Source organism: Aquila chrysaetos, chromosome 6 (assembly GCF_900496995.4).
Source record: "Aquila chrysaetos chrysaetos chromosome 6, bAquChr1.4, whole genome shotgun sequence".
NCBI lineage: Eukaryota > Metazoa > Chordata > Aves > Accipitriformes > Accipitridae > Aquila > Aquila chrysaetos.
The window spans coordinates 33019579-33133004 of NC_044009.1; the positions used below are offsets into that span (position 1 = coordinate 33019579).

The following is a 113426-nucleotide window of genomic DNA, read 5'->3' on the forward strand; positions in this document are numbered from 1 at the left end:
GGGGGGGGGGAAGAACCCAAACAAAAACATGCCTGCTTGTCAGTTTTGAGGGTACTTAATTATTTTTTTAATCTGTACTAGGCTTCTGTTAAGTATAAATCCCTGCAAGAAGCATACTGATTATTTTCTGAGCGGTCTAATTCATACAAATGTGTTCTATGCCTGTGCATTTTCTTCGATACCTTTCCCTCCACAAAACTAACCAGCCAGCCATAACTTTGGTCCTTAACTTACAAAATTTCAGATTCTCTCATCTCTTTGTATCTTAGACCCTACACCCTGACAACTGTTTTTTCATAGGCAAAGGTAAAAAATCTAATTGCAACACTGCAGCCTAAGTGCTTGCTACATTAGTATAGCAACACTCATTTTTGGAGTGAACAACCTCAACGGAGCATTGGTGGTTGAAAACTGTGGAGAAATGAGATGAAGGGCACCATGCTACTGCTCCATTTGGAAGCGTTCCTGCTGAGGTCCACACCCAAAGCTAAGACTTATGCATCATATACATGATTGGGTACGTCTGGTTTTCCTGAGGGTCTACAGAGATATGTGTCTGCACATCTATGATGATTATTAGAGTTTCTGCATGTTTTCCTTAGCTTTTAATTTGTTCAGTGTATCCTATCTTCAAGGCATTACTTTACAACAGAGAAAATTTCTTTTTAGAAATAGCACTCAGATGTGATTGCTACCCAAAAATTTGGCTCTCTTGCTTTCAGTGTTGCAAATGCTGTTTTATTCAGAACCAGCTGTAGCATGTTTTACAGGATCAGAGATGACTTTGCAACAATATAAATGAAATACCATTTTAATGCATTGAGAAGATAGTCGTATGTCATAGTCAAAAGAAAGCCTAATGACAATTTCTTGTCCCTCAGTTTTTCAGGAAACTGCTTTGTGTCTCAGAGTATAGGAAGCCCTGCTAGGGGAAAAAGAAATACTTTGATACCAGGCATTTTTCCAACATACTTCCAAACATCGCATGAGGGATTCTGTAAAGTGGAGATAGATTAGGTAATGTTTATTACAAGACTGACACAATACATACTTATTTATATTATTTGCCCCCAAATTCAAAATTCTTCTCAGTTCCACTGCCACCACTCTTGCAATGCCTGTTCTCCACCTACCTCCCGTATTCTGCTATCAATCAGCCCTTCCACAGGCACCTACGCATCACTTGATGTGTACGCCAGCTCCCTGACAGTGAAAAATACTGTCTGTAAATTCACCATAGAAGTTTAAAATTATAGTAGTATTTTTCACATTGTAATTGCATTCAGCACCCTAAGACTAAAAAAAACCCTATGAATTTGATGCTTTACTAAAACTTTCAGCAGTTTCTGCTGACTTCTACCCGTCATGTCATAAAAGCAAAATAATAACTTATAAATATTTTACAAATTAAGTAGTAAACAACATTTTTCTTAAAACACAAAGATAATTCTTCACTTCAAATGTAAAATATCATTGAAATTATACATACTGGTTTGCAGCCTTGATAGCTAGACAATTTCTTTAACATCTTTTTTTCTAGTTGTCTCAGAATACCTGACATGAAAAAGTGGTTTAAGCATCATGTACACATAATCAGTATCCTAATAAAGAATAGTTTTAAATAGTATTAATAACCTGAAGAGTGTAAGTGCAAATCATATGAAAGATATTTCTGAAAGCGTAGGGCTTCGGTATTTTACTTTTCACAAATCCATTATTATAATGAGTTTTAATCACTACTCCTTATTTCTAACACTTTATAAATTCATATTTTATTTTCATAGCACCTCTTGATAGCCAATAGTTTCTAGTGATGAAAACAAAGACAGAACAATTAAATACAATAAAAAATGAAGTCTTTATTCTTTTGGCTCAACCGTAATGCGGTTTACTGTTCTTTATGGTAATAGCATTTTCCTGCATGCAGTTCACCGACACACAAGTCAATATTTTTGTAAAAGGAGGAGTCAACATTGAATTTTTGCTTGTGTAAGAAACACAGAATGTCCTGATGTGATCAATTATACAAGTTTGCTATTTAATTCCTGTGGAAAAAAAAACATTGTGGATCCCATATTATATTTAGAACAGTTCTAGTGCAGCATGAATCAACAAGAATAAGAATAGTCTATGTAAACAAACACCGGTAAAGATTTAATGAATAAAAAGACTACCTTGAAACTTCTGATGCAGGCAGTGCTAGAATTTTAAACAAATCTTCCCCACCACATTTCAATTACAAGTTATATCTATTTGGAAGCAAGTGCATTTTGGACTTAGTTTGAAACTTATTTCACATTAAAATATGTGCAAAAATACAGTACTAATAAAAAAGCAGAAACCTAAAGCTACCCCATTCTTTCCTTTGTTTCTTATTTTGTGAAGTTCTTGAATTAAAAAGTGCTATGGATAGAAAGTAACAAAAGTGACAGTGACATCAACCTGAAGATAATTCTCATTTCTCATTTTATGTACAAAATGCTGAAAAATAAAATAAAATGGTATTTTTTACAATATTTATATTTTCTTAGAAAATTCTAACCATGTATTTTTCAACAGATTAAGCAGTTTGCAACATACCCTGTACAGTCTGACTATACACCGTACAGTAGTCACTTAAAAATTTAGAATGCAAAGCAAGAAGCTCTTAAATAGCTGCAAACTATTGCTTGATGTCATGAAAGAATGATGGCCGATTGAACAATTTGTTTCACTTAACCACTGAGATATGGCTTCCCATATTAGACTTTTAACAGTGGAAGGAGTAAAATTACAGCAGCAAAGGCAAGATAAACATGCATCGGTGATAGCTTCCAAACTATCTATAATGGTACAGAATACTTCGTATCAGCTGTTGAAAGCTTGCAAACTACACTTACTGTGGTACATATTTGATGCAATAAATATTGTGCACACGTCATTATTTGTTTGCTCAAACATGCACCACGGGATAAAATAACTATTTACATAGACGGTACTTTTTTAATCAACACATACAATGTCAACCTTGCTGAGAGCAGAAGATGGCTAAACGATACTGCAGGGTGAGGCAGAACAACTTCATAATCCTTAAGTTTTGTGGGTTTTTTGGTAAATTCAATTTCCCAAGTTCAGGTAAGCTGTTTTCTACAGAAGAATACTTAAAAATGGACTCTATGTCCCTCAGTAAATTTTTTATGCAGAGTTCGTTCAACTACAGTTAAATGACTAATGAAAAAATAAAACATCTGTTCTATTATTGTAGACTCTATGGGACTTTACAGGCACATTAAGATTTGTCTGGATGAGATACTGGATGGATACTGTTGTTAAAGCACCTCAAAATATAGAGCCACCCTGAAACATGGAAGTAGTCAGACTCTGCTGCTTTGTGCGACGTCATGTTTTTCCATGCATGAACTACAAGTGCAGCATGCCTTCATGCAAATCACTTCTGTCTGTACATTATAGAGAATCCGAGAGTAGAACACCTGGTTCTCATACCCCTTTCCCCAACATAAAACCCATTTACAAAAATAGTCACATATAATAGTAAACAACTTGTGAATTAAAAAATGATAAGTTCACCAACACTGATTTTTGTAAAAATATGGCAAATGTGGCTGTTGAAATGCAAACAGTGGATACAATTTTTGTACTGTGTGTTTCATGTTAAACACAGAGATTCATACGTTCGCACCTTTTTTTTTTTTTTTAACTGGTCCCTACAATCTGATTGGCCATTTTATCTTCTCTTCAGCAGTGTCAGCTGGTAATAAAAACAACAACCTCCTGTCAAGATGTTACCCTGTTTTACAGAGTTGCAGTTTGATGACGAGGGGTCACTGTCTTGTTATAGGCACTGACCTTTTATATATATATATATAATTATATATATATTTATATATGTAAAAACTGTCAGTTTGGCATGTACCTCCTACAGGAGTCCTGTTGACACAAATACATACTTTCTCAGGCTGTAAACAGTTTATCACAAACAGAATTCTGTGTTACTTTTTACTTTCCCTGCTGTCTTTACCTTTATCTTCTTTTTCTGATTTGTCTTTTTCATATTTATCCTTGTCTGGCTTTGTTACACTATCATAGGATGGTGGGGAGGTTGTGGAGGGGGTCATATCTGTTTTTTCTGGAGTAGAGTTCTCATTTAGTTTATCCATAATCATATCTTCTTTCATGGGCAGATCGTCCTCATCTTTACCTTTATCCTGATTAAATATACATGAAACTTTTTTGACTTTTTGCCTTAAAAGATGACGTCTGAAAGCACGCTGAATAATGACAGCAGATACCTCCTCCTGTTTTCGTTTTAATGTGGTTGTGATTGGTTCATAGGAGACTTTTGAAGGATTGGCTGCCATAAACCGATCTTCCATCTGTATTCTGAGGGCATCCATCTCCCCACTTTCCCCCAAAACACGCTTTGTGAAAGCAAACAAGATGTCAAGGCAGTGAATTCTGTCGCCGCTTACCATGGGCAGATCCATTGCAATAAGCTGAACTTTGTTTGGTTTTGCTATAAGAAGAGGAGGATCTAAAGAAGCTGCAAAATCTGATAGCTTACTGAACTCTATGAATTGTGTTGCATCAGGATCAAACTTCTCCCAGACTTCATAGAACATCTCAAAGTCATCCTCGCTCAAGGGTTCAGCGCTTTCTTCAGTAGCAACACTGAAGTTCTCCAAAATCACAGCAATGTACATGTTCACCACTACCAGAAATGATATGATAATGTAGCTGACAAAGAAGAAAATCCCAACGGAAGGGTTGCCGCAGTCGCCTTTAACGGAGCTCCCCGGATGATCTTTATGGGGATCACAGTCTGGCTCCCCACTGTTAAGAATTGGGGCTAGCAAACCATCCCAGCCAGCAGATGTGGTAATTTGAAATAGGCAGATCATGCTGTTGCCAAATGTTTCAAAGTTGAACATGTCATCAATCCCAACTTCCCTCTTAACATAGGCAAAGTTGGACATGCCAAATATCGCATAGATAAACATGACCAGGAACAGCAGCAGACCAATGTTGAACAGAGCAGGAAGAGACATCATCAAAGCGAAAAGCAGAGTGCGGATTCCCTTAGCGCCTTTAATGAGACGCAGGATTCGACCAATTCTGGCGAGTCGGATGACTCTGAATAGTGTGGGGGACACAAAATATTTCTCAATCATCTCAGCTAAGAACATACCTGTTGAAAAACAAGTTAAATTAGTAAAGAATATTATTAGATTTAAAAACCACTGCTAAAGATTTATCCTACAAACATTGTAGAACTTTAAGAAGAATAGGATATTTAAACAGATTTTAGAAATTAGCCATTTAGTTATTTTTACAAAACCTTTACAGTTTGGTATGTTTTGGAAACCCATAAATCCCAATAGAAATTCTAAAGTAATTTGCAGAGTAATGAAAAAAAACTACATCAATGACATTTCTAAGTGTTAATTATATGACTAACTATGCAGAAAGACACACAAATCCACAAAATCAATCTTTTTCAGGACAAATTGATAACTAGTGTATGAAGACTAGCAAATGCTGAGACCAGAAGAATAGCTTTCTTTTTAAGTGTAACAAAAATAATTTCAGTTAATCTGAAGAAAGATCATATTCATAGTAGTATTTAAATGCCATGTAATCAAGTTATGGTATTCAGAGAAAATATGTGTGTTTGAAGGAAACTGCAACTTCTTAATCACACGTGAAATAACATGACCTACAAGTTTAGTATTAATGACACAGCAATTCCAAACATAAACAAACTGATAATAAAAAGGCTTCTTAGAACTCACTGAAGAGTAGAAGAATTGAGCATTATATTATGTGCCTCAAAGCAGAAAAATAACTACATCTTGTTTCCATAAAAAAATGGCAAACCCAATTTGCATATTAAGGAGTTCTGAGAAGTTAAAATGACAGAATTTTTATACAAGTTCTTTCAGGTTTTCTGCTCTAGATAAAGCAAAGATTAGTGGAACCATGTATTTATTACTACATCTGCTTCACCTCTGCTTCTCTGGTTGCTCACTCTAACTCAGGCATAAAACCTCCCAGGATCAAACAAAACTCTGAAGTATGCTGAGGGTTTTACCCTGCTGTCTGGGGTGCTTGCATGCTAGCCTAACAACAGTCCCACATAGATTTTGCTCTTGGATTTTGGATTGCTGGACTCTTTTCCTGCAACTGCCACTGTTAGTTTATATCAAAATTGCCTTTCATATATGGGTTTCTTTCTACGCTGCAGAATTTCTACTGAATTCAGAATAAAGATCTAATTTCAACTAATAGAAAAGTGAGAGTGTGTGAAACCTATTGCTAAAAAATTTACCATACTGTTCAATTATTTTATGGATAATATGAAATCAGAAGAAAGAAAAATGGTGGTCAGACTTTCTAGTGACAATGGTGATCCAAAATATAAATAGACTTTACATGCCAAAAATGTTTCAGTTTCCACAGAATTAGCCATGTCATAAAAATGAATTGTTCTTACCTACTATGGAGAGAATGACAACCACAAAATCAAAAATATTCCAGCCTATAGTAAAGTAGTAATGGCGAAGTGAAATCAATTTCAGGACACATTCTCCAGTGAAAAGTACAATAAACACCAGGTTAATCCAATATAAAATGTTTTCCATGTCTTCACTCTGATCATCTGTTTCTACCATCATTGTGACCATGTTAAGGCAGATAAGTATCATGATACTGATATCAAATGCTTGTTTTGTTACAAAATCAAAGACCATGCCTTGGAATTTGTTCTGGGGGGGGAAAAATAAGATTCATTACAATATGCATTAGGTAAAATTTCTTTTTCAAAATTGTTAGAAATTATTGAAATCTAGTATGAAGGGGATTTCATGTTCTCCATGAAGTTCTCCATTTTTGTGAATTTTCAAGTTTGTACATGTAAACACAAATTAAATAGAAATGCAACTACTGTGTTTATAAGCATTGAAGGGATGATTTCAAAATATGCATGGTGCATTTGTTTTTAAAGTTGCAAAGGAGACTTTGCCACCCTGAACCAGTTCGCTGTAACCTTTTGTGACACAAACTATTAACTGAACACTTAGTTTGGCAAAATTTGAAAAAACTAAGTGGGCGGTGGGGAGAATGTAAGCAGGCTGAGAGTTAATAGCACTTCATTTGTCAGAAAACTTACAAAGTTTTTGAGACCCAAGTTCAGTGCTCTTCATGCCACCAAAATAGCCTTTAAAATAATATCTTCCATTTTTCAGCAATAGAGAATTTACTGATGGCTGGACTGGCCACTGAGCAGGTTCCACAATCCAACGCAGAACTGCAGAGATGGAATCACTCTCTGCCCCAGCCAAACCCTGCTCTGTAGTGCTAGGGTAGCCCTGCTCAGGAGAGCAAACTGTTGTATGGATTGTGCAACAGGAATGTGAGGGGCAAAAGGCCTTTTTTTCAGGCAATGATATGGTAGCTTGCCCCCATACAACAGTTTCAGAGTCTTCGTCGATGATTGAAAAGGCTTGTGCCCTAAGGCTTTCACATATTTTGACAAATACACTGCCACATTTAATTCTAGGTTCTAGTCAAACCAGTGTTTTGAAAAAATGCCACATAAAATGTCATTGCCATCAGCAGAGAGAAAATGGGGGGGGGGGGGGGGAAGGAAAGGGAAGAGTCCTCCATATGCAGACTACAAAAGAGAAAAAAATGGATTTCAGATGAATAAGGCTTTTCTTATATCACTTGGTTTTTTAGCTTACAGCTTAATTCAGCCTAAGGCCTAATTGAAACAATACCATTTTTAAATAAATGTAAAAATAACAGAAAATATTTTTATTCTTACTGCTGGTCGAGGTATAGGCTTTTGTGGTTTCTTTGAACCCAATTTTTTCATTGCATTGTAGTATTTCTTCTGTTCTTCTGTCATAAAAATGTCTTGACCTCCAAAGTAAACCAAAGAGACAAAAACTGGTTACAATCATGTATCTCTATTGATTACTTATAAACAAAGATACTCAATGGTAATAATCACTATTGTTCACCTTCTCATCTGCGGGAAAAGTTAAGACAGACATAAAAAAACCCTTTATCATGATTATTAGTACTTTGGTAACAGAAGAATTGCTTTACATATTCCACTCTTAATGTTTAGGGTGTTTTTTTGAGAGGCTCTTGAACTTGCATTGTTTGTGGTAGACCTCTGCTTTTCACTGGGGAGAGGGGAGGTACAGAGGAAGGAGGTGCTTTTCCTTTGTTCTACTAAATTCCATCAGTTATTACAGAGGCACAAACTAATAAAATATTCCAATCCCCCTCTCTTGTTTTTTTCCTTTAGAGTAAATTTTGGCAAAATTTCAGAACTGACATCTATGATACCAAAGAAGAATTAGAAGGTATCCAGACGGTCACATTTCACAACCTCTTCTTCTCCCTCTACTGGGGCAGGACTTGAAGCAGGAGATCCTGGAACTACTATGTGGAACGAGTAGAAAAAAAAGCCAATTTCTCTCCATCTCAACCCATTTCAGCACATGGATCCAACAGCACTTCCACCACTCCAATAACACTTCGTGTAGCCAGATACTTTAGTTAAGTTCTGCAGCTGAACCACTGATAACTTTTAAGGCAGCGCTGACAAAATACGAAGACTAAAGAGAGTACAAATAAAGATAATTCGATGTTCATTATTAGAGTTCTGAAATCTACACTGCTGAGCTCTGAGACATGAAGGTAGTATAGCTAAGAGTTTTTATAGCTACCTTTAGCTATTTCAGTGGTTAGCCTTTTTATGAGTCTATTATAGACTGCAGCCCCAAATCCACATCTTTACAAAGATGACATTCAGTATTTCACTAACCATGGACAGACATATGTTGTCACTTGTCCATCAAACCCTCATCAAGCCAAATCATAAGCTTTAATAATTTAATGTATTTAATATGCAGAGCACATATTAATTTATCATAAAATGAAAAAATAATATTTTATGAATAAAGTTATTGTGTGTGGACCAAAAATAAGCATTTTTTTAGCTTTCTTTTCAGAATAATGATGAAGTACTTATCTTCTTTTTCTGCTGGTTGAAATTGTCTATGATGACACCAATGAAGAGGTTCAAGGTAAAGAATGATCCAAAGATGATAAAGATGACAAAGTAAAGATACATGTACAGGTTATCTTCATACTTAGGCTGATCCAAAACCTGCAAAAAAGGCACAGAAACTAAGCCTTAGTTTAACTGTGAGCACACAGCCAAATATCTGCTGGACAGAATTTAGGGCTCTGTCACTCTGATCTTTGCTTCTTATGGTCAAGTTCCCACATATCCATCCCACTGATCTTCAATCTATGAAGTTACATTCTTGACAAAGAACTTTGCTATCAAACTTGATATTTCATTTTAAAAAATATAACTGGCCTATATGAGCATAGAATAAATACTGAAGACACAATTGGTTTAAACTAGTATAGTACCATCTGTCTGAGTTTATAGACAACCAGAAACACCAGCTCGTAAAGCTGCAAACTTTTCTGTATATCTCATGGGAGGCCCCTGATGTGGGCTTGTGGAGCTTTCACTGCTACAGGCACTTCGGAAACTGCCCTGCATTATGGAAGAGAAGCATCCAAACCATGTTTAGAGTAAGCATATTTTCTTGGTACAGCTATGCACATTTACCGTGCTACAACAGGCCTCTGCTGTGAGTGTAGCTTGCCAAAAAAGCTGGAGCTTTACCAGTATAGTTTATTCAGTTGTCTACTTAGAACTAGAGGACACCTTGCACCAAGGGAGCACGGGGAAGGCAAAAGGGTAAGAAAATGTACAGTCTGAGTTAAGAATAGGAACTGTGGCCTAAGAAAGGAGTCAGGTGTCTTGCAGAGCACAGTGAAAGTCTCAACTTTAAAAAAAGATCAGTGTTACAAAAAAATCATCTCTAAGCTGTGTATCGGTGCCTGCTTCCAAATGTAAATAATGCCTAAATGCACATAATGAGAGGAGGAAAAGGCATTTCATGGCACTTGTTAAGTCTGCTGTGGAATTGAGGAATTTTGGTCCAACTGCACCATAGAGAACATGGAATCCTTTAGGACTGCTCCTCTACTTTCTTCATCTCTTATTTTTCCTATGGTTTCCATTTTCTTTAACTACAAAACTATAATAGCTCCTCGTTCTCTCATGTTTACTGTTATTTCTGAAAGATGTTAAAATTACATTCTTAAATCTTGGAGCTCATACAGTCAAAACAAATGGAATCAAGGGACTATACTTACATTACGAGAATCGACAGCTGCGTACATGATATCCATCCATCCTTTAAATGTAGCCTATAAACAGAACACTGGTGTTTACCTCATGCTTTTCCTGGAAAATGGCTTGTCAGAAACATTGTTTAAGAGCTGAAGACTAAGTGTCTTTAGCGCTCATCATAAACACCAGCACAGTGCAATGTTAACCGGTGACTCTTGCCTTCTATTGTATGGTTCATTCATATATAAGAATTGCAAGCAAATTCTAAGATCTGACTATAGAGGACACAGCATCTATTAAGAACTCCTATCAATTATGAGTAATATCTGATATAAAAGTTATTTTCTGTGTATGAGCAAATTAGGTGTATTTGATATAGATTCAATGCAGCTAAGGTGAATTAGGTTTGTATGATGTATTTTTTCTCATAGTTAGCATAGCCTTTATGCTTTGTATGATTTCTGTAGAGTCAAGGATTTATCTCACACTTTATAATTCCAAACCAAGAAGTGAGAGACAAGATTTCTAAATGAATGAAACAATGAAAAATTATTTTTTACTGTTACAAGTAAACAATAGAGATACAGAAAGAGAAATAGAAATTAAGGAGTGGTGACTTACTACTTGAAGCAGAGAAAGATAACCAAGGCCTACATTATCAAAGTTAACCTTCACATTCTTCCATCGGGCAGTTTCATTGTTTTTTATGAGCTCCTCACATTGACTATAGTTGTTGATTTGGCTGATATCAAATCTCTCATCAGTTGTAGTGTTAACACAGTAGTAAAATTTTCCAGCAAATAGATTTACTCCCATGATACTGAAGATTAGCCAGAATATAAGGCAAACAAGAAGCACATTCATAATGGATGGAATCGCTCCTAACAGGGCATTCACAACCACCTAGAGTACAAATAAAACCAATGACAGACAGTGTAAGAACATAGGAACCAGTATCTTACAAATGTTTCATCAGCCTTTCTTAAAAGTAACACTCTATTTTAATTCTAATATCTGTGTCACACTTTTTAAACTGTTGAGAGTAACAAGTAAGAAAAGCAGTATAAAGAGAAAATGTCAACATAATTAGAAGGAAAATCATACAAACAGTAGCAAATTGTAGCTTTAAAGAATGGGAAAAAGAAGAACAAACAGGTAAAAAAAAAACAAACAGAAAAAATAAGCATTTATTAATTTTTTTTAGAATATTTACTTAATGTATGTCTGCAAAACCATATCCATAATATTTCTCATGACTGATTGCATCAAACACAACAACCTTTTTTCTATTACATGTTTACTGGATGAACAGTCCAAATCAATATTACTGAGCAAATTTTTAACTGAAAGTAATTTTAAGACTTCTTTTAAATAAAAGAAAACTCAGGGATGTATGCATGTTCATTTGGATGGTTATATATAAAAAGAGAAAAGCAGACAGGTTCAAACCAGGAAACCAGCTGAATATCTGAACACAGAAAAGCTGGTAGTGTTCAGGCAAGTGGCAGATGAGACTTAAAGAAGGAAGAGGCTTGATTTAATTCCCAAATGAATTTTGGGGAAAATCTGGCTTCAAGAGAGAAAAATATGAAAATGAGTTCATGTACGATGATAAGCAATGATTGAAAACATTCCAGAATGAAAATAAAATACTAAAGAAAATAAAATTAGGGAGAAAGTAGGTCCATTATGAATGAGAATGATTTCTTTAATGATGGAATTGATGAACTGCTAAATTAGTAAACTCCTATTTTAAATCTGTTTGTAAGTCTAACAATATAAAATTTAATAACTATGGAGCACCACTGCCAATTTTGCTAAAACAACTGAATCAGATCCTTAGAACCTGATGAAGATTTTGTTTTAAAAAATGCAGGACATGAGGTATTACATGGATGAGATTATTTATAATTCATTTAGTTTATATGATGTACGTACTACAGCAGATCCTCTAGCACACTATGCTATCTGTTTCTATTTGAAATACAAATATGTAGCTTAAGCCTGTAAAATATTTTGGTGTTACATTTATATCTACAATTAATAGATTCCATAGAATCAATTACTTGTAAAATTAGTCATCGAGGTAGATCACCTTTCATTCCTTGACATTTTACATAATAGAAAATAAAACCTTTGAATGTTAGGGTAGGTGATGAACCACCACCATGTATACCATATAGTAGACTTGGGCTAAAGGAAAGGAGAAATACTTGTTATACTTTCAGGGCTCCATTCCTGCCAAAACAATACCTCTTTGGGGTGATACATACTTTGGACAATATTCGACATCCTGTAGGACTTCAATGAAATTGTTGTTATGTTAAATTTAGGAGCTGGACCAAATAGGGTTCCTTTCAATGTAAATTACTGTATGACTCTATAAAAGCACAGAATGGTGGATGAAATCCAAAGCTTCCATGCTTTTTTTTTTCCACATATTTTAAATTACATGTTGTAATAAGTGTTTATTTCTAATGGGGAAATTTAAAAAAAATCAAAATAGTTTCTTACTCATACTAAAACTCTCCTTAGCAATACCAATTATAAATCAATAAGCAAAAATAATATAGCATTTTATCACTCATCAGCCAGGCAGAGAGAATTCCCTGACTAATGGATAAATCTTTTCCGACTATTTCAGCAGTGCTGTCATGCTGACAGACCTGTACTCTCAACTTTGTCAATGACATGACACTGGAAGGCCGTGAGGAGTAGTTTGACCTAAACAAATTAATAGTTTAATAATAATGCTGAATTAGTTTAAATTGGAAATCCATGAATTCACTGATTTTAGTGGGAAGTTTGAATGGAATAATAAATGGTGACATCATTTTTTCCCAACTCGGGAATATTTTCCAAATATATGTTAGTTACTGGTTTTACATTATTTTTATTTAAAGTTATCTTAATTCTTCTACTTAAAAATATAAGTAGATTTCTTAATTGTAATAATATCATCCATCGGGAATAATTATTGAGATATAAAGGGATAGTTAATGAAGTGAAAATATTTGTCCTCAAGCTTTCAGTCTCATTACACCCAAGAATTCTGTTCCTCTTTCTGCTATAGCTGCAGGTCCAGTCATGTTCTTTGTTCTTTAATTGCTGGATTTCTACAGCTGACCTACTTTCTCTGGTTTTAGTCTGAGTCCTGAAGCTATAGCAGGACCAGCTTGTAAAATGAATCATTTGAAGACACTCAACACATACTGTTGAGCATCACTGAAAACACTGATCCAGACACCTCCTAGCTTCCATCGGTAGTAGGGGTGTGAGAAAAGAGAGCAAGGCCTGACAGCAAGTGAAAGGAGGGAGAGCATTAGACAGCCATTGAAAGCTTTGTTTACTGGTTAAAAAAACAGGTAGCATGTGCCTAGCACCATATAGCAGTGAGCGATACTGCTTGGGGCAGGGCATAAACAGATTAATTATACTCCCACAGGCTACTTTCATGAAGTCCCAAGTACAAATTAAAGTGTACTTCCCCTAGCAATAGTAGTGGTGGGAAGATTCAGGGGAAACATCATGTTTTCTATAGGGGCAATGTTTTCTATTAATTATTAGTTTGGCAGGCACAAGTCCTGATCCTAGAAAACAGTATGGTGGATTAAATATTTTAGATGTGTAGAATGGTATTTCTTGCTTATATATAGGAAGTATAATGCTCACTGGAAGTAACTTTAAGTGCCTATGCAAATATATGCACCATACTATATTGTCATATTTTCAGTTCATAGATGTTAAGCACCAATGAAATTACTATGTTATAAACAGACATCTTGAATTTCCGCGTATCAGATCTTAAAGTCTTCTCATACTAATTTCTTCACCAACTTGAGCTACTGTGTCTTTAAAGACATTAAGCCCAAAATTGATTACTTTAAATAAGGCAAAATTCACTATTTTCACAGGAAAATTTAAATGGTTAATTGCCTAACTAATAAAAATATAGGTCACATTTCTAGTCTGAAGTTATCCAAGTACAGCCACTACTTTTTATTATATCTTTTGCTAAAGTCATAAATCTCCTTATCTTGGTATTTTACAAAGAGATACAGTTAGCAGATCAGGATCAAATCAGTAGGTAAAGTTTACACCAACATGGAAGTTATGGGATTGACAATTACCCATAAACCTTCATGACAAAGTGATTGTTTTCTTCCTTGCCACATTAAATTGCCACTTAAGCAATTTACTGTGCATCTAAAATTTGTAATATTTTGTATTCAGTTTTTTTGCTAATCATTCTCATAAAAAAACAACAGCTAATGGGTTTTTTAGCAAGATACTATTGAGGTTTTAAATAAGCCTTATAGCTGATATAAACATCCCAAATCTTCAAATTTACTTCAGCAAAGTTCCAGAAATTTGTTGGAGGCAAGGAAGTAGTATTTTCTTTTTGAATTTATAACCTTTCATCAATGCCTGTTTCCTTTTTGGTTGAAGTCCTTTACTTTCCACATGCATATAGCACCACATTTTCTTCAGAAGTCACCAATTTGTAGTTGACTTATAAATTTGCTAATCAGCTTACAACTTGGGGTGCCAAAGATCAGTGATTGCAGTAGGGAGCTCACACAAGGATCCTTCTTAAATACAACAATAAGGTTTCAGCTCAGGTGCATCTGCTGATTAGATCTATGGCAATATGTCCAAGGCAGACATATGGACCTTGAAGGTGTAAGTCAGACACCTTCTTGTGGCTGGAGCTAGAAATATCTACCATCTCCAGTTGTTGACTACTGCCCCTAAGAGAAACATTTCTAGAGCTTTCACGTCATAGCAGAATACATAAGGTCTTTGTCCATTTCAGTGCACTAAAGAAGTGATCTAAACTAATCAATTTGACTTTGCACTGGAATAGACTGAGAGCCCAGTTGGGCAGCTGAGGGTCTCAGCTGTGGTAACTGACATGGTGATAACCCCCAAACAGCTGGGGACCGTAACTTCTCAAATAAACCCAACACTGTAAGCAGAAGTCTTGTGATATGTTTTCAGCCTGCTTAGTGCTCTATAGATTATAATCAACATTTAAAAATCAATATGGAAAGCAGTAAGCAACCAATTTAGGCCAGAAATCATAAAACCAGCTACATCGTTGATATACTAGAAAAGTTGTCTTAAATAGAATGCAATAGTTCTAATCTGAGAGATGGTATTTTAACACTGCCAATTTACTTATTAAAATAGGAATTCATTACAAAACTTTTAAATTGTAATGGAAATTCCCAATTAATATTTACAGATCATAGGTTAAAAGACATCTGATAGACTATGCATGATATTCTATACTTGTATGAAATACACATGTGCATATATACATGTGTATATGTGTACACACTTTTATGAATAAGTATTGTTTTTTTAAAACTGTTCTGGCTATAGCAGGATTTATTTATATGGGATAAATTCAGTTTTGTAGTAACATTGCATAGATCCATGCAGTTGATAAATCCTGGGGCTCTCCAGGAAATTATGAAATAGGGTGAAAAGCCAAGGAGCCTAAATAAGTGTAACAATGTGTGCAATAACACATGAATTCATATAAGCAGATGAAGCCTTTTGCTTATATGTTAGTGATAAATGTGAAATATATAGGATGATAGTGTGGCATATCTGCATGGATTTGTCATTGATTAGTCTGCATGCATTGTTTCTGTGTACGCATGCATTATTTCAGATTCTTTCATTTTGTCTTACCCTCATCCCTTCAAATCGCGACAAGGCTCTTAGAGGTCTCAAAGCTCTTAGTGTCCTAAGGGATTTAATCGCACCAAGTTCTGAGTAGCCCAAGGCATTAGCTGTTAAGCTAACCAAAGAGACCTACACAAAAACAGAAAGGCAATATTGCTCATTCATCTTGTATATCCTTCCGATACATATGGTGGGAATGATGTACGCCCTGAACTTCTCAAGAATATTCAAGGCTGGACCTCTTTCTCCAGGAATCCCTCTATAACGCAGAAAGATCTTTCAAGTCAGACAAAGTAGAATAAAAGTATATTCTAGGTACCTGTTGATGAAATCATGTTGGTAGAATGGTATAAAAATGCTTCCTACATTCACATAAACCAGTCAATATTTGGTGGTACTTAAAGAAAAATGAAGTCACATGCAAAGAGAAAACTCCCAAAAGTTGGGTGAATTGGAATGGTCAATTTAGGTCAGGACTTCCTGTGATATCTTCAGAACTTGATGAGAATGTAAAAACTCTCAAAAACCACATCCAGACCTGGCCTTTGGCCAAATGTAACTTTCTAGTGTCCAGAAAATCTTACTCAACAGCCATAGCTACCAGTGCTGTTCAGATTTAACCAGACTAATCAAGGCTGATAACCGTTTGTTAGACAATGGTAGAAGCTTCATTATTAGGCATATCCACACTTCATTACATTCCCTGTGACTCCTTTAACCACTTCATCAATTCTGGCTTGCATAACGCTGGTCTGGTCTGCAGGCAGATGAATAAATAAACTAGAATAGCTGTAAAATAAATAATACAATTATCTTTCATCAATAATCCTTAGAAATGTATAGTAAACCATTGGGAAGGAGTGGCCCTAGTAAAGAAAAAAACCCCGAACCATCTTCTATTTCCCTCCATTTAATGCCCTTCCCTTCCATCCTTCCTGTTGTCTCTTAATTCTTTCACTTCCAAATTAATCTTTTCACTTTGTTATCTCAATCCCCTGACTAAAGATTTTAAAAAATGCTTCAGAGATTAATTTTTTCCATGAAAAAAATTGCACCAGGGTAAGGTTGCCATGAAAAACTAATAAAGTTATTTATAAAGTTCACAGAAGTAACTAAATCACAGATTATCAAATAAGAATTAAATATTTGTTGATAAATACAATAAATATATAATGATAGTGTAAAGTATTGTCCATGGTGTCTCTGTAAAGCTCTACTGGTCATGGTAATTTACACATCTGATGACTGAGCCAATAAATGTTTTACAAGGATGCAGACTCAACCAAAGAATACTAAGTGTGTGTATAGTCATATTTTATCATAGGATCCGCAATGCTGGTATGGATTTAAAAGTTATAATGTTTTTCAAGCTCTGTATAGTAAAGACTTCACGGTCTATCATATCATTGTAGTTTTAGGGAGATACATAGTGATTTCTACAGAATTCTGCTGCTCTTCAGAATGAGCGAACAAGTGATTCAAGACACATTCTTACCTTGCATTCCATGGGAATTACATAGGTGGAACTGAGAGATGCCCTATTGGCACAGACAGATGTAGTCAGGCTGTCAGGAAGGGAAATTAATGTCTGCTATATGGTTAAAGATCTGTAGACTTCCATTTATGCTACCCAGTACTGTGCATATATTGTTGAGCATGTAGACTTGAAATTACAATGCACTTCTCCCTAGGTCTCCTTTAGACAATGTGTTTCTGCTCCTTGGTGGTGCAGCCTTTTGAAAATCATTTGACCTATTCTAAAGGAGCTCATCTACAGTTCTCCAAGTGTCTCTTTAAGGTCGCCCATGTGATGCAGTGGAAAGTGCAAGAGTACTGAATAGTACCATGGAACTGAGAGTTCTTAGCAGTATTTTCCTTTCATATTACACAGAGTGACAGGACACTTACAGTAATGGATTACAATGTTAGAAACCTTTAAAGAAATTGCTTTGAAATATTTAAATTCCATATATGGCAAAAACTGAAGAGGATGAACAGCATCCTTTCCACACCATGGAAAAAAAATAGTAAAAAGCATCGTTTCAATAAAGCATTACAAATTCATAAAACTAGAGAATATCAACAAAACATCTCTAGAGTAATAAGTATATCAAAATATTTTTTCTTTTCTGAACAGAATTATAAACCATACCACAACAACAGTTTTAAAATAGAGTTTCAATTGAATAGAACAGAAATCTTATCCTGAAAACATAACATTCTGATTTTTAGAGCCTGTTGTGCAGAAAATGAAAAAGAATACATACATCAACAATCAGGAAGTCCAGCCAGCACCATGCATTAGTGAAATAGGTTTGAAAGCCATAAGCCACCCATTTTAAAAGCATTTCCAGAATGAAGATATAAGTAAAAACTTTGTCAGCATATTCCAGCATGGTCTTGATAGTTTTACGTTGCTCTATGTATATATCTTCAAATGCCTGTGAAAAAGATTTTTGAAGATATAATTAAATGTCTTCACAATTTGCAGTGTGATATATCGTAGCCAAGAAAGAATTTGAATTGGAAAAGTCTATGTGATGATAAGGCATATATCCTTCCCTCAAGCACAACTTTTGCTTTCACTCCGTACTGTAGTCTTTTCATAAAGCTGGGTCCAAACACAATATTCAGCTTTCAGCTGAGCTGAACAATGATCCATGAAACTTGCTGTAATACCATTCTCCAAATCTCATTTTAATTCGTTTCCATGGATAGCAATGGCTGAATGATGTAAGGAATTCCTTTGTGGTAGCTACAACTTTATATCAAAATTATATGAGGAATTTAAAAATGACTCTGTGATACACAATTTTTGAGGAACTAATATTTGAAACCAAACTATACACACTAACCCACAAAGCAATCCTGAACAGAGATTAATAACTCTCTTTTCAAAAGAAAATGTCTACATTGACAGTGAATCACTGTGTGTTGACTCAAGTGTAGAAAGTACACTCACTATATTTTGCTCCTGCTGTGAGGAACTAACTACTTCAGTACTTACTCAGTGCGCCTGATTTAACATCAATCTGGTAAAATACCTGACGGAATCACATTGGCACCTTACATCTCAGTTTGACAATTCAGGTTGCTGTTGATAAGTTCCTAGCTCAGCTGTGGTTTATTTTAAATGTGTGTAAGACAAAAAAAAAGGCTATTTTTATCAATATGAAGACATGTGAATACCAGTCTGAGATAACTAATTTCTTATTTCCATTAACACTACATTTTGAACTTGCCAAACAATTTGTTTCATAGCCTGTAAGCAAACTGTTACATATCCTACGATATACGCCAAATATTTGTTGATATATGTTGCCATTAGAACATTTATGAATTGGATATTAGATTCTGATATGTTACCTGAAGCTATATAATTAACTGTAATTCTAAGTGCTTGCTGCTTAAAATAGACACTGAATTTACCAAAGCACCGCTGCTGAGAAGAATCATGAAGACAATGAAGGTCTCAAACCAGTTGTGTTCAACAATCTTATAGCAGGTTTTTCTAAGATTCCACCAGATTTTCCCTTTCCCATCTTCTACGCTGACTTGACAGCATTTGAATCTCCGGACACAGCCTACGTGAGATAATAAGTGTTGAGATGTCAGAATAAGGTAAATACTTACCAGGAATCACAATGAACAGAAGTCATTTGGTTTATTTCAGTGCTACTGAATTAGATGCTTGTAAATAAGTATCTCCTATTTGAGGATTTTTGTTTCAATATTTGGAGTTAAAGCTTTGTAACTCTTACAATACCTTCCAAGGAAAGAGAGAGAGCACGAGAACAGTACATCTATGGCAGTACCTCTGAAGGAGTTACTCATACAAACAGAAAATACAACTATAATCAGAAAGCTGCTTCTTGATTTTAAATAAAAATAGAATCCAACCCAGATCAACACAGTTAGGTCTAATCACCTTGCATATATTTTGCTTCGCCTACCTTCTGTAAAACAAGCCTCTGGCTCCAGAGCTTCTTCAGGTTCTGCTTCTGGCTGTTCCCCTTCTGGAGGTAGTCCGATATCAACTGTGCTGCCTTCTGATGAACTGGATGCATTTAATTTCTGTGAATGAAACCCCACATAATAATTTTTTTCAATTTTTTTTATTTTGAATAGAAGTTCATGTTTGAAATGCATACCAAAATATTTTGCATGTATTCCATGCTCTGACATTAAAATAAATTCATATCTACAATCTATAATGCCAAATTGCTCTACTACAGGTGAGGTCACAAGATTAGAAACTACATCATGTGCATTTTCCCTATTGAAAATATTTTGATATTTTCATACAAGGAATTGCTGAAATTATTAGACTACTATTCTGAGCCACACATAAGAATTCTGAAATGAAATTTCAGTAAGTTAGGAATGGGTGCCTTTCACACTTTGTACTGTTTAATTATTCCAATTATGTGGCTGCATTTTAGATTACACTTTAGACAGCATGTGTTAATACAAGTAATTTTCCAACATCATGACCAAACCAACAGCAAGCTGCACAGATGTATTTTCATGTCTCAAGTAAATGTTATTCTATCAAGTTCATAAAATCTAAAAAGTTTGAAAATATACTTTTCATTATGATTGACATGAAAACACATGTTATGTGTTGTATAGGATAGTTTAAATCTCTTTATTTCCAAAAGAGCAGCACATTACTTTAAGAGCAGTAGCTGATATTTTGCATTCTCACTTGCCAATGCATTTTCTGAATTTATTGTGCATTTTGAAACTACTTATTACTTTGGTACAGTACACATACATGTCCAATCACTATAAAAGCCAAAAAAAAAAAAAAATCTTTATTTTTGGAAGAGTAAAATGAAAACAAATGCTTTTAAAACAATACCATCATAAAACAATACTGCACCAATGAATCATTCTGATAATATCGTCCAAATCTTCACAATGATTCTTTCACACCATCATGTTATGTTGGCAACAGACAAATATGAGTACTATAATAAGTAAAAGTAGTTTGGTCATGGCATTCTATGACTCTTCTAATGTTATCACTATGTGGCGTATAACATCAGTAAAATGGCTGCATTGATAAGTAGCTAATTTTGTAAAGGGAATGATGTAAGCAGATTTAGAATACAGTCTATAGGGAATTAATATTAGACAGAGAGATGGTCCATGGTAACATTAAAGATATATCTTTGCTGACACTTAAAACTTAGAGGCATTATTCCTTTAAAACATGTTTGAGAAGCTCCAAATTCTATACAGTTTTTTGTAAAGGAAATCTAAACAATATTAGTATGTGAATACAGAAAGTACAATAAGACTTTAATGGAATTTTACATTGCAGACAATATTAAGTATGTTCTTCAAACAAAAAGAAGATTAATTCCTTTCTCCCCCACTCTGATTTTATCAAATCACACTGACAATACATTTTTCTGTGATTTTGACATAGGCTTAACTTTGATTTTTGTGTACCACGGTACACTATAGCCCACATTTTAGAGGAAGACCAAACAGATGGAAACTTTTATTGTAGGGTGTATTATGCATGTAATTTCAGTGATATCTGCACACCCATTTCCTTTATGTTTCTTTGAAAATCCCAGCCTACATATTCATGTCTCTTGTTTGTGCATGAGCTTTAGGATCTATGAGGTTATGTCCAATGTACAGTCATGGATGCACACTTTTCTGCAGATTATTATTTACAAATTTCCCATTGCAACATATTCAAATTATAGATAATGCATGGCAGTTTGATCATTGTGGAATACTGCCTCTAAAATGGAGAAACTGGAAAGCATGGGATAAATACTGTAGTCCCCAAGTAAGGACCACAGCATTTAAACATCAGTGGAAGTCAATCATCAGTTTGAGGAAAGGCCAGAAATACCACAAACGCAAGGTACATTCCAAAGAAATTTATATATGGTGTTAAAAATTAACATTTATCAATACAATAGACTAAATATTTTTTAAACTGAGAAGTGCCTATCTGTTTGTATTCTGTAGAGTTTTCTTAAAATGTTGCTTGCATCATTCCGATCTGGACAGCATTTCTAGCAGAATGCTGTAGTAGTAGCAGAGCAAACAAAAATTATGAACTGGTTAAACCATAAGTTTGAAAGACCTACTGTCCGTTCTTTTACAGGAAAATGAAGAGTTCAGTAACTCAGATATTATGCAGTTAGTTTAATCACCACATTTTAATTTTAAGAAGGGATAATGAATTCCTATTACTGAAATTGCATAAGACTAACAGTTAACTCAAGATGGAAGATTAGAGATATCCACTATAAGGAGAGATCAAAAAGATCAGGTAGAAAAGGTGGAAAATTATCGGTAGAACAGTCAATTATCAGAAACATCAGAAAGCCATCTTTCTTTATGTGGGGAAGTATGTATGGTGAATTGTATCTTACAAGTCTCTTCTCACTGAAAATCTGGTATGCTTCTATTAAATAGCTGTAATAATAATCATAGGAGTTAAGCTAAACAGAAAAATCCTAAATGGAATCAACAGCAGCTGATACTTGAAACACAACAATTAAATGCCTTATCCCACTGAGAATTCAGTTACTCTTCTGTTGATGTAACAGAGTATTTCCTTAGCATGCTGTTCTATTATACCTGAATTTAGCCCCAACCTGATCAGTATATGAAGAAGCATATTATAAAAATTATTCAATAAATTCAATCTTTCATAGTTCGGTATCATTTGGGGAAGAAAAAATTAAAAATTTTCAACAGAAATAATTACTTTTTCATTTGTTTCTTTGTTATTTTAAACATTGAATTTATTGTATGGCATTCTATACAATATTTATAAAGTCTAGTATGCATTACAAACAGCTAGGAAGGTTTTATGATACAACATCTTAAAATTTTACCAAATCAATTAAGTTCAGTATGCTAGGAAAACTTTTCAGTAACAATCACGTATTTCCACAGCAAACTTCTGCTCTGGTATAAAGCAACTGACCAAGGGATGTTGTACTGATTTCTAGGTATTCAACACAACATCACCTGGGAATGGACCATGTTATTACTAATTATGTTTTGTGCATATGCTTTAATACATAGGAAGACTTTTTCTACCACTTACTGTGACCTGTCAGTGTTCACACATATGGAATTCAGCTGGATAGCTAGACTACCCCTAATTGCAGACCTTGGTATGTTAGGTATGTAGCATATGTCCCAGTTCTTTACCTTAACTTGTCTCAAAGTTACCTTTGTACCTGATAAATTCTTCTCTGCTCACCAGCACCACAAAAACTAGATTTAGGCAGTGGTATATACCTAACATGTATACAGCTTTTTTAAAAAAATGAACCTGTAGAAACAAGATAATCATCAAACCCAAACGTTATCTTTGATATAATAGTGAGTCCTTTTTAAGCCTTTTTCATACCATGGTTCTAGGTTTCAAAAGTATTTGGTCACCCAGATTGTAAGAGATTTATCAGGATAAAGTATTAGACACTCTTCGAGAGTTATGATGCTAGATTTTTTCTGAATAGTATGCTAAGGAAATTATTCTCAGAGAAATCTACTTTTCAAAACCTCAGAATGTACATAGTCCATCTCCTTTTCACAGAAGATGGTAAGGGGACAAAAGTACTTACATGGTTCTAAAGCAGCAGTATACTGATTATCACAGAGAGATACATGTATCTTTTATGTCACATCTACCAACAGCCTTGCCAGTCATGCTTTAGTCAGCAATACAGTACAGTATGAGATATAAATTTTAGTTTAGCTTTCAAAATAGAAACTGAAAGTGGAAAGCAGCTTGCCTATCAGAGCAGCATTGCAAAAAGCAGCAGCCAAGATTAGGTCAGGAAGTTTTTGACATAATTACTTTCTGAACCTTGGCAACATCTCATAGATTCATACAATTCTGCTTCACTTACAGCCAGGCCACTTTGAGCTTCTAACATTTATTTCTTTCTTTGTTTCAAGATGATTATCTGAAAGTAGCTGAAAGTAGCTCTTAGTTTAACATTTTTAACAATGCCTTAAATTTCATAATTAGCCAGGATGCCACTAATAGCTGCTGAAATCGTAATTTAAGGGACTGAAGGAGCAAAGAGCAGAACAGACATGAGCAGGAAGACAGCACCAAGAGAAAGCACCATTTTGGTTTTGCTTTTAATTCCTTTCCTCCCAAATACCTATGAAAATGTTAAATAATGGAAATTATATTGTTTTTATTTTCTCAGTGCTGTGTGGATGTCAATATGAAAATGAGATGTTCTGTGATGTAAATGGCAATAATATATCCAAACTTATACAGTCTTTTTCAGTACAGATATATCACCTATAAAATCGATCAAGTGGTAAATACCATTGTAGTTCCACTGGTATAATTAAGTGGAACCTGGATGTCACTCTTTCTAGTGCTTATATGGTCAGGCATAACTACTCTATCAGTTAAAAAAAACAGAACTTTGTAAATCAAAGCAAAACATTCCTGTGATGATTATTGTCTGCAAATACTGCAAAAAAACAGGATCCCTAAATTATAGTCCACTCTATTGCTATTCGTAATTGCTTTGATCTACTTATTTATGAGGATTTCATAAATGAAAATATTTGCAAGAATGTTGGATGAAAGCAAAAGCATTGTAAGTAGCAGTGGAAATATTTGCAAAAGCACTCCCACTGGCAGCTACTTAAGGCTCTTTAATTCACACAAGCAATAGTGAAAGCATATTTCTGAAACAGAGCAAGAGACTGCTGTTTGTAAAGATTAATTAAGCGAATTCCAATTAACTCTAATATTAACAACTTGATATCATCCACCATGAATCACAATATGATGTGACCGATTCACAAACAATCCAAAGCCTAAATTCTTCAGAGTATCAAAGGATTTTGAATAATGAATATTTTTAAATCAAAATATGACTTATCAGATAAACTATTCCTTAGAAAATATAAGACAAAAAACTGTGCAATAAGTATGTTTTAATTCCACTGATTTACCAAACTGAAAGCAGCATCATACAACTATGGTGTTGTAAATATTATGGCAATGTTTCGTAGGTGAGATGTAAATCATACTGAAGCTGGGGACATTTTGGTCCAAAATCAGTAGCTTATTTACTAGACTGCTGAACTTTATTTATTACTGATAAGATGAGAATAAGTTGAAGTTTCTCAGGGTAGACAGTTTTAGATGTTTGGGGAGGTAGTCAATTTGTGAGCATAAATTAAAGAGCTATGGTAAGACTGAATTGGGCCAGATCTTGCTATCAGTTTTCTCTTTGCACCTCTACACTTTTAAGTGTGGGCGTAAGTAAGAGCAGAACTGATCTCTGAATGTTTGACCAGCCAAATACCAGTTTTGTATGAGCTTTTTTAACCAAAAGATGGTCACATGCTTTGACTGTGGAAATTAAATTAATTTCATGCTGAATGGTGCTTGAAGTACTGCATATTAATCTCCAAAATAACTAAATGCTTATACGAGTACTGAAGAAAAGCATTTCTAAGGAAAAAAAAGTGAAAAAATAAAAAAGTTACTATCATGAGTTTGCAAGTTACCTCCATTATAAGCTTAAATACAATAGTATGAAAGTTTTCCAAAACAGCTAGCAGATTTTCATTATCAACACAATTTACAGATGGACTCATATAAGCTTCTGATGAGAAACATAGCTTACGTGTTACATATTCTGTCTTTCTTCAAAAGGAAAGAAACCCCTTCAAAAATAGAATCCTGAAAACGTTACCATCAAGATTGGGAAAGGTACATAGCATGCACTGCGAAATACTGTTAAAATATCATGGAAAGTATAGCATCTGAACGACAGAAATATTGGGGCTGCCGATCTTGCCTGACCATGCTGTGATGCGAGTCCTGTGACTCAGCAGAGAGCAGCTGTGCATGTTTGTACTTCATTGCAATGAATGGGACAGGATCATAGCTGAAGAGCATGCAGGCCAGTCAATATCCGTTAAAAAGTGATTATATAGTATATACATATAGATGTATAACTTGCTTAGGTAACCTGTGTAAAATTGGTGACACGATGCTCTGCCTCGCTAAAAGGCACCAGAGCTGCCCGCTTGACTGATCCAGCTTGGTTCTACTCCTGTGAGAAGTAAGAATGGTAGGAAATGAAGTTCAGGACACAGCACCTCTGCTTTTTTGCGCTAAATACTGCTTAAAGTAAAATATACATTATTAAGGTGTCTGCAACAGCATTAGGAGATCCCATATTTTTCAAGGCATTTAAAAATATCTTGTAACTTGGTATATCTTGGTGTAATTACTAGCCTAGAAGTTATACTTAGCATAAATATCTAATTATTACACAGCTATACATGCACTAAAAAATTTTCTATATAAACTGTCTCCATAGTACTTAAGGACTTAAAAAGGAAAAATTATTTTTATAGTTTCTACACTGGATAGCAGTAATGCAGTTCAGGTCCACGGACTTTTACATATAGGACAACAGACTCAGCACAGTGGCCCTATATTTGTCAATGGCCCTACTTCCATGGTAAAGTTTTATTTAGGATTTATTCTCTAATTCCCTTATTACCTTATATTCCCCCACTACCATTCCTATAGACACAATGTTCTCATAATTAATTCTGGTTTAGGCTTCAGGCAATTTTCTAGAAAATTCCTCGTAAATTCACGCCTACTAGCATGTACAATATTCTATGTATTGTTTCTAGAAAGGCATAATCGAGTTAACACGTCCATCAAAATACTGGAAAAGATGTATGTTGTAATAAAGAATTCAACAAACATTAATGAACTTAATTAAAACTTGCTAATAAATGATAATTGCGTTGTAGAAATTCAGCTTATTGCCCTATACCACAGTGAATACGTGTATGCATGAATATACATAGAGAAAAGCAAAAGCACACAGACACACACTCATTAGCATCTGGCTATCTTGTGCAGAGTGTTCTCACAGTACATGGATGCCTAAGCTGCCTTTCATTTGGGATACCTCTAATCGAACGTGGTTTGGTGGCAGTTTCTAACTTCAGTTCTTTTAATTTGTGGTACAAGCAATGAAGTGACTGGCAGACCAACACTCAGCAACAGCAGAATCATATAAATGAGAAATGAGGGCAGAACTAGAAGGTACATTTTGGCATGCAAAAAAGAGGAAGTCTTGAACAAAAAGCCATTTGTAGTCACTTTTTTAATTTTAAAAAATGCCTTTTGCTATGGATAGTTTTCATGACAAGAGCGTTGGTCCTGTGACTAATAAGTCATCACTCTTCTCTATATCAAAAACCATGGTTGATAAGAATTATCTAGTGAAGAGTAGGAACTAGGATTAAGATTAAAAAATGCACCTTTGTGATTAAAATCTATTTGAAATTTAGCACTTAAGAAATATGCTCACAATGTCTCTTCTTAACTGCTGGGCCTCTCTTGAAGGTGCCTGAAATTTGTAAACATTTCCCTTCAATTTTTCACCTTCAACTTCTGCAAGAGTAAGAAATTTTTATCCTGAATATGCTCAGAAGACTTTCAGGCTTGACCAGTCAAAACTGCTTGGCAGTAGCTCATTCCTGACTGAGTAGGCATTTCTTTGTCTTATCACCTGAGCAGTCTGCAGTTCCTGAAGCATGATTATCGCACACATTTACAGGATTAAGTGCCTCCAAGAGTGCAATGAGGACACTGTTTTCTTTTAAATACTGTATCTGGAGGAGAAAGCCTTTCTTTTATGGTGGAAGCTTAATGACTGGAGGTCATGTCTCAAATGTGGGAAAATCCGCTTTAAAATTTTCCCTATAGGAATTCAAACCAATATGTTTGTCACCTTGTAGAATAACCCCATTGGGTCCTTCCATTGGGAAAAGGAAGATTTGGCTAATGAAGACAGTCAGCAGTCATACCATCCTGTTATACAATGAAGAAATTGATGCACCACTGTCATTGTGGTCATACTCAGTCCTGCTAGCCACCAGCCTATGGGTTTGAATAAGGTACATCCTCCATCTCTTCTACTGACATAACGCTCTCAGTGATTAAGGAATTCATATGGGAAATTCAGGTTTTGGTCCCTATTTCAAGGCAGTTTCTGCATTTTAGCCACTGACTATTTACTGTTTAAAAATTATAAACAGATTTTGTAGCAGGGAAAAATTTCATTCTCAAAACAGATGCCTTAATCATTAGGCACTACCAAAAGTCACGTTCCTCCTCGCTGCCACTGTTCAGTGAATCACAAATTATTTTCTGCACAACAATTGTAGCTTCAGCATAAGAAATGGAGAATACTCCACTAGTACAGAACACTCCTGTGATTACATTTTTAAAAACAGACTTCAGCAGCTAATTAATCTAATAATCTCTAATGAAAATATTTAAATTACTTCTTTCTCAGTCATTTTAATGACATATAGTATTTAAATTAGTAGAATCCAATTACACTTCCAAATTACTTTTTGCATAGAAGATGTCAATTAAAAATTATCAGACCTATAATCTATTTTGATAAAACTTCTGTTAATACATACATAACTTCATAACTTTTAAAAAAGAACAAGCACAGGAGAAGTATATAGGACAGTTTAAAACATGGTTTACTACTACCATGAGTAATGGTAATATCAGAATCAGTAACATTATCAGAATTAATCTGATATGGGTGGGAGCACAAAACAAGAAGTGAAGAGAGGAGAGTTTTCCTGAGTGCATACTTCTGATCATACTGGGACTTCACAGTCTTCTCAGACTGTATCTGCGTCAGATTTTCTTTTAGTGTCATTTATACAGTAATATCATCTGAAGCATCATTGCCAGTTACAATATATCTGCAGAATAAACTAACAGGATCTTCTTCACCCTTTCCAACTGAGGCATTTAGAATGTTTTATGAAAAATTATAGGTTTAGGTTGACAGCACCCTTGAAACTGATAAAAATACTATACTAACTTTACAGACAAATACAGAATGACAGACATGTATTTGTTACTCCACCAAGACAGCAATAAGTACTTTGTGATGAAGAAATCCAAAGTATTCTGTTTCCTAGTACTGAACTTTAACTTAAGACACTTTATTCCCAAACTTTCAGTGCATCCTCTGGCTATCACTAGTTGCTAAGCAGGGAAAAGGCTGAAAGTGATAGATGGACTTGAACATGATTAGCAGGAAAAAAGAACAAACCCCAAAGGACCAGGTCTATACCAAGACACTACATGATTTACAAAAAGACAGAAAAATAACCTGTGCCATTACTGTCATATGCAATCATTATGGATGATCTCATTGATAGGTGGAATTTGACCAGATTAGCAGTAGAATTTGCTGCTCCTTTGGCAGCAGTAAGTTTTGAAACAGTTAACAATGGGACAATAGAACAATGGAACAGCAGAACAATGGAAGGACAGAACAATGTGTTAGGCCTATATTGCATAAAGCTGCCTGAAGAAGATTCCTTTTCTTATCCTAGGTACAAAGATATAATAGAATCAATCAAAATCCTACATTCAGACCAAGAAACTTTCATATAATCACCCTTTTCGTTACACAGAACAATTAAAGGCTAAACTACAATAACTTCTGCTTTGTTCTACACCCAAGTCATGGTTTTGAAGAGTAAGATAAATACTAATACTAAACAATCTGCAAAAAAGAAATATTTTTAAAAGAACAATAAAGACATTTCTGATAAGAAACAAGAAAATATGACTGTGTGATGCAGTCTGTACAAAAAAGGATCTCGGGGTGAGAATTACTAGAATCTTATCCATATTTATACCCTCAGATTCAAGCACGAGGAAATCACTCATGAAAACCTTCATGTTAGTTTATGTCTACACTGTAGCATGCAGTACTGTTCAAAAATACCCATGCTAATGCTGAATGAACTAGCATTGGTACTAAGCATAGCCTAGACTTGCTCCACTTGAGGTGGTGTGCCTCCGCCATGTACAATTGTGCAGGACAGAGCACTGGGTTAACACAATAATAAAGGCTTCGGCATCCACTGTACCTCACTAAGCGCTGGCTTGGATTTGTCCATTTGGCACCACATTGGGCCAGAAAGAGGTACATTTTATTACAGTCACAGTAGGTAAGAGATTCAAGTATCTTAAAGCTTTGAAAATGACAATGGGTAACTGTATGAAAGGATCTTATACTGAGATATAAGGCTTCATAACTTTTTTACCATAAGGCCGTTACTTCAATTCTTCAGTGGTTCTGCTACTATCCGATGTTTTTTTAGTGATTTATATGAAATCGTTTAGTGATGCTGGTCCAGTATTCAAAGGTACTTATGATGTATCTAGATACATTTTGACTATATCAAAAAGGTTAAAAGCATCAGAATGAACTGTTAATTTGACAGGAGGCACTCCAGAAAGCAGACAAAAGAGTAATTAAACTGCACTGATGAAATAAACATGGAGAAACTTGCACAACCCACACTCGTTTTGTAAGACCTCTGGCATCCGGGGCTATTAAATTGGTTCATTTTCTTGTTAATGATTTTAACTAAATAAAATAGAAAAAAGTATTAATTTTCTACAAAATTGTCTTATGCATCTTGATTATTACTTTAAAAGCAATACTGTACTACCATCTCATTCAAAACCCACAACCTTACATTAATTTACCTTAAATACCATTACAAGTTCGTATACGCTGTTATACAGGAATTAGAGATTTGAATTCAACACTAGTTACCTTAGGAGAAAAAAAGAAAAGCATCAGAGTATTTTAAATATAGAAATAGTCTTACCTCTTTGCTTTCTTCCAGGTCTGACTCGCTGCTGAACTCCTCCGTGTTTAAATTTTCAAAATCTGATTCCCCGACAGCAATTGGCACTGTCACAGTGAGACTTGGGTTGTTTATGAATGACATGTAATCACTTTCATCAACAACATATTTTTCCACGCTGCTGCCTATGCCACTGGTAGTTCCATTCCCTTCTTTAAGATAGCCAAGGTTTTTACCTATTTCTACTATTGTGTGGTTGGAAATACAGCTGTCTTTTTTGTTGTTTAGGTCCTCAAGAGGTTTGATTTCATCTAAAACTTTCTGCTTTCTAACAAAGGCTTTTTGGATGAATTCACGCACTTTTCTCTTCACATAATCTATGCCTTTCTGAATCCTTGCCACAGCAATCTGTAGGTTGTTCATTTCGTTATCATCATCTGTAGCAGCAAGGTTGTCTGAACTAAATGAGCTCAGCAGCAAGGCCAAAAAGAGGTTGAGAACCTAAAAGACAGTAAGGGGAAAATATACTGGATCTCTTATTTTTAAGTCATAAAAGTAATTCCATTATGGGTTGTTCAATATGACATAATTTTTATTTCACAGCTAGCACTTTATCTCAACCCACCTTCCTGCTATTCTTTCCAGTCCATAATCCCTGTCCCCCATATTTTTTTATAACTTGCAAAAACATTTTTAGCTTGTTTAACTTGACTAATATAGATGAAAATCTGAGCTGTTCCTTGACTTTCTCGTGAACACTGGAAGTAGTGCAGGTCTGCTCCTCAAATTGGAGAATGACGTAAGGGGGCAGGATACAACATGATGTAGTAATTTATACAAGCTACATCCACTGTAGTGTTCATAGGCGAGGGCAATGCAGGCAGACTGCAGTCTTCTACAGTTCAACAGACCATAGTTTCAGTGTCTCTAACTCAGAATATAATAAACTTATATATTTGCCAAGAATGTATCAGTCTATTTTTGTTTTGGGTAGGAAAACTAGCTAAGAGATAAAGAGTCCACAGATGTCCACCTCAATTTTAGGAAACTGTTTCAGACTTTCTTGCATGACATTTTACAAACATATAAGAGAAATTTGGACTACATGTAATTATGACAGACTATGTGCAAAACTGATTAAAAAACATATTTAAATTATATCTGTCAATTCTTCCTCTTCAAACTTGCAGAATATTTTACAAGGCATACCACAGGAGTCTCACATTAGTCTGGTTAAACTTGGTATTTATGCCTGTGGATAAGCATATTTATAAAATTTGTGGATGATACAAAAAAGAGAAGGGATGCTAGCACTCAACAAGAAGGAACTACAATTGGGCACAACCATGGTAAATTGTTGAAATGATTCAAAATCAATATGGTATTTAATTCTGAAGTACTAGTGTGGAAATGTTGGTTACAAAAAATGAAAACTACATATACAGAACGTGTGAAAACTGGCAAGGTGGAAGCACTGCAGAAAAGGGCATATAGGCTGCATCAGGAAAGTAATGCTGGTATGGTAAATTCATGTCATTTGGGGATGTACCACAAGGAATGTTGGGTGTAAGACATTGAAGTATAATCATTCAACATTATTTGGTACTTGTGTGTCTATCCAAAATGCTGCTTGGCAGGAATTCAGAGGCCAGTAGCAGAAGGGATAAGCAGTTTAGAAATCATCACCTATGAGAAAAAATTGAACAACTAAGCTTATTTTGTTTCAGAAAGAAAAGACTGAAAGTGGAAACAGTAAGCCTTTAAGTATTTTAAACGTTGTCACAAAGACCAACTGTTTTCCATCACTATCAAGACCAGTCAGTTTAACTGGCTGTAAAAGGCGATTTAAGTTAGATGGTTTTTTAAAAGGCATTTATAACTATAAGCATAATTCAGCACTGATCTTACCAAAGAGGTTATAAACTTACTGAAGATTTAAAAGAAAACATAGAGAAACATTTTTCATAAATGATCAAGGTATATTTGAACCTGGTTTAAAGAAAGGGCAAATGAATTACATGATCTCCTAAAGTCCTCCAGTCTTCATCTCTGATTTCTAAATCATGAAAAATAGGAAATATCTTCTAATAGTTTTAAAAAATCTCCACTGATTACATACCACTAGGTTTCCAATCACCATGACCATCATGAAGACCGTAAGGCACATAGTTTGGCCTGCAACCTCCATGCAGTCCCACATCGTTTCTATCCATTCTCCACACAGCACTCGAAACACAATCAAGAAAGAGTGGAAAAAGTCATGCATGTGCCAGCGTGGAAGTTCACAGTCACTAGAGATCTTGCAGACACATTCCTTGTAGCTTTTGCCAAACAGCTGCATCCCAACCACAGCGAAAATGAACACAATGATGGCCAGCACCAGGGTCAGATTTCCCAAAGCTCCCACTGAGTTGCCAATAATCTTAATCAGCATATTTAGAGTTGGCCAAGATTTTGCCAATTTGAAAACTCGAAGCTGCAAAACAGAAGAATAGTATACAGTTATTCATGTTACTAATTGCAATGAAATTATTGCTATACATTTCATATTTCAGTTACCCTGTGTCTAAATCATGTCTCATGTAACCTTTAGAAACTTTAGTTACAAAATTTATGTTTCCAGTTCTTTGTACAATACTAGACATCAGCAGTCTTAAGTCCTGATGCAAGTCATAACAAATAAAAAATACTGTATCTATGCTCATTTGAATTACACTGCAATTATCACAAAGTCTTCAATTCAGACTTTGACTCTTTTGGTGACTTCAGATATCTATAAACAAGTGCTACTTGTTGGACAAGTTGGACAAAACAGTCTTTCTCCTTTAGTTAACTCTAAGAGAATATTACTAAAAAGAAACCAGCACATATGAAATGTGATCAGTTTAACAGGATTGTGAGTGTATAGACACTTCCAGATCTTTCATCTTATCTGGCAGAGAGATGGAAGAAATGGTTTTCCTAGAAAGAGAAACAAGCTAGAGTTTTTAATGACAGGCATACAAATTAGTTGCAAGTATCTTTAACAATATATTTTCTGTCATTTAAAATAAGCATAAGATGTCTTAGAAAGTTTGTCATACAACATTGAGAAAAACAAAGGAAAGTGTTATATTAAAGTACAACTTGAAACAGGCAAAAATGAAATTATTGGGAAAGATACAGCAAGTGTTCTGACAACTGAAAGAGGAGAATACTAAAAGGAATCTAAATCTAAATATTATTTCATGGGATGAGAGAGAAATAAAATATATAGATGCAAAGTTAAAAACAGAATTATATAACAGAGGGAGAAGTCAATCCAGACAGATATTAGACTTTAGGCAAAATGCAATGTAATGCTACACAGACAACCAGCAAATGAATGAATTTAACACCCCTCTTTTTTTAAAGGGTGTTTATTTAACTTTTATTTTAAATGAGATATTTTTGCTTTATTTAAGGTAAAAGTTGAGCTTCATGACCAGGAACTCTAGCTTCATGGCTCTTACTGTGTAGGTCTTTTCAGAAGAGGATTTGAACATCAACTTGCATGCTAGCCTGGTCTTCAGCAAGACCAAGGTTTTTCAAGTTCCTATTCAAGACAGAGATATCTAATAACAGACAGAGATACTGTAGTGACTTCTGAACAGAAAAGCTGTTCGTGGATGGAACCTTGCAGAGGATGGTAAGGAGAAGGCTGGAAGTGATGAAAAATCCCTATCCAAAGAAAAATCTTAACATTACTCTCTCCTAAAACTAACCATGTAAGCCAACTGGTAATGGAAGTCTATCAGCTAAAACTGTCAATAAACTCTTACTAACTAATCTGTTATTTACTAAGCAATTTACTAATCTTCAGTCACAGGCAGTAAGGGCCGGTGGCTCTTGCTTTCTTTATTCCCTCATCTAGGGAGAAGAAGACTCTAAGCGATACTGGTATTGATAAAGTTAACCCTTAAAGCACACTCACTGCAAGAACAGAATTGATGTTGACAATGTCTTGAAGAAGAAATAGATGTTACTATGATAATATGTAAAACAAACAACATGATAGATACATGCCATCTAGTGGGTATGCAATTTAGTATTTTGTAAGTTCTTATGAAAAGATCTTCTGTCTTAGCTAAATATATAATGCACAAACGAATAATGCACAACATATATGCACAAATATAAAAATATAACATAGAAACATATTTTATTTAGTATATTTACCAATCGGAATGATCGAAGGACAGATAATCCTTCTACATTTGCAAGGCCAAGCTCCATTAAACTAAGACTCACAATAAAACCATCAAAAATATTCCAGCCCTCCTGGAAATAATAATAAGGATCCATGGCAATTATCTTGAGAAACATTTCTGCTGTGAAAATTCCAGTAAACACCTGCAAGGAAAATACAGTTTCTTATTCCAGTTTAATGAGAAAATATTAAAAAAACTAATGGTATCAACTTTTGGTAAGTTATAGCTTCAGCAAGCAATCCATGATAAATCTGAATAGCTTCTCTATATTGCCATACATTGGAGTTAGGAATTAAATTCAGATTTGATGCTTACATATGCATCACAATGTTTGGTTTCCAAAGAAAAAGAGGTAAATGGGAAAAATATGGTTTTTATCTAGTCTGCTAATATGCATGTATAAATACCAATACACAGAATCTCTTCTGATTTTAATGCTCAGTTTTGCCTCCTAGATCTCATCTTTGCCCTTGGGACATCTCTTTGCTTCTAGGGATAAAGATAAGTTTATGAGAGGGACAATTATCTTATTAAGAAAAAAATTGTACTGAAAGTTGACCAGACCTATTCTTCTTCAGGATGACCTGCGGAAGGCACTGTCATGCCATTTCACCATCTCCTGTGGAGTTGCAGTAAATCTGCCATGCTTACTGGGTCTTTCTCCTCTATAATATCCTGAACACACAGGACCTCAGGAGGTGCTAGTGAGGAGCAGAACAGGTATGGGAATGGAACTGAAAGTTCTCATGATTTGTCAGTATCCATCCAAGAAAGAATATTAGATAAATTCCTTCAACCAGCTTCAATGACAGAAGCTGAAGGTTTTAAAAATCAAAATGCATATTGACTCAATAAATCTTGCTATCTTTTGCTCCATAAAGCAAGAGTGGTGAAATCCACAAATGTCAACAAAGAGGGATTCAGTAAAGCTTAAATTTAAATTCAACCATCCCAAGCCTATAAGTATCTAGTCAACATTTTCTTTTAAACATACGTACATAGGTCACAAGAGAATTATTTAAGAAAAATGCATTTCACATACACGGCACATCATGAAAGACTTACAAGGTTTCCTACTGAAAGGACACCACTAAACTGTTCTGTCATTGGATAGTGCTCCATGGCCATGAACAGGGTGTTTAGGACAATGCAGATAGTAATGGCCAGATCAACAAATGGGTCCATCACAATCAAATTTACAATATGTTTGACTTTCAGCCAGGGAGTACAGCAGTCCCAAATCAAGCAAGTGTTAGCAAATTTATACCAGCATGGTGGGCATTTCTGTCTGGATTCTTCCAGTTCTGGAGAGAAAAATGAAAATAACATTTTAAACATATTTCTCTATTCCAGTATCACCTGGGTATTTCCTTGACCTAAATGCTGTTTTCCAAGGTACTGTTGATAAACTATGTTGATATGTAGACCTTTTGAATCCAAGGCTACTGTCAGTAAAAAGAAATTACAATTAAAAATAATCTGTCCCACTATGTTTCAAATTTGATGTAAAAAGAATGCTAAATATTCAATAGATAAAATAACCATTCACAATCAAATGCTACATAGGATGCAAAATAGGCATTTGTCTTAGAAATCTGGCATACAGGCTGGGCAATGAGTGGACTGAGAGCAGCCCTGTGGAGAATGACTTGGGGCTATTGGTGGAGAAAAAACTGTGAGTATGACCCAGCAATGTGTGCTTGCAGCCCAGAAACCCAATCTCATCCTGGGCTGCATCAAAAGAAGTGTGGCCAGCAGGTTGAGGGAGGTAATTCTCCACCTCTACTCCATGCTCATACGACTCCACCTGGAGTACTGTGTTCAGCTCTGTGGCCCTGGCATAAGAAAGACATGGACCTGTTGGAATGAGTCCAGAGGAGGGCCACGAAAATTATCAGGGTCTGGAGCACCTCTCCTATGAAGACAGGCTGAGAGAGTTGGGATTGTTTAGTGCAGAGAAGAAAAGACTCCAGGGAGACCTTATAGCAGCCTTCCAGTAGTTAAAGGGGGCCTACAGGAAAGCTGGAGAAGGACTTTTTACAAGGGCATGTAGTGATAGGACAAGGGGTAATGGCTTTAAACTGAAAGAGGGTAGATTTAGATTAGATGGAAGGAAGAAGTTCTTCACTGTGAGGGTGGTGAGGCACTGGGACAGGTTGCCCAGAGAGGTTGTGGATGCCCCGTCCCTGGAAGTGTTCAAGGCCAGGTTGGATGGGGCTTTGAGCAACCTGGTCTAGTGGAAGGTGTCCCTGCTCATGGCAGCGGGGTTGGAACTAGATGATCTTTAAGGTCCCTTCCAACCCAAACCATTCTATAATTCTATACCTAGAATGAATAAAATATTTTAAAGTTTCCTCATGAAAGATAAACATTTAGAACAAACCTGAAGTCAGACAACTATTTAGACAGTATTATGGTCCACATGTGCAAAACTGCTCATTATTACCTTCCTATTTGCTATTTTGGGCATAGTCATTTAAGCCTCAAAGTAATGTTTTGCCCTTTCTTACAAATAGTTGCTTAATCCATGATTCAGATTCATTGTATTTAGCCTGACAGAAAGAACAACGTGATCCTTCCTTTGTGAAACAGCATGTCTGTTGAATTGTTAGAAGCAGACTGTTCTACTGCAAGAAGCATAGCCATTTCAGTAATGTAAAAAGAGCTTTTACCCCAAAACATAACTTCTCTAGAGAAATACTGCATTGATCAATTGCTTTCTGCTTGCATTTAACTTGGAAGTTTGCTGCTTCCACCTCAAACCTATGAGTATATTGAAAGCTTGACTGCTTTTCCAAATATATCATTCCATCTTTTAAAAAAAATACTACCTCTATATACAAATCTCATCTTGCCTGTACCCTTTAGGCTGAAATAGCTGCCTTAAAACTCCACTACTACTTAATGTATCATACATTTAATAGCACTTTATGGCATTGTCATACAAAAATTCTGTGTTACATACCTTCCATTGTGTTTGTAAGCATGCTGGCTATACTCATTGCTCTTTGCCTTGCACTAGGATCTGTTAGGTAGTCCATAGGAACATGGTAAGAACTAGACCGTCTCTTTCTTAAGTCCGTTTCTGTAGTAGTGCCCTGAAAATAAAACACTGATAAAATAGCCTATTGATTGTTCATTTAATAAGAATAACTGTAAATTATTACAGAAGTATAATGGTTTAAAACACTCTGCTGTCCTGTACCATGCTCCATTTATGTCGTGGTTTTGCAATAGACTAATGTATGCCTAACTTTGTACACAGCAAATAGTCAAATACATCAGTAGGGTTGCTCTTGTGCTTAAAGAATGTTTTTAAGTATTTTGCTGAAACAGGGCTGAGACATTAAAACAGATTTTAGACTATAAAAGGTTTTTAGACTATAAAAAGTTCCACAATGCTTGTCAATGAGCTCTGCTGTAAATATCTTTCTAATTAGGTAGTGAAGTCTTTTTCTAAACATGAAAATGCACAGCCCACACACCTAGCAGTAAAAGCACAAAGAGTATTTTCTTAATTTAGAATAAATTATCAATTTCCTAGCACATGTTTTCAAACAAAATAAAAGAAAAATATTTAATAATGTTGACATCTCCAAAAAAAAAAACCCTAGAAAAATTAACTATGTTACAGGAACACTATCACAACTCATGTAAGTTGCACAATCAGTGTTACATCACAAGTTTCATATATGGTCACCAGGAAGTTAAATACTCATTTAATATATTTCATTAAGTAATTTTTTTTTCCTTTTGATATCCTGTCTGATACATGAATACAGAACCTTCCAGTTAAGTCTTCAGTTAGCATAATGAATCAATGGGTGTAAGACTACACAAACTACATTTATTCAATGGTTTACTATGCTATTCTATTAATTCCCAGTAAATTAGCATATATCTTCACATGTTTAGTTAATGAGATCTAGACAATTTCAGTTTCTACTGTAGCTTATAACTGGAATATATGAAAGGAACTTTCACAGCATGGCCAGAAAGGGAATTATTCCTAAGTGACTAAATTTTGTAGAAACAGGGCTGATCATACAGGGAGAGGACATCATGCCTGAGCTATTGCAGACTTCCTTACATTGCTAGCAGTGGCTGCTTTATCAATCATCACCTCTGGCAGAAGCTGTCCAGTAGGTGACGTCAGAGCTGGCGGCCCACCGACTAAAGAAACCACTCCATTGCAATCCACAGTGCTGTGCATCTTCCCATTTGCTGGAAGTGGAGGTACTGTCCTGGATGACCTACTGGCCTGACTAATGTTACTGTTGCGCCGTTCACCATGTCTATGAGGAACAAAGAGAGAATCTCTTCTGCTCTCATTGTCTTCAAAAGTGCTGTGCTCATCATCAGCAAAGTCATTTTCTGATCCTACATCCTTTGCTCGACCTCTGAAGCTGAAAAGGCTTGTTCTGCTATTGCGCCTTGGGGAAAACAGGGAGCCGCGAATGCTCAGCAAAGACTGTAGGCAAATAAAAACGATGATTATCAGATGAAAATCCTTTTAAATATAACGTTTTCATACAGAGGAAAAAAACACAGTGTTAATATGTCTTAATAAAGGGTAAGGTCATCTACAAAGAAATGAACTGGTACAGCCCCCCTAATACACTCCCTTTTGGGTAGTAAACAAAGAGCACATAAGTGACAGACAAAGACTAGTTATTTTACTACTTTGGATATATGAAATCAAATGGTTTAATTACAGTAAAAGAAATTGCTTGACAGAATTGTTTCCTCTGCCATTCTGCCTGTTTTATTACCAACGGTTCATAAACTGAGTAAGCACATCCAGACACTATTTAGCCCAGGTTGGCATTAGTCTGACATGCTGAGTAAATAAAATTTTAGGCAAATTTCCCGTTACTCAGTCTGCACACACAGGTAGCTCCTAAATACTGCCTAGTTTAAAAAACATACATATTTTTTCAGATACTAGTCAAGTAGGCCGCAATAAGGTTTTTATTTCTTGAAAGTCTTAGCTATCCTGAGTATGCAAAGATATGCCTGTAATTTTGTATGAACAGTCTCACTAATCTTCATCAGTTTACTCATGTGAGTAAATGTTCTGCTATGGGAGGATCTTTTCAGGATCAGAGTCAAAAAAATGCTCTAATCTTGCAAATAATTATACATGTTCTTAACTTTAATTCATATCAGTGATTCTCTTGACTTGATTGATTAGCATTAGCACCTGATTTTACCCAAGACCTCTATGAACAGCAGAGACGATATATAACAAAGTAATATCTTTGTTTTTCTTCTGCAACTTATCTTTATGGACCCGAGCCCCATTATTCTAGGTACTGCAAAATGCAGAACAAAAAGGCACTCTGCAAAGAACTTATCATCTAAGCGTAACACAACAGATGGATACAAAAAGATAGGGAATACAAGGAGGTAAAATTGATGGGTATGATAAACAGTGGTCTTAGCTCACCTGAAGTCACTTCCCTGTCAAGCTTTCTGTAGGCAGCATGGTAAAAGAGAGTTTTAAACAGGGATTTGAGGAAAGCAATGAAGTGTTCTGTGGAAACTCATGGGAGCTTCTTCCAAGCATGAGGGGCAGCATACCGGAAAGAGCTCAAAGAAACTAGTTTGAAAATTTAACAGGAGGTTATGGATGCTGGCATGGGTCAGTCAAAGCTGAGACTTGACTTGTTTACTGTAAGTACACAAGGTGGGTTGGGAGGAACTTTAGGCATAGTATGTTTTATGATATTTAAAAAGTATCTTTAGGTAGATATATTTACTAGCAGATTAGGTAAAAGCAATGAGATAGGTTAGTGCTCTTTGCAACAACATTCTTGATGAATACAGCAGTAATTGGGACATAGAAAGAGGTCCAAGTTAAAAATGATTCACAGTTGTGGGTCCAGAGTAGAGTTTAAAAAAAGAAAAAGAGAGAGAGAAGGGAGGTTGCAAAAGGCCTTGTGGAAATCCCTTAGAAAACTGCCAAAGCCGTAAAAGGATCTTCTAAAGCACAGCTAAACCAGGAGAATTGAGAGAAGATGAAATCATGAATGTTAGGAAGAATAAGTTTTCAGGAAGAACATAATGGTCAGTTACATTGAAGGCAAGTGAAATGTCAAGGAAAATGTCAAAGATGAGATAAAAACCTGAGTTTCATCTAGGAAAAGGTTATTAAAAACTGGTGAGTAGAAGTTCTGTGTAGTGGCTAGAACCCAGAGTGAAAAGGAACTAGGGCTGGAAAACCAGAGGGGAGGGGATTGCTAAACTGTCATAGTAAACAGCTGTAAATGAACTTGGAGATGGAAAGGTAAGAGGAACAAGTTGTATGAGGCATGCTTCATTGCTTACAAGATGGATGAAATGAGCTGCAGTTGAATAAGGGTGCAGTCTGAATGAAGACACAAGCAAGAATATGCAGCTAAGGGATCAGATGGGTCTTCAACATGAAGTTGAAGTCAATGGATATAGGTGTGAAAATTTGTGTAAGGAACAGAACAAACCATGAACTAACTAAATTCAGCAATGAAGTCTTACAGAGATTAGTTAGACAGTTAACAACATAAACCGGTGGTGGACTGGGGCGGTGGGGGGGGGGTTGGATGAAGTACTATTAAAAAAGGAAGTACGTTAGGAGGTATGTGGAAGGAGGAGTTAACTTGGCAGAAATAGGAAGCTAGAAACACTATATTCCCACCACAGTCTGATCTAAGGAGGACAATCCTTAATAAGAAAATACTGGATGAAGAGGTCTGAGCTTCTTTGAGAATGGGAGCTGGAGAAAGTGATACATGAAGAGAATATGAATGTTCATGATCTATTTAGGGATGAAACAGGCTTTCCAGAGACAGTAATAGAAGAGGATTAAAAAGGAAGGAATGAGTTTAGTAATAGTGACTAAAAAGAGGGAGAAAGCAAGTCATAAAGACCAGGGAGAATCAAGAAGGTGGGGATAAAAGGAAGAAGCATATTGAGGCACACAAAGGGTCAGAAAAAGGACAGAATGGATGTGACAACTGGACTGGAAGTGCTGAGGGGACAGTTGGAGCTGGGCAAATGAAGAGGAGCTCTAAAAACTGTAGAAGAGATAACAAAACTATCAAATGAAATAAATGTCTGGATGGGAGATGCAGATGGCACTCTGAGTCACTGGTGTTTCAATGTAAGAGAACACATGCAAGGACACATTGCCACACATATTTCCACCTTCTTTAAGATAACACAATCAATGGTCTCACATCAATTAATTTGTCAAATTTCACATGAGCATTTATGCATTTTCTACTGGGTTTTTTGCATCCCAAATTCAGTACTTTTCTCATTTAAAACATGAAATTCCTTTGTATGTGTGCACCAAATTTTGAAGCCACTGATCATGCTGAATACATCCATCTTGATAGAGAGATAGGTCCATTTTCATTAAGAAACTTGAAATACAACTCATTTTAAGTAATACACATTATTTTGATTTTTCACACATAAATTCAGAATAAAACAAAAATCTCTCAAATTCTTACAGTTTCATCTTTGGCTGCAAGTATTAACCTGGTCATACTTTGATTTAAGATATTAAAGAATCTGTGGTATCTTTTGCAAAAATTGACCAAACTACTTTACAGGGTTTTGTTCATATGATGAGTAGACAACAGAAGTGTTTAAGAGGTAATAATACTATGGTACCTGGTGTGGGGAAGAGAATCTCTTTTCATATGTCAGTCTATTCCCCTCAATGGAAAATCGGAAACCTTTCCTTTTGATGCTGTCCTCTGATTCAGATTTGTGAAATTCTTCCCCATCCTTCTCCTCGCCTTCAGATTGTTCTTTTTGCTTTTTTTTCTTTCTTCTATTTCTCCTCTCTTTAGCACTCTTTGAGCTCAGTTTTGATGCCTCAGAAGAACTTTCGGAGAATCCTCCTATTCCACCTACTCCACTATAATCTCTTGAGTCAGCTGCTGCAGCTGCTGCTGCCGCCTATACGTACAAGCACATATGCAATTTACAACATTTATACAAACACACACCACTCGCTATTTTAAATTTATTGCCATTCTTAAAAAAATAATGATTTTGAAATAAAAGCAATGATCCCACTTCACTGAACCCAGCATATCATAAGAAGTATAATTTGTGAAATACCACAGGAACCATAATTTGCCACTGCTCCATAAACCAGGAGTTAGAGCAGCCCAAGGGAGAACTGTGCTGTCAGAGAACCAAGTTAACGAGCATCTGTTTCAGATTGGAGCAATATGTTGCAATGAATTTTTGACCTGAAATACTATGCAAAAGTAAGGAATCAAGGCTCAAACAATCGCAAAAATCCATGTTACGAGGAAGCAACACTTCCTTACACCATTTTGCTGGATTTTGAATACTCTCTAGTCTATTAAAGATCTGGTGTAACATTGGTTATCTCAGTTTTGCAAGTCATAATCAGAGATTTGAGTTAAACTGCAGGCTATTAGAGACCTGTTGCTGTTTGAAGTTTCAAACATTTGTGGAGCATTTGATTAACATTTATTTACAAGTTGTGGTAAAAAACCCAACAGATACCAACTAACCAAACAAAAAAAAAAAGACCCCTATTGCTGACTTTAGTCGTGTGCTTACATGGACAACGTAGTTCAACTTCTGCTCTATGTGGCCACATGCCAAGCAGACATTATCAATTATCCTATTAAAGATTTCAGAGTCTTCAAAAAATGAAAATGAATTTCAAAGCAGTATGTAATCATGATGTCTGTACCACAGAAGCATTTTCTCCAGTTTCTTCACTTTTTCCAGTTTTAAAGAAAACTGGAACACTATAGCTTTCTGCTGTGAGAGCTGGGGAAGGAGTAGAAAAAGCCAAATGTTGCTGGAGCAAAATATTAAACTATTTTTCCCACTGCACCTACAATAGTTTTGCTTATGTTACTTAAATAAGCAGATTTCCTGGTGTTTTTTTTTCCTTATGTCTCCATCTCCATTTCACAGAATCACAGAATGGTTGAGGTTGGAAAGGAGCCTCTGGGGGTCATCATGTCCAACTCCCAGCGCAGATAGGGTCACTGTCGTGGTTTAACCGCCGAGCCAGGGCGGTGCTGCTGGTGCGCGTACCAGCTACTAGGAAGACAGTTAACTCTATCCTAGCTGAAACCAGGACAGTCACCTAAAGCAGGTTGCCCAGGACCATGTCCAGATGGCTTTTGATTATCTCCAAGGATGGTGATTCCACAAGCACTCTGGGCAACTTTTTCAAGTGCTCAGTATAAAAGTTAATTTCCATCTCCAATTTGAAAATCCAGTATCTTAGCTTATTGGTTATAATTTTTGTCACAAATTATTAGTGCTGGTTCACTCAGCCAGCAGAAACAGTGCAATGGAAAACATTAAAGATGTTTGCAAAAAGAAGGAATTTCTAAGACTGAAGGTAATACATTGTTAGGAGTAGGGGAGTAAAAGTATTCTCATATGTGGACATAAAGCATCTGACCACAATCATGAATGGAAGAACGAATTTTACTTTACAGGGATACCTGAGCTTCTTCCTGTTGCTTTTTCAGTTGTTCCAGCATTTGCTGAAATTCTGCTTCTTTCTGCTCTGCTTCTTCCATGGTTGCTTGATTCTGTTCTTCATAGGCCATGGCAACCACAGCCAGGATCAAGTTAATCAGGTAGAAAGAACCCAGGAAAATGACCAAAACAAAAAATATCATGTATGTTTTCCCGGCAGCACGCAGTGTCTGGAGAAAAAGAGATAATACACATTTTTAGCAGACTTTTAAATACAGTTGTGTAATATGGTAGCATCTGTGTTATAATCTAGAAATACATTATAAAATTGCTTTGATTTAGCACAAGATTATTTAGTTAATTTTTCCATATACAAATAGTATTATATCCTGGCTACATGTGAAAAAATCCAAGCTTTGTGTCTACTATGGTCACGGTAAATAAGATTCTGTAGCTTGAATACTTCAGAACTTCTACCAATGAGAATCTGTAGTAGCTGTTGCTGCCCCCACTATACGTCTATATTATAGCCTTTAAATCTAACAGTAGGGGGGCCACTAATCAGCATCTTACCTTCTTGTCTCATCAGTCCCAAACTACAATGCCACAAAGACAGTACAGTATACAAAACATCATGCTGTACAACACCACTGTCCTTCAGGTTAAGGATATGTGTAGTTCAGGGACAAGATGTAACCTTTTCAAAGACAACATGTTTGTACTAGACTGCAAATCAATTTAACTAGCATCTATTTACAGCATGTTTGGGTAAGAAGCTTTAACAACTTAAGTTCATTTACTCATTTGTGAAAAGAAACAATAATGCTTAACCACCTTCATAAAAGAGCAGCTATTTCTTATTATGTATTTGAGTAGTACATGGGAACCTAAACCATGAACAAGGGCCCTATTGTTTTAGACAGATTACATATATGAAATAAAAGATGATTTCTGTCCCAAAGGCCTTAGGGACACGTGAATGAAAATAACTATGCAAGTACTATGTAGTAATGGTATTGGTGATGGTGCTGTTTATTTTAATAAGTCCTCACCAGCTGGTAAAGATTCTCCCAAAAGTCCTGAGTCATCAATCGAAACAGTGACAAGAATGCCCAACTGAATGTATCAAAACTTGTGTAGCCATAGTTGGGGTTTCTACCAGCTTTCACACATATATATCCTTCTGGACATTGACTACAAAAGAAGAGGAAATGCTATTTTTAGCAACTACTCTAAATTACGATATGCTATAGTAAATCACAAAATTGTTCAGGAGTACCAGTTGCTAATAAAATTATGAACAAGTAAAATTTTATTCTACATACCTAAGATAAAAATATATATCTTATTGGTTTTTCAATTTTTAACTCCATTTCCTAATGATATTTCAATGCCTTGTTAATATAACTAAAAGCAATCTACCCTTCCCCACAATTTGTCATATGAACACATCTCCACCAGGACAAGAGAAGAGTGTCAACTAGCATGGCTGATGATAAACAGTTGTCAGCAAGCTGGCAGCAACATTTATGCACATAGCATTCACGTGGTTACCTTTACAAAATTAGCCTAAGATGCTGACGAAAGTGCCCGTGTAAACTCAAATCACATAGATGGTTATATTTAGATATAGCTTCAACTGCAAAACATTGGTAATTTGCAACTCTATGGTACGGTTGATACTAAAGTTGACCACCTGAGCTATTCTAAGTAGCTAATTATTTTTTCTTGATGCATAATGAAAAATGATGACCATTTTCTTACCCTGCATCTGAGCTATTGCCACACAGCAGAGCATCATTTTGTCCTTCCAAGAAGTAGAAATGATCTGTTTTTTAAAAAAATAAATTGAAAGGGTGATGAGAAAGACATCATTTATACCTAATGGAAGTTGAGCAATGATATAGACTTTTACACTTTAAAGAAATGAGCAGAGCTAACAAACAGTTTAACTGCAATATATAGTGATTAGGAATGAAAAAAGCATGAAAATATGGTTTTGACAGGAAAATTACTTTCTATAGAGTCTTGAAGTTGGCCTTTCTTTAGAAAATAGAAAGGTAGTTGTACAGCTAATTCTCAGTAACCTACCCAAATGGTATGTCAGCAAATGAGCGAACAAATACATGGAAAATGAGACAAAGGATGAGGGCGATTCCCTGCCTTTGTTCATGCATTTTGATATATAACATTTAGTGTTATTAATTTATAATTATTCATTACATACTGTTTTATCCAAATACTATTTGAAAAAGTAGTGAAATTTTTGCGGCATGAAAGCACAGCACAACATGCACAAGAAATTGCTAACTGGATCTTGACTTGAGCAGCTGAGGGAGAAACCAAGCTTTTATTGTACATTACAAAAAATTACTACACAAAATTCTGTAGCAGAGGAATGTACTTGAAGTATCTATAGGTATTTTGTTAATAGGCTAACTATTAAAATGAGGTAAAATATAATTTAAAGAGATGGAAGTCTTAAAAGCTCCCGGCACATTCTTTTCCTTTGAGGCAGAAAGGGAAAACCAATTTGCCATCAATTCCTAGTTTGGGATTCTTGTGGTAAAATGGGAATCTCTAGTGGAGATTTTTGGGTCAGGTGGCATATTAAGTTAAAGTTGCCAAAATTAGGTATGTTCTGGCTGTTCCCAGGAAGCAGATGGTTCCTTGAGATTCACTGCCAGCTGGCATGGACTAGCTTAGCTGGCATGAACTAACTGAGGGCTAATGCTAAAGAGACAAGCAGGGAATTGCAACCAGTTCCTATTGACTGCTTCTACTCTGTAACCACCAGTACACGATAGAGGCAGCATAAAATCTGTTTATTTTAGAGAGAGGGATTATGTGTGTAATTTATGCATCTGCAATCTATTCTCAGATATCAGATAAGAAAACAGTCGATTTTCAGACATTCCGGTGCTCACATAGTCATGCCCTGTGAGAGATTTAAGCCCTACTTAAAAATTTTAAAAGTTTAAAGATGCAGATAGGCTCCAAGCGGAATTTTCAAATTTGGTAAGCAGAGGATCCAGTTAAACCATCCAGTCAGCTCAACTCTCAGCCCACTATTTTGGAAAACATTTAAATAATAAATTTTTCAATACAAAGATGATAATGATAAAGTAATAAAAATAGTCAATATGAGTTTATAAAAAACATGCCATATATAAAACTCTTCCTGTCTCCTGCCAACTTAATAACAGGATAGCAGTCATGGGTACAAGTCCTACATGATGCTTCCATAAGCAAATAAAGGAGATATGTTCTGGCTGGAATCATCACAAAATACTAGAAAAAAGATTCTCGGAGAGCAGTCACCAGTGGCCCAATGTCAATTCATAAGGGCATCTTTCTGAAAATCCTCCAGGGATCTGTGCTATACATGGTTTTCATAACAAGTTTCATTACCAACTCAAGACATGAAATAATAGAAAAAAATGCATCAAGTATTCTGAAGACATCAAGCTAGGAGAGAAGATGATTGAAATTTAGAATGACCTTTACAAACTGACAAGCTGGTCCAAAAGCAATTGGATTTATTTCAATAGAGACAAGTGGAAAATGCTACAGTTGACAAGGCAAAATCACATACATAAATGCAAAATAGACAGGATCTGGCCACAGCCACTGCTGTACAAAAAGATGCAGTGACTGTCATGAACTGCAAGTTGACTGTGAATCAACAATACAGTGCTGATATAAAAATGATGTAATTTTGAGATGTAATAGGAATGTTGCATATATGGCACATGAGGTAATTACTTCAAATTTGTACCTTTATTAGAGGAGTAAGTACCAGATTTGAGCATCTCATTAAAAAAAAAACAAAAAAAAACCCCAAAAACCATAACCAAAAAAAACCCAAACAAAAAAGAAAAACCAAAATCCCAGACTAATTGGAAAGAATCCAAAAAAGCAAAAAAATGTGAAAATAGGTAGAGAAAATGCAAAATAGAAAATAGGATTGCTTGGTTTAGAAAAGATAAGAAATAAAGAAGATAACAGTTTTAAAATATCATAAAGACTAATATAAAGTAGTCTACGATTATCTTCTAAGTCCACAGGAGAAGTAGTAATATATTCAGTCTGAGATTAGGAAAACTTAGGTCAGATATTTAGAAAAAGCTTTCTGTTTTTTATGTAGTACCAGAAGCAGCTAAAGGGGAATGGAATGGAATCTGTTCTTCAGATGTTTTTAAGAATAGGTTATCATCCAAAATCTTCTCCAGGATGACATTTCTATGATACTACAAGCATACTGAAATGCTAAGTACATTAAAAGATTATAAGGAAATGAGACTTAGATCCAAAAGCATTTAGCTGTTAAACTGAGATTTCCTAACTTTCAGTGATACAGGCATCAGTTAACACATTTATACAGACTTTATAAAAAAACCTAAGATTATTTAATTACAAAATTAAAACCCTAAATACACTAAAATAAATAGGAGGGACTAAATAGATAAATAGGAGAGACTGAAGCTATTTACCATTATGAAAGACAGAATAGCAATCTACTACAGATATGTTCAGAGTTGTTCTATCTGAATTTTAAAACAATTTTTGTTAACACAGTAGTGACATTAACTACCTAAACCGGTGAAAATACTGTATTATGAAGTACAAAGGAGACCAAAATGCTAATTTCTTGATCTTCCACAGATAAGCAACAAATTAAGATACATAAAATGGAATCTAGTTCTTATTTTGCTAGAATAAGAAGCATGGGATAAATCACCAGTAGGCATGTCTGCGCTGTGCAAGGGAGTGTGATGCAGAGACATTCACCAAGTTCCAGAATAAACAACACAGCTGCATTCACGTGCTATGGCAGTATTCCTGAACTAACTGACGTTCAAATGTGGATTTATGATATTGGGCATTATCTTGCACTAATGTAGCTATATGATTTCAGATCCCATATTAGGACTGTCACACTATTTCAGGAGGCTTGAGGCTAGCACAGAAATTTCTGCTTTGTGCTGCAATGTGGATTTACTCAAAAAGTCATAAGTAAAGAGTAAAAGGTAAAAAAAGATATTTTGGTACCCAGTACAATATTGTGAGTATGTTAAACTACATTATGACTGTTCTTTTATTTACTACACAAATTGAGTGCTTTTATGTCTCTTGGCCAGATTACACCATTTTAAGTGCAATGGAAAGATACTGATGCTTTTGTAACTGCTCAAAAAAATTCCAGAAAATCAATGCAGTAGATGATATAAGTAACTCTTACTTCTGTCTTCGATGTACTCATCCCAGTTAAATGTTGTCATTGTTGTATTAATAAATGTACCATTTTCACCTATAGAGCTATTAAAGTAGGAAATAACAGTTGTTTCAAAAGTAGAATTGTCTGGAGGCCACTGCAGGCATTTATTCCTCAAGTTGCCCATGAACAGCTGCAGCCCTATTAGCGCAAATACACTCAGACAAAACACAGTCAGGATCATAACATCTGAGAGCTTCTTCACCGACTGAATTAGGGCTCCCACGATAGTCTTCAAGCCTGCAAAGAGAAAAGATTTTTATTATGATATTAAACAGATACTAAACACACAAAAAAATCATGTGATTTTTCCTGACAAGATAAAGATTTCATGCAAAATGACAACTAAATGAGTTTAATATTTGATACAATAATTTTCATGAAAAGCCTTATTACTTGTGAAGATGAATGAAAAGCTGTAAGTTTATGCTTATTTTACAGTGTACAGAAATAAAAAGTAGATAATACCAAACACATTGTTTATGCCAAAACAAGTGATTTTATTATTCATGCTATATCTCAACCCTACATAGAAAAGCATCGTTTGCTTTTGCTGATGCTTCTTGCCCAAACCTTTCTTATATGAACCTTTTAAAAAGTATTCTGCATTAGTAGACCCATTATAAAGACATTATAAGTGCATACTTGAATTATATCATAATAATCTTCTTACAATATAAGAGGGGTGATGGTTTGGAGAAGAAAGACATCTTTAAAACAATACCCCATGCATGGCCCATGCTATCCTTTAGAGTTTAATTTTTTATACATGACTTAAAACTTAATTAAGTTGCTATATCAAGTGCCTGCAATAAATGATAAAATTTGCATCAGTATGAAAGCTTAACATTAACTTATATTTAAAACATGTAAAGGAAAGCTTGATGTCATAAGATGCAAATCACATAGGCTGTTTACTGCAAATATCTCATGCAAGAATTTGTTAAACTCAAAGGCTGATTTTTTTGAAAAGAAAATACAACTAATATAGGAGAAGCAAGAATCAATTTAAATAAAATTGCATGTCTTGACTCCTGCTTTTTTATTTTGTTAACAATGTGTAGCAAACAAGGCTTATGCTTTAAAAATGTGAGTACAGCCTTTGTAGAACAAAAGTCAGCCTCAGTGTTTAACCTAGCTCTCACCTGGAATGACTGATATTGTTTTCAAAGCTCGGAGAACTCTGAATGTTCTCAACGCTGAGACATTGCCCAGGTCCACAAACTCTGTCACATATCTGTAATAGGGGAGTTCACACACAAACACAATGACAGCACACAAATAACAGTTGGAGATACGAGGGGCCTAACACCTTACACCAACTACTTCTTACCTGGGATTACAGAAATAGTTTTCAAAGCTCTCAATACTCTGAAAGTTCGAAGAGCTGAAACATTGCCTAGGTTTACAAATTCTGTTACATACCTGTAGGATTAAATCACAGTTACTCAGAATTGAGGCAGATTTTATCCTATTTGCTTGGGTCTTTGATCAAGACCTCTTCACCGTTCACTGTATTTTGCCTGTGTTATACATATGCTTCTGACCATAAAATTAAATTTTTATCAAAATAAACCACAGTGACTTGATGTTTGACACCTAATTTGGTCAGTTTATAGCAGGAAGTCAAAGGGATTCCTTTAATTCTGGTATGCAGAAAGGAGACAGGCTATGAACAGTTCAGGCTGATGGCATTCACAATCCTAAAGGGCTGGCACACCATGCTGGCCTCTGCAGCACATGCTTAGTTAGAAATACTAAAATGTGTAAAAGAGGTAGAAGAAACATATTGAAACTGCAGGAAGTCCAGGCTCCAAATGTTCTGGCTGACAAAATATGAGGCAATTTTTAGTCACTAATTTCATGCTATCAGAAAGAATTTTTTATTAAAAAAAAAAAAAAAGTAGAAGACTTACGCAAATGTAATGACAGTGAAATCTAGCCAATTCCATGGGTCTCGAAGAAATGTAAAATCTTCTAAACAGAAGCCCCTTGCAAGAATTTTAATAAGGGATTCAAAGGTATAAATTCCAGTGAATGTGTATCTGAGGAAAATATGCAAGACAGAGTTTACAGAAACACACGTTATCTTTACACATTATGTTCTCTAGTTGCTTTATTCTCATTTCTTCTCTTTAAGCGGCATAAGAATTTAATGGAAGTTACAACCAACTTTAAATATCTGCAGAATTTATATCATAAGGAAGGAGGAATCAAATTATGACTAAAAGACTAAATGACAACCCACAGCTTAAGTTCAAATTCTATGTTCTATACCAATGAGATAGTTGCAAAATTGCTGGTTACTTCATTGGTGCACGTTTATGTTCAATTTGAATCCATGTTATAACAAAACACACAGATGGATTATGTTAGGATTTCAGAAGTTGCTTCCAGACTAAAAACTTCTTTCTTCAGTGTTATTTTTATGCTGAAATGTTGCTTAGTACCATGTGCTGGCAATGTGCCAACCATCATCAGTTCCCCATTGACTTTGTTACAGAGTAGGTGTATCCAGTACTCCACCTTCAGCAAGACAGGCATGGTACTGGAATGAAACAAATACTTTCAGATGCAAAATCCTGTGCAAGAACAACCAAAAGTATTTACAAATGCCAACAAAATTCAGCTACTCATTTTGACTAAAAAATGAGATTGAAATGTAAAAAGTAAAAATGTTTAATTCTGGCATTCTGAGTAATTTCAATTTTCTATCTCCAAATGATGTCATCCTGAAATTTAGTTTCATTTATATCTTTAATGGAAAAGAATTCAAATTAAACTGCTGAAAAGGCTTGAACTGATTTTCAGTATTGAGCCAAACTGAAACTAATTTTCCAATGTGAATTTTTTCGGTTCAATTACTAAAAAATTTCTTTCCTGCACAACTTTACTCAACAGATGAGAAGGACTTCTGTTGTATATCTAAATGGCACAATGTAATGACATGAATAAATATTCAAACTAGCTATCTTTACTCATAAATATTTACTATATGCTAGACATCCTGAATACATGTATGTTCATATTGAATTCAAAATGAGAATGCCTCTACTGACTTTAATAGCTCTATGATTTCACTTTTGATTACTGAAGATTAAACAGGTACGTATCATCCAAAGCATTTAGGAATGAAGAAGAAGCAGAAGCATAAAATGCTATTGCAAAAATGAAACACCATGAAGAGCAGTGTTTCATGCTGTAGTCTACAGCCTTGGAACTATCACAAAATATGCAACAATTGTATATCGGCACCAAGTAGTTGACATCATATCGGAACTTTTTTTCTTCCTATGGTAAGATTAGCCAATCACTTAAACACATTTTTAATAGCTTATTTTTCATACAAGCTTTCCATTGCTAGATTGTCTTTGGTAAAGGAAAGCTGTGCTATGGTGAACACAGCCATCCATCAGATGATCCCTTTATCTGTAACGGTTATTGCAACAGAGATGGAATAGTGTATTTCCCTGCATTCTTGCACAGATGTAACATTGAATGCAGTGGAAAATATTTATAATCCACTTTTTTGCATGATCATAAGACTAGCTTCTCTTCTTACATTCCCCATCTAGTACTGCAAACAGAGGATGGATATTGAACAACTTGGTAAAATATATGTATTTAATATTACACAGAAGAAGCTAGCATGAGAATACCTGTTGAAAGGATATGCCAATAAGGTGGCTGCTGCCAGTCCATGCCATCCTAATATAAAATAATTTACAGCAGTTTATTTCAGATTACTGAATATTATTCAAAGAAAATCCATTTAACTTACTCTACATTCTTTGTCCAGTCTGGAGGGTTACTCATGGTCATAAATACACAGTTGGTCAAAATAGTGCACATTATAAGCATGCTGAATAATGTAGGTTAAGAGTTAAGGAATGTAAGCCAGAAAATCTCATAAAAAGAGTATCAAATAACATGCTGCTTTGGCAGATTTCCACTATTAGAAGCTATTTATCCCTCCACTGCTCTCTTAACACTCAGGGAAAAGCCCTGAATATGTTAAAGCTTCCACAGGCACTGCTTTATAGCTAAAAGAGAACAATCACATACTAAAATTTAGAAAATCTGAAAGATATAAAAAAACCCTCAACGCCTAATTTTAAGAAGGCCTTAGATGCTTTTTTCTTTTCACATAAAAATGTGAAAGTTTGAAGTACTAGCTTCTAATTTAGTGGAATAACACAAAAAGCATTTGTTTTGGATGATCTAGACAAATCTGATCTACTTCATGCATACAAAACAGTGAAAAATAAGTTTTCTTCAATTTTCTTCTCTTTCACCATAGAATTTGGCATGTACCAAAATTTTTGCTTATCATTATAATACATATACTGAAAGCTAGTTATCACACAGTAGGAGAGAGCATAGGGAAATTTTAGGGAGAAAAGTATTTTATTACTGTTTGCTTTATGTATGGCTTTTGTAATATAAAAGTTGGTGAAGGGGAAGGCACATGATATTCTCAAAAAAAGAAACCTAAAAGAATTCCAGAACAGGTCCAAGTTGTAAATAATTTCATTGATTTTAACAGAACTGCTCTGGATCTACAACCTTTCACTCTCAGGACTCATTACTTTCTTCTTAGAAATGAAAATACAAACACCAAAATGAAAACCACACAGATGATGCACAAAATGTCCACATGATGGCACCATCATCTAAAACTAGAAAGAAGACAAAGCTCGACTTTGAGAAGCGCTTTAGCTTCTGTTAACTAAAATGCAGGTTCACACGATACTCCTAAATAGAAATCTGAGTATAATGGGGTGGGAAGGACTGTGAGGTTCCCCTCATGAAGTTTTATTTGCATGTCTACATTAATGAAAAAAACTTCAAGCGACAGTAAATACCTCTGCTTTCTCAACTGTCAAACAACTGTGGCATTACATTCAACAATTCTTTGGGTTTTCTGCTCAGTAAATAAATTTCAAATCCTTTACTCAGAATCTAGCTTCTCACTATGTAATACATATATGAACGGAGCAGAAGAGAAAGGAAGGTATTTTAAAAAACATAAAAAATAACATGTTATAAGAGTGTTTCACAAGCCTGTGTTTTACACAGGCTTTCAAAATCTTTTTTAATGAAATGTCCTCTAAGAGTTGCAGATCCTCACTATTCTTTCACCAGTGGAGAAATAACTAGAATATACCTTCCCATAATTTTAAACAATGTTTTTTAACATTCTGACTTTGGTGACTCTAGCTCTTCACCACCATCTCAGTCCCATGATCTTCCATTATTCCATGTAATTGAATAATGCTCTATAACATGCTAAGGAGTGTCATATAATTGACAAATAATTATTTGTAGTGACACCTGTAGCAAGCAAATGCACAACAGGGTATGTAGTGTCGTGATTGATTCTGAAGTCATTTGTAGGCTAGCCATTGATAACAACATCCAACAAATAACAACCATTGTAATTATCAGACTTCCATTATACCAAGATTGAAAAAAATCGTTTCAAGATTTATTCACCATGATCCCTATATGTGACTGCTACACACAAAACTACTTTCAATGTGCTTATGTTAGGCTCTTGTAAAATGTAGGTGTGCAAATATTTGCATTTGTTCCTTAAGTAAGCAGACTTGCTGAAGTTAATGCCCTCATTGGTCATATCAGCATTTGGGATCAGACCAGTGGGATACCTACTATAGTCAGCTATCAAAACACTGAAAAAGACAAAATAATAGTTAAGTCATTATGATCATTTGGCTTTGCAAACCTCCATCTGCAATGTGGAAAACTCACGACCTACTTGAAGACTGAAACTAAAACATCTACAGGATTATGAGTGCATAATGCGATAATGATCAAGAAATAAAACAAGAAACCTAAGTTGTTTTATCAACCTATCCTTCTGCAATTGTTATCTGAATCAGAAAATGAAAAGCAATAATGAAACCATATTTTCACTAAATATTCATGCAAGCACAAACCTGGGATCAAAGATTTGATTTTTAACACAAAGTGTCAGTGAAGAACTGGAAGTATTTTGAGCAAGATATCTGCAGTTTACGAAAAATGTGGAGGGGGGGGGAAGATGAAAAAAGATGTGATGGTTATAGGAAAAACAAGAGGGAAGGGAAAAAATAGGTGGGGGAAGAAAAAAGACACAGGAAGAAATTGTAATGGACGATGACTGGTTGTCTGGCTTCTGATATTACTATATTAAGATCCAGTAATGAACACAAATGTAAAAAGGGAATACAAAAAAGAACTGAAGACAGAAATAGTAGAGAGAAGAGGGACAAAGCACTATAGATCATATTGATCCTGGGACATGTGCCAGGGAATGATTTAAATACTAAGTAACATCTCAGTCACTAGAGTTTTAGTCTAACCACTTGAAAAGGATATGAATGTACCAAAATCTTAATAGCTATTTTTCTAAGAGGATTGAAAGGAGTTAACATGTACAGGGCAGAGGTGGCACTGAATCGGAATATTGCCTTCCCTTTATTCAATACTATAAAGGTCTGGAAAAAGAAACACAGAATGAAAAATAGCATTTAAAAGATAACAAGTTACAAACAAGTTCAAACCCAGAATCATTTTAATTTCATCATTGATCATATTTGGTCAAACTCTTCTTCCATTTACACCTCCCCCAGAATCACAATCCCCTCGTCCAGTTCACATATAGTAGATTCCAGCCAAACAACTATAATTGCAAGAAAACATTTGAATAAGTTCATTTAGAAATCATAAGTAATCCTGATATTGCTAGTTAGAAAGCAAAGACAGGTACATAAGGTACAAATGTACATAACATTTGAAAAATTATTATACTTTTTGTACCTTATAATATATACACTGAAGTACGTAACTTTAAAAAAGAGCCATTAAAACTTCAACATTCCCTGAATGAAATAACCAGCATTAATTATCACATCAAAGTACTAAGACAACAGTACTACAGTGATCTAAATTTCAAGAGTGATCTTCATGAAAATAAGGAAATTGAGTGTTCAATAATCAGTTTTTCAACGTGACACTAATGTACTGAATGGTTTTTGCTGTACTCTAAGAAGAGTAACATATTGCTTTTCTTTTCAACTATTTCTTGTGAGTTTCATACCTGCAATTCTATTTTTCTTATGTCATGCTTTACTTTTACTTAATACAGACTTCAATAATCCATGTATTTTCACTGTCTCTCCACAGTTTCAGCAATGTCATGCATACTACCAACATTTAAAAAAAAGCATTTATAAATGTAAAAGTTTTCTTAAAACCTGGGAAATAAAGAAGAATAAAGCCTTTATTTAACATGCAGTCAGTTTTTAAATTATTTATATTTCCATGCTTTTGAGGAAATTCCTATCTATTTCTATCATCTCTTCTTTCTACACATGGGTGAAAGTTCATGCTCATTGAAGGATCTAGCTAGCATTGTGGCAGCCCTAAAAAGCCCAAAGGGAACATAAGCCATGCAAACCTGGAGCACAGCCAGTTAGCCATGATCTGCCTCAGCTGGAATCAGAGGGCAGCATTTATAAAGATTATGCTCTACTTTCTGAGCAGGTGCACCAAATACAGCAGCTGAAATCCTGAAAACACAGTGTTTCCCTCTGCCTGAAATCATAAATTTCAGTGCTTCCAAACCAAACTTATTTGCGTTCTCAGATGCCCATTGATTCTCAAGCCATACTTTGGTCCTTTATTGTAGAGGAGAAAGGATTGTACTCTTTGCTACCATTGCTTTTCAACTCTGTCACTATTCTTCCTGGAGTTCAAGAAAATATGCCGTCAAATCAGAGTTTTTCATCTGTTTTCTGTTCCCTTTACTCTGACAAAACCTCTGATGAAACATCATTTGTGAGATGCTGACTCATCAAGACATATTAAAAAATCAAATTGGAGCCTGACGTAAACAAGGATGTTCAAAGATATGCAAAGAACACCAAGAAAAATAATAGGAGAAATTATGATTGCAATGCACGTATAGTTTGGAGTCTTACACCTCCTACTAGAAACCACTATGCTTTTGGAAAAGATCAAGACAACTGCTATGCATTTCTCAATCAGGAACAAGCAATTCAGCAGGATTTTACTTCACGTCCACACTTAATTGCAGAATTACTTTTCTAGTTTCCAAAGCATGATAATAAGTGTGCTAACTTTAGGATTTCCAGCACTGGATTTAGATTTTTACTACTGCAGAATGGGAAAAGAAGGAAGAAAAGGGATCAGCACTTTGACCCAAATTCCATTTGTCTTACTTCCAGATTTCAACAGGGTAAATCACTTAAGTGAGCAGAACACTATATTTAATTGAAAACGTTGTTTTCAAATTTAACTCACAATTCTCCATAGCATGAATTGATTTTTAGAAATTCTGCAATGAAAATTTAAGGTACAGCTGATTTTTGTAAAGCTGCTCCATCTGTTTAGTTTATTACGGTATGCCCATATTGTTATTGTTTCAATATATTAGTGATGAGGCATACCCCTAATTCCTGCAGTAAATATCTGAATTTGTTTTTTTTTAACGCAGTTCAAGTTTGACCCCTAAAAATTCTTGGGGGTTTTCTTCCTTTTTCTTTCATGTTTGGTTTTTTTTTTTAAATTCATTTGTTTTTATTCACTAGTTAATTTCCACAGGAAAGAAAGGAAAGAACAAGAAAAAAATTATGAAAACAGAAAAATAAAAAAAAATATTGGTAATTTCTTCTTTACTGGTAGAATAATGATGGTGCAATACATATGATGCCAAAATCTGTAGGACTGGAATTCTGGAGGAAACCCAAAGCCATCTGGTCAAAAGTCTAAAGTTCAGCACTTCTGTGCTTGGCCACAACAGTTGTTGTTGTTACTTTAAGCAAAAAGGAAATATATGGTTGTATTTTTTTTTAAATTAACATATCTATAAAATATTTTTAAAATTGCGTAACATTCTGTCAACACTCCAGGAGGAATTCCTACCTCCTCTTTATTTATGTCCCTCTTTTAAACACCTCTCTTTGATAACAATCATAGAACAATATAAATCTGGATATGAAGAAATTTTCACCCAGACTATCTATATAAGTCAGATATACAATGCCTCTGTAGAGTACAAAATGGAAGAGGATGATCTTCAGCATATCCTGGAAATTACCTTTACATACTTCCCTATCCTTCCCAGCAACAAGAGAATGCATCCTAGGCTTTCCATGTGACAGTAAGGAAAGCTAGTGAGAAGGTGTCTAGCTACTTTTGAGGTGGGTTTCATAGTGAAGATCTGTTCCTTTCACATCTATAATACAGCAATTAATAAAATAATGATTCTAAAGATAACCCTTGTGCTATTTCTTCAATTCTCCTGTGTGTAAAACACTGAAAGTTACAAATTTTAGTAAAATGCCAGGTATATTAAAATAAACCTAAATGCATCTCTACCAACAGATGAGGTCCCACAAACTTTCATTACTAACTTCTGTTCTTACAATTGAGATTTCTGCCAATGAAATCAGCTGCTGGGGGAATGTATTATATATAAAGACCAGGTCCAAAATACTGGAAATACTATGTCTGTGAGAGGGGTCCTTGTATTTTAATCTTCTTGAAGTCCGATAGAAATATACAACACACTCACTTTTTTATTGATATAATATGGGTCCAGGTCTTCCAAGGGCTCAGACACCATTCCTGGAGGTATGTCACCGTAAATAAACGGCAGTGTCTTTCCTGCCTCCAAGTCGCTATTTGGCTTTGGGCCATCTTCATCATCATCATCTTTGCGTTCTTGTTTGGATTTTTTAGCTTTTTCTTCATTGACACGCTGCTCAATAGCTGCAAGTGATTCTCTTGTGAAATAGCGGAAGCTGTCAGGTCCTGGTGGTACCAGCACTGATTGTGCCATCTTTTCATCCTGTACCTCTTAATTACTGTTTAGCCTCTCTCATAAAAAAGTGCTAAAAATATAAAAAACACAGAAAAAATTTACAGCAACACATATAGCTACAAACAATGTAAAGGAATATACCTTCATAGAATATTCTGTGGGAAATCTTGTTAAATTTGGTAATTATCATCCAGAGGAGGCTGCTGTGAAAGGGATTTTTTCATTTGTTTTTATTTCAAGACAAACCATTTTCCTTTGCAGCTGGCCTCTTAGAGTTGTCTTGAAGGTATCAATTCTTAAAACATTTAGTTTAGAATTAACTTAGTGCTTGTGACAACAGATTGCCAATTCTATAGACTGTATTAAAAAATGTCACATACAATACAATAACATCTTCTTGCCTTTATCAAGGGTAATGCTATCCGTTCCAGTGAATAAAGTAGGAGATATTTTCCACCACATTCAGTGTGAGGAATCAACAGTTCTGAAGTGTTTCTTGTTTGGTGCTGAGGAGTGACACTCCAGACAATTCACCTCCTTATTATCCTGAAAGCTGCACCTTGGACCAACCCTCCCTCTAGCTATAAGGACCAGAAATGACTCCTAGAATCCATTACTGCCATGTAAGGCCAGAGGGATCATTTGAAAGCAATGTGAGATGCTCCTTCTCTTTGGGTACAAATATGCTGCCTTTGCAGAGCTGCCAGCTCAGGAAACAAGATTCAGGCATAAGCACCTGTATTCAGATCCCCTGCCTGGCAACACACTGTGCACTGGAAGAATTGCTGAATTAAAGAAAAATGATCTTTCATCATTACATACTGCACTTAGATCTTTTATGTCTGATACCATAACAATTGGTTGGGGTTTTTTTTCACAATTTTCACTGACAAGACCAGAACCATCTCTTGTCTCCAGACAGTTCAGTTAAAAAGAACAAGTGGAAAATATTCCCAATGCAAATAATTTGATCTGAAACCATAAATGGGATCTCTGCCATAGCCTTCAAGAATTTTTCTCAAGAGTCCTTCTCCTGAGTAAGCACATTAAAAATATAGCAAATGCAATAAAAAAGTAACAAGTTCTGAGTAAGACAATATACCAATCAAATTAAAATGATACAATAGTTAGAATACAATCAGCATGATTCTATTTTACTGTCTCGCTAAATACACATACTCCAGCACAGCTGCAACAAATTCATATTTTTGAAGCCTGCTAAATAAACTGCAACACGATGCTTTCTCCTCCTTTTCAACCATATGCACATAGCCATTTACACCTACACAGACATCCACACACACCCCAACTCCTGCAGGTCTCCCTATGAGCGTGCTCTTCCATTGCAGGCAAATGAACCTAGTGCATTCTGTCATGGACGGTCTGTAGCAAACTGCTGCTGGAAGCTGCACTGACTAGTAGCAGCAGAAGGGTTAATTAGGAAAATGAAAGTAGTCCTGCAGCAGAATCCTGTTAGATTTTATTGTTAATTGGGGGGGGGGGGGGGGGGGGGGGCATAATCCTGTTTTAATACCGCAGGAAAAAATTAAAAATTCATTACCAGTGAAGAATCTTGCACTTATGTGGGTTTGGAATGGCACCAAGGAAGACTGCAGCTAAAATTCCATCATGTCTTTTCCTTTTTCTTTTTCTCTCTCTTTTTTTTTTTTTTTTTTTTTTTTTAAATTCTCCTTCTACAGACCACACCTAACTTCCTGCTGAAGGATCCTGGTTATTGAAGTAAAATCTGGCATTTCCTGTGCGAGCCTACTGAGTGCTATAACTCTTATTGCCACTAGATGGTACTGATATACATCCATAAATTCTCGTCAGAAATGGTAAAGCATTTTTGCATGCTCGAACACTTGCTTAAACTGAGACTCTGGGACTAAAATACATGATTTTATATAACCAGCCAGGTCTCAGGATTCTCAAAAATTCTTTTGAATATATAGCAGCTACTGCTGATGAGACCATAGCTGTTAAAACTGTGAAGGTGACACAGAAAGAAAGTAGGAGGGATAGCAAAGTAAGAGAAATAGAAAAATGGAGGTTGCACAAGCAGTGTACAACCAAAGCAGTTGCTGAGACTGAATTATCGGCAGTCTGGATTATTTTAAACTATAGCTTGTATCAGTTTTCTAAAATAAATTTATACAATATATTTGATATGTATTCTTTCTAAATCTGTGAAAGCCAGCAATGAGGGAAGGATGGCAGTTTTGAGTGTTCACTGCAGTGGTGAATTCCTGTACAGAAATCACCCACTGTAGCAGGGAGCAAGACTAGATGATCAGGAGCACTGCAAGCCCCGCCAATGTGGCAAATCAATAAGACATCACCTTTGGACACCACTCCACCTAAACGGCACCCTACTTCTTTTCACTCTCCTGCTTTCTTTGTATTCTCTATGCTTACTGATTTTCATACTTTTTCTCCCACTGCACTAATAAAACTTTTTTAGCCTCTGTCTTTCCCCACCATCAACCTTCTGCCCTTCCCTCCTCCTCTCACACATACCCAAATCTCTTTCAAACTTTCCAAGCAACACATTCCTGTAGCTATAGATTCAGACCATCAGGCAGTCATTTACTTCTGTCCCTCTGCCATGTCCTTTCCTTCAGCTGTGAAGAGGACTAAAGGAGCTGTGGAAGGTAATAAAAAAACAAGGGTGACTCTAAAGTGAGAAAGGTTGGAGAAAGAAAGAATACAGCAGCTGAAGAAACACCACTGTGGCTTTGAAAAAAAGACAATTAAGAGAGGGACAAATACTGATAATTTGGTTCTTTGGTAATTGTGAGAGAACGAACAGTTTGACTGGATCAAAATAGTGGTTTCAAAATTTTCAGCAACTAAGAAAAAATGTGTTGAATGAGAAATATAATTTATCTACATCAGAAGTATTGATTTGCTTTTGAATAATTTAAACATTATGCAATATTTTAAAATAACGTTAAAAGCCTTTTTAGAAAAGTCTTTTATTTGATAGGGTTTTCTAATTTCACAAATGATTCAATGAAATCAATAGAAATTTTGCAAACAATTCCATGTAACCAATTTTTTTTTGTTAAAAAGCTTTGGATGAAAACTTCTGGCTGGCTCTAATTAAGACTGTGGCTTACTTGGAGCTGCTCTGCAGTCTCAAAATAAGAGGATTATGAGACAGCACAGATTCACAAAAGGAGTAAAGGAGCTTCTAACTACAAAAGCATTTTGTTTATTTATATGTGTGGATATGTCCGTATGTGTTTATGCAGCTGCTTATTAAAGTTACAGTAAACCAAGTACCGGAAAAGCTGGGCTAATTCACACAATATGGAAAAGGAGCTTCATTCTGCTGTTAATGGTATATTAAGTTAAAGTGTCTGATTATTTGTTTCTTATTGTATGGGCCTGAAATTACCTGAGATCTCAATTTGATTTCCACCAGTGCTATACAACCTACATGCATAGCATTAGGAAGGACAGTGAAAAGTAAAGATGAAAAGGAAATAGCCAATGGGACATTGTATCCCATTGCCTTAGATGCTTGGGTCTACAGTCTTACTAGGCTGTAAGGTGAAAAGAACAAGTGTTTTAGAGAGACAGAATAGGCAGGAAATGCAATATGATCTTTGCAATCTAAAAGAGAAATATATATACTTCTAAAGAGGAGACCACAGTAGTACATCAGGAGAAGCTAGTAACAATCCTTAAAATAGATCAAAATAATTAGATACTACATAGCTATAGTAAATGTAATAGATAAAATTAGTAGAGACAGGAAGAGAAAATGATCAAATCAGATAGTAAATATCAATCAAAACCCAATTCAACATAATCTACATTTAAAAACTATTGTTCAAACATGGTCAAAATTTACCTAAAATATAAACATGGAATAAGAATTCTGGTAATAGGTAAATTCTCACTGCTGTCTAGCTTCCTACCTACAGCCATGGGTATATTTTATGAATAATTTTATCACCAGTGGTATCCACTTCCCCAGTACTGTGGCACATCTGAACGCTTCAAGCGGACTTTGTCTTTTAATCATTTGGCAAAACACTCATGGCCCATATAAAGGGTAGAGTTGAAGAAGTGTTCAGTGTCATATGTAAAGAAACTCTACATTAGGGTGAAGGATTTTTGACAGGACAGAGCTGAGAGAAACTTCTGAGTCTTTTCCTGCCTATCTAGAAGCCCTTCATCTACAGACAATCCTGATTAATAAAATCAGAAGGAAAACAGATTACCAGCTTCTCCTCAGAAATCTGTAAAAATTAACTGTCTTTGTTCAATGTTAAAGCTAAACATTAAAATGTACCCATGTGGCAACTTGCCATCATTCTGTGGTTCTGTGATGCTTTTACTCTCCAGCTGTGTGTTCCTGTACTATATTAGAATTGTCCCTAAGTGCATGACTTTTCATTTATAGTTCTGAATTTCATCTCATGCCAGTAACACCAGTCATCAAACTCATCTAGTCCTTTCTGTGTAGTAGCTTGCTTGTTCTGTGACAATGCCTCCCAACTTCATGATACGAGCAAATTACATTGGCATATTTCCACTTTCTTTGCTGAAACAATTAATTAAATTTTAAATAAATTCTGTCCTAAAATTATAATGATGATGAGCAACTTTGACCAAAGCGTAGGTTACTGTGGTATTTGCTATAGTTTGCAAAATGTTAGTACTACTCTAAGAATTTTAATCTTAAAAAAAATCTGAAGATTATGCTCTAAAATGAGATAGTATTTTTTGCATTTAAAAAGGTAGAAGAGGGAAAAGGGAGCTTTTTCTTCTTGTAAATAGTATACATTTAATCTTATGCACTGAATCTAAAGAAATTCCTGTCACCTCTTCCCCCCATGCTACTTAAAACACTATACTACTAAATTAATCATGGTGATCTAGATGACTGAAAAACATGTTTGCTAGCTTTGCAGATGACATGAACTGGGAGGGCTACAGGTGAACAGGAGGACAGTATTAGAATTTAAAATGTCCTGACAAATAACGAAATGGTCTCAAAATATGATGCAATTTAAGACATACAATCCTATGTTTTATATTTAGGCAAGAATAAATAACTGAAAAATTACAGGATGAGGAACACAACCTCACCAATAGGTCTGCAGGAAAAGATCTGGAGTACTTACTGCATCACAAACCAAGCATGAGTGAAAAATGCCAACCTTGCAAAAGAAAAAAAACAAAAGCAAGTACTTGGATTCATAAAGTTGTGAAACGATCTTCTACTCTTCTAGTTGGAGCAGTATGTCCAACTTGGTTACTACATTTCAAAAAATATGGGGGCCACCTAGAAAGAATTCAGATCACAGCAATAAAAACATAATTTATGAGAAAACATCTAAGGAATTGTGGGATTTATTTGCATTCTTTCTGTCTTAATTTTACATTGAAAAGATTGATGGAAGATACAATGACAATCTTTATACGTCTAGAAAGCTCTTCCAAGGAAGAGGAGGAATTTGTTTTCTTTTTATCTGGCATACAGGCAAACAGGTTGTGGGACTAAACTGCGCAAGAGGGATTTATTAGGAAAACATTTTACCAGTGAAAATAGAGAATGAACAGAGTAGACACACCACAATCATTCACGGGCTTTAAGAAAGTCTAGGCGCTGTAAAAAGAAAGACCAGTGATGAGTGTGAGATTTGTAGCAAAACTGATCAGGATGAGAATCATGAAACTTATAACAGGCCCTCACTGTTTTAGGGTCTTAATAAGCATAGGTTTCTCATGGTTTTGTGCTGCTCCATCTGTTATGTTTCTCCCCAGGCCTCAAGGGAGCAAGAGCTTATTGTTTATGTATCAGAGAGGCAGAAAAGAAGGGGGGATGATTTCAGTCACTCTTGGCTGAGAAAGTTCTTGAAGAGCCAGGGGGGTGCAGGATAGAAAAAAGTGTCATCCCATGCAGGAAAGTCCCAAGGACTTCTTTACAGAGAAAGAGACAAGAGTGCCTAAGGAAGCATTGGTGTGGAATAGGAGAGGTCTGCCCCCAGTTTCTCTTTATTTACTTCTCTCTCCTTCCAGTATTTTCCTTTTGCCCTAGCCTGACAAAGAGAAATTAAAACAATCAAGTTTGAAGAGCTATTTCATACTCCATTCTCTTACTTGCACCTTGCATCACTGCTATTCCTATACATGGGTAAGATAAATGCTGGAAAAAACCCTGTTGTGTCTCAAAGGGCTATAGCCTTTCTGGATGTGTCAGCACCCCATGGCAGTGCATGAAAGATTGTATAACATGTGATTGCCCTGTCTGAAGGTGGAAGGTTTACAGCTGGTGCAGTATTTCTGCTAAGATTTATGGTCTCACTACTCCACTGCTGAAATTAGTAGACAGCAAATAAAAATCAATTTTCCTGTGCTTGAGGTTTGTGTGTTTCATACTAGCTGCATGGTATGTTCAGTAGTCAGAGCTCTGACAGAGTTCTCTTCATACAGTATCTATGTGCTGAATTGTGAGACTTGAACAGTAGGTTTTTCTATACAACAAATTTTTCCAAACGGCTCTTAGAAGAGCTATATAAAAATACAGCTTCCTACACATTGTCCAACATTTTAAATGGATGTATAACTAGCAAGTCACCTTTGAAAATGCAGTTTCTGAAAATCTTAAGCCCATATGAGATGGTGCTTTCAGAAGGTACAGCCCCATTCTCCACCCACTGTTAACCCTGGTCATTTCCCACTGTGCTGGCTTGAGCACTTCTGCACCTCTGCATTTTAGCCAGATCAGCTCACTGGTCTGGCTGCAAACTACAAATAAGTGGCCAGATTTCAGACAGATCAGAGAGTTGATCCATCACACTACAAGAAAGAAATTGAGAAGCTTAGTATGTCCTCTCACTTTTAGAGTGCAGAGGACTAGCTATCTACAGTGCCTTCCAAATTTTAGTGCTTCTCCTAAGTGCGAAGCTCAATAGGGCTTAAGGCACCGGAGTATGAATAAACTGATCTTCAGTGCTCCAATGCTGGAGCTGAACAGAGCTCTAACAATTGTACAGTCAACAAGTATTAGCACATATCCTGTACCTGGTGTAGAACCCTGTATAGGTAGGATAAAAAAGCAAAAGGATTTATTAAAATGCCCAAACACTAGCAAATCTAGGGATCAAATTGGGTTAGCATTCAGTTACAGCAGCCTCAGGACTGCTGTTCCAAGATCAGGAGGTGACCTGGATCACCCTCTGCCTTTCAACATGGACATCATGACATCAGGACAGCATTTTATGCAAAAAGTATGGCAAGGATCATCTAATATGAAAATAGGTATACAAAGACCTCTATTGGGAAAGTTTGGGGGTTCCTTCAAATCAATTTTCTTGCTCTCTCTAAAACTTATTTCAGGGTACTGCCCACAGGGCTATGGCAAGATGTACTCCAAGGAAGTATGAAAAATAAATTGGTAAAAATCAGTTGATTGTTATCTTTACTTACTGTTAGCCAATAACTGGCAATGACTTGCATTTGGTTATAGTTACATACTCCATTTTCCTCTTTTATCAGAAATGGTCTCTGAACAATTGCTGATTTTCAATCAAATGTCAGTGAATGAACAAAAAACTATTTGTTTTTCCAGATAAGAGGCCCTTAAGTCCTTCTTTCTAGCATTAGACAATGTTTTTTTCACTTCATGAAAATACCATTCTTAACTTTTTTTGTATACAGTGAATAAGCTTTCTGCCAGACTCAGATGAGCTCCTCCACTACTCCATGAACAGAGGAAAAAACAAAGAGCAATGCACACCTGAGAAAGATTCAAAACAACAGTTCAAGTTTCTCTTTACAAAAAAAGAAATATACTGTCTCCAGAGCAAACAGCAATGTGGGAGACAAAGCAATTTGAGAAGAGCATTCATCAAATCCCTAATGAAGCTGGTTAAGTGATTAAGGCCTTTCAGCCATCTAGCTGAGGTGGTCTTTTCATCAAATCAATCTGTGCTCTGATATCCATTGTGAGAAATGTATGCCCACAAGTACATTCTTGTGTAACTTAAGTGTCAGGGTAAAGATACATCCATTTTTAGTGTGTTTGTGTGGGGAGAGTGACTGTACAATTCAAAGATGTAATGATAACAGAAGTGCCATATGTATGGGATGAGCTAGATATTTCCAGATGCCTGAATAGGAGAATGTGCTGACTACTTATGCTGTTAATAAAACATGCTGCGATTTCTTTCCTGACAAACCAGAACCCCGAGTTTAACATTCCCAGTATGGGCATTACGTAAAGATGTTTAGAATGAAATCTCCATTAATCTTAACTACAGCACAGCTACAGAAAATTCAATCATCTATAATTTATAACCTTTCGGATAAAAGACACCAGGTAGATAGGAGATTTTACTATCCCCCTAACAACTACCTAGCAATTTTAGATGAACAACATCAATCATGATTCTGAACCTACCGACAAGTGATTGTGGAAAATACTGTGCGTTTCCACTTTTATAGCCTCTCACTGTCTTCTATTGCAAACACAACCTGAAGAAAACCGTGCTTTTTCAGTTAACGCTTACGTGAGCCCAGGTCAGGCTCTGACAGCGAAGCTGGGCCAAACTCCCCTCAAGTCAAGGACAAAGGGCCGAGGACCCCTCCACTTCGGTAAAATGTGGCAACCGGCTTCCACTTCAACCCCAAACCGCTTCCACCCGCATGCTCCTTTTAACCTCGCAGGGCCAACAAGCCAGCAACACGGGCGCTGCGGAAAACGAGAGGGAAGGCAGGCCGGAGCGCAGGCCGCAGTGCCGAGCCCACCCGGGCTGCCACCTCCCCAGCCCGCCCCAGCCGCCGGACGCCTCAGGTGCGGCAGCCGATCCTCCGCCCTGGACCTCATCGCCTCCCGTTGCCACGCCGCGCTACAACAAGCGAAGACGGGCAGCCTCGCGTCGCTCGAAACGCCAACGCCGAGTGAAAAGCCTGCTGGGGAGACGGACGGGGAGCTCTTGGGTTGTGAAGGGACGCGGCTCCGCAATGGCGGCGCGGAGGGGAGGTTGCCTAGCAACCGGCCCGGCGGCTGCGGCACCCGCGCTGCGGCCTGGCAGACAGCGCAGCGCGGCGCGGCGCAGGGGGAGCGCCGCCGCCGCCCGCGGGCTGCGGAGACACCCCGTGAAAACCTGCTCCAGGCAGACTGTTTTTTCCAGAAGGAAGGCTTCCCCTGCCTGCTTCAGCAGGACCTAATCAAACGGGAGAAGCAGGGGGGCGGAAAAGAGCAGGCATTTAGCGTTGGGTAGCTAAAGGCTGGGTTACAGAGGCAGAAGTGGAAGGGGGGAGGGGGGCTGCCGTGGAGAAGGGGGGGGGGGCCTCATTCCGCGGGGCTGAGGTGAATCCGCCTTTCGGGGTCACCAGCGAGGAAGAGCTGAGGCCCTGGGCCAGCCCTCGCCCGGGCAGAAGCTGGAGCCCTGGCGAGCGAGGTCCCCTCTGTCCCACGAGCTGAGCACGGCTGGTGCCAAATCCAGGCTTTACCCCCAAGGCGGGAAGGAACCGGCGGGATCGACATCCCTCCTCCTGCTAAATTTGTTTACTGTCTGTATTGGATACAGATAGCCACGCCGGTTACTGTCTGCAGTCAGCCAATTCCCCTTCTTCATGTGGGGGTGGTTGTGGTTTTGGTTTTTTTGTTGTTGCTGTTGGGTTTTTTTTAATAGGAAATGGTGACTGTAAAACCGCAGAAACAGACATGGGGAGTGGGGTGCTGGGACAGTTTTTACATCATCTCCGCTTTTAAAAGATGTCCTGATTTCAAGCTGTTGGTATGTTTTTAGGAAAAAATAACCTCCTCCCCCACATGCCAAATAACCCTGAGTTTAGCTTTGGTATAGGTGAGAGAGCATCAGGAGGTACGTATCTAATTTGTAACTTTACAAGATAAAGAAACCCGAATCTAAATGGAGTGTTCTCTAAATAGGCCTGCAATTGCAAAGATAGTTTATTAGTAACAAACACAACTGCCTCTTGAGGAACTTATTTCTAAAACCAAAACACAATAGACACGGAAAGCGTGAGGACCATCCCACATGGGGGAAACAAACATCTCCATGGATAACATATGAGAATTTTCCTCTGGGAACTGCACTGCCACTGACAGGCTCCCTGCAGCTGCACAGCACCAGCTGCTGAGGGGATCCTGCAGGAGTTAATGCAGCTTGAAAGAAGCATTAACTCCCTGGATATCCATCAGCGTCCAAGGGCAGGATGCCGCAGACTGTGTTTCCTCATCAGCAATGCTCATGCCCCTACCTGCATGTCCTACTACATAGCTGCACCTGGAAACATATCAAGGTCTCTGAAGCAGGTAGAGACAGCAAAAAGCACAACTAAAAAGCACAACTCCCTTTCCCATGCGTGGTCTCCACCAGATTCTCTTTGCCACTGGAATGGAAGAGCTGGCTTTGTTTCAGGGAAGTCCCACTTCAAATAAGCCAGAAGCAAAGTGATTTCGGTGGTTCTGGAAAATAAGTTATAGATGAGGTCCCATACTTACTTTTAAATATTCTTTTATTCTTTTGATGGTTTGTTTATGGGTTAGCAGTTGTTACTATATCCTTAGGGATAGAGTGCAGATGGGTCCAAGCCAGCTACTAGTTACGGGTTGTCATGTTTCATGATAATTACAGATGAGGCTGGCAGTGCTGTTTATTACCGAGATGCTTGACCTGTCCTGTTCCCCCTCTCCCCCCTTTCCCTTGCTCGATTATGCCAAACTTGAAGCACTGGGGCTAAAATTTTCCATTTTTGCCTCAGGCTGATTTTTGGAGGGAAGCTTCAACTCAAATGATGCAACTATTTCCAAGAAAAAGCTATGCATATATATTTCTCTTTAAAATGTTATAGCTGCCAATTTTCAAAGCATGAATATGAAGCCTGCAGAACTTTTTGCAGAACAGCATTCTGCATTTTGGACTATTTTCTACTGGAGTGATATCTATAATACTTGCCCAGAGCTGAAAACTTTTGAAAAATTAGTTTGCATATATTTGGAAGACCACCCCAGAGGTTTAAAGGTGTGAATTCCAGAGATAATGCCTTTTCTGTTAAAGTTTCAGCATCCAGCTGAGGGGATTTTCCTACAGCTGAAGCCTGTGTCTGTGTGGACTGTGCTGACCTAAGAGTGGGAATCCTTTCATCTTTGTGTTCTTAATGATCCTACACGTTGGTTATTAAAAAAAAAAAAAGGAAATACAGAAGGAAAAGGGGTGAGATAGGAAGAAAGGGAGACATATCTGGGATTAAAGACTGGCAGCAGAAAAAAAACCTGCAGGGAAATAACGTGTGGAAGAACTGTTTGCCTGGATAAAGAAAATTGCCTCAAAATTAGCTGTCCTGGAGGCTGATTGCAGAGACACAAAAAGCACAAAGACTTGTAGATTATTATGACTAAGAAAAACATCTAGGTTGATCAGTTTGACCTCACAGGAGACCAGGCTGGAAAAAAGTGAAGGAAAAGGGAAGGGGAGTAGAGGGGAGCCAGTATAACCGAGATGATAGGACAAAGCAAAAAAGCTTGGACTGAATGGGCAAGACAGGGAATAAAAAGCTGAGATAACTGAACTGGAGTTAATTGGAAGGATGGACAAAAAGATCTGAAAACGAGTTTATACAGAACTATAAAGATGATAAGTTCAGAGGTCTGTAAAGTATGTATAAACGTACATTCAATAACTCCTGATCATTCATATGGGTACCAATATGGTCTCCCTAAAACTGTGTACAAACACTCCAATAAAAAACACCTATGACTGCAGAAAGGAGGACTCAAATGACAGCATTGAGATCTGCCTTACTTTTGGTTCATTCGTCAGTAGATACTATAATGCAACATTCACTGTCTTCTGTAGTATACAATATTGACGAGCTCTTAAAAGCAGTGAGATGTGTTTTGGAGGAGACTTCCTTGATTCATTGGTGCTGCACATGGATTGGGAGAAGTGACTAGTGGGAAGGGGAAAAGGGACAATAACGACGTGGGCAAAAAAATACTGTCTTTTGTGTAAGGTCCGTATGCTGTCTTGGAGAACTGGATGTCACCTCTGCCTGTGTCACGAGTAGGATTCACCTTCTCTGGCGTCAGATGTCTGTATCTGTAGGCATCCACATCTAAGCCAATCTAAAGTACCTTCATATTCACTGGAGAAAAATGGGTCCTTTAAAAGGCAATTCTACTGACCTATTTTAGATATTTACCTTAAGGTGAGGCAAGTTGTGCCCTAGAAGTGCCTGTTTCTCTCCACTGACTATAAAGGGAGAGAGTGAGAGATGAGATGAATCCTACTCAGTACTCAGATATGATGGCAGGCAATTCACTCAAATTGCTCTTTTCATAGGTGGCTACAAATCATGTGGCTGATTTCCAGAATGTAAAGAGAGCCTTAATTCAGTGTCCCATAACTGACTGCTCAACTGTGCCACTTACTAACATACTTTTAATGCAATTTTTAAAATGTGAAGTATTTAGTGGAACGTTATACTTCCACACCTCTTTATTAAATATCAGCCACTTATTTTGCACCTATTAACATTAGTCCCACTTTACATTTTGAGAAACAGGACCACATGTGGTTTTGGAAACAGAATGACAGATGAAAATATAAGTGGTTTGCATACCAATACACATTAACAGAGGCAGGGTGAGAACTGAATATTCCTGTTATAGTACTTAGCATATATTTTAATTACAGTAAATTTTAATAGTTATGATTTATTACAGTTCTGCCAGCTGTCCAAAACGTCACAGTACAGGCATCCCTACAGTTGAGTAAGTATGTCTTTTAAATGAAGATGTCACCAGTGTGAGGCACATAAGGCTGGATGTGTATTCAAGATTTGGCAACCAAAAAGGAAAAATTAAACCAAACAGCATGAAATTAGATCTCATGATGAATAATATGGTTGGTGACTTGTGCAGAACACAGCTGAGTTGTTATATAGCATTTCCCAGACCATCATACAGGAACCATTAGAAAACTTAAGAGCTCCAGCTTCATCCCCACCACCTCCCATGCAAAGGAAGACAGCAAACATCACCACTAGTCCCTGGTGACCTGACCAGCATGTTTGTTTCTCTGGGAAATGAAAAGCTCAGTCAGATATACAGCATTAGGAAGCATTAAACAACTGTCTATTAAATTTAAAAGATTTCTTTTTTCTGAAAGGAAACCAAGTAGTTAATTGGCCCACAATTAAATAGAAATGCCATTAAAAGAAAACCTGAAAGAGCTTGCCAGGCCCAGTTTCTGCTTGCCTTTTATAGTGTCCTGATAACCTAACTGTCATACCAAGACATTAATTGAGAATATTCTGAACACTATAAAAACATCTTTATGGATCAAGTTATCCTGACGGACAAAGTGCATATGGCAGACATATGCAACTAAGTAAGAGCAGAAAGGTAATGTAACTATTCCATCAAGAAACTTGAAAGGCCTGAGGGAACAACACATATTCATAAATGTAGGATCAGAGGAGATCATTATGAGTGTTTATTCTGACATTCTGCACGGTATGGCTTATAAAAGTCCCCTCATTTAACATGAGCCTCAGCTGGAACACACCAAATTCATGAGAGTCCCTTAGTAAGTTGCCTGATGACAAAGCATTATTGCAAAAACATGGGTGCCTTATTTTATACTTAGACATCACTTTCCTGGGTAGTGAAGTTAAGAAAACTCCTGTGCACTTTTCCTTTTAAGTAGGGGAATGTGCCAGAAATAGAAAGCTGAACAGTTATACCTTATATCTGCCCAAAACTAATCTATTTTAGCTCCTGAATTTTTTCATAAGAGGGGGAAAACCTCATCAAACCTCTGGGAAACAAACCAGAGAACCAACAGCTGTAAAGTTCAATTACTGTCTTTAAAAAAGCAGATTCAGTTTCAAGGTAGCTTTTAAAAAAAAAAAAAAAAAAAAAAAAAAAAAAAAAAGGAGGGGAGGCTTGTTCATTATAGTATCATTTTATAACTATGGGGAAAAGAAGGATTGCTCAGGATAATCTACAAAAGTCTATGCTAAAATACAAGTGCAGCCCTTTGTAGCTGGGTGATTTGGAACTGAGAATTGTTCAGTGGAGTTCGACAATTTACTCCAGTTTGGAATAATTTCCTAACTGTAATTTTTCTTGGAGTATATTCCATTTGCATTTGTTGGTACATGTGAATAAAGCAAGGGAGCGGATGTAGAAAACCTCCTCAGGAGAGTTTTTCCTTTCCCACTATCAGCCAGCAAAACGGGTTCTGATTAGAGGGAATGCAAGAGCTCCCCAAAGATTTTTCTCAAGCATTCCTTGCTCACAGTATCACCTGCACTCTGGAGCCGCACCACTGCAAGGAGATCTTCCCACTGGAGCCATGCACACCATACTGCTTACCTCCGTACAGGAACACAGGTACACGTTTCAATATTTGCTTTACAATGGATGCTACTTTTTTCTCGTATGAACTGGATTTGTATACCCTCCTAAAATTTCTCTTTTTCCCCCTACACTTGATTGCTTTCCCCCCATCAATCATTCTTATCTAGATTCCCACTGGATATTTCCTTTCCTTATCACTGTTTCAGAGATGTTTGCCCATCTTCACAATATGTATACCAGCTCACTCAATTTCTGCATCATATCCATCATCTTTCTCACTAAGGACAGATTATTTTGAGAACATGTGAATCCTTAAACTAATTTGGAAGTGAGGTCACTACTGAGAAAAGCTATATAATCCCTTTCCCAGCAATGGAGAGTGCTTCTGGGTTCCCAGCCTCTGTCACTCCAGCGAGCAGGATATCAGCATGAGTAACAGCACCCAAGTGTCCTATATAATATTAAAGGTCATCATCTTCATACCCTGAGGCTTACATTCAAGTTTAATTTTTTTTTTTTTTTTTTTCCCCTGAAGGATACTGGTGGAGTAGAGTAACAGATTTCTCTCTGTGCAAAGACTAGCCTGCCTTCAGCTTGGCTCAGAGGGCTGAAGCTTTGCTTCAGATCAAAGATCATGTAATTCATAAAAACTACAGCTGGCAAAAGCACAAATATCTTTTTACAGTCACAAATGTTTTAAAGGCTGTGGAGTGCTTTAAATGTTAACTCTAATGGAAAATATTGTAAAAAAAATCATTTGAAACAATAACTCTTGAAAATGTTCTGACTGTTGCATATGTTTAGCCAACAAAGCTACAAAAGCAAACTGTTTGCAAGATGTAAAATGTTATTCTATTGAAAAGTGACTCTCATAAATGTGGCCCAGTAACACTTACAGTCTATTGCTTCCTAATCAAATTGATTTCCTTAGTAACTTTAAAGATTTGCATCTTACCATTACTACTGACAGTAAAATTGGGCGCTTTCCATTTTCCAGAAGCCAAATTAAACTTTAGCTCATCCTGCACCCCAGTATTTTCAAAGCGTATTCTCATTGCTTTACTAGGAGAATTTTTCAGTAGTATTATCATGGTACCTAGGAGGCTGTCTACCATCAGCACTTTTGTGGTACTTCCCATTCTACAACATAGAAACCTGCCCCTGCACTGCAAAATCTAACCTGTGCAAATGCATTTGCCATCAGGATGTTTGTGCAGCCATCACTGAAGTCTCAATCTGGAAACAATTGTGCAGTATTTGCCTTATGTCTGCTTTCAGGTTAACACAACTAGAGATGGAAGATTTTTTCATTCTGCCTGGTATCAGTACTTATCTTTTAGTTTCCATGGTTTCATTATTGACTCTCAGTAAAGAGAAAACATATGGAGGTCACACACTCTACAAATAACACCTGTTACACTCCTGCGATATGACCTTGTGTGCCACAGTCCCAGTTCGAACAACCTCACCAAAGACTTCCAGGGGGGAGAACTGATCTAACAAAGCTTGCCTTGTGGCCCAAGAGGTAGGATTTTTCCACTGGTTTGCATTTGGTACAAATACTTACAAATAAACAAAATACGATTAATATACTTCGAGATCAGCTGTCAAATTTCAAATATCCTGGGCAGAGTTCTTGTTTCATAATAGTTGTGGTTGTATAGAAATTTACCATACACTTCCCTATAAGCACATCGTCTGTTTAGATTCTCAGGTGCTACTTCAGCCTTCTTTTTGGTGGCACCTGTTTATGGAACTCATTTTTAAACAGCAAATTCAGACCACAGTGTCTAGGGAAAGGACACTTCTTTCTGACCTTGCTCTATCTGTATGCAGTGTACAATGCATTAAGCTCCGGCCACTATTCTCCTCGAGATCACAGACTGTCAAATTTTTTTGCATGCATCTGACTCCATTTTGTATACATATGTGGAATCTGGCTCCTAATGTATATGCGATCCTACCGAGACAAATGGGTGAGTCTAGAACACGGTGTATCGCTTTAGAGAACTTGAGTCAGACTCCTCATTTCAGAGTGAATCATTTACATTTATCATCAAACAAAACTACATGGGGTCAAAGCCTGCTGAGGATTTTGCAGTTACATTGAGGAGGGTGAGACATGGTGAGGATGGTATAGAAAAAAAATTAATGTATAAATAACACCCATTCAAACAGGAGGACTGTTTCTGCCCCACTCTGAAAGCCTGCTGGTAATAGTTTAACTAAAGCAAAATTCGCACCGCTGTCAGAGGAATGACAGCAGTAGACGTGGAAATATCGTAGCTTTAATTCAGTTAGCTCCATACCAGTGACTGGAAAGCTATGGATTGGTAGGCTAGCAGGCCAAATGAGTAACCAAAATAATCAGGTGGGTTGGTACAGTTCTATAAAGCACATATACTGCCTTTGAAACCAAAGTACTAAGCTGAGAGCTGGCTTACCCACTGCAGTCATGCTTTCTACTGCAGAGTTGAATGGTACCCAATTTTTTAGCTACAGCAGGTCATTTGACATCTTCTAAATGTACTCAAAAGCTGCATGTTATTTAAGACCAGACAAGCAGCACCATATGGCATAAAAATCAGGCATCTCCTGTCATATGACAGGTCCATGTTAGACCATGAGAACACCACTTGCTGTATGTTCAAAACCTGGACATCCACTGTCTTAAAATGCATGTCTGCTCATGTTATATGTTATCAGTTTGTCCAAGTAAGGTAACTGACTATACACTGCATAGAGCAATCATTATCTTATTGAACATGATCCTCTTTCTTGATGGGAGAATTCTCCATTTTTACCACACAATTGGAAGTACTTGTGAGGATCTCCAGAAAGATGAATGAGAACTGGTTAATATTAGCAGTTCAAGAACAGTTCATCTGGCCAAAATCAGATTCTGCCCACATTTAAGGGAAGCTGACCTAAGAATCAAGAAGCAACTGTGATCAGAATTATAAAAAAAAAATATCCAAGGAATCTTCATACAGAAACAATCACCGAACTTCAGATGGAGAGATCTAAAAAATAAGTTATTGCTGATTTTTTAATATTTTTTGGACTTTTTTTCTATGTAGTATGAACAGAGCTGACAGTTTTGTTTGCTTAATAGTTTCCATCATGAGAATCTCTTCCTAATGCCTTCAGCTTTGCGAAACATTAATTGTTGAGACTGAACTTGTTTACACTGTTGGCCTCATCCCGATTTCTTTCTTTAATGACACTATAAATGGTGAGATACTTCTTTCAAAGAAGTTACAAAGAAAAGCTGAACTTGACAATGTGGAACCATGTATCCTCATGATACTTCTTATTTCTTTCAGCTTGAATGCTACCAACAACAAAAACTTCACTGCTTAATAGAAAAAGTACATTTGTAGTTGACTTATTGGGAAAAGTTTGAAAGTATTATTCCACTAATCTACAAGTTTAGAAGCCAAAAGGCAAGAACAATTAATCTATGTTGTTGATTTTTTAATAGGAATATTTAAAACTATTTTTGTGATTATTTAATGAGTATGTTGGTAATACTGTGACATTAAAATATACTTCCAGCCATTTTTTGAGAACTTCTGCTACAACCTCTTTACTCTGAATTTTGTCAAGTAGGCGGCTCAGGCAATATAAGACTTTGAATTTTGTTGCTCCTTTTTAAATTTATTGAAATCTGGCGATTCAGCACTTCTCTAAAATAATTTCTAAATATGCTCAGAAAAAGCTTCTTAGCGGCTTGCAGTAAATACTTACAGAGCTGCCACATGTTGACTGAGTCTCTGCCTAGCATTAGCAGCCCATTCAGTATAATTGACAGCAATAGCTGCTGAAGCATCAAATGCTGAAACCAGGAGCAGAAGCAAAGCCCTTCCGCTGGTCCCAAACCAGTTAGAGGCAGAAAGAGGAAGCAGCCTAACTTAAATTGGAGGTAAGGGTAGAAAAAAGGAACAATAGTAGGTTCAGGAGCATAAATAAGAGAGGTAAAGTTGCAAGCTTGAAAAAATAAGAATCTGACCTGAGTAACATGAATATTGTTATTCAATGTTTCTTTAAATTATCCTCTTTTAGTATTTTGGTCCCAAACCTTCTTTACTGCACATCTTCCCAAACATGCAGTGACTACAGAATCATCAATTTCCTCCTTAGCTTTTTTTTATGATTCTTATCCTTGTGGTATTTAATGATTCACAACATCATTTGCCTCCCCTCGTTAACACCTCTTTGAAATCAGGTACATCATTTGTCTTGCAAAGACAATAACGGAAGAACAGGAGATTCAGGCCACCATTGGCAGAAATGTCTTTTAACCCAGCATTTCTGAGACTGGTAGGTGTCAGCGAGGGGAGAAGAGGCACAAGAAATGGATTCTTTCAAGTGGCTTCGGGAAGCCTCTAGAAAGGAGGCCTCTGGGATTCCCAACACCTGCTTGGCAAGCCAGGGCCAAGGGCAAAAAGAAAGGAGTGAGGGGACTCTGATGGGCGAGGGGCTGCCCCTGCTCTGGGGGAGTACAGGGCCGGCCGCTGCAGAGGATCCACACTGTCCTCTGGAGAAGTTGGTGTGAGTGTGTGCGTAGCCTTAAAACAATGGAAGCAACACAGTAAAATCTTGCTTGTGATTTTTGTACTCCAGCTGAGAGCTGCATGCATAAGAAGGTATTACAGTTGCATTCTTTGCTGCCTAGTATGATTCAAGCAGATGATAGGCTGTATTAGATTTCGGTGTCCTCTCTGTACCCTCAGGGGGAGAGTTTAGGGGCTACTCAGGGGCAGAGCAGGTAGTGACCCAGCAAATCCATTCATCAAGGTCTGCGATGAAGAAATTGAGCAAGCAGCGCTGACAAGGTAACTGCTGCTGGGCTCTTGCTCTGGCTACAGAGTGGGGCTGCTGGTCTCTGCTGCGGAGATCTGATGCTTATATGTGTACAGAGTACACTTCAATTACAGTAATTCAGATGAACAAAAATAACGAGAAGGCTTAAATATCCCCTAAAATTGAGTTTCACAAAAGGTAAGGAGGGCCACCTTTCTCTTAGGGTCAACTTTTGCTTGAACTCCTCCAGAGATATCTGACTTCATCGCTACTGAAAGGTAACTGGTTCATGCTTTGATACGTTATAGCCATTTATGTGTTTGTATTTCCCAAATACTGACGTTCACAATTAACGTACTAAAAATCCATAAGAATTCAGCTTCAATATTTTCCTTTGTCTTGTAACAACTCGATGGATTTTCTTTTTTATTTTTTAAATGTAGAAGTAAATCTATAGCTTGTCTTTGAAGCTATATGCTCATTTGGCCTACTAACTGCATTTTATGAACACTGCAAAATTTCTGTGCTTAAAAAAAGTTATTCTCTCCTTGAGCATTGGTGCAGTCTAAAAATCAAGAGAACAGAGCCAGGTACTTATACACTTGCCTAATATTAAGAATGTGAGTCATCCCATTGACATGCCTGTTTGTTGTTGAATTGGGGCCTATAGACATAAGGGAGCACCATTTCTTTAATGCATTTGTCACCGGAGGAAATTGCAGATCATTTGGACGTGATTTTTCATCTTTTCTCCAGATCTGTTCAAGAATGGATGATCCTATACCATCTAGTGAAAATATCTTCAGAACTACAATAGCTGAGCTATATCCATATATACATACTGTAAACATTGATCAGAAAAATACAACTGAGCAGGCAACACGCATAGATGGCAAGAATGCATGTGAACCTTCTTAACATTTCACATGTATGTAAGGAAACATCTAAAGCCAAGGCAGCATCTACCATTCAAATCCCAACAGGCAATTTTCACTAATCACCACTAAAAAAAAGAAGTTTACCTTTACACAGGTGTGTGAAAATTTTGATTAAGTGCTTTCCTACTTACCACCTTATAACAAAAAGCACTAATCACACATTTTTTTTTCTCATATACTGGCTACTGAGCCCTTTCTCTGATCTGTGACTGTGTAAGTCAATGTATCTCTATGTTGTTTTTCCCAACTAAATAAATTATTGCTGTAATTAAGAGAAGGTAAGAAAAAAAGCAGAAGGTTTGAAAGAAGAGTCAGGGGGTGCTGCATGAGCTTCCCACCTCCTGAGTCATTCTGCTGTCTCTCCCAGTGTGTATCATGCATCTAAAAAAAAAATAGCAAAAAGAGCATTTTTTCCCCCTCTTTCTCATGCAATATGGAATGAAGTTTTTACAATAAAAATTCATTCATATATATATATAAAACAATTCACAAAACACACGTGTTTCATATGATATTTGCAGCAGTGCAAAACCACATTTAGTCACATACAAGTCCTCCATTCTGTCTTCCATCAGGGAGAGGCTGTTTTGGGAGATGAGGGAGGAGAGAATCCTGTAAATCTCTTATACCTCACAGAAACAAAATGATGAATTTAGGAAGTAAAGAAAGCCTCTGACTGAAGATGGTATAAAGAAGCAGCAGCACATTTCTGCATTAAAACTGGGCAATCCCAGGGATGTATTTTTATGCTTTAAAATACACTCCAATTTATATTCTGGGTACAGCACCAACATAGCCTCCACTAGAAAAAGAAAACACTTGTGGATGACCACCTCAAAAACCAGCAACAAATTACCACACTTAGGATGAAAAATACAAACTCAAAAGTAATTCTAATTATAAACATACAATCTTAAAAAAACCCATAGCACCAGAGAACTCCAAAGGAAAACAAAATTTTTTGTTATTGTGCTAAGACCTAATTAAATACAATGAAAAATCCATGCAGTGGCAAAGATGGCTATTATTTCCTCTCCTCTTGCTCTATTAATATTAATTGAAAACTAGGTGTGGCACCACAACAGAAGAATCTTGGTACAAAACAACTGGAATTTGTTGCCTAAGCATTTTAATTAAATATCATGTTGTCTTACCTGATTAAAAGAGAATTACAAATCATGGCATAAGAAATATCCATACACTTGTAAATGATGAGGCTCCTTCTACTGCAGGTTCAGGTTCCTAGGCAAAGAAGCTTGTAAACTCTTAATTTCACTAAAATGAAAAAGGAAAGAAATGAAGAAAGAACCTCCCCGTCAAAGCAACAAAAGAACCTCTGCAGTATTCTGTAGTCTCTTCGTCTGCTTCCTGTTTTGAGATTCACTCTTTGAATCCCAGCATCGATCAGAAAATTGGTTATGGGGGAAAAAAAAGGGGGGGGGGGGGGGGAAAGAAGAGATGAGGGGGAGGAAACAAGGAGGCAGCATATTACGTGCTAGCTCCACCTACTGGCAAGGAAATGAGCTCAGCTGGATTCTTAACACCCTATCAAAACAACTGTATTTTAGTTTTAAATCGCATATTAGCCCTTGATTATACAGCTTTAAAATACAGTAAGTGGGTTAGGACTAATGAATGCTTACATATTTTTAAAAATTGGTTTGAGATTTAAACTGCACAGCGGTTTTTTTTTTTTTCATTAATGAAGTAAGTATTTCAATATATCTGTATAGAAGTACTTGCAGAAAACTCAACATTCTGCCAGGTATCTTTATTTTACTACGTACTAACGCACTTTATGTTTAAAAATAAAGAAGTCGTTCTTTATTCAGAACGCACCACTACAAAACAGTAGAAAATAAGGGTGCCTGCTTTTTTTCCCTTTGATTATTGATTCTGCAAAATATAAAGTATATTTATACCTTTATTGAAAGCCAGAGGAAAAAAAAAATGTTATGTAAGACAAAACGAATGGATGCTTGGATTTAGCCAGGACTATTTTGCTCAAGAAAGAGTTTTTTTATGGTGATCTGTTTTACTTATTTTCATCTAAGGCTCTCTTCTGCATTTTATAGCATCTTGAAACTGCTCTTTGATACTCCGGATACCATTAGTTATAAAAAACTAATATGCAAGTTGACTGCCTCACCCCAGTTGTCTCTAGCCACAATTCCCATGACAGCAATGTTGGATTTACTGTTGCTAAAGGATGCCTTATACTGAAATGCTGTAAAACTGAGTGTGTCTACTTTTATCTCTCGATTTCCTTAGAAGTTTTTTTATCACTTACACCTGCTCTGTCACATCAAACAGCTAGCAGCCACCTGCATGCAGGGCTGGCTCAACAACTCTCAGCTGTGGAGGAAAATTTCATCTCACCAAAACATGGGGTTTAGGGGAGGAAAAAGTGCAAGAGTTAACTAGGAATGGATCTAGATGAAAACCATGGAATTTTTAATTAGGATCCATGATCTAACTCACCACAAAAATCACTAATGTCAACACAGGGAAACTGCTGGAGAGACTGTCCCTGTCTGTAGCAACTCATATTTGTATCAGCTTAAACCATTCATAATGGTTATCACAAACCCTTGGAGTGTCAGTTCTTCAGGAAAAAGATCAATTTCTATGCTTGTTCAATCCCTACAATGGGATCTTGGACCATGAAAGAACTCCGAAGTACTAAAATAGTTCAAGTAATGATAGTAATAGGTCAAAATACCTATTGTGTGAGCATGGACTGAGCGTTTTAGAAATCCCGTTATCACAGAAACATACACTCTCATTTGACCTTGTTTTAAGGAAATTTGCTCTAAAATACTATTTTATATAAAAAATACTATTTATACCCTGAAAAAGGATTTCACTGAAAAGTATGGACAATTTTTCCCAAGCTACTCTTAAACGGAGGGTGGTGGGTGCTGTCCGTGGTACTGCAGCGCACCTCGGCATTCCACGAAGACCTTGCACTTCAAAATGGCCGGAGTCCAAAGTGCACGTAAACTTAAATACTTTTGAATGTACTTTGGCAACTTTGTATAAATACGGAAATGCACCGTGAATGGATAGAGGTCCACTGTTGGCCTAAATTGGTGAAGCTGATATTCTAAAGCCTTATTGAATGTACTTTTCACAAAACAATCATTTAATTGGAATAGGTAACATTAAAATTTCAAGTATGGATTTAATCTACTTCATAAGCAAAACAAGAATTTCTATGCTATCTAAAAAACCAAAAAACATTTGAATTAATAAAATCTGAAATATTAAAAGTGAGATAAAAGTATTACAAGAAATTTGGAGATTGGATTAATCTTTATTACTTATAATAATACTAATATATTATTCTTAGCTGTGAAGTAACCATTTAGCTAAAGGAGTACTGGGAAGAAACATGCATTTCAGCTCCATTATAAACACTATTTTCTCTCTCCCAAACTCAAAGTTTTCATTTTTAAATTTTTTTTATTCTGTAATCTTAATTCTTTTACAGTCTGTCACTCTCACTTCTTTAATCTGTAGGTATATGACAATTACATCTTAATGGTAAAGCTCACTGGCAAAGCTAGCTTTGCTTTTCTGAATCCTCTGTGAAGAGTACAATAAAAATTAAGTATGATAATATCTCACATATACCACAAAAAATGCCATAATAAGTCAAAGACAATAAAAAAATTAACTGCTGAAATTCACAGGAATTTTCTAAGTTTACATTTTCTTACAAAAACTGCATTTGTCAGTGGCACATACTTGCCCAGTTACAAGTATGTGAGAAAATAAAGAATTTTTCTATGAAAAAATTCAGAAGAGCACTGTGAGAATCAACAAATTCCAGTAAATCTTTCAGAGCTGATTCTAAATCTGCTAAAGCTCTCCACAACACATACAAACATGGTTTATTCATGGTTTTATTAATCATATTACTAGTAATTATATAGGAATGAAAACAAATACCCATTGAACAAATCTCATTTTCTGATTTTTTTTTTTTATTTAAGTGTCTTAAAACTAGGATAGCTAGAAGAATCTTTCTGCTTATTCAACCGTGCTGATAGAGCTCATTTCTACCAGAAATTTCTCTTTGCCTCTCAGAGCATGGCTAACAGTCATCTGCATAAAAAATAACCATTCTATTAAATCATGCAAAAACATTTACCCAGAAGAGATGGAGCAAAAGGTCAAACTCTAGTTTCCACAGCGCATGGGTTTTTAAGCCTAAGGAGCAATGCCAGTAGCTATTCTGGCCAAGAGACACTTATCTTCGCCTGTCCTTTACATGCCTCAAAGAAATAGCTATTTCACATATTTAGAACCCTTACTTTTTCTTTTTGTCTTTAATATCCATACATCTCTTAACTCTCAAACTCTAAACCTGAATCTGTAAATTGCTAAGGCAAAAGAGGTCTGCAGAGTGAACAGGTTCACGGTTCCTTGATGTGTCATCTGATTAAAAGACATAAATTAATCTCAATCAAAAGTTATCAGCCTTTGTTATTTAGTTCTGATGAAATCATAAAGCCTATCATTCTTGCCTTTAAAGTCTGAGAGTCACCTTTGCAGATTACTCATTGAAGTGAAACTGAACTTTAAGATGATTCTAAATATGAAGCATATTTTCTTCTTCCCTGTTCCAGAGTTACTTTAAGAGAAATTACCCTGGTGACTACTAAACATCAGCAATCTTTTAATTTTGTTACATTTCTTTCATATCTAAAATCTTTGCATCTGAGGTGTATTAGTGCCGGCTGCCAGTTTTTTTACCTCTGCCTAAGAAGAAAGATAGCTTGGGAATTTAAAAGATTTCTGAAAAATTTTCTATGCAATGAAAACTATTTGGTCTTGATAATTACTTTTGAAGAAGGGAATATTTTAAATCACATTCATAATATTTTCAAAATGTAAAGCCAGTCATTTCTTGCCTGCCTGGGGCTAACACTGAAGTCACTTTTAATGACTAACAGTGAAGACAGATTTGAAAGGGAATGTGTACAACAGTTTTTGAAAGTACATATCACTTCCATCTTTGCTCTCGGAGACATTAGTATGCCTATAGTCAGAGCCATTAAGGCATTAACTTGGGCTTACTTCACGATTCAGTGCACTAAACAGTTTACATGTTCTGTATCTTTATTATTCTTGGCCAAAAGCGGATCAAGGTAAAGTTATTTTTTTTTAACATATTAGAGTCAATTGTCTGAAATTTTGTATCATCACTCTCAGTGTAGTATACTTTCACAATTTACTTACAAAGGTACTATTTTCAGTGCAGATGACTGCTAGGCATACTGTGAGATGCAGAAAAACTTTCTAATGCAAAATCAACTTGGCAATCATACGTTATTAAACAGAGCAATTCTTCTAGGCATTCCAGCTTTAAAAGACTAGCAAATAAATAAATCATAACTTGAGGTTTGCTTAACAAAACCTCCCCTCTCTCCAAGTGATGATTACCTTTCATCTGACCAATTAAACCACATGACTCAGTAGCAATAAATGGAATGAAAACATATGAATGCAATCTCAGTGTTTATAGGTGTCCTGGGAGAACATTATTAGATTTTGTTACTAGCTCTGGGAGCACTACTGCACTTGTTGCTGAGGTATCATTTAATTCATTTGTCCACCTCTTAAAATCTGTCCATCTGAAATTGTATTTGTTCACTCTGAAACTGCTTGCTTGCGTTTTGTCTTTGTTTATTTGTCTTGTCATATATATAGTAGATTCTTTTGAACATGGTCTGTGTCCTGTGAATATATAGGGCCTAAAATAATAGCTTCCTAGGCCTGGCTGGCCTCTTTGGACATTACAGGGAATATTAAAATACTTCTTCAGTTTTGCTCTCTACAGCATAGTTGGCTAACAGAATTAATTTATCCTATAGCTCCTTCTGAAGTCAGGAATTATTGTCTCCATTCCATAGTTGAGAAACTGAGATACAAACATACATTATGTTCTGGAAGTTACACAAGAAGCTTGCAAGCCTTAGAGACTGAATCCTTATTATCTGAGTGCCTGCTCCCTGTTCTAACTCTTATTATTCACATAATTTTTTCAGAATCCTCCTAAGATGTTGGCCTGTATATCTGCACATTCTTAAGGTATATTATATGTCATGCAAAAAGTATTTTCTTATGAATTAGTTGCCTTCTATGACTGTCCTGTCTTATGCCGAAATAGACATAAAATAAAAAGTCTTATCATGCAAGATTAACAAGATGAGGAGGAATATTGCTCCTAGCACCCAGAAATTCCTAAACTACTTCTGTAATGGCAGCAGATGCAGCGCCTGCTACATGCTAGAGGATAGAAACATCTAGCACGTATATGGTGGGAAACCTACATCTTTCCAGTTAACCTGTGGAACTTCTCACTGACTCTCTCACTAATTAACAATGCCAAGCTGGCTGTGAAGCTCCTGCAACCAAGTAGTGTGCCAGCTATACCTGCCTCTAGCTTGAGGATCACCGGCATAAGAAAAAATCTTTTTATTGACCAGTTATTTTACTATTGTCTGCTGCTAATTATCTTGAACTTAGAAGCCTGTGGTACTGGCCACTGTTATACCACTGGACTAAACAGATATCAGTCTCACATGATAATCTTATTTATTCAAAATGTAGATACGCAAGATCCCTACTCTTTCTCGACATAAACACAAAGTGTGTGTGTATATATATACTGTGTATATAATGTGAATATTTTAAGATATGACTAAGCTGTGATTGTTGTGTACATTTTGTTCAACTCACAATAATTTTATAATTGTGATTGTAATTCATCTGAATGACCGGAAAGTTGTAACTAGAGGTCAGTATTTTGGAAACATGTAGGCACATATGGAAGGTGGTCGGGGTGGTTTATGCTTTGAGAATTATTTCAATTCATTTTTACTAAAATGATGGAATTATTGGGACCACGTTGTCTGCAGCCATTTGGGTATGGCCTTTGTATTGTTCTTCTACAAGAATAGGAGGGCTCTAACTATTATTTAGTAACATTAGTGTTAAAATAATTTTGTATTATTATTGAAAGCTACAACCATTAAAGTACAGATTGCTGATCACATATCTTTATTATGATATTATTACGAATAACTCATAGCAGATAATTTTTCAGATAGTATTTTCTATGGCCAGTTAAAATATCGTAGCAGTCAAAGGCTTAAGTTACTGTGAAGTCCTTATACTTTTAAGTGATCCTATACAAACAGAATATTATGTTATTACTGTTGATACAGCAAGGATGTGGAGTTGAGGTGTATCCTCTGGCTCCTCTTTACTCCAGGAAGTTCTGCAGTTCTGTTCTGTAGCATTTGACTGCTTGCCACATTTTGTATTTTCTTTCCCAGTTTTGAAATTCCACATGTGTAACCTATAAGTTTTTGAATAAAAAGAGTCTGTAGAAACTCCTTTGGAAGCCTACCACTGATCTTCCTTAAATGTTAGACCAGATTCTTCCACTGCAGTTGAGTGTATTGCCTTCCCTAAATTTTGCTTACCACCCTAAGCAGGAGTCAAATAAAAAGAGTCTCAAGGAAAAGTGCAGATTATTAGCTGAAAAGCCACTATGGCAGGTCCATGGCTTGTAAATATACTTTAGTAACTCTGGTACAAAATTTATTACAAACAGGTTTTTTGATTCTGCACTCTAGAGACAAAAAGGAGGAAAAAAGAAAGAAACCAAAGGTGGAAGAATACGATTATACACTTGAACTTGAATTACAGTCAGATTCATCACACTTAGCTAAATAACTGCAGTTTAGGTCACTTTCAAAGGCTAATACTGGTAAGTAGTTGAAGGAATAGCTATGACAGCATGTCTTGTATTTTGGTGCCTTTAAGTACGTGCTACTTTGACGAATCATGAGTAGTGTAACATATAGTGTTCACAAAAGTGCCTGAGAATTATGAAAGAGAATTATTGTCCAAAAATAATGGTATTAATCAAACAAAATCAAAATTTGATGTTAAAACAAGCTGATGACTGCATTGCTAAGAAGTTACATGGGAGCTATGTACAGGGTTTGCCCTTATATGAGACCTCATACAGGGGCTGTATTCATTCGTGTTTAACACTTCAAAATTATATTTCTCTTTGCAACTAAGATACTTCATTTCTGTTCCAGCTGTTCAGTTAAAAGTGACTGGATAGCTTTGCATTTATTCACTCATTACTGAGAGCATAACTGCACCTGGGGCAGGATTCCCAGACAAACAGATTATTTAGAAATGTCAGGGCTTCTCAAGTTATATTTTTAAATGTAATTCTGAAATGGACTTTCAGTGGTGATTCATTAAAAGTTGTACTAATAATTTACATTGAAACAAGTGCCAGGCTGGCATTGTTATAAATTACTTTTGTCAAAGCAGTCTATTTGTTGTTGTCTTTTAAATGACCACTTTTGCTTTTCAGGTTTGGCAGTCGACTGTTCAGTGGGACCTAGTGGGGCAGAGGAAAGGAGGGAGAGAGATTTTGTATACATAATATGCATACATTTGATATACATAGTATGTGTTGCATATATGCACTTAATATAGATTTGTGGTGAAAGATCATTTTTTTAAATGAAATTTTCATGTTTAAAAATTCAGAGGTGTGTGTGTGGGTTGTTCCATATAGATGGTTTGATGTATTTATAGTATAAATATATATTTATGCATATTGCATAGTCATTTGTTTCTGCCCTGTTGTTCCACTGATAGATTAAAAAAGTGCTAAGGCATTAAGAACATGATTCAAACTCTGTTTCAGTAAATCAAAGACTCTGACTGGTTTCAATGACTTTGAATCACTATACAGGCAATCCTGTACATTGATTAAAGAAGAATATGAGCCACATGTGAGCCATATTCATAAATGAGTATTTATCATGACTTTTTGTGGCATGATCATTCCTACAAACAAAACTTTTCCTTTCTGGATATTTTTTTTTTTTTAGTGTGAGGGTTGGTAATTGTTTAAATCAGTGACACAACATTTCTCTAATATCAGACCTACACCTATGAGAAGGCTGTCTTGGTATAGATGAATACATTATGTACAGTCATTGTACCAACCAGTACATCATAGAAGATTGCAATCAATATAAGGGTACTGCCGCAAGAAAGCAGGACTGGAGGTTCTCTAGTAATATGATGTTAATCTAACCATTTTTTGGAACATCAGCACATAAAAATTAGTTATCCTAAGAATATGCTGTTATAAAACTTGTCAGAGGATCAAATCTCTGAACCACCTCAGGTTCAAACCTGCTTTTTATACACCCTTTTCTGTTGGAATTACACTGCTGGTATTAAGGACTATATTTCCTATTTTTTAATGAGGTTGAAATAATTTGTTATGTAGATTAGAATTTCTTTATTTTTCCAGGAGAAGCAGATTCAACATGTATAACCCACCCTTAACTGGCATGTTACTAGATGATGATTGCATTTGGACTATGACATAAAGACTTTCTAAACAAAACTTCCAAAGACCACTAAGAAAAAATTTTAAGATTAAAAATAATAAATAAAAGAAACTCAGCATGTAAACAAATGAAAGTCCTATCCAAGGACTGGTTTGATTTTCAAAACACAATATGGTTGCAAAACAATGTCTCTAAGCAGTTTCAAATCAAGACACCAGCTTCTGTTCATTCATGGGTTTGCTAAATTAGCATAATCTTATGAAAGCAAAACCAATGCTCTAGAGACAATGAACTTTTTTATTAAAAATACATTCCTTCTTAATTTCTGAAAGTTTGAAAATGTAAACATTAAAATCAAAAGGAGAACAAATCTCTTTTTTTCATCAAACTGTGGTATATGTTCACACCCTCAAAGTCTTTTTGAAATGAAAGGGGGGATTTGCTTGAACAGGATCAGGAGTGCCAGTTTTACAAAAACAAATGAGAAAAGTAATGCAGCTGCATTTGCAAGCTAGGGGAACACCTTTTTCACTTAATATACAGAGATTATTCTGTACATACGGAATACATACATCTTCTGAAAATGTATTTCTAATTGCTGTTATCAGCCAAATTCAGGAATTTGGTATTTATATGTGTCAAGCACGCAGCAAGCTTAACTGAAATCAACAGGACTACTCACAAATTGACACAATTGCTGAAAGACTGTGGTTTAAGTATGCTTATTTAAATCGGGATATCTGTGTGATATTAGAGATAAGGGACATCAGTTGTAGGCAGTTGTCACCGCTACTGCTGCTTTGTGTAGCTGTGGTTCGGTAGTGGCCATCAGACTGGACACATGCCAGCTGCCTTGGAGTCCTAGCTTCCAAAACAAAGTATGTGACAAGTGGGACAGAGAATGGGGCTATCTCTAGCCACTGCTGAAGAGGTACTTAAAGAAATACAGGAGCTACCAGATAGAGAGCAAAATATTCATTGTCTCTTACACTCTTCTTTCTTGTTTTGCGAAATAATGTTTGGTCATTAAATCCCACATGACTGAACAAAGCTGGTAGCTTGATTTTAAATTAGTTGGGAAGTGTAGTGGTCTCTAACCCAAGGCTATGAGTCAATATATTGCACACACTTGCTGACATTGCTCAGCGTTTCTACATCTTGCTTTCCACAGACGCAATACTCCTCAAACTGTCATGCAGGACAAAATAATATGTTGCCTGAAGCACATTATTCACTCAATACTGTTGCCCACGGACCGGGCAATCTTAGAGCCACTGCTCTAATAATTCTTCCCAGGATGGCCAGAGGAATCCTAGGTAGGCAAATGTAAATCTGTACGTGCCCAGGAATCCTGTCTGAGGGAAAGACTTTGAACTGTGCTTTTCACATAAGCATGGTACATTTTATGCACATAAAAGAAATTAACACGATGCCAAAAATGCATAATAGTATTTAATGAATAAGACAGTATCAAGATAATCAGCAAGCTCAGCATACACCAGTTAGGGTTGCAGTCAGTGTCTAAGCTCTCTTATTTACACATTTCTCTCTTCCTGTGGTTTTTTAAAGGAAACGGCACATTTAAAACTATATGTTTTGCTGAATGTATATAGACATGTGTTTAAATTTAATTTAATTTTTAGAAAAAGTCTTTAAACGGGTTATTCAATAATCAGTGTGGTTTTGTTGGTCTGCTTTGTTTCTTGCCTGGAGGAACTTAACTCCAGAGGAGCTGTTTGAAGTGTAGGTCAGCATAAACTGGGATAAAGCTGCCTCATAAGTGGATGCTTTGCACGCATTCATTATCTTTACCAGTAGGTGGAGCTGCCACGTTAGGTGCTGCATTTTTTTCACTTCTCCCCCTCCATTCCCCCACCCTTCACTCCCCCCTTCTCCTAATAAGCTGTTCTCTGATATATGTTGGGTACCATAGAGTGAGACTGAGAACAGGAAGCGGAGGCAGAATCAGAGAGGATTCTGGAAAGGTCTCTGTGTTTTCTTTTCCACTGAGAATACAGAAATTATAATTAATTACTAAAGCTTTGTGGATGGAAATCTGGACTATTTCAGAAGGAGACATATATTATCATATTATTTTTGGATGCTGGGCTTTGCAGTGATTTGTCATTCTCTTTCAATCAGGTAAGCTGGCAAAACATTTAATTGTACCGATAATAAATCTTGGCAATATGATCTTTCCCACATTTCGGAATCGGATTGTACCCTCTGGTTTGCTGTTAAGGTAGAGCCAAAGATGGAATGGGGAATTCAAAGCCATTTTGTACTGACTGATTGTGATGATGGTGTGATTTTTTTTCATTTTAACCTCGTTAAATCTGATATCTGGCCTCTTACTCTTAATGTGATGTTGTGATGCAGTAGTCTCACTTGCAAAATCTGATCATTTTATAATCAAGGTATACTAAATTAATTCCTAGCATTTTATAAAAGTGACCTTGTTTCCTAAGAAGAAAAATCTGGTGATATTCAGGCTCAGGAACAGCAGGTCTCATAAGATTCTAAGCATCTCAGATTCTGATGATCCAGGAATAAAATCTATGTGGCTTGTTACTGCTATTTTCAATATATATATGCTATTTGAAGAAATTCCCTTATTAGCTAGATTTTGTAAAAGATATATAAGGAAATATTTTCTTTCTGTGTCATTTTTTTTGCATGGTTGTGTGTCTCTGTATGAGAGAAGGGGCTCACCAACTGTTAATTAACCAGAGGTCCACACCGACGATACAGTTCACATTTTTTCTGTAACATTAGTGTTTACCTTAATATATGCTTCTTAATAGGACTGTTTGAAGAAATCAGCACAAGAATTATTACATTTCTTCATGTTATTGTCCATTTATCTATTGTCTCATTCATTGTTATCAGTAATAATTAAAGCCGTCAGTTATCAAAGGTAAAAGGAAAATATCTATTGAAGATCACTTTGATATGTGAATTCTTTTTTCAGTAGTGGTTCTACAGACACACGTTCACATTAAAACTATATATGTTATCATAGTATTAATTTGGAAATTATTTCCAAGAGAAAACAGTAGAAATTAAAAAATGACAAAAACCATACAGCAGAATAAGGAGCCCACTGTTTACAAATCACCACCTCAATCCATGTAAGAAAAAGAAAGCAGGATTAGGTCTCAGGTGGTACTCCAAATAGCAAGTGTGGCCTGTACCTGAAGTAGTGATATGAAAGAATGAAGTTTTTAATTTGTATTTTTTATGGTGCCAAATCAGTGTACCTGTAGTGTCCTTGTGTAACTTCAAAATAAATAAATAACAACAATGATGATGTTTGTTTTAAAAACATATCATGTTTGTGCTTTCATAATTGATTTGTCAAGAAAACAGTTTCAGAAGATGACTTTTTATCTCTAACAGTTTAATATGTAATTTTTGCTCTCTCGCACATCTCCATTTTGGGAGGAAAGATTGTTAAAGACTAGAATGTGAGCTGCTGCAGTAATCTGAAGCTTCATAGCACCTGTTAAACAGATATGTTGTTTATTAGGCCTTGATATTTATAGAAATTATGCTTGTGTTGTTAGCTTATGATTTTTCCCTCTAATGAGAAGGAGTTAAGAGTCCATACCGATTTTCTTCGCTGTGCCAATTAAGTTCAGTATTGTAAGGTTCTGTTTAGATGATACTAGATGCTAGCAGAGGTAGAGACTTTCATGTTTTCATTGGAGAACATGAAACAATTCCCTGTGCCCTATCAGATTCTGTCAGAGTGGTAGTTTGGTCATTTCCCTTCATTATGAGGTAACCTGGAGCGGGGAGGGATGAAGGGAAACGAGAAAGTATGGAAAGTATGGGGTTTTTAATCAATATGCTGATGACACATTTTGTGTTTTCACCTCTTTTTCTTCATCAGATAGCATTAGATGAGTTCACTTGTACCTTATGAAGATTAGGCATGGAGATAAATTTATTTGCCCTCGGAAGACTAAGGATTTTAGAAGCAAAAAGGATGGTGGGATTTAAGATGGAACTTTCTGACTGATGGTATCCATTTCCTTCTGCTACTCACGTTCTCAGCCCTATGTAATTTGTTATGTGTATGCTATGTATTAATTACGTTGCTGGAGTTCCACAACTTTTGATGGATCAGAGAATAGCAGATACTAAGAGAGTTCTTTGTGCAAGGCAAGAAAGTTGTGACCTTGTTCTCTAACATGCAAATCCTGGCCCTTTTTACCCATATGCTGTTCTTGCCATAAGGTGACAATGAAAAAATTGCTTGAACTCTGCTTGAGTTAAACCTAAGAGAACATAAATGCAAGTTTCTGATATTTGGTACTTTATTTGTTAAGATGATATATTTGTTGAACTCTGAAAATGACTATTGGAAGTAAGTTTCAGGAAATTACATTTACACTGTTCTTGATCAAAAAATTCTAGTTAGAAACTTAACTTTCAAAAGTCTAATTAGCGTTTTTTGCCACTCAGTGTAACTCTTCTATATTTTTTTACCTTATAGCTGTTAATCAGTAATATATACTGTTGCCATTTGGAGGGAATATTGTTTTTTCATCCTCACTTGAATAAATAAAAGGTTTAAAATATCATAATAAAATTGATGCTTACTAGTTCAGACTGCTTACAGAACAAATGTGTACACTCTGAGCTGTGGCTTCAGTGGGTCCATCAAATCTAGTGTCAATCATCATAAAATCCATCTATAGGAAACTGCATCCTCTTCATTGGAAAGCTACTGTTACTCATTACAGCTACTACTCCTGATTAATATCTCTGAAGCATATTGCCAATGGCATCTCTCCCTAAGTTTGGTATTGAGTCCCCTCCTATAGAACCTTGATATTGGAACTGGTATCTTACAACCAGTTCACCTGCTTTCATCAAAATTTTCTTTATGAACAAATGGAATCCCTAGTATATTACTGTGATAGTGTTATTGCTTGATTTTCCTTGTCTTATGGTGAGGTAAAGCAGAGGGATGAGGGATAAAAGCAGCTCAGGCAGGGACTGTATTACTTAAAAATATAAATATAGAGTAGGAGCACCATATGCTCTTGAGTAACCATAATGTAAGCATACTACCACTGTAATCCTAAACAGGAGTAAGCAAGTTAAATTCTAGGTCACAAAAGTATCTGGTCTCTCAGTTGTTCATTATCCATCCCAAAATTATTTCTTTCCATTACAAAGAAACCCCCAAACCAAAAGCAATAGCCAACCCACCCAAAAACTGTCATTTCAAATTGTTGCTAAACTTCAAAGTGGTCACCAGTCTTGGTAATGTCTTCCTACAAAAAATTACTGTTCACTTACTCTACCAACTAAGACACATCATGGAATGTGTTTTACAGTAAAAAAATGCAACTAAGTTAAAACTTAATTAAGCTTTTATGAGGCTCTTTCACTGTAAAAACCTTAAGGAAAAGGTTATTTATGCTCAGATTAATGATTTGTCTAGTTATTTGTTCTTTATTGTTATTGATCTCTTCTTACTGAGTAGTTTTACTTAGGCAAGTGTAATCATAGAGCTATCGTATGCACAGATCCCTTTTTCAACCTGGAATTGTTTTTCCTGCTACTTCTCTGGATTCCTGACTTGATCCATCAACTTCCTGGATGTCATATATCCTTATCAAATGATCACATTTTGAATATGTATGTATTGGCTGAGTAGTCCATATGCAGTGAGTCTGGCACATCCCAGGTATATCAACTACATACATGCTGTACTGTTGAGCTACCTGCTCAGCAAAGCTGATGTTTCACATACGTTGAAGTTACTACATTATGTATAGATCAGCTAAACAGCACATACAGCTGACTCCCTATGCCTGCACTGCATCAGGCACATCCTCATACTTCTTTGCAGGATTTCCTGAATGAAAGTATGAGGGACACTAGTAAATCTGAAAGGATATCACAGAGGCCAGTTATGGAAAATGGCTGAGAAGAGTATCAGTACTATTGGCTCTGTGATCCCCTTTACTATACCCCAGCAAAACCACTTAACAGGAAGATCTTGGGATAGAGATACATAGCAGGCAATTTCCATTTATAGATGATTTATGCTTAAATTAGACATTACTTCTTTAATATTAGGTCCTGCTTTTTGATATGAGAGGGGAGCAGTGTTTCTGACCTTTTAGCGTAATTTATTTTAAGAACAATGTGAAGTGAGAAACTTCCTTTATGTGTGTGTGTGAAATCTGGGGCTAGCATAAATTGTTGCATGGTCCACTTAACCATAAAATATTATTATTATGTATGATTACATATAGGTTTCTAAGAAGTTACAAGTTTGTATTCAAAATCACTACAGAAATGCAGATGAAGAATTAAAATGTGCAAGGAATAAAAGCAAATTAATTGTTCACAGGAAAAATAGTTCCTTTTATATAGGGCAACATGGCACTACATGGCCTGGCTACTGTATTCATTGAGAAAAAACTGCCATAATTTCTCATAAATCATGTCCTTCCACTGTCTGGTAGTCCTGGGATAGGAGTAGAAATTTCCTGAGCCCATGTAGCCTGAATTTGAGCCCACATGTCCCAAATTCTTGCCTATATTGTTTTGAGTATCCTGAAAAGTCTGCCCTTTCTTATGTGCTATTGTACTATCTTTTAATATTTGGACAGAGTGAGGAATTCCAAATATATTTTGGTTAAAAATATACTCTCCAACCAAACCAAAGTTCTTGGTCTAATTTTAAATATGTCCAAATAAGTTTTCAGATGTTAAAAAGAATGCACTTTGTTAGCAAACTCTCACTGCCTTTTCAAAAGCCTTTGGTACAAGAATATTTTTATCCCTTTTTATTCATATTTGAAATATATGTGTGGTGATCCTGGAAACCTGAAGGTGAGTTCACCTCTGTCCCACCTAAAAACACAGATATTTTTTTTTCTCAAATGCAGTTAACATGCTACCAACTTGATTTCCTTGGGCACTGAAATTTCTCTACAGTTACTACTGTTAAGAGCATTTACTTTTGAATGTATATGTGACTGCGCAGTGGTTAAGTAATAAGGATCAAGCTAGTAGAGTACAAAATTAGGATATTAACTCACAGGAATGAAGAAGCCCTATACATTTTAGAAAGCAAGACTTTTTTCACCACAGATAAATTGTTCTTATTTGAACAGATACTTGAGTGTGTTTTCCATTGAAAAGCACTCTTTAGAGGGAAAGAATTCCCTAAATCTAAACTGTGTCCAAAAATTCAAGTTTCCTGTGATAACTTTTATGTTACACAGAGAGAGCAAGCACATTTAAATGATGAGTGAAGGCATATGCCTAACTTGCACTCTTGCACCTGATCAAGGAACAAAGCAACTTCCACTTACCACAAACAGCTTTGAATCTTTTTTAAAAATTCTGTTTATTTTAACTTAAATCCCAATCATCTGTAAAACTTGTGTACGACAGATGAAAGCAAAAGTCCTAGGGTTTACAATAAGAATGGCAATCTATTTATAATGTTATATTAGGTCTGAATGGAATAAACTTGATGACAGAAATAAGTAGTTACTCTCAAAAGGGCCCAAGGGTCCAAGGTCAGATTGAACTGAAAGAGGGCAATCCTAATGTTTACTTTCATTCAGATGAAATGTCTGAAGAAAAGCCTGTCACTAATATTTAAGGCCAAAATGTTCATATGAAGAAGTCTGTCCTGAGACAGAAGTTTTGACCAAAAGCAATATAAAAAAAATTCAACTTGCCCTAGGAAGGGATTTCTTCCTAATGAGTGAAGTTGTAACTGAGTATTAAAGGAGTCTTTCTGAAAGGTTTTTGCTAACACCAGTTTAAGTTACTTGCCATGTATTTCCTACACATCAATTTGCTTTAGTTTGTGTTGTAAAAGGAAGAATACCAGAATTCTAGTAGCTGCTATAACACTAGCTATCATTCTGTAGTGTGTATTACTTAAAGCTATAGGCCTGTAATTAGTACAGTACTTTGTTAATATACTTAACATTACAAGAGAGACCTTTTAAAGAGGTGGTAGAACCTGTAACTCATAAGCTTTGCTCCTTTGGATTTTTTACATACAGGTAGTGACTAGATCAAAGTCATAATTCCATAATCCATTCGGAAAATATTCCAAACTTAGGGCTTGATTAAGTTGTATTAGGCACTTCCATGATGCCTGAATGAACGCCTTGAAGAAATCCATGTACATTTTTCATGTGCTGTGTTAAACCACAGGTATAAAGCACTCTATTTTCATGTTGACTTTTTGTGCATTTTCCTCCTTGTGTAGTAGCGATCACATTCAGCTGAGAATTGTGTGTAAGCCTCTCAGCCAGAAGTTCCAATTTTTTCCCTTTCAGTTTCCTAGACAACTGTCAAAGTCTAAATACAATCCATTAATCTTGTGCTATACAAAGTTTATTCTTTCATATTTTGTATTGGTTAGTTTCTGGGGCTTAGTAAGACTAGGAAAGTAAGTGTTCCAGCTGCATGATTCTTAATGATTCAGTTAATTTTCTGAATTTAGTTTGTTATTTCTTTTTTGGTTCATAAGCAATATTTTCTGTTGCAAATGCATTTTCATAAGTTCCCCTAGAAAAATTTAGAAAAGAGTATTACTTTACAAACAGACCTTTCTATTATTTTTACAAAGCAAAATTGATACTGCAATGTATTTAGATATTGCTAACTGATGTGTTATTGTGACTTCTTTAACACCTCCACAGTGGATACTGTTGTATGTTCCAGTGTTTCATTTGTCAACACATTTGAATTTTAATTTGAGTACAAAAAAATATTAGGAATTAGTTGAATCTAGGTCATGGGGAACACACAACAAATAATTCTGAATCTGGACAATTAATTTGGTGGATAACTCTGTTTCTTGTTAATCTAAAACCGGGTTAACATTTTTATAATCACTTAACACTTCAAATGTCCATATAGTGGCCCACGATGTCTGTTCATTGTCTGGCATCTGTCTCTAACACAAGATTTCACTTAGTTGAAACCATCACTGGCATATTGTCCTATAACAGTCTTTATAAGAGTATCTAATTTTGAATAAGCCCATGTCTTTTCTAAATCACATTTCGGATGGAATCACACATTTTGCCACGGGACAATGTGACAATAATATGCAACTATCTTTTCCAGCTCATTGAAAGGGAGCTCAAGTGCATGAGGATATAGTTTGAAAATTTTTTTGAAGCAATATCATGTCTCAGAATTTGAAGGATATTCTAACCAGTCTTAAAATAAATGCTGATGCCATGTAGGCAGAAGAGTTCAGGAAAGAGTCCCACAGGAAAGAAAAAATATAGTCTGTCCATCAGGAATTACTCTGACTAGGCCTGAGATTTTACCTATGATTCACTCTCAGAAGCTGAATCAGGATAATCTATCCCAAATAAAAATTATTTTGGTCAACATGATATCAGCCAAAATAATTTTCTGTTGTCACTTTCAGCTACAGCATAACTGTATAATCTGGACCTGCCTATGAAAATTTCTAGTCTTGAGGTGAGAACCAAAGACATTAGATTAAAAAAAACCCAAAGTATTTTTTTTAATGTATTCCATATATCTGCATTATACAGAAAAAAAATGCTAAAAACCACATGAGGTAAGTTATTAATAATTGAAATTCTGTAATGAAATTACTCTGACATGGCCTAGGCCTATTATAAATTCATGACAAAGGGCTCACAATTCTGCCAACCTCCTTCCTTCAGTTTTTGCTGTGACTACCATTGATACTACTATACTACCATGATGTATAGCATTAGTAGATACAAAGCTGCATCTCTTATCCATTGGAGATACAGCAAATACAAACATACATAGGATGTAATAAATAGGGAGATGGAGACTAGGTGACAGGGCTACATGTGAAAAAAGGTTCTTTGCCTTGTGTTCTAATTCAAAACACAGATTTATTGAAATTACCTGCACTCCTAGAGTTATTAACAATTTTCACATTAAAGAGGAATTCCTCAACACACATCAAAGATGAATTCCTCAACTTTTTGCAAACTGGCAAATATTTTAACAACTGGATAGAAGTTACACCCCCTCTTTTGAAAATAAATGTCATATGAATGATTAGTATTAGTGATTACTCTTTTATTAGGAAGCTATAGTATGCCTTTCATATTATTTTAAAACTTGCAAGCAACAGCACTTACACATTTTGCTTACTTGCACTGTATCTGACCATGAGATCAGATTTCAGCCACAACGCTACTTCAGAGACAGAATCCAGATGTACCCAATAGGCAAAGGGATGGGGAAATCCCCTACATACCCCCAGGTAAAGCTGCATTCAGTGGAAAATATGCATTGGTGGATAAGTATCATTGGTGGCAGTATGAGAGTCATGATCCCCTGAGGTTAGTACTGGAGACACAGCTTTCAGATGTCTTCAGTGGAGCCTCTCCAGTAGTGACTCACCACAGTAAGATGTGCTGAATCAGTGCCTTACTCAAAATGACCGGGACATTGAAAGAGTTTTCTGTTAGCAATCGTTGGAATGACTTAATGTTACATTATTAAACAAATAGAAGCTCTAATTGGGGTACCACTTATTGTATCTTTGGGAAAAATGTAATTCTAGATTAATAATAACTAGTACGAGGTAAAATCTAGGTTAGTTTTTGAAATATATTTTCTGTAGGAGTACTTGTAGATCTTCTATCTTTATAAATAAGAGCAGCAGTGCTGTAGTAGAAAGCTTTCCCTTTCTGTTTGCCCACCTTCTGTGTTCTCTTTGGCCCGATCTGTGTCTACAGATTTTCTTTGTCTACAGAGTTTCTACAGTGGCTGCTCATTCTCACTATATTTGGAGAAAAGTATTATTAAGGGTTGTTTAAGCAGGAGAAGAGACCTAAAAAAGAAGGATGTCTTCTTTTTCTTTTCTTCTCTAGGACTAAAACCAAAATAACAACAGTAAAAAAAGTACAAAAAGAGACAGAAATATATCTAGTTCAAATGAGAATACATGTCTCAAAGACATTTCATCTCAATCTCAATGGCTGAAGACTAAAGTTTGCAAGCTGTAAGTAGACTATTTAAATGTAATGAACTAGATACTCAGATTATTAAAGCTTTAAAGACTGAGGAAGCCATAGCCAACCTTTGCTCAGCTTTTGTAATGATGCAATCTTTAATTTGAAGAACATGGAAGAGAAATTTGTCTTTTTCTTCTATTACTTTGCTTGAGATGAATGAAAAATTTTGTCACACGAAGAAAAAACAACATTCTCTAAGGTAAATAACATGAAGAAGTATCCATATTTTCATGCAAATATAGACTGAATTAACTTCTATTCCTGGTTAAAGACAGTAAAGCCAGTGGGGAGTAATGATACACTGTGCAGTTCCCTAAGTGACAGATGAGAACACTCCTGTTTAGCCTGGGCACAGTTATCCCGTGTTTATAAAAGACTGCACTAGTCATGCAGTCATCTCAACAAGACCCATTTTTCCCTTTTAGCTAAAGCATGCAGAATAAATTGAATTTTTGAAACTCATATCACTTAAAGAATATTCTTAAATGTACTTTCAGTCTGTGCTAAGTTTTGTGGACTAACCCATGTTCCATCCTGCTTTTCATATGTCTCTTTGCTCTTAGGTTGGGAAAATGTGTCTATGTGGATATGTAGACTTTGTCTATTGCAATTAATTTTGAGAAGATTTGGACACAGCAACAAAGAATGAGAGAGTCTTGAAGAAACTTCAGTGTTGAAGAAGCTTCAGCTCCCAGGGAAAAACTTTTCTTACCAATTCCACTTTCTGCTAGAAATGCAGCCTTTTTGTTTTCCGGATAGCAAAAGATCCAGTGGCTAAATTCTGAGATCCGGCATTTCTTAGAAAAACAAAGGTAAGACTATCTTTTCTTCTCAGCCAGAAATAATGTTTCACTTCATAAGATGGCCATTTGATATAGCGCTATATATCCTCACTAAAATATCATTGGGAAAATTAAATGAACGTCTTTAATGAGGTGTAGCTGTAGAAATTTGTGTTACGTGTATTGTAACTATTTTCCATTAGAATGTAAGGATCTTTAACATTGGAAGGTATTTGAAAAATATTAAATACTGTATTCCAACTAGATTGATGTACTAAGAAAGACACCCTTCCTCTTCCTCTTCCTCTTCCATTGCCTATGGTTTTCATTTGGCCTTCTTCAGGTTTCTCCAATACTTCAAGTATTCACACTTCATCTCTTTTCACACCTTCTCAGAGGCAACTTATGGTGTTAAAGAAAATAGAAAGCAGGCCTGCATTTAAAGAATTCCTGGAGGTTTTGGTCAATTTTTATAAATAAATGGGTCAAACAATTTATTTTGGGGGTTCTACAACTTGCAGGTACGTATATGAGGAATCCAGGTTCATTTCTTTACATAACCTATCTATTTTTGATTACTCCAGTTTACTAGGTACCATGTATGTAAGAATCTTAATCCGCTATTTCCATTCCTAGGAAGGAGGAGAGAAGAAATAGGAACAAATTAATTCAAAAGCAAATGTTGAAGTGAGGTAGAAGGGGAAGAAAAGAGATGAGTGTGGAACAGCAGTGGGCACAAACAGGCAAATAAAGAGGGGGGAAAGACTATCCATAGCAATATCTTGGTGAGAGAGAGCAGCTTCCAAAGATATCCTCCAAAGAAACAGCTTCTGGATCTTTCAGACAGGTCTGAGATTGCTTGCCAGTCTGTAATCTAATCTGTTTTGAGTGTTTTCCCATCTGCCTAGTCTTTCACCAGTCAGATTGAACCTCATGTATTATATTCTACCCAGATTTCCAAACTCTTACAGTACTTTCTTTTGTTGAGATTGGGGTTCTTAAGATTTAGTTAACATGCTTTCACACTTTATTGCAAGTCATTACTGAGGATATTAAATAAAATTGCATGTAACATCCCTGAAGCACCACATTAGTCTTAATTCATTAGTATTAATTCATTAGTATTTCCTGTATTTACTGTTCTTCAGTCAGGTTTCAGCCAATGTGAATGACCAATTCATACTCAGCCACTTATCACTACCCCATTCTAAATCCTTTTAAAGTAAGGTTTTATTAAGGAAATATTATTTCTGTTCCATACCATTATTAGTTGATTTCATATTCTCATAATAAGTAAGTATTTTGTCTTCTGTGATTTATTAATTTTATTAACAAATACTTGGTGGTGATTTCATTATTTTTATTTTCATTTAGTTACATAACAGTAGTGCCTATAGGCTACTGAGGCTGACTGTACAAATCCAGACAAAAATTATAGTCATTGCTACAGATAAATTATATTCTAAGGAAAATGACACAACATACGAATGATAAATGTTGGAAGGAATGGAAAAAAGGAAAACAAATCCTACATATTAGTCAGTTAGGACCTGTAACCACAAATTATCATAGTTCAAATTAGTAGATTACACTTTAAAGAAGAGGCAGGTTCTGGGCAGGTGCTAAATGCTGGAGGCTGTTTTCAGCTTTGAGGAAGTCACTCCTTTCCTTGAAAACACCTACTTTTGTGGAACTGACATTCAGGGATTCCTTGGCTTAGGAGCCATGGATAGTTTTGACTGGATATCTCTTCAGATATCTCAATTAACTCTGCATTGCATTGCATTTACCACTTTGGATTACAGCAGTGACATTTTGGGGCTTTTTTTGTCTTTTTGGAGTTCTGTTTCTTATTCAAATATTTTTAAAGTAGTAAACAATAGTGTCAAGATGCCAGGAGAAACAAGGTAAATGTCAGTTATGAAAACATAATAATCTATAACAGTAAAAAAATACTTCAAAGCACTTCAGCAGATAAGGGGATAGGTTTTTCTTTGTGAAACTAGCCTCTGTGCACAAAAGCCATGAGAAATTCCAATAAAAATATTTCATTTTAGATCAACTTCACAACCAACTAATATTTACCCATCCCCTTTCTTTTTTTAGGATAAATTGAATGCAGCATTACCCAATTTGGAATTTGATCAGAGCATAGTAATTTAAACATAACTTATCTTCACTTCCAGTGTCCTGATTTCAGCTGGGATAGAGTTAATTGTCTTCCTAGTAGCTGGTACAGTGCTATGTTTTTGAGTTCAGTATGTGAAGAATGTTGATAACACTGATGTTTTCAGTTGTTGCTAAGTAATGTTTAGTCTAAAGTCAAGGATTTTTCAGCTTCTCATGCCCAGCCAGCGAGAAAGCTGGAGGGGCACAAGAAGTTGGCACAGGACACAGCCAGGGCAGCTGACCCAAACTGGCCAACAGGGTATTCCATACCATGGGACGTCCCATCTAGTATAGGAACTGGGGGGAGTGGGGGGGGGGGGATCGCCGCCTGGGGACTAGCTGGGCTTCGATCGGCAGGTGGTGAGCACTGTGCATCATTTGTACATTCCAATCCTTTCATTATTGCTGTTGTCATTTTATTAGTGTTATCATTACCATTATTAGTTTCTTCTTTTCTGTTCTATTAAACCGTTCTTATCTCAACCCACGAGTTTTACTTCTTTTCCCGATTTTCTCTCCCATCCCAGTGGGCGGGGGGGGGGGGGGGGGGCAGCAATGAGTGACTGGCTGCGTGGTGCTTAGTTGCTGGCTGGGGTTAAACCATGACATCCAGAAAACTAATACCTGAATTTTGCAAAACAACTTCCCAAATACTAAGAGAGGCGGTTAAGATGACTCATTTCTTCTGACTCTTCCTGCATACACTCCCTCTGCACTTCTTTCCTCCTCAGGACAGTGGTAGTTTGAGTTGAGGTAATTTTCTGATGACATCAGCACAGAACAGCTACACTTTTTACTTCTAAAGCTGCAGAAAATAATCTGTTGCTGATGCTGAATTGGTGCCACTAGCCGTGTTGTTTCTGTCTCTCCTACCATGGGAGCCCCACATTTTTGATTTGGAGAAGCTTCTTTACTGGCCTAATGTGAGACAGTTAGTCTCACTAACACTACTGATTTAGAGCAGAGTTTTTAATCCAGGTTTTAGCATCTGAGAGGCTATTGCTGTGCTTGGCAAAGAGGAAGGTATTATTCCCAAATTACAGCCTCTCAAATAAAAGATTAGCATAAGAAAATTATGGTAGTTGGTCATTTTACAGATTCCATTTGCTATCCTTGCACTTACTCCAACCCTAATCAGACTCATGTTTGTGTGCCAGTGTTTCAGTTTTAATGGAATGAAAATCTCAGTAGTCAGCTTTTTCAAGGTTTTAGCAGGAAAATCATTCAAATGCCAGTGCTCTAAAAGCAAAAAAAACATCCCATAAGGAACACTGCAAGGTTTGCTATTTCTCCACCTTGAAAATTTTGAAGGGTGTATCTGGACTGCTTCATGCAGAATGCAAATAACCTGTTATATAACCTGATGATTTTAATAAATGATCATAGTGTCCACCTGGTTCTTACACCAATACTTTCACTTTTACCATTTGCCTAATTTAAGATATCATAAAAATAGATGCCTTCAGGCCACTTCTGGCTTTTTCAGAGACACACAAAAATTAATTTGACATCATTAGCACAGATATTTCACTTACTTTCTAAGTCATCTTCTGTGTAAATGGTGAGAAGGTAATTATATTCAAAAATAAAATTTAACAAGTTATCCATGGACATAATATAATTAACTGAAATATGCATAAAATTAAGAACATATGGATACTGTTTATTGCTCAGTTTTATTATTTAAAGAAAGGGACGGAAGGAAAACTGGAAAAGGATTTATGGAATGCAATCCCCAAATACAACTAAATGGATTTATTTGGCAAAAGCATGTCCTTAATAAATCGGAGCTTATTTTTTCTAATGAAATCTATTGAATTGTAGAGACCATTATACATAGGTATCTAGGCCCAAATTGTATTTCAAATACTTGAAGTTCTTTTTGCTGAACAGTATCATGTACTGAGGGTCCTGGACCACATGTATTTTTGAGACTATTCCTTTAAAGATTGTTTTTTTTAATGAAAGCTATTCTGAAATGACTAGATATACAGAATTCTTTGTCTGAATTCTGCCCAGTATCATTCATGTCCTGGCAGTTTAGTTACCGGATAACAAGCAATTTTAAAACTAGTGAAGGAAGAAGAGGGAAGCTATCACTAACAAACAAGTGGTTCATAGTTCAAGGATTGCTAAGAGCTTGTTCAGGGCTCAGTGCATGGAACAGAATTACTTTTTTTTCATTGTTCTATTAAACTACTACATGTGTAGCAACAGTAATCAAACACATATTTCTGTGTTGATCTATTAAGCTCTGTAATCTGAATGAAAACACTTGGGGCATATTTAGTACAGGAAAAACCTTCTTGTGTAATAGCAGCCGCCAGGAAAGATATAACTGCACTAGACAGTAGTGGAGTCAGGAGTCAAGTAATGTTTCCAAATTGTCAAGAAAACTTTTTTAAAGCATGTTTAATGATTGTCTGAGAAACACAGTGAAATCCCAAGTCTGCTAATATTACTTTTCCCAGTCATTCATTGGCCCCTTTGTGGACTTCTAGCAATACAAATACATATATTTCTAGTGAGGACAATGTATTTTGTTATAGCATTCATAACCGTAGGTGTTAACAGATGAAAAGCAGCCTAACCAAATGCACTGAACTATAAAGAGAAGACAGACCCACTGGTGACTCTGGGAGGGTGCACCTTTTAAGACTAGTTTCACAGAAAAGGCACCTAGGTCAACAACTTGAATCACAGACCTGCCTAAAATGTGGAATAAAGGAATCAATTATTCAGAAAGACCAAAGGGAAACCTCAAACATCTTCTTAGTTTATTAATCCTGGATGGCCAGAAGCAATAATCAAGGGAGTGTGGACTGTATCCAGATAATGCGTGTGCTTTTAAGTCTCAAATAAAGGACAATTTTTGAGTTTAGCATCCTTATAATTGGGAGTTGCATTAATAAAAAACAGGTCTCAGCAAAGGCTTCCATCTTGTACAAACTACAAATTAGTAGCAGAAGTTTCAGTATAGCAACATGTGATAAGGTTGCCTGCTGGAGACTCCGGCTGGCTTAACAATTTATTTTTCAATTTATACTGCATCAGTACCTCCAGCCCCTCCAGGATCTCTGTGCTTCTACACATTACATTAACTCATCATTCTCCAGGCTCTTCCTTGAGAAAAGCTTTCTCCATGTCTACATTACAGTATATTTTATTTATGAATTTATGGTCAGGTACCTCAGTTCTTGTCTTGTGTTACTTAGATGCTTGGTGCTATAATCTAGACTGACTAAATTATTTCAGTGATCTCAGTGTTGATTGTACACACTGATGCTGTGCTGTGAACCCATGCCAGAGACAAAGACGTGAGGTGGCACAGGAGCAGGTTTACCCACCATGTCATTGTATTGGTAATTCAGATTTAGGAATATGCTATTTAATGTCTTTCCTCCAGTTTTCTATTGTAGATTCTTCAAGCACTTTTTAACATCCCTCTCTACCTTCGTACAGGATTTGAATTTTTGAGGGTCATTTGAAAAGAAATCAATTTTTTCATAAGATCATTACTATAGCACTTTGTGTGTGTGCATGTGTGCAATTTCTACAAACTGCTCCAGACAGGCAAGAAGCTTTAGGAGCAAGACTATTGAATGAATAAGAATGAATACAATATTATGTTTCAAATCTAGATGTGGCAACTCCAGAATATAGATGTTGCACATTCATAAGGTAATGTAGGGAAGGCTACATGGCTTCATGTACAGAAGACACAATGAGAACTCATTTCAGGCACTGAAACTTAAGAATTGGTTTTCATAGTTAGAATTATTACCACACTATGCCACAAACTTTTGCAAAGTAGACATCAGATAAAGCTATCATTTCCTTCTTGATGCCACTGCTCCTTAAGCAGATCTGCCTGTCTTCTGCCATTCCCTCCCTCCAGCCATTCAACCCTCTCCACTGTGCTGTACAGTGCATCAGTTTAAGTAACTGGTCCTGCTGCAGAAGGACTTGGAAGACAGAAAAGAACATTACTTTCAGCCGATGCAATGCTAGGCTTTGTAAAGACACCTATTGTACAGTGGAGAGTTTGGTGCAGAGGGTAAGAAAAAGCAGCAGGGACTACATCATCCAGCACTGGCACCAAAGACATTCATAGGGAACCAGAGTCTTAGATTTCAAACTAGTTTTAGTCTGAAATAATATTATGACACTTGCCTTGCAAAAAATCAGGAACTGCATTCTTTTCCCACATAGTCTTGATCATACATCCTGTTTCCTTTTACTTAAAAGGCTTGTGGTTTTGATTCACAGCTCACAGACAGTCAATAAATGCAACCTATCCTGCTTTGGTATCTAACATTAACCTTCAGCACAGTAAACTGTCAGTAAGAAAGAATTATGTTTGTTCCTCCCATAATTCAGTTGCTGTCATTTAAACAGCATTAATCGTACGAACACTTCTTTTTTGGTTAATGAAAGCATTTACGTTTGTAAAGTCGGATTACTGATACTTGAAAAAATATGGGAAGACAAAATGTATTAATGTAAAATATAGGCTTAAAATTTTCAAGAGTACTTCATAGAATGTGCATTTATACTTCTGTTAAAAAAAGATGTAGTTAAAACACTTGTATCAGTATTTTGCTCTAACTGGGAGAGTCTAAGGACACAGGCAAAGCAGTGTTTGTGGGCAGAAGTAGTGTCTTTTTCTAGACCAACAGGAAAAAGGTGAAAAATAATTTATAAAATATCTAAATAAATTCTGAGCAGTTGCTTTTAACTTTCATTCAGCCTTGAAATATGCTGCTTCTATTTCAGGCCTGGGGAGGGTTTCTGAGCAAATGTTTTTTTTTCTGTTGGTATGTCCTGGTTTCAGCTGGGATAGAGTTAATTGTCTTCCTAGTAGCTGGTACAGTGCTATGTTTTGAGTTCAGTATGTGAAGAATGTTGATAACACTGATGTTTTCAGTTGTTGCTAAGTAGTGTTTAGACTAAAGTCAAGGATTTTTCAGCTTCTCATGCCCAGCCAGTGAGAAAGCTGGAGGGGCACAAGAAGTTGGCACAGGACACAGCCAGGGCAGCTGACCCAAACTGGCCAACAGGGTATTCCATACCATGGGACGTCCCATCTAGTATAGGAACTGGGAAGTGGGGGCGGGGAATTGCCGCTCGGGGACTAGCTGGGTGCCGGTCGGCGGGTGGTGAGCAATTGCACTGCGCATCATTTGTACATTCCGATCCTTTCATTATTGCTGTTGTCATTTTATTAGTGTTATCATTATCATTATTAGTTTCTTCTTTTCTGTTCTATTAAACCGTTCTTATCTCAACCCACGAGTTTTACTTCTTTTCCCGATTTTCTCCCCCATCCCACTGGGTGGGGGGGGAGTGAGTGAGCGGCTGCGTGGTGCTTAGTTGCTGGCTGGGGTTCAACCATGACATGGTACAATCTAGTTTTCCTAAATTATCTAATTTTCTTTTATAGGTCATTCCTATGCAAGAGGCTAAAAGTAATTAAATCTGCAGGATGAAAACATGGCACAGGCACTGCTGGTACCACCAGGACCTGAAAGCTTCCGCTATTTTACTAGAGATTCTCTCGCAGCTATTGAAAAGCGTTCTGCAGAAGAAAAAGCTAAAAAGCCCAAGCAAGAACATGCAGATGATGATGATGAAAATGGTCCAAAACCAAACAGTGACTTGGAGGCAGGAAAGACACTGCCATTTATTTACGGTGACATACCTCCAGGAATGGTGTCTGAACCTTTGGAAGACCTGGACCCATATTATATCAATAAAAAAGTGAGTGAGTAATCTTTTGCACAAAATAGAATATAGTTTTCTATACTAGAAAAGCTTAATCACAAGATATGAGGTTAGAGCCATGAAGCCACTAAATACACAGAAACATCCTTTCATTTAACAGAACTGATTTATGCTCTTCTATATTGTGACTCCTTCAGGTTCCATTGAGTTACTTGTTACTGACTTCATTGTAAGGAAGATACAGCTTCCTGAGCTTGCCTGAACTTGAGAACATGACTGAATTTTCCTCATTTCCATATAGCAGGAAGACCAGATGTGACAAACGAGGTGTTCCAAGCATGGTTTTGCAGTGGAGACAGTTGTAGATAACCAGGTAGAATCCATCCAAGTTAGTGATATAAAGGGCTGTAACCATATTCTTTGTTTCTGTTACAGCTATGTAACACATGTAAACATATATCTATATATGTATGTATAAAATATATCTATCTATATATGTAGCATATAGACACTCTGTGTAAATCTTGGGTCATATAAAACTACCACAATGAAAACTGTTGCTTGAGGTGCTTGGAATTGCTATGATAGATCTCTGCTGCACAGCTGTCAATTAGAAGCCTGTGGCAGACACCACAGAAAAGCTAGTTTTGATGAAGGAATTGAAAAACAATAGCTTTGTTGTTCTGAAGACTAACTGAGAGTTTTCATATGGAAAGACCAGAGCAAAGAGTTATGATTTGTGAGAGTAAAGTGCCTGAGATACATGTGTGAGGCTACAACACAACTGGACCATTAATAGCATAGTTGTGCTCCATGAAGAAAGGAAACCCCTAAAAGAGGAGTACTTCCCCTTCCGATTTGCACACTCATACAAAGTCCTCATTTTCACATGATCCGCAAGCCAGGGACTTGGAGATAGAAAGGCTAGTTCAAACAGATCCATTCAAGTAAAAAGTTTGCCCCTCGACCTCTTTAAAAGTCAGGATCTGCAGCAGAGTATATGGTCTTTGGTCTTGTAGCAATGATGCATACAGTCTGGAAACAGACTACCATTATATGACTTAAGAGAAAGACATGTAACAAACAAGTATATCTCAGTAGCTGGGATCAGTTGTAGACTGTGTTAAACTCCTCCAGAATCTGAAATAGTCCAGCCTGGGAATGGTTAAAAATACCTTATGTACTGCACAAGTTACTGAAAGGTACAGCTGACAGTAAGAGCAGGTTCTCCTCTGTACCCTCTATCTGCTTATTTCTGCACACTCCTTTAGCAGGATCAAGATGTTCTCTCAGTTCCTGACAGACCTGCGAAGTGTTGTGGGTAAGGAGAGTGAAGGAAGGTAAAGCTGTGGATGATAACCCTAAATTAAAAAATGCAGAAGGTGTTTTATGGACAAGTGCTTGGGATTATCTTTTCCTGTCTCTCTGAAACAGAGAAGGAAACGGACAGAGTTGCTCTGATGATGGCTTGAAGCATTCCAGGCTGCCATCGAGATAAGAAACTTGGTGTTGAGCAACTACAAAAAAATGAAGACATAAAATATTTCAAGCTATAAAGAAACTTACTTTGTTTGTTAGGAAAAAATCACGCCAATAGCACTCTCCATTTAGTGGCTATATTTGTGGTTCGCAAAACTGTTTTTAAAATTATGGCTTCAGTAATAGGAACGGGAAAGCAGAATCCATATGTAATTGCATAACCTAACAGTTGCCAAAGTTAAATAAACAGTGCTGTAGATAATATTTCCTTTGTATGGGTTTGGTTATATCAACAGTTCCATGCAGATTCTTACTTACAATATAATTGTGTACACAAAGCCCTTTTCTTGATTAGCTGCAAAAAAATTCAGGAACAAAGTTGCATAAATAAGTTCATGAATAAAGTTTTCTAAACAAGTCTTCTACAAATGAAGTATCGGAAAACCTGAGAAGTATTGAAGTATACTTTCTAACCTCCAATGATCAGAAAAAATAGTAAATTTTTGGGGGACAAAAGTGTAAAAACTCAGACTACTGATGGACTTGTTCATCTATAAGAGTAATTAGTAAGCTGCAGAATCTGTTGTCACAGGTGACATCTGTATTTAGGTTACGTACCAGCCTAATGTCCTTGACAGAAAACACATGGACATCTTAAATGATGAACTAGAATGTCATCCCTCCTCCAGTTTATAGCAGAAACTACTCTTAATCATCAACTTGCCAATGCAGAGAAAATCATAGGTGAATTGTAGTCTGTCTTCAGGCCCTGCTGCAGCAGTGACCTTGGGACAGGCAACATCTTTCCAGCATTTCTAGCTGGGTGAAGGACTGTAGGGCAGAGAGAAATGCCAATGAGCGTGAGTCCGTTCTCTGTCATCCTCAGTGCTACGCTTGATGTTATTTGGTGAACAGGCACCGGCAACACTCCTTTACCTATTTTCTTTCCCACTGTAGAGAGGTTTGCTTTCTCTCCCGGAGAAGGCAGACCAGATAGGAAGTAAAGGCCATGGAGAGGGCAGCATTCTTCTGATTACAGCCAAGTTTTTACAGAGAATGGAAATCAACATGGAGAACAGTGATACTATATAGCTCTGCTGAGAGTGTAACAAAGACTCTATTATGGTAACACAAAGCAGAGCCATTACCGTCGACAAAGAGCAAAAGGAATGAAGAATAGTCATGTCCTGAAGAAATTTCAAGCAGCACCAAAGATGCCAGTAAACCTCACACACGAATACACTTGGAATAAAAACAATAACGCTTAGGTGATGACCGCAAACAGGAACAGAATGTAATGAACATGAACCGTAGGTTTATCAGGTCAAATTTTAAAAGATAATAACTACCTAAATTTGGTGTTTACATATAGGGAAAATAAGAGCATATTGTTAAAAATGAAAACAGCATTTTTTTGAATAAAAGATTTGTCATTATAGGATGCCAAATTCTGGTGCACGTTTGTCTCAGACTGCTCAGAATGATGACAGCTGGCAATTTATTAATCCCTTTTATTTTTTTCACAGATACATTTTTAGAAAATACATATAATTTATATTGGTAGTATTTAAAAATATAAAATGAAAGCAAAATTATTTTAAAATTATGGTTAATTGTTTAGTGACAGGTGTTTGTCCTTGTCAACATATATATGTGTATATAATTCTGTCAAGTATTTGTTCCCAACACCAACTGGCATTTTGAATTGTCCTTTTGCTGTTTTGGTTTTGTTTGTGTTTGCTCACAAGGTAGAGTGTATTTAATTAATTTGAAACTCTAACTTTAATCAAAGACTTCGTTAGAAATAAAACTGAAAATACTTTAGTGATGGAATGCTGCATTTTGCTAATATTGATAAACTGACATTGGTGCTGATAATTCCCACTGGTTTTAACAACATCAGAATTCAGTCCACATGCTGAATTCAGCAAATTGGAGAATTTGCTGTGGAAGGCTTAACCCACTGTATTCATAGAAATCAGTTGTTTTCCTACCACAGGTACACAGTAGAATGGAACTTGAACCTCACAGGCAGAGAATGGAATCCTTTAGAAGGAGGTAAAGATTTATGTAGTCAACACTGTATTTTAACTTTGTATTTCTTTTTTGCAGACTTTCATAGTATTGAATAAGGGAAAGGCAATTTTCCGATTCAGTGCCACATCTGCCTTGTACATTTTAACTCCTTTTAATCCCATCAGAAAAATTGCTATCAAGATTTTGGTACATTCATATCCTTTTTTCTTAATGTTGATTTAAGGGTTGCCATTTAAAACTATTGAATTACTGAAATAATACTTTTCATATGGATATACAAATTATGTCCATGTGGGTGTACTATGCTAACTAAACATATGGTGATATTGCTGCTTTTTAAGTATGATCAGATGTGAATTGCAGTATGATCTTCATTCCTACCGAGAGAATTCTCTACTGAACCACCTAAAGCTGTCAGAGTTTAAGTATCAGGCTTTATATACAAAAGGAGACCTGATCCCATACTAAGCCTTGCAGCTAAGGCCAAATTAGTAACAAACCATTGCACTTGAACATATCTAAGGTCACACTTTCACCAAGACCAGTAGCGCTATTCATGAACAAGACTCACTTAGCAAGGACAAAAGAGCATGGGTAAAGAGCTGCTTTTTCAGGCATACTTTTTCAGCTTTGTGTTTTCAGCATTGGGGTAGGTGTCCTACAAAAGATCCAGGTCAGAATAAAGGAGAATATCTTCGAATGTATTTCAATTATGTCCAAAGAACAACTTGGGCGTAAACAACCAACCTCTTCCTAAAAATCTTTTAGAATGATCCCCTCTGGCTTCAATTAGTAATTATGTTTGGGTACTCATTTCATATTTTTACAGACTTAAGGATGTGTTTAAGTTTCATTTAAATCCTAAACCTGCCATAATTATAAAAGTAGTGCATTGTTTTATAGTAAGTGCACCATAACATGCCAGATGGCATACGATTCAAAATAGATAAAATTATGTGCAAAGCTTTATTTTTGGATTTTATTTAGAATGTCACTTTATTTTTACATATTTTTATATACTTAATATTTTTAATTATTTCAGTGTTATAAAACTGTCATACTTTGTTGACTTACATGCCTTGACTATAATCTACATTATTCAGCATGCTTATCATGTGCACTATTTTGACCAACTGTGTATTTATGACCATGAGTAACCCTCCAGACTGGACAAAGAATGTAGAGTAAGTTAAACATTTTTACTTCTTTATTGTTACGTCT

The 113426-nt window shown here is 36.2% G+C and overlaps 2 protein-coding genes across 9 annotated transcripts in view; one reads left to right on the top strand and one right to left on the bottom strand.

The window, feature by feature from the left end:
• Positions 1–1839: 1839 nt before the first annotated feature.
• SCN2A (sodium voltage-gated channel alpha subunit 2) lies at positions 1840–80997 on the bottom strand. 5 transcript variants are annotated; one of them, XM_030019336.2, is made up of 27 exons: positions 80717–80997; positions 59211–59529; positions 55991–56109; positions 53391–53480; positions 51526–51654; positions 50755–50846; positions 49577–49849; positions 46099–46162; positions 45387–45528; positions 44358–44564; positions 42520–42810; positions 38984–39331; positions 37826–37958; positions 35926–36164; positions 34829–35002; positions 32751–33107; positions 30653–31132; positions 19879–19999; positions 19355–19509; positions 18193–18366; positions 15932–16054; positions 10850–11131; positions 10252–10305; positions 9044–9181; positions 7823–7927; positions 6491–6761; positions 1840–5185 (listed from the first exon to the last, which is right to left on the bottom strand). In XM_030019336.2, the coding sequence occupies exons 2-27, from the start codon at positions 59475–59477 to the stop codon at positions 3990–3992; spliced, it is 6024 nt and encodes a 2007-aa protein (XP_029875196.1). In that variant the 5' UTR covers positions 59478–59529; positions 80717–80997; the 3' UTR covers positions 1840–3989. The 5 variants fall into 5 exon arrangements, with proteins under 5 accessions (XP_029875196.1, XP_029875193.1, XP_029875197.1 ...); XM_030019333.1 differs by having other exon boundaries at positions 38951–39331; XM_030019337.1 differs by lacking the exon at positions 50755–50846 and adding an exon at positions 50943–51034.
• Positions 80998–90912: 9915 nt separating this feature from the next.
• Positions 90913–113426, top strand: part of LOC115343414 (sodium channel protein type 2 subunit alpha-like) — a 78732-nt gene continuing 56218 nt past the window's right edge. For 2 of the 4 annotated variants that reach the window (XM_030019346.2, XM_030019350.2), the window contains exons 1-5: positions 90913–91114; positions 100578–100826; positions 108409–108725; positions 112281–112399; positions 113300–113389. In XM_030019346.2, the coding sequence (XP_029875206.1) occupies positions 108459–108725; positions 112281–112399; positions 113300–113389 (476 nt within the window). In that variant the 5' untranslated portion in view covers positions 90913–91114; positions 100578–100826; positions 108409–108458. Of the gene's footprint in view, positions 91115–92981; positions 92999–99870; positions 100002–100577; positions 100827–108408; positions 108726–112280; positions 112400–113299; positions 113390–113426 lie in introns of those variants that run through there. The other 2 variants (XM_030019347.2, XM_030019348.2) reach the window with 2 other exon arrangements.

Excerpts from the sequence above, each read along its gene's own strand:
- SCN2A (XM_030019333.1), bottom strand. The coding sequence starts at position 59,477 with ATGGCACAATCAGTGCTGGTACCACCAGGACCTGACAGCTTCCGCTAT. Across the intron at positions 18,367-19,354 it reads TTCTCAGCAGCGGTGCTTTG|GCATTTGAAGATATATACAT; the intron begins GTAAATTCAGTG and ends TCTTTTTCACAG. Across the intron at positions 5,186-6,490 it reads TGTCATTCTCTCCATAGTAG|GTATGTTCTTAGCTGAGATG; the intron begins GTAAGAACAATT and ends GTTTTTCAACAG.